General features: G+C 39.2%; 2 protein-coding genes across 4 annotated transcripts; one reads left to right on the top strand and one right to left on the bottom strand.

Moving 5' to 3' along the window:
• Positions 1-43,700: 43,700 nt before the first annotated feature.
• Positions 43,701-96,466, top strand: CUL1 (cullin 1). Of its 2 annotated transcripts, XM_084217664.1 has the most exons (22): positions 43,705-43,803; positions 58,739-59,031; positions 71,422-71,596; positions 72,270-72,437; positions 73,478-73,528; positions 74,479-74,569; positions 75,280-75,443; positions 78,724-78,886; positions 82,018-82,148; positions 85,536-85,643; positions 85,743-85,849; positions 86,985-87,033; positions 87,421-87,552; positions 88,089-88,206; positions 89,171-89,247; positions 90,034-90,165; positions 91,001-91,093; positions 92,257-92,304; positions 92,400-92,482; positions 93,934-94,039; positions 94,788-94,901; positions 95,839-96,466. In XM_084217664.1, the coding sequence occupies exons 2-22, from the start codon at positions 58,892-58,894 to the stop codon at positions 95,917-95,919; spliced, it is 2,331 nt and encodes a 776-aa protein (XP_084073790.1). In that variant the 5' UTR covers positions 43,705-43,803; positions 58,739-58,891; the 3' UTR covers positions 95,920-96,466. The 2 variants fall into 2 exon arrangements, with proteins under 2 accessions (XP_084073789.1, XP_084073790.1); XM_084217663.1 differs by lacking the exon at positions 95,839-96,466 and having other exon boundaries at positions 43,701-43,803; positions 94,788-95,830.
• Positions 96,467-98,495: 2,029 nt separating this feature from the next.
• On the bottom strand, positions 98,496-128,142 carry EZH2 (enhancer of zeste 2 polycomb repressive complex 2 subunit; the record flags this gene model as incomplete). 2 transcript variants are annotated; one of them, XM_084212814.1, is made up of 19 exons in its annotated part: positions 98,496-98,727; positions 99,477-99,561; positions 99,677-99,757; positions 100,509-100,590; positions 101,216-101,311; positions 102,173-102,351; positions 102,724-102,849; positions 104,004-104,044; positions 109,662-109,756; positions 110,136-110,305; positions 111,386-111,626; positions 112,568-112,659; positions 119,202-119,365; positions 119,968-120,070; positions 120,626-120,769; positions 122,979-123,099; positions 124,474-124,590; positions 127,400-127,528; positions 128,023-128,142. In XM_084212814.1, 19 exons carry the CDS (start codon positions 128,137-128,139, stop codon positions 98,667-98,669), a joined length of 2,244 nt encoding a protein of 747 aa, XP_084068940.1. In that variant the 3' UTR covers positions 98,496-98,666. The 2 variants fall into 2 exon arrangements, with proteins under 2 accessions (XP_084068940.1, XP_084068939.1); XM_084212813.1 differs by having other exon boundaries at positions 127,427-127,528; positions 128,023-128,139.
• Positions 128,143-137,548: the final 9,406 nt, after the last annotated feature.

Below are 137,548 nucleotides of genomic sequence, written 5' to 3'. Positions count from 1 at the left end.
AGGGCTGGTTTTTTATATTTTTAAAAGCTGTTTAAAATGTGGGGGGCTCTGCCCTGAGGACAAGTGGCAGCCCTTTCTTCCCGGCGCTGTGTTCCTTCCTGGCTGGCCACTTCCCCGCCCTCAGCCCCGCACCTTTGTGACCACACCACCGTTTATTTGGGTGACATTGATCCAGGGGGTGGGATACGGGGTGAGGACTAATGCAAATCTTATTCACCAGTTTCTCAACATCTCATCAGCCCATGTCAGCCCTGGCAGGACCCATCTTCTTGACCCAGGCACTTCACTGATTGTGTGCAAGTCTCATCAGCAATGTAAAAATACTGTTATTATGACTACTATTACTAAAGAGGATTATCATAAAGCACAGGAGGCTTTAAAGGGTTTTTGTATTATTTTGTTGGTCTCTGAGGGAGGATGATGCTGTGTGAGTCTGTAGACCTAGTCTGTTCCTGTGTCTTTGTCTATGGCACCAGGTCACCACCTGAGGCATGTGCCAAGTTAAACTCAGCTCTGACTGTGGCATATTGGCATATTCTGTACATTGTAGTAGGGAATTAGAGCCAGACCTTTTTTGCTTCTGTTTATTCTTAATAGGCTGTCATAGAAATAATAGTACAGCTTTACTCAGTGCATTTGAACTCATGGACTTCACATCCTTTTTTTTTTTTTTTTTCAACTTGGGACTAGCAATTTATTCCTTAAATCCCTTGTTTCAGTCCCTTTGCAAGGAAAGCCTCCACTGGCAGTGTTTGCACAGTCAGGAAGGTGAGGCAAAGGAGGCTTGAAAACTCTGCCTCCAGAGCAGGTGAGGAACACACAGCACACAGGGGAGAGTTACTTTTCAATACAGAGATTTACCCCAACTATTTTACTGTCTTTGTAAGGTATTTTTAAGAATAGCAAGGCCAATGCCAAGTACAGCATTGCATGCCATTTTTCCTCTCAAATCAGGAGTGTCCTAGGTGTCACCTGAACAGCAGGCAGGCAGCTAGAAGGAAAGACAAAGGGGCAGCCTGAAGACTTAATATCCCTTAGTGGCAATAATTTAACAAAGCTTTAGCTTGCCCTCTGTAGAGAAGCATGATCCTCCTATGGTCTGAATTGATAGGAATTTAAGGCCTTAGTGGACAGGTTTTGCAGTGGAACAGAATGAAGGAATGAATATACTGCAGGGCTTTGCCATGTGCTGAAAGAACAGAATCCATACCAGGAATTTCCCTTTAAAAGTATTTATTCTTCTGACAGTCCTAGATTTGCTTTGTCTTCAATATTTCTGGGTTTAGTATGCACAGATTTAATTCATTTTTCTGCACAAGAAAGATTTATTTTCCACCCAGATATGCAATCTACTACACTGAGAAGTGCTAGCAGTTTTGATTTCATCATCTCTTTGGTTACAACTTTCATTATTCTAATTGACACTTTAAAAATGGAAAAAAAATCATATAGGGGAAAGAAAATATTAGAGTCTTACCAGACAAGACATTGATAAACACAATTTGTCAGAAAGTAGGCCAGGTAGTTTGGGTTTTAAGGATAGTAACCTAAAGTTCTCTTTTGGAGGAATATTATCATTGAAAATAGATATCAGAGCAAATCAAGCCCATTAATTTATTCTATTTATGGATTTGAAATTAGCATACAAAAAAGTTGCCAGTTTTAAAAGCAATTACTGTTTCTCAGGTAACATACATGGCAGAGAGGTTCAGGTAGGCATAAAAATTGCCTCTGTTACTCATGTGCTCTGCAGTCTTTTGCCTTGCCTTCAGTATTAACCTCTGCCTCTCTTGACTGTAATCAAGCAGATGAGTCCTGGGTTTAATCATGGGTGTAAAATAAGTCTTCTCACCTTGGGGAATATCAGCAGGGGATGGATCTACCCCATACCACCACTCAGCAAACTACCTAGAAATCACAGATGTCTCTGTAGGATTGAAAAGGCATTATCTTTCCTCTATGATTTTATGTTTCATTTTATTTTAATGGTATTTTAGTCCACTCTGAAAAGCATCCTTGCCTGCAACTTCAAGCTACCAAGAGGCATGAACAGAGCATCATTTGCATAGATTGGCATTTGATTTGCAGAAAAAACACTCTTAATCTGAATTTAATGCCTGTGAGGAAGATCAGACTTCTGTATCCTGAGAGACTAGAGTCTTCTGCTACTTGATGTGAGAGAGACAGATTTAACAGCCATAGTGCAAATAGTGTTGAGGCCAAAAGCCTCACTCAGCATGGCATTAGAAGGGAAAGATGGCTTGATCTCCATGTCAAACCAAGTTCTTGGCAAAGCAAGAGACAGTTGTCTCTGGTTATGGTATGAGGCCTGTAATATCTAGTCACCAATTTTCTAAAAAAATTAGCAGCTAATCTCCCACAACCCTGGGAGATAAAGCAAGAACTTTTGGGAAATAACCTTTGACCATTGCATAAGCAATAGTTATAAATTAGTGTCTTAAATTTGAAAACCAGCTTAAATTTCTGAAATCAAGTCAGAGTCATCTGCATCTCTCCACTGGCTGGACACCATGGACTTTTTTTCTGTAAAATGCATTAGTGCTGTGTTAAAATACAGTCACTTTCATAACCTAGAAACCTTTAATTAGAACACTTGTTTCTCCTTAAATTGGACCTTAGACATGATATTATCGACAAGCAGCTGTCTCTGTAGAGGGATTTGGTGACTTTAGGTGAATTCCTGCCTTTCTGCTTTGTGTTTCATTTCTGAGAATGGTGTATGTTTTATTATAGGCACTGGTCATTCAGCATCCTGGCAGCGAAGCAGGAGCAGACTCAAAGATGTAGCCTGTGTATTTTGCTAGCACTATATCTATCCTGAAAATTGCTTCCACTGCAAGCCTATCATTGAAGGCTGAAACAACATCCATAGTTTATTTCACCCACTCTTACTTGTGCCAAAAATCCATGTTGTTCGACAGGTATGAGGGAAGATCTGTTTGAGGGGAGAGTGGATCCTGCTTTTATAAAACTCTGTACTTTCCCCAAAGAATATTAAAATAATCAGTCTTTTATCACCTGTTTTGTAGCTGTTTCACCTATTTGAACTGTGCAGACAAATGTAGCTTCTTGTACTGGTTTGGGAACCAAAGTGTCCCAGTTGTGTTTCTAAAGGGTCACTCCCGACATCACAGAAAACAACGGCAAAAGTGCCACCAGCAGTGGAGAGGGCAAGACTGGGCTGGAGATCAGGGCTGCCAGTGTTAGTGAAATAATGTAAGCAATATTTTGGATTCTCATTCACAAGACTTGCAGACCACCAGGTAATGAGACATGGAACTCCAAGGAACCAAAACAGTGGAAAACATATTTTAATGTCAGCCCAGCCTCAAGGAAAATCCGCAGTCCAGTCTGGCAGTTTTGAATCAGGTCTTTCACACACTGCTTATTCCATGTTTACTGATAGAAAATTCAGATGTATGAAATAGAAATATGTATCTTTAACTTGTACTGGAGCATTTCTGCTTTGTACTTTTTGTGTCTTAAACTTTACCTGTACCTTTTATATCTCTTCTAGCAGTTACCACTTCAAAGCTACGGCAGCATTTTAGGGTCATGCTCTAGGCAGCATGATATATGTGAGAGGATGGGCATCACAAATATTTTAGTAAGACTGCCAAAGCAGTGGTGTATATGTACAAGTTTATTGTACTGGTAAGAATTCATTTTAATTAAAACAATGTCCTTTAATGGCAGATGCATCTAATTTCCAGGGTATCTTTTGAAATGTGAAGCTAACTTCGACAAGCAATAGCTTTCAATATGGTTTACCCCGTGAATGATTTTACATTCCATCAAGCATGGTAATCCTGAAAGGGTGTCATTCTTGAAAAGCAGAACATAAATTCTGGTAATCAGATGTCATTATCCATCCTGAGATATTAAACAGAAATCTTGCCTTCTAACAGCAACAGCATGCAAATTAGAATGAATGAAGGCCAGTGTGTTTGTATGCATAAATATCTTCTGTGAATGTCTTTCCTTTTAACTAAAGTTCTATTAGAAACCAGATTGGTAAATAAAGAGGAGGGAAAAAAAAAAGAAAAAAAAGACATTTGAAATAGTTTTAATCACCATGACAGCTGTTTAATCATGCTTTGTATATTCTTATCATTGCCTGTATTTTCAACATCTCTAGTACCAGGAAATCAATTTGGAAAGGACAGAAGTCAGAAAGGCCTCTTAAGAAAAGACCCTTTGTACATGAAAAAAAGGAACTTCAGAATGCAGTTATAGATAAGAAGAGAGGGTGCTAAAACCAGGGGAGATTTATTGAAGTGCAATATGTTCCTCTTGCATCAGTGTTACCTGTTACAAAGTGTACATCTGTACATGTTGAGGTGGGTAGAGGGTCTGAGAGCAGGGTTTGGATAGAAATTTAATGACTGCCTTCCTGCTTTTTCCCTTTCTGATCACTTTGCAGAGAGCAGCAAGCAGTCTGCTTTCAGTTGTGCTCACATTTGTTACTGCAGATTCTGTGGCGCTGCCAGCCTAACAAGGGTTACATACTACAAATGACTGAGTGTGGGTTGTTTGCCTTCCTTTTCTATCATAACTCTGTCTTTTCCTTCATGAATGAGAGCCTTTTATTGAAACCATCAAGAACAATGTATGCCCAGCTCAACAGACTTGTGTCTGTTCCTTTTAATAAACTACTTTATCAGGCTTTAAAATATTTTTATGACACGAAGCATTTTATAAAAGAACTGAATGGGAGAGTGTGAAACCCAGGCAAAGAAGCATCAGTGCAGCAACCACTTGAGTCAGAGGCACTGTTGCTCTGTCTACAGCATGCATTGCCTTAACCACCCACCAGATCCCCAGATCCATCCAAGACCTTAACTCCCTTTGTGGAATATAGCAGTGGCAGAGTCCTGGTGGGATGCTGTGTTCAGAATGAGGTCAGACCACGTTCTGACCATTCTTTTGTGCTGACTGTTGAAACCCGGAGAAGGAGAGGCACGCTTTATGCAGGAATATTTCTCATTTCTATAGAAAAGCTCTAGGACCAAGAGATGGGAGTGGAGGTTCAAGTGTAAAGCCCGACTGATACTTGAACATTGTGACACAAAGAGTCTTTGCTCCCTTCTGCTGCCACATGTCTCACCACAGCCATGTGGGTGTGCAGGTGCACCTCCAAAACCTAAGGCTGTTCAGGACATGATGTCTGCACCACTTGGGCAATTGCTGCCATGATGTGGGTGAATAAGATAGCAAACTTGCTCCAAATCCATGAGTCTGCAGCGCTAGCAAAATCACTCGCTCTTGAAATTAAGTGTGATTTTTAAGATAAACTCAGGCTGTGCCCTACAGTAGCAGGCACATATGGTGCCTCAAATGAGACAAGATTTGGACCTGGTAATGGAAAAGCATTTATTTAACAATCTGTAACACAGTTCTTTTAATTCTGACTTTCACATCTAAGCAGATTTTTCTTGAGGCACTATGCTCAAAACCCTAATTATGCCAACAGCTTAAGAATCAGGAAGAAAATGGGCCAATTTGTGGCTTTTTTACACAAGAAGTCTTTTTTGAAAAAGTCACTTACTGTAAAAAAAAAAGTTTGGTATCAACAGGTTCTTTCACAGAGAAGTATTTCTTTTCACTAATCTTCTATTTTCAAAATATCATGTGAGCAAAGTTGAGCAATTATTTAAGCACAACCAGAACCACTTCAGGGGGTAAGATATACTCGGGAAATATACATATAAGCAAATAACAAATTTAGTGCATCCTGCTTCTTCTGTGATTCAGCAGCTTCCACTGCTGTTGTTTCCTTAAGGAAGACCATCTGGATTAAACAACAAACATAAAAGTGTGTACCTTTAGTTTTACCATAGATTAATGTTCTCACTTGGTATGTAACAGAGTATTAAGGAAGAGCAAATTGTTATTTCCTCAGATTCCTTAGCTTTAATTCTGCTGTCTCCAAGGGTCAGAGATGTACTATCACCATATTAATTGTTACAATGCAGAGGTATTTATACTGATAATATTCAACAACTAGCATTCTGTATTCTAGCACAGAGCTGCACTAAGAAATTCTAATTTATTGAGAAGGTGGGTAGATGACATTTTCTGACAGGTGAGAATGTAAATAACTGGAATTCACAGACACTAGAGCTGAGACCATTTGAGGGAATGTTTAGCATGCAGAAAAAGAAACTGTACCAGAAAGAGTTTCTTGCTTCCAGTCAGCAGCTTGGGGTAGGTACAGTGCCATGGCCAGTTATATATTGCCACGTGTTCATTGCCTTTTTGGCCAAAATATCTGAGCTCCTGTCTTTCACATGCTTTGAAATAGGCTGTTGCAAGAGTACAGCTGAAGATGTAAAACTTAAACAAGCTGCTCTAGGCTGCTGGTGGGAGTACAGAGTCACAAGACCCAAGCTCTTCTACCTGCTTAGAAGACAAGTCTCAGATGTGCTGCTGCCTGTCCCTGTCTTTTGTCACCTTTTCCCCATCTTATTGAACATCACAGATATCACAGATTGAAAGGGACCACAAAACACCTTCTGGTCTAACATTTTGTGGGAAAGGGGACCTAGATGAGATAATCTAGCATCGGGTCCTGTCATAGTGTTTTTTTCTCCACTGACTCCATTTCTAGGGTAGTAGGCTATCAACAGGCTCTTTAAGGCAGATAAAGTCACTGGAGCAAGGCAGCAAACACTTGAATCAGCCAGAAAACAGTAAATTTAGGTGATTTAGGTCAGGTGGAAGCAGGCTTCATCTGGGGCATTCCCAGCCTAACAGCTCTCCTTCATTTCATCATGGCTTTGGTTAGCGATGGAGCAACTAGCCAAGTCTGTGCATTATTTTTATAAACCCAGGTGGAAGTATGGAAGATAAACTTGGCTGAATAAAGACAAGGTAGCCATCCCCTGTATGCTAATGTTTGTTCTCTAAAGTGCACATTCTCGTGCTTACAGTGCGTGTGTCACTGCAGGAGTCTGACCTTGCCACGGGCAATAAATCCTGCACAAGCTGAACAAATAGCCCTGCACTGCTTTGTCTTGAAAAACTCCTTTGGGCAATTGTTTAGAAGTAGATCTGTGGTTTGCCATCATAAAACACTGGACACAGTATCAGCAGCTAGCTGTAAGTTATTTCTGTTGTAAAATCAAGGTCTGTCTGCAGAGTTTTTGTCTTGCACTAATGAGACCTTTATCCCTGGACCATAAACTACTACAACAGGGCAAGGTAACAAAGAGAAATTGCCTTTGCTGCACAGTCCGAAACACAGTGTAAAGTCCCTTTCTCTACATGGCTCCTGGTAAGAGCAAGGAGTAAGATCTCTGTAGACATCCAGTGTTTCCTTTTTTCCAAACCCCCATTACTCCAAGGAAGGAAAATTGCTGACAGTTCTGGGTTTTTTCACATCTCTTTCTCCACTTTAGAAGTGTTCCCTCTCACTGACAAATTTACTACCTTTTACTGTCACCTTTAAACTCCTTCCCAGTCATGCTTGCTACATTGGCCAAGGTGAAGCCTTTCACCTTCCTAAAATGTAATCATTGTAGTGGAAGGGTTATGGCCACTCCATTCCTGTCATCTTTTGTATTTGCAGTAGGCTTTTATCTGTTCATGCTACTCAGTGACTGAAAGTGCAAGTTTGGTTTCTGCCATCTGCGGCATTATTTTATAACTTGTTTGTATCTGTTCCAAAATCACAGCATTGCCTGGCAGAGGGAGTCTGAAAATTAGGCAGCTGCACTTCATTCCATTCAGCATGGTTACTTTCTATTGCTTGGTTCAAATTTCCCCAAGAGATATCAATAATGAAATTAATGCCTGGCAAAAGCTAGCATCTATTTTTCTTAGGGCCACAAGATGTCAGATTGAGCTCTCGGCCTTGTGCTTCCCTTGTGCTTTGTAGCAGCTACACAAGGCTGCTGGTAATCTCCAAAGTAGGACACCAAAAAATTATATTATAAAAGCTTCTAGTGATTTTAGTCTCTTGGAGTGTCAAAGGTCCAGCTCAACAGGGCCAACAAGTCAGCACTCTTACAGGTTTCTGTTATTAACACATCCGAGAAAACTCTCAACACTGGTTATTAAATAATTTTATTTTCATTGGATCAGCATCTCTGAGGGAAAAAAGTGCTTCTGTATGTGGAACACCTGAGACACTACACTCACCCTATTGTAACTCCTGCATTGTATCTGATCTTTTGAAGCTCCAGCAGCTTAAGAGAAGGGATCAGAGTCACTTGAATAAAGAAGGCTAAGGCATCACTTGGTTGCTATGAACTCTGAAGCACAGAGAACTGCCTTTCCACAGACCTGCTTTGCATGGTCAGTCTCAGTCATACATGAGCAAAGGGGAACTTTTCCTCTGCTCTTCAGTGGATCAAGACTCATCAGTGGGCTGCCTTGGCAGGTATCACACCAATTATCTTCAGTCCTAATGAGCTGACTCACACATTGGGCAGCCAGAGACCAGGGAGTTCCTCTGGTACAAATTTGGCACAATATTCCTGAGAGGCTTCAGCTCCCCAGCAATTCTGCTACCCCGTTTGACTAGTGCTAATTAAGAGAAGCCTGATGGAAATTACCTGTACTGACTTAATCCTACATGTGGATGCCAATCCTAACTAAGAGTGCTTAATTTCATGGAGATTAAATAGATTTCCCCCCCATCATGGAGTGCTTGGGCTGTGCTCAGTCTGATGCTTCTTACTGACATATATAAATAGAGATATAGAGATAAATAGATATTTTTATGGAGATGTTTTATAAGTGGCCTTTACTTTGTGCATGGTAACTATTGCCAAACTTGTTATTTAGGAGCTACAGAAATGGCTGGTTCTGCAGTTTAGAAAGAAATCAGCTGTCTCTGTTGCAAGGGACACTTTGGGTACAGGCTTGGATTTTGGTTTTTACTATTCAACTATAATTTGCATGGTTTGGATTTGGGTTTTGTCTCAGTGTTGGGGTTCTTTTCTTTCCTCACTGGTTCTCTGGCAGGGATATATTGGGCTCAAGCAGGAACCTATTTCTCAGTCTTTGAGAGAAGGTTTGAAGCCATTGGTGCCATACAACACTTCGGAAACACCTGCTTGCACAGCCTGTGATGTTGCTCAGTGTGAGGTCCTCAAAACACAGTTTCTTTGGCAGTCTGTTGGGGGTTTCACAGCATAGTGAGGTACTCCTGCTGGCTTTGCTTGACAAGATAGAAAACTAGCAACAGCCAGTAGCTGTTTTATGGGTATTGCCTTGTGAGCAGAAAAAGGGATCAGCAGAGACTAGGACAAGAATGATGGTTCAGAATTAGATTCATATACATAGCAGTAGCAAAGGATTGTGAAAATCGCTACAGAAGCGGGTTATTTTACTTGCTTTCTTCTTTTACTCCCTTTTCCTTTTTTTTTTTTTTTTTTAATACTGTTTGTATGCCACATCTGAGTAATTAATCTCTACCAGCCAGCCAGTTCTCAATAACCTGGGTTGTTGCTTAGGCATGGAAATGCAGTTGTCCTTTCTTACTGATCTAGCTCCTGCTGCTGTGGAGCAGCCTGTACCCAGGAAAAGACACGGGCCATTAGCTATGAGGAGAGCAAAAGCAGCCTCTCACCCCTTCCCTCCAAACCAGGTGGAAAGCCAATCCCAGGGTTATGTGCCTACAAAGCTGGCCCAATTTCCTGTCAGGTGAACCAAGACCTTCTCTGTTTGCAGTTAATCTAGTCCACAGGTTTCTTTCTTGAGCACAATTTTCCCATGGGATGCATAACCAGGAGATGACGGTTACCCTAAATAAACAAAAATGTGTATATTAAAAAACATCCTAATCTGAAAGTATAGTGTATCTGAGATTCCTCTGTTATAGACACTTAGTCTAAAAGATTTATGGCTACATTTGCTATGTTATGCTTGAATAAACATATAATTCATTGAAATACACAAGACTGATAAAAGTAATATGATCTCTTTAAGGAGAATAAACTGTTTGTAAATTTATAAAGAGTATAATCTGTTAGGCCTTATTTGAAGTATGTACTGTGGTTTGGTAAAAGTACAACATTAAAAGAGCCTTGCCAGATGAGGAGTGTTTTTTTTGCGTGTGTGTACGTGTGTGGTTCCTTTGGAATATCTGACATCTTCATTTAACACAAAAACAAAACAAAAAAAATCCAAGCCAAAACAAAATAAAAGGAAAAGAAAAACCAACCTTTAGAAACTGTGTATTAGAGCCCGAGATAAAGTGCAGAAGGCTCTTCAGATTTCTGTGTACAGTGACTCCATGGAGGGAGCAGGTGAATCTTTACTTCTGAATAATTTGGACCCAGTTTCTTTTGGAAACAAAAGTGGTTTGTCGCACTACTGACTGGCTGGAGATTTTTTTAAGATGGTTTCATAACATCAATAGAAAGAATTCAGACCAATGCACATGTAAATCTTGATTATTTAATGGGGGAAAGATCTAAGGAAGCTTTAGGCCCCTTCAGAGCAAGAGCTGGTTTTTGGGTTTCCTCAGCTGGCTCCCAATTGCAGGCAATTCCTCCTCCCTCAGGCCACCATGTGAGCCCTTCCCTGGAATTCAGCAAGAGAAAGAAGGTCTGCCTGGAGGTTTGAGGGGAGAGGGATTCTCACCTCTGACAACCCTCTGGTTTGCTAGTGGAATCTCAGGAGGTGCCTTCAGCTTTTGAGGGATGCAGCCCAGGGTAGTTCAGATCAAAGGTGTGCCTCATCTCATGGCCTGGTTTTGTCATCACCAAGGCAAGTCCACATCACAAAGTTCTACTTCCTCAGAAGAGCCTCTCAGCTGCAGTGAAAGGACTTTTGGGGCCAGAGGTGTTTTTATATGTTTAGTCATTTCTTTCAAATCTACTTGCCATGTGCTTGTGCAGAACAAGTGAGATCTCCTCACAGCTCCAGTCCTTTCAAAACTGTGAGTTGCTGTGCTGTTTCATTTTAAAAACCCACCAGCAACTGAGCAAGAAGGGGAGTTTTTCTTTATGGCTGCTTGCTAATGAAACAACCTCACCAGGACTTAAAGCAGAGATGCAAGAGAAATCTCTCCAATCTAATTTGTGTTCTGCACAGTCCCAATTATATCCCACAAAGATCACTGCATTTTGTAATGCTGCACTGAGGACAGACTGCACAGCCAGATAAATCTGCAGCCCTGTGTGATTTGACTTCTGACTGATCCTTCCCATCACCACCTGACAAGATTTGTAGCTTGAGCCTGCACTAGAGAATCATTTTTTTTCTGTGACTTCCTCATCTATCACTGTTCACGGCGAGTCACGTCCCTTGCATGAGAGGCAGACAGACAGACAGACAGACAGACAGACAGACACTCTGCTTTCTCTCCCTGTTTAAAGACAGGCCCCAGCAGCATGGCTGCAGGCTGCCTGACCCTGCCAGCTCCAGCCTGAGCAGCAGCAGCAGCTTTTGGGGGAGAGGGGCAGGGGCACCTGTGTGAGGTGACCTATCCGAGGAGTTCAAAGCAGGGAGAGGCAGCACAGAGCAGGGCTGGAAGGCTTGCTGGAGGAGGAGTGAGACAACAAGCTTCAGGGATGTCAGAAAAGAAGATTTTTCCTAGGGCCCTGACAGAGCCTTTGTTAATTTTGCTGCAGCCCAGGAGGGCCTGGAAAGTCATTGAACTGAGAGCAAGGATGAAAGAAAGGGGCTGCCCTAGGAAGGCAATGCAGACAAGGGAAAGACCTGCTTTGTTTCTCCTCTGAATCACCCATCAAAGCTGTATTGCTTTTCTTTGTTTTCAGAAGTTCCCTTGTGCTAGTTGGGTTTTAGATTAGACCTAACTATGTGATGGAAAAGCTCCTTTGGTATATTCCCATCCAGGAAAAACTGTAGGCACTTGCTACCCCAGGGTCCTGATCCCATGTAAACCAAGAGAAGCCAGAGGCACTTGACCTCTCCAAACCTCTCCATTCTCACGGATTACATCTGTGATGTTTCCTGATGTATTTCTTCAGCAGTCTCTTCCCAGAGGAGGGGTTTACCTCATCTTGATGACCTGTCTTGTCTGAGTCCCTCAAGTATGGCAGTGCCCTGTGGCAGTTTGTGGAGAGAGAAAAAGGAGAGACAAAGAGCGACTCTAACAGCTTTGCCTCTCCCACCAGCCTTTGTGCCACTCCCTCATGCCTCTCACAGTGCTCTGTATTTCTCCATTTCATTCGTATCCTCAAGCACACAGCAGATTGAGCACTGCTTCTCCCCAAACTGTGAACAATGCACCTCATCTTCTGTCTTCAGAGGACACGGTGGAAAACCCTGAAGATCCTGAAAGAGTTTTAGCTACTCCTCCTGCTTCCAACAGGCATGAAGCTTATCAGTGCTGCAAATGCATCATTGCAGTGCCTGCTCCTCCAGGGAAGAGGCTTTTATTCCAGGAGTGTTAGGAAGGGAATCTTCACTACCTGGAAAAATAGGGTTCCCACATCCTCTTTACCGATGGTTTGATCACTAAGATGAGGCAAAGAACTGCATAGATACAGCAGGTCCAAACTGCTAAATATCTTAGCAGGATACAGTGAAGAGAAGGGCAGAATCAAGGGATTTAGCTGCTTGATTTGATTTATAGGGACTACAGCAAAGAAGCATTTTAAATCCTATCAAACACGAAGCCTCAGAAGTCAATGAGACAGGATATCCCTCTGCAGCATTGTGCTGGGTAAGCCTGTTAATCTCCAAATCCTTCACTTGTTTCATGATGGGACGTTGTAGGCAGCTCACCATTACTGGCTTTTCTCCATTTGCAGATGCCTGCACATTTAGCTGGATAAGAAGCGAAGTGAAAGTGCTACTTTTGCGTGTAAGGGATTTGGGTGGAATACTTTCTATTGTGCTGGAAGAAGACATAAAAAAATGCAGGGCTTCCAGTAGATTTTTTTTTTTTGGGGGGGGGGAGGGGGGTATAGTTTGGTTTGGGTTTTGCATTTGGTTTCGTTTTTTTTTTTTCTGAAAGAGAGGGAAATGGCAGTCCCTGGACAAGCCATTCTCAGATTAAGACACTCCTGGTTTATAGATGATTCTTCTAGTGGTCCATGAAGACCTGTTGTTAGAAACCTGCAGGTCTCACACTGCCATGGTCAGTCCTCTACCCTGTTCCAGGCACCAGTCTTCATGCCAAGCACTGGGCTGTGTGCTCTGCACACAGGTGAACCTGTGTGTCACACCCTGGCACCTGGATGTGGGGAGCAGGGTGCCCTGAGCGTTACCAGCAGGCACATACCCAGTGCCCACCGCAGCAGGAGCATCACAGCAACTTAAAATGGGGCTGTGCCTGCAGGCAGACAACAGCATGGAAGCAAATAGGCCAAAACCTTGCTGACACTTCCTGCCACCAGAAGAAGGGTTTGCAGACGGACAGTGATATTGGTGACATGCAGAAATGCATTTTTCTTTGCTCAGTTGATGCCAGTTCTAACTCAGCCTCAGCAAGGCTGGCTGCTCCCTAGGCCAGGATGGCTTTCTCATACAGCAGTTATAGCTTTGGGAGCAGGATGGAGGTTTTGGCTGCTGGCTTTCCACAACTCACTTGGCAGGGAATGAACTACAGCAGGTGCAAACACACCTCTGTGAGCTGAGGGTGCAATTGCTGCTCCCAGAGCAGCCAGGGCCAGAGCTGTTCAAAGGATGGTTAACAAGGCACCAGCCCTGGCCACTGCACCAGGCAGAAGGGCAGTGGGTTCTTTGACCAGTGTCAGGGCTTTCAAGCCTACCAAGGTGCTTTTCCTTAGTCCAGAACAAATTTCTAGGCTGCCCTCCTTTCACCTTCCCACTTTTCTCTCATTTGTGAAGTCCACAAGGACTCTTTCATGGTGACAGAAAGAAGAATTACTCTGATGCATTGCAATAAATTGCAATAAATTGCATTGACTTTTTTTTCTTTTTTTTTTTCCTTTTTTTTCTCTCCTACTACTTGTACAATTGATTTTGGGATGAAGCATGCAATCACAACTCACTCACAGTATCACAGCAGGGACTGAATTACCCAAGGGAAAAGGGCTGTAGAAGGGAAAAGTCTGTGAAGGACCATTATATCTTCCTTCTTTTCTACAGACCTGAACTGCTTTTAGGGCAATTCAGCGCTGGCTACACCAAGGAGACACAGGCAGGAACTTGAGCTAAAATAATGCTGAAAAATCTTATTGTGGCCTGTCAATTAATGACATCTGGCAGGCAGAGACAAGGGAAAGAAGGGCAGGCAGCACAGAGGATGGAAGAGTAGCACTGATCACAGGCAGTGCAGCCAGCAGCTCATGGTCAGAGAGAAACAAGGATGGAAGGCAAAGTGAGCCCAAGTTGTTAGCATCATTTCATTTTCAAGGGCATCAAGGATGGGAAAACACAATGGCAGCCATTTTCCTGAGTGAAGAGGTCTCTGTGGATGGCAGTGTAAGGTATTTTCCAATTTCAGGAGGAGCACTCAGCATGACACAACAAGAGATGAGAAAGGTTTGAAAAAGGGCAGGGAAGATAAGACAGAACTGCCAAAATATCTGGAGTCAGTTTAGGAGACTTTGGGTGCCACTGGACACCTCACATCCTCCAAATGGTAGGATTTCTAGTGCTAATGATTGATATTGTCACTAGGGACTCAGCCTCAGTAAACATTACCAGCTTGTTCTCCACATCACACTTCTTCCATTAATACTTCCATTTGGTGCAGAGGATGCCCTTGAGATTTATGGTGGAACAGCAATGGCATTTTGGACTTCTGTCAGGAATTGCATTTTATTACAGAAATCTGAAGACGTGGGAGATAAAAATAATTATAGCTGTTTAAAAAAAATAGTCTAAACTGAAAGTATTTTAAAAGCTTCCAGTAACAAATTAACCATCATAAGTTAATATGCTAACGGCATCTGAGTACCATCTTTTATGCACTGACTGGCTATGATTTAGGACACAGTCCTCTTCCCACCTCCTGCAAGGGCTGGTAAGGAGAAAAGAGGTAAAGCCTGGTATATAAAACCTGGCCAGCTTCTCTTTTCAATGGTTTTACCTCTCTGTAAATCCACATGACAGAATCAAAACCTGTGGTTTCAAACTGCCAGCAGAGCCTCAAAGAGATTCTGCTTCCAAAGAAACACCATTAATCATTTTCTTCCAATATATTTCCTGCTGTACAATGGAGCACCTGAATCAGAGTGTTTGTGACCTGGTGTAGGTGTGAGTGAAACAAGATGCCAAGTTAGCTGTTCTGTGAGCTGCCATGACAATCTTTGCCTCCCTAGCACAGACACAGCGTGACTGACACCCTGCTATCCCCAGCACAGGCTGATGTGCATAAAGGATTTGCTGTAGTGCCAGATTAGGGTTTTCCTTAACCCTGTCACACAGTTATTGCTGTATTACTGCATAGCAATTCCTAGAGAAAACCACAGAAATTTCTACTACAAAAAGAAATTAACTGGGCTGCCCATCTGCTCTTTGGATTTACAGGAATTACAGTGCATCAGTTGCATATCTCAACATGTCTATGACCTCAGCAGAGTCATAAGGCTCCACAGGTGGAGCTTGCTGTGAATTCAGAAAAGCTCCTTAAGAGAGAATTTCAGGAATGAAAATGGAATTAAAAAAAAAAAAAAAAAAAAAAAAACCAGCAGAAAACAAATAAAGCCAGGCAAAAGCAACACACTATTTACTTTCCTGTGAATTCTAACAAGCACAGTGCTCCTCTATGAGCACAGTGAGCAAGGGCTGAAGTTTGGAGTTTCCCTGGACCTTATCAAAACAGCAGGGCCTCCATGGAGCTCATTGGAGAGTCCAGAAAAGGAAGATAAAACAGGAGGTGGGAAAGCAGAGACCAAGCAGGACAGGCTTTATGAGTTTGTGCCTTCCCACTTTTAAAAAGGGTAGGAGAAAATTTATCATCCCATCCCACTATTGTACTGGGATTGGGGAAAAGCTGCAAGAAAGGCTGGTTCTCACGTTGGCACTAGATGTTCATCTGTGCAGGTAATTTAGCAGCCTTGAAAGGTGTTATTGGAAGGCAAGATGGAAAGAGAATATGTTTGTTCACACTAAGGAGTTAAAAAGAGAGATGGGAACATTGGAAATCACGCAATGGGAAAATCCTGGAAACTAAATTAGACTTTGCTCTCACTTTGTTTGGGTTTGTTTTTTTTTTTAATGATGCCTAAAGTAAAATTTCAGATAAACAGATTTTTGTTGTATCTATTTTTCTGAGAACCAAATATCCGTGTGTATGTCTGTGTGTGTGTGTATGCGTGTGGGTGTGTGTGCATGCATCTGTTTCTATTAATATAAAAATTTCTTACAGCAATTTAATCCAAAGAGTGCCATCTACTGCTCCCAGGACCAAGCTGCATGTGTAAGCACAGCAAATTTGGGTGCTGGATATGGCTTCCTGCACAAAGATGGCTTTCTGACACGAGGACTTCAGGCATCTCAGACCATTTTAGAACCTTCTTGGGACTAACCCAAAGCTGGCAGATCTGCTACAGGGGCCAGCACTCCTAGCAGTGCCACAGCTCTCCTGTCAACAGCATTGAAAACGATTTTTTTCTTTCGTTCTCAGGTTACTTTCCAGTTCATCGTGGTCTCAAGGCAAGCTTAAACTGGCACTGCTGTGCTTTGTGTGATGGCACACCTACAGCATTCAAGACAATGGCTGTCTGAAAGCACAGCCGTGAAAGGGAAGGCTTCAGGACTGCTTTTGGTACGCTGCTCAAATAGCAGGTTGCAGCCAAGCATAAAGACCATAAATTGCCTCTATGCCCCCATTACTCTTCCCCAGTCACTCACAGTTCTGAAGCTTGTCACAGAATCATTACACCTCTTCCCTTCTTGGCTGTAAGAAAAACTTACTGGGGTTTCCAGGGTGTTGCACTAAGGTTGGTGCTGCCTGTCTGCAAATAACAAATTGAAACCTGAATAAATGCATCTTGTGTATTAGCTGCTCATATGTTAAAGCACCACTAAATGGCTTTCTGTGGACTGGGGTTTGTTTTACAGACTAGCTCAAGCTGGGCACTGAGTGACTTTTCACCTGACCTGGAGTACTTTTAGTGGTTGTTACACATTTCTTGTTGTAACTGTGATGGCACAAGATCATGAGCCACCAGTGTGAAATACTCCACATTCACATATAAGGAGGGCGTTACTGCCAAACACCTCCAGCGAAGAGAAGGAGATCTTTGTATGTTGCCTGAGGAAAATACAAAAAGTAGGATCTTAAAATGCCCTTTATCCACCTAACTGGAAAGCTTGGATCATTGTGTATTAAATCAGCATACTCTGAGTCCTCTATTCAAAGTAGATTTCATATAGTTGCTCTTACATAAGAAATTGTTGAAAAAATAAATAAATGCCAGTCATATCAGAAGCATCACATGCTGTTATTGAATCATGATGGGTCCAGATTTATTATCTTAGAGTTCTTAAAATACGATTTTTGAAACGCTGATACTCAGATGCAGATGTTTTCCTTTATTCCCATGATATTGTGGAAGATAAATAACCACTTTATCTCATCCTGTCAGCCCAAAGAACATCCTACCCTAATATGGTATATTAGAATATAGCATATTCATTCCTGGAGAACTGCTCCATTCAGGCCCAGATATGTGACATGTGCAATAGGGCTGCTCCATTTAGGAAACACATCAGCATCTCTCCTACCCTAAGTTGTATCAATGCCTAGGAAACCTAGTGAGTGTCCAGATCAAAGTTCATTGACTCGAGGAATAATGAAGACATCACATGTGACCGAGAGCCTCCTGTGCAGCAAAGTTGCTCTCCCAAGAAAGGAGTGTCTGGCTGGGGAACTGGATGGAGGGGAGGAAGTGGCACCTCAGTGGAGCTGCTAACCAGCACCAGCACTCACTAGCATGATTTGCTTGTAGCTAGAACCAGCCTGATGTTTTTCACACGTCCTGATTTAGAAGAGATGTGTGAACTGCTCTGTTTACTTCAATAAATGTTAATCCAGGAGTTAATAGTTGATATCATATACTAATGCTAGCTACATTCCTTATCAAAGAATGGCAGAAAAGAAACTTTCTCAGTTAGGCAGAATTTGGCATCCAAAATATTTTCCAAGCAAGCCAGCTTCATTCAAAACAGCATTTTCTTGACAAGGTTCAGTTTCCCTTAAATGTTTTGAGCTTTTGTCACTGAAAATCTCTGGAAGAAAAATGTAACAGAAGTGCACAGAAGTCCACTGACATCTGCCCAGGCATAAAAAATCCTCACCAGGTTCAGTGTCATGGTAATAAAAATTTCTTTAGGCACTCAGCAGGGCAGGCCTCCTAGATTTTGCAACAGTCACGGCTGCTCCACTGGGAAGGGGAGCTTCTCCCTCTTAGGCACTCCAGCAGAGAAGCAGAGTGCTGTGGGGAAGGTGCCCAAGGCACTGGCCATAGCAGGAGCATCCCTGCTGAGGGGCAGGCTTTCCTGGGCTGCTGCAGGAAGGCACAGGAGGGGTGGCAGCAAGTGCCTCGGCTGGTTCCTCGCTTCAGCTGCCAGCACATCTATTCAGCTCCATACCATGACAGGGCCACAGGCTGTCACCCTGATGATTATCTGCTGCATGCTGAGAAGACAAGGTCTATATTTTTTGAGAGATGTAACAGGCTTCAAACTGTTGTCTGATTACAGCTGCTGTCTGGCCAGCCACCAGAGCATGCCAGCTAATCCTTTGGAATAGGTCGCTAACAGTCCTGGGAGGAGGATTAAAAGGGGGGAATGTGAAGTCAGGTAGGAAGGGGCATCCAAGCAGGTGAAGTGGTTAGTTTTGGTCAAATGTGTGCCACCAGCTGAAGTGACATGCCAGCTATAAAGGAACTTTAGCTTTTTGCAGGTAACCTGCACGAAGTAGAAGCCAAGCTAGCAGGTGATGGGTGTGGGTGGCTTATGGACAGGAGAAAAGTGCTGCAAGGCTTGAATGTTGGTCTGAACAGAAGCTGTTCCTGCAGCTTTTCCTGTAAAATGAACAGCACTTCAGGAACTCTGAAAATCCTTCTCTAACTTATTTAGTCAGGGGCTAGATGGCACTGTGTACTCAAAAAATAAGGTGTTAGTCACAGATTTCATAGTCAGATGTTTCTGTACAGGCTGTGAAAAGTGAACAGCAGTGAAAAGCTTGACAAGACAGGAGCAGCAGCCAGAGAACCAGACTTCTAATGCTGTGGTCATATATATAGAAGCCTTATGTATGGGGGGAAAAACTGAAGGACCCACTTTGTGAGTTGAATATCTCCATGTTTCACCTCTCTTTCCAGACATGCACATCTCTTTGGAGTCCCTTGCCATCACACATGCCTGGTGTGCCAGGCTGGTTGTTGGTGTTGGGGAAGAGCACAAGGTCCACAGGCCCTTTCTGCCAAACCATAAGCTGCTTTTCTGCCAGAAGCATGTGGAAGCACCAAGCACAGCTTGTCCCCACCAAGGGGAAGCTGACCTCCTCCCACAGTACCTGCAGGGCTGATGGGACAAATGCCAGGGCATCCAAGCAGCAGATTACTGTGCCTCTTGTGGGGAAAGAAAACTTTTCATCAAAATAATTGATAAGGTGTGATAAAACACAGCAAACTGCATTCAGCTCTGAAATCTAGAGGGATTTAAGACTTTTTTAGTAGGGAGGAGGTCTTTTTTTTCCCTTCCTCATTAGAGCCATGAGGGCAGACAATTCAGCTTGTCTCAAAGCCACAAGAACTTTTCAGAAGCTGTCAGTTTACAAAAGCCTGGTGTTTGCACACACAGAAGTATGTGGAAACTTACACTGGCAGGTTGTTTGGGGTTTGTTTTTTTCTGCTTGCCCCCACAACACTGACAATTTGAAAAGGTGGGAATGGTTCCCCCAGAATTACCCTGCAATGATTCATTCCAGCAATTACCCCTGGTGTTGCTTTCTTCATTTCAGTACATTGGCACACAAGTGATGGGAAAGAAAGTGGCAGCCTGAGCAGTGAATTCTTTACAGGCTTGATTCTGAAGCTCTACCACTGGTAGAAGCTGGCTACAACAAGAGGAAAACCAGCCTGGATGGGGAGAGAAATCCTGTGTCCCTCAGGTAGTATCTTCTGAGGGGATCATTTGGCATTTTGTATGCATTATTTGAAGAAGCACAGAGTGGGCCAGAGGCCACAAGCATCTATGGATGAAATTGCCACCATGTTATTTTTTCTGTCCCAAGAGTATTTGGTGTCTGAGTCCCTTCAATGGTAGGGAAGAAGAAGAAGGACCTCCCAAGGAAGTAAGCCACTCTCTGAACGATCCACAAATTACTAATCCACTATCCTGCGCACACATTGATTGAGCTGCTAGGTGCTTGTCACAACATGCACCTTTTGATTGCTTCCAGCTATCCTGAGGGTCTGAAAGCTTTACTTGCTTGTTCTGGCTCAGAAGGACATCCTTTCTACCTCCTTGTTATAGGCTGCTGTCTCTGAGTTCCTCAGACCAATAATCCCAAGCAAGTCGATGGTATGGCTGACTCTTCCTTGACTTGTCTTAATGGGCCATGGAGATGAATACACAGATTAGGTGTCTTTAGAAATGCTCTGCCCCACTGAAAATAGTAACATAAACAGGAACATATTACAATCTGAGTTGCTGTTCTATAATGCTTTCCTACAATTGCCATTTAGATTTTTTTCTGAGACAGCAAGGAATTATGTTTCATTAAACCTTAGGGAGACAAGTTCTGTTGCTCTAGAGAACTAAATGAGAAGTTGCTCTAGAGAATTAAATGTGAAGTAAATGAAAATAGAAAGTGTCCAAGGCAGTGATATAAATAAGTGCAAGTGGAATAAGAAGACTTAAGTCTTTTGGGGGCCTACAGGAAACAAAATGATCACACCAAGTGGGCAGGATCAAATACCACAGTGGGTGTCATATCATCAACAAAGGTCCTTGGATTTCATGCTACTTTCAGGTCTCCTCTTCCTACCTTTGGCCTTCTTATTCTCCTATTTATCTCCAGGGCAGTAAGTGCAGACATACCTAGAGCAGCCATTAACACAGACAAACTGGCTACCAGGAGCAGTCAAGTCACTGGGCACATCCACATGATGTTTTGCATGAAGTTACCTGCCCTGAACTCCTGGGCTGTCCTGACACAGCTGTCCCCAGCCTGGGTGATATCCACAGCATGACATTAACTATTTGGAACCTTGAGCAGATTTCTACAAATGATTGATGCATGTGCTGATGAGTCTTCACATCAAAAGCATCACCCACAGTCAGGTCCAGCATATGCCCAAGCTCGTTTCCTTGGCTTTCCTTCTTTTATTTTTTTTTCTTTTATTCATCCCTAGGCCTTCTAGAACACTGCTATATTAGGAAGTGTTAATGAACTATCAAGTTCAGCTTATGCTCTCCAACCATCACCTTTTCTTGCAGAAAGGAAAGATATCAAGTATTTGCAGTGTTGCTTCATCCCCTACTCCACCATGCTCTCATCTCCAGCACAAGGAAGTTTTAGTTTCAAATTTGTCTCACCAAGCACCAAATATATTTATTATCTTTTCTCTCCAGCAATCAGAGAAACTTGGGCAAAATTAACCAGCAAGCAAGCAATTGCTCTGATGGCTAAGGAAATGAGCCATTGCATTTTATCTTCTTGACTTGCACAGTACAACCAAAGTGCAGTCTGAGTTCATCTTCAGATGAATCTTGTTTTCAAGCTCCAGCCCTGGGCAAGGTGGCAGAGCAAGGCAGCCATGGTAGGTGAGAGGCATGGCAGGTGAGCTGGGAGGCTGACCAGAGCATTATTTAACTAAGTGATGTGGAAATGCACCAACAGACTCTCGCTTCCATATGTAAAGGGATGTCTCAAGGGACTGGTTGAACTGGTTGTGATGACTGATTTACATAAGCAGAGCAGTGAGAATCGATTATGCAATGCCAAAATTTGTCCAGAAGTGTGGATTTATCCTGTGTTCAACCATGTAAAATAACAGGACAAAAAATTCCAGCAACTGTTCTGCTTCTAGAGCATGCTAAATCACACCTAAATCACACATCTGCTTTTAATGGCAAAGTTAAGCCGGGCATTAACTTTCTCCTGTGGCTCCTCAGGAAAATTGCGAGCAATTGCCCAAGTGCAGGTTCAGCCAGGGTGTGTGCAAAGCTATCACAGAGAGCAAAGGTGTTTGGGTGTAGCTGAGGGCTCATTTTGGTCTGGAGCATGGCTATTAACAAGAAAAAGCATGATAAGAATGCAGTCAGAGTTCAGCGTCCTTTCCTAAGTATACAGGACTGAGAGTTAATAAAAACACATTCTTACACATGCAGAAGGTAAATACACACCAGCCTCCACAAAAGCATTGTAATAATTTCATAACTATGATAATTTAATAATTTTAGAGTGTATCAAAGCTTTACAGTCATCCTGAACTTACAGGTTGCATTACAGGTAGCAGCATCACCACTGACCTAGGTGATGACCTGGTTAGCTGACCTGGGACTCAGGAGAACATACAGAGACGTGAGAGGGACTTGGGATTAAATTCAAAGCCTGTCTCTGCACAGATACTTCTATTTTTTAAATCTATAACCTAGCTATTCTGCCATGCCAGTTTTCCAAAGCCTGTAAATTCCAACTATGTAAGTTTAGACTGTATTTCTACAGAGATTACAAGATATTGTTGCCATCTCATGAACTAAATATTTTGTGTGCTATGTGGATGCAGTCAAAGAATGAATTATTGAGCAGTTGTCATGGTTTTTTTGTGATTTACCACACAATAATTTAGAAACTGTAGCTCCTGCTAAATTCAATTATTTCTCCTGCAGCTTGGCTTTTAAAGGTGCCATGCTTGTCTTACATTCAAAGGACTTTTCCTCTGCCTTTGAAGAATTAAGAGAATTTACAGGATGGAGGTTAAGTGCTAGTAGTAGGATAAAAAAAAAAAAGGCATTAAAACCATTAAAAGCAAATACCATAAACTGTAGATGAACAGCCAATAAGCTGAAGAAAAAAATACCTGATTTAGTTTTCATACATGTACCTGATAATCTCTGAATATTTTTAAGTGACTCCAGGATGGGGTTTATTTTCCAGTTATACTGCTAGTACACACATGTAAGATTAGCATAAAAGTTCATTTAGAAGTATATTTTCTTTTAATATTACTGAAAGTATTAGAAATTTTCCTGCAATATATTGCAAATGCATAGCTGAATTCACACTTATAGCACCAAAAGCTCTGGGCAGTCATTATGAAAACATAGAAGTGCTGCCAGGAAAAGAGGGATGTGGGCAGGAGTGATAGGCCCACTGAGTTAATCAAGACTGATTCTGTCATTAAATATGTATATCTATACATATTACATATACAAACTCACATATCTATAGTAAGCAATAGAAGATGTGTATGATATATAGCATATGGTATATCACATATGCCACATATTACATTACATATATAGTATGAATATAATACATACTCTGGATTCTGCTATGCTAGGTTGTGTTACATTATGTTACATTATTTATAGATATACTTACTGTATTTTAATGTTTCTTTGATAGTTGACTATAGTAGAAATGTCCAGAAATTCATTGAATCAGCTTTTTTCACCACGTTTCTGCCAAACATGCCTTCTTTTACTGGACCAGTCTTCCTGAGAAATCAAATGCTTTCCTGTCTGGATGGATCAGCTTTAGGGAAGGTACAGGACCCACATGCACTGTCGTGAGAGAAAGTCAACTTTTGCACAAAGTTCATCCCCTCTGTGCTTTCCTGTGGGAATGGGTTGCGAATGAAAGGAAAATATAATATTTTGAAGACAAGATCTAAAGCAGACAGTAACTTGCCTTCTGCATTTCAGGAACTGCAAGGATATTTTGTCCTGATTATATCAGCTGCCTGGCAGTGCTTCTTTTCTAGTCTATTCTGTAAAGATAACTCTCATACAAATTGTGCCTTTGGGGTTAGAAAGATGGGCTGGTGTAGAAGTTATCAGGCTGTTGTTACTTTTCAAACAGTTTGAAGAAATTTCAGAAAAGGTTGTGAACATTGTGCATCCTCTCTCAGACTTTTATTTAAACTTTGTAATGGTGCATGAGAGAACCCCCTGGGCAAATACCATGGTAGTTCAGCCATGGTCTGATGGCTATTTTTTGAATGTGTGGTAATTTTGATAAGGACATTAGACCAGGGCTGTTGATAAAGAGCTCCTGGAAGCAAACAAGTGGTAGTGCCATATTTTTACAGAAGGGTTTTAGTTTCCACCGCAGGCACTCCTGGCACTTGGACAACTTTCAGCTATTCTACAGCATGCCTAATCTCCATCAATGCCCAAGCTGTGACCCCTAATGTTCTCTCATCAGCTTGGCTTCTGCTGTTAAACTGTACAGCCCCTTACACTGTAACACCACGGAGTTCCTCAGCAACATACTTGGGCTGAAAAACCATCAGAAGTGCAGATCAGATGGAGCTTTGAGCAACATGGTCAAGTAGAAGTTGTCCCTGCTCATGGCTTGGAGCTAGATGACCTTTAAGGCTCCTTCCAACCCAAACCATATGAGATTCTAAGCATGTGTCTATAACATGAGCTTGTGTGTGTCCTTGTATGTGCATGGGACATATGTGTGTGTATACATGTGCAGGAAGGCTTGGGCACTTGCATATACTAAAACACATGTACACAAAAATTTGGTACAGAATGGACTATTTCAGTCATTTATAAGCAGAAGATCTCATAAACAAAAGCAATGTACTGTACTCATCAGTGATCAAAAAAACACTTTGTAGGACAGTGCTCTGGAGCCTGCAATATTCCCATTACAGACCCTCAAAGACAGCTTTTGCTCTGCCAGAAGATAAATGCAGGCAAGTCTTGCCCACTTTAAAAATATTATTCCCAAACTTTCAGTTTTCTTAGTACAGTCAAGTTTTGTTTTCAGAACTGCTGGTAATATCTTAAGCTAATACTTTGCATCAGTCCTATTGCTTCATTTAAACCAAATGACACTGCTGCTAATCCAATCTGTTTCTCAATCACACAGCCAGCCATGTACTTACTGTTCTAAGGTAGTTTTAGGGGTAGTTTCTCTGTATGCATCTGTAAACCACATTTAAGCATAGCATGAATGATGAAGTGACAAGGAGTTGCCAACAAAACAACAGACATCAGCAAAATGCCTCTGATTTCTCACCCAGCCCTGGGTTCCTCATGGAGAAGCTTCCTGTGGGTTTGGGAAAACTGTTTACTTCTTCCAAGCTGCAGCAACCAAAGAGAGAGACCATGATGAATTTTGCAAACAGGGTCCATGTTTTATAGGTATATAAACTAGCTTGTGTCAATGAAGCCAGGAAAGGTGGAAGAGTGTTGCAGAATGGCCCATGGGTTGGATTTTCTTCTCGTCCTCTGCAGCACATGATGACCTGAAAACACCTGGTACTGATGCTACTTCATTCTGAAGGCAAGTATTTGCTGTGCAGAGTACTTGAAGGGTGAGCAGAAGTTCTTGCTACTGCTGCCAAACTAAAGAATTTACCCAAGGAGATGAAGGGCTTCATTATTTCTTCTATCTCAGAAATATAATAACCTACTTCTGAGATATCCCCCTGCAACACCCCTGCAACAAACAAACAAATCAATAAATCCATACATAACTTTAACAAAAATCTTTATGATCTGTATTTACCTAAACTGCATTTAGGGACACTGGCCAGATCAGAATGGAGATTATGCTTGGAGAGAATTAAACCAAAAGTATCCTACTCGTCTCTGTGGAAGTGCATGTGCAAAATACAGATATATTACTTGCATCTGACCAACAGTTGCTATTACAAAAAACAGCTGGAAGTCAGCCCATGTTTGCCTTTCCCTGCTGATCATCTTTCTATTCATCTTCTATTCTTTCATGGCAGACTGAAAAATACTTTGAAAAAATTATTAACTGATAACTATACATATACTCACACCCATGTTTCTATCTGAAAAATACCATAGTCTTTATCTGCATCTAGAATTAAAAATAATTGTCCTACATGTAACGTTAAATTTATTTTATCAACATTGCTGCTAATTTCTTTTTATTTTACACAGCATCCTAAGAAGCAATTCTTGTGTTGGGAGTGCTATGAAAATTGCATTTTTTTCACCTTTCACCTATACCTGTTGTTGAGGATAAATGAGAAAAAAAAAGCCCACATCTTATCTTCTGAGATAGGAAGTGACACGAATTTATGGGGCAAATAAGACCTTTTATAGGTGCCTAAGAGCTGTAGGGGACAGGTGTCCAGTCAGAAGTCAGGAGGAGACAGTGAAAGGATATCCATGGAGCTGGTCTTAACCAGAGCAGCAGCCAGTATCTTCTTAGTCCAGGGGCTGGCTGGACACATACCTGAGGTCATTACTTCCATTTCCTAGTGTTTGTTCAATGATGAAATTAAATTAAATTGCAACCAAATATGAAGTATGGAAACTTGAAAATATTCCTCCCCAAATTGTTCTGCTTTGTTGGAGCACTGGCTCATGGTTTTTTTGCCAGTTACACTTTCTGATAGCATTTTAAGGGCAACAACTTTGATTCACTCCCATCCCCAGGTCAACAGGAAGGCTTTTAATCTGTTATTTTCACCAGAATATTTTTTGTAGCTTCCCTTCCTGTGTCAGTATCTGGAAGTGGCACAAAGAAAGAAGATTTCCAGTACCCAGTTGTGCATCATAGAGCACGTCCACCTGGTTTAAGGTGTGGAAGTCAACAGCTAATAATCTTCAGATTGAATAAAAATGATTATACTAAGGATGACAGGTTGGCGCTTTTTTTTTTTAAGATCTCAAAATTTTATGTTACAAAGTATTTTCTAACAGTAAAAACAATATATAAAGCCTTTTGCATTTTTTTTTATTAATAACTGTACAGATACTTATATAAACTTAAGGAACAGTGATTCTTGAACAAATTAACTGAAAAAAAATTAAATGGGGTCTGTTCCTAAATGCAACTAAAATATGAACATAGAAAACTTGTAGAACACCTTGAAACAAGCTCAAGGAACTGAAGGCTCTGTGCTATAAAGTGTGACCATCAAGAGCTTTCATTGTACTCTAACTGGGGCATGTTCATTTCTGTTAATACCTTCTGGTGCACTCATCATATAAAGGACTGGACTTACCTTGCCAGTCCATATAAAGGATTGGACTTGTGCAACTGACTGGATGAATTAACTACGGTTTTTTCTAGGCAAATATGTTTCAAAGTCTTTGTGTAATAAAGATAAAAAATTCTTTTTTTTTTTTTAATTTGAGAGCTTGAGAGCTGTGTAGGGTGAGGGTATTTTTTTCTTTTTTTAAGTTTCATTACTTATTTTAAGTTTAATTAATTATTTTTTAAGTTTTATTTCCTTAGAAGTGTGAAGAGACATGCTCATGTTCAAAAGACTTGCCATACTGAGAAGAAATGAACTGAATTATTACTGGGATAACATTGTTACAGTTCCATGGAACCCTTAAAAAACTTTTCCATGAGAATGATACCTGAAGTTGCTTATTTTAACATGGCATTTATTTAAACTGTTTAGGCATTAATTTGTTCTCTGTTTTATGAGTGTGTTTTCCTTTTGTTTTCTTCCTTAGGATCAGATTCATAGGTGGTTACAACATATGCCATTAGAATTGGGGAACTTAACAGGTCAGTGTTAGATTTAGCAAAACCTCAAGAATGAGAACCATTTAAAAAAAAAAATATATCTTCCCTCTCCCTGAGCTCTTTCACTTGAGGAGCTTTCCAGATCTATTAAAACAGATGTGCATAGCAGGTTATTGCCTGTCATAGATCACCATTCACCATGGGTGACAGTGCAATCTCTGCTGCTTAGCCAGACTTGACCTAGAAACACCAAGCAGCTGAAAAAGCTGACACGTAGCTGGACCAAGACACTGTCTGTGTCTCAGGTACCACTGTGGGGCACAGAGGTTTGGAGGCAGTCTAGTATGTGAGTTGTATCACCTCTTTAAAAGGGTCATTTTACTTCCCATTTCCAACTGGGGACATAGCACCACGTCTGCTGTGAAGTGAAAGCAGCAGCTGGGCAAGGGAGGACAGGGCAAAGGGGAAGGAAAAAAGTTTGTTTGCAAATCTTTTAAACATGATCTTATTGAAATGTTGACATCTATGTGGAAAAACCCTAGAACAAACCAATCTTCTTCTTGAAGAAGCCAGCTGTGGCCATCCTGGTAAGCTGGAGCATGTCTTTGTGGGGACAAAATGTTCATAAAAGATTGTATGAAATGTACACAGATATATAATATCTTTAGGACATCGGTATTTCTATGTTAGCTTTTATTTGAATTTATAAGATTAATTTTATTTCTATTTGCAACATTCTAGAGGGGGGGAGCAAAACCAAACCCACAACATCTAAGTCATGGCCTAAGCCAAGGCTTAGAGTGGCAATCAGATCACAGTCATAGTCTGTCCCACGTTACCTGGGTATGATAGCATCCCCAGCATCTGCCCTTCTTAGGATGCTTGGGTTATTACAAAATACTCCTGCTAATAAAAACAAGCACCCCAGAACAGCAATCAGTTTTATCCTCATAGCTGGTGGATCATATATAACTTATGCTAATCATTTTCCATATCTAAATCACAGCAAATCCATAATTTTTCATTTCTAAATCACAATTTAGAAATCACTGTAAAGATAAAATCAGACAGGAATCTTGCAGGTGAATAATTCCATTTCTTTAAGCATCTTTTGTAGTATTTTCTAAGCATTATTTTAATTGATTTAAAGTAATCCCAAGCAGTGAATGTGTTCTTTCTGTTCTACAGCAAATCTGATTAGAAAGCCAGTTAAAATTAAGAGGATGCTATTTGACATGTTAGTCTTTTTTTTCAGTCTTACCACCTGCAGTCTCAATCCTCCTGAATAGCTTAATCAGCTCAGGTTGGGTCTGCTCCTCATTTCCACTCCACAACTGCTATGGCCTAGTGAATATGCTAGTTGAACAGCAAGGATACAACCTCTGCTGCCCCTCTCCCTCCTTTTCCTTAGGTAGGCTTCACACAGGTCCCTGCTGAGCCCCAGAAAGGCAACACCTCTTCTCCTGAGGCTGCAACATTAAAGGCAGGTGAGTCCTGACTGAGCTTTCCTGCTTCCATACTGGCCTCTTTCCTGCTGCTGCTCACCCTTATCCAGGCAGTCATCCTGCTGAGATCAGGCACCATGGCCAAAGACCTGCCCAGCAGCAGGAGGGCAGGCAGGCTCAGCATCTGCTTTTGGCTGCAGCACAAACTAACCACCCCACTTCTCCAGACCTCACTTCTGCCTTTCATAAATAGTTGCGGTCTTTTCACTGTGGTTTTGAGATCTGGGAAGGAATTTGAAGGAGTTATTGATGCCAGCTATAGGCACTGCCAAAAGAGGTTATTGTGTATGCATAGATTTCATCCAGTTTTCAGATGATATGGAGGCAACCTGTAAACAAACCCAGCCACATCCTTATAGGCCTCTGCCAGGTATGTTACTTTAGCTTCTGTAATGATATGTCTGCAGGAATGCAAGATGAAGCAGAGCTCATGACAGAGACACCCTATGAAAACTTGGGCATGCCACATACATATTATTTGCCTGTTTGTATTTTGTAAGACTACCCGTAGTACCATTGCACTATGCATATTTAAAAAACCCGGGGATGACCCATGATTCTTGAACAGAGTTGACATCTGGAAACCCAAGACCTGAATGATGGCTCTCCCAGGTTTTCTATGCAACTTGTACCAGCCTCCTGAAGATAAATATTTCAAAACCAACGGCCTGACTTTAGATACTCTAATAAAGTTGGTCTGTTTGCCAGAGCCACTGAGTTTAGTTGTATATAAGCTATGTAAAAACTGTGGCTACTCAATAATTCTGATAATCAGGCTGCTGTTTTCCTTTTAGGTTACTAAATTAAGATACATCTCAGCACAACTAGAAACTCATCTTTGTAAACCTTGTTCTCTGCTTTGATGAAATTTGCCCTTGAGAAATGTTATATAAGCATATAAAGCCCAGATGAATATCAAGTTTAGGACCAGGAATAGGGTACTTCTCATCTGCATTTAATTGTAAAATGGAGCTCTGGGTATTAACCTGATTCACCAAAGGCATTAATAGGAACATCCATTAAATTTGTATATTGCTAATCTTCTGTTTGTGGTTCTCCAAGATCAAGGACTTTTTGATCAATTGAAACCGTCCCCTGAGCCTATCCTTCACACCAATGATATCTTCTCTTTTTCATGTTCCAGGAATTGTCTTTCAGTCTTTGAAGTCAACCTGACCATTTTCTGTGGTGTTCTGAGTGTTATCATTCATGATTCTCAAAGGTAAGCCAGACAGAAGACAGAGTTCAACAAGTTTGGAATCTCTAAAAAGGCAATAAAAAGAAAGACACTGATAACTGGAAAAGATAAATATGAATGAGTGAAATGCAAAAGGTTAATTTCAAATTTTGTAAGAGCAACAAAATACCAAAGAAGAAAAGTTCAGAAATGAAAAATAACCAGAAAATCAAGGACAAATGTCCAGAACTAGTTCTGTTGTTTTGCTTTGCTTTGCTTTTTAATAGAAAATGTCACATAGCCTATTAAAACATTTAGGATTTAAATGGAAAAAAAAATCTGAGGTCATGAAATAGAAGGATTAGTAAAGAAAGACAAAAGAAAATGGAGAGAAGGGAAAAAGAAAATATTTCTGGTGACTTATATTGCTTTTTTAATTATAGAAATACGAAGACTGAGAAAGTTGCAAAGAAAGACATCAGCCCTCATTTAAAAAGTCATGGTTACTCTACAGTTTAGCTGTAATGGCTTTGGGACTCCTCAGCTTTTCATAGATAAAATCCTCACTGTTGAGTACCTATGAATGTTACAATATTATAAAGCAATTGCAGAAGATTCTGTGATTACTGTGCAACAATAATTCAATCACTTTTAAACATGTTCTAAAAAATGCAGAAACTTGACATTATTAATGCAATAATATTACTATATCATTTTAATGTTATTATTTAATATAATATTAATGCAGGAACAGTATTTTTCTGAGATAATATTATAATTTTTCATCTTCTTCTGTCTCAAACAAATTTCTTCCCTGGGCATATTTATTTCCCTGGGCATATTTGTTTCCCTGGGCATTTCATTTTCCTGGGCAGGTATAGATGTCACTGTTTTCTTGTCTGACTTTGCTAGACCCAGCACAAGAGGCAGAGTTCATAACCAAGTGAAGAAGGCTTAAAATTGCCCATGAAAACAAAAAATGGGGGTGGCTTCACAGCCAACAATATCTGTCCTGTTCTGGTGAGGAATTGCCCTTCCTATTCCCGGCTTTGATGGTATTTCACAGAGCTAGAACAGGGTAGGAGAATAGCAGGGATCGAGCACCTCCATTGTTGGGCAGGGTCAGTGGGATTTATATTTTTTTAGCAGCATGAAGGTAAGGTGCCTGTCTCTCCTGTACTGCACCTACACTCAGCTTTCACTGCTATTTGTTTCCCCAAAACTCTCAGCAGCCACTGGTTAGAACAAAGGTTAAAAACTTGCCCAGTCCATTGACAGCTATAGAATGGAGAACAACCTCAATTCACAAAGTAGCTTTGAAATACATTCCTGCACCTAGTAATCTCTGCACAGGTTGTGCTTATTAAGTTCATAAATATTTGCTTTTGATCAACATTTAAACAGAGGTAGTGAACAGCTCCTGGTGCTGTATGAGGTACTGAAAGGCCTGTGATGTTAAGTACCAGCTCCCTGCCCACCTCTGTCCAGCTGGGAGTGTGTTACAATTCAGGCAAAGGGAGAGTTCTGTGCTGCTTCAATATGTCCCATTCTCTGTGCTGCCTCCATCTACCAGTACATCACTTGCCAATGGTTGCAATGCATTTTTCCTCTGACTCACCATATTTTTTCAAATGCTTTCAGTACTGAAGGTTTCTCTATTTTTTTTCCCCAGAGCAAATTCTGTCGAGCTAGTGAAGAAACAAATGAGAGGAAGGGAATCAGTTCCTTGCTTTTGAAAAGCAATTTATCTATTTCAACTTGCAAATCACAATTCAGGTAGTATTTTTAACACCATGTCCATGCCTAACTTCTCTTTTAATGCATGAGGGGCTTGGAACCTATGTGTTTTGTGAAATCTCCCTGTGTACTTGCCTTCATCTTCAGATGGGAAAAACAGGATCTTAGAATTTCAGTGCCTCTTGCAGTTTCTTACAAAAATAGTGCCTCCCTACAACATGGGTGCACTTTGAAGAGAATTGCACAAAATTATCACTGAAAGATTCTTAGATTCTCTCTTGTCAGGATCTTATAAATTAAACAGCAATGCTAACATGCTTTTTTAGTTGCTGTGGTGTTCCTGCTGTTGGTTTATTCTGGTATGTTGATGGCTTCAATCAGACCAGCTGATTGCTTTCTGTTAAGCAATATTTCTGTAAATACTTTTGGTGTTTTATATGTATACTGCAGAAATTCAGACTGCACCTGCAACTAGCACTATGTATTCAACTCTTTCACTGATCAGTTTTTCTCTGGCTCACACCCCTAAGAGAAATCAAGTCTTTTCAATCCATCATAGCTGCTATAAAAACTTGCTTCATTGAATTTTGCACTTTCTGCTAGCAATACTCAGAGCTGAAAAGGCACAACAGCTATATGGAGCACACTGCAACCAAGGACTATGCTCATGAAGTCATGAAAGAATAATCTTGCTAAGTTTCTGTGCTTTTTTATAAAGGATCACATTTTCAAACTTAATTGTTTGAATTGAGCCATAATTGTTAGGCACTTCTATAATGCTCCTTCAGTGCTGAAAATCAACAACAGGCATAGAAACTTAGATTTCCTCAGCACCTGTAAAAGTCAATCTATATGCAGTTTGGGTGCACAAAGATGAGGCAATATACCAAACCCAACTCTGAAGAGTTGTTCTATGCTATGCAATATACTTCCAGCTTAAAAGTGGGGCATTTCAAACCCCTCCTGCTATACTGAAATAGAAACTATGCCTGTTAAGATACCATTATTGAAAGGTTCCTTTCCTCCTCCTCCCCCTCAACCAATCCACTATCTTTGGAAGCACAGGCACCATCTATTCTGGGCACCACTGAGTTCCAATAGAGCAACACTGGTCCATGAACGACCTCTTTGATGAAAATATCCTAATAACCAGCACATGGGAGTAACAGAGAGGGTGGGAGTCCCATTTCTTCACCATGTGCCCCAACACATATGCAGATTACTCACTGCCTAATGGCACACAGGGACTGTGCTTTGTGCTGGAGCCAGAGCTCAGCACCCACCCATCATCACCCCCCATTGCTGCATTTACAGCTTTTATTTAGGAAGAATTTAATGAGATTGTTGATGCCTGGAATTTTGGAGGGTAGAAATGTCAGGGACAGCAAACAGAAACAACAGCCACCATATGTCCTTGAAGAAGATCACACAAGCCTTCTGACCAGCCTCAGCAGTGTGAAGCAGCCAGGACTCAAGTGTCTCTAAGTAATTTGTAATGCTTTGTAAAAATGCCTGCCCAAACTTAATAGGGGAAGATCTGAAGAGGTCTGTAACTCCTACCTTTAAGCAAATTCTCAAAATCTTAACAAGGAGGAATGAAGCTAATATAAGACAGTTACAGTAATAATACTTTCATAGCACTCCTTAAATCCATAAAAATTGAGGGGTCATTACAAAATAGGAAACACTTGACTTTATATGATTTTTATAAGGGAGATTGGTATTGTTTAAAAAAAAAAAACCTGATCTATGAATCACTTAATTAGGTTAGGATAATTTTACTGTTTGTTTAATCAGAAGTAAAGTGAGAACAGATCACAGTTCTGAAGTAATGGAGGCTTTAATGATAAGGATTGAGTCACTTACTGAGCAAATGAAAATTTTTGGCTCGCTAGAGATCAGTTAAACAAATACTAACTAATAGTTTTGCTAAGTGCTAGTTTCTGAATATTTTGAAAACCAGATCAATAACTATACTTCAGTAAAATAAGGTGCAAGAACGTAGATGCACACTTAAAAATCTCTCTGTGTGTACTTCATCTGGACAGTAATAGCTTTTCTGGAGATTTCTGTAATAGGGTGTAGCCTATTGGTAGTCTTCTTCTACTGAAATAAACTTGATTGCTTTTCCAATATTAAGCAACTGATATTCAGGATGTTTCAAATTAAATGGAAAGTTGTTCACGTTTGTGTCAAAGAAGAGTGATATTTAGCATCTCAAACATGTTTACACCAGCTGCCCTGCTTGAGTACATAGAAGCATTGTGGTGGAGCTTGGCTGCAGTGATCTATCAGCTACTACCAGACATTGACCAACAACATTGATGTTAAATATTTGGCAAAACCAAAATTATTCACATGGAAAACTAAGTCACACTTAACATTTTATTCACTTACGTATTCTAAAGCATGGTAAATAGAAAATCCATTGGACACACTTCTTGAACAGAGTAAATACAAAAAAAACCACCAAAACCCTGAGCAGCAAGCCCAGCACATGTTGTCTGGGGCATCTTGGTAATTATTAGTCCCAGCTTATCAAGTCATCTTACACAGAATGGTGACAGGAACAATCAGTATCATATTTACTGTAAGATGTCTGCAGTCCAGCAGCTGGTCTGTGTTCGGCCTGTAACTCTACAGATTGTGAACTGGCCATGCACAGTGTGTACTGCGAAGGTGTACAAAGCACCTGCATGATTTACAGACTTTGATGTCATTAGAATTATTTCCAAATGTTTATGTATGTTGTCCCCCAGGGATTAGTTGCCTTGGGAATCACTGGTATTATTTACCATTATTTTCCTTACTGAAATAGCACGATCTTGACTGATAGCCTTAACTGGTGCAGAGGTGGGGGTAGTGTACTTTTTGACCATCAGTCTCACATTCTGATGTAACAAAATTGCCATGATTTTAAAGATAAGTAAACCTTCCCAAGCATATTGCCAAGCTTGTGTTAAAAAGCCAACATTTATGCTATTTTGTGTCTTCAGCAGAAAAAAAAAGCTAACAGGAGTTAAAAACTGGTCTGCATAGTGCCGAGGGGTGTGTGTAGTGGCATAACACTTACCCTGGATACAGCATCTGAGCCCAAACACTACACCTAGCTCTTGACAAAACATTTTCTTTTGTTGTCTTGCTATTTTGTATAACTGAAGTCCATGAGGCTCATACAGATAGGTGCAGTCATAATAACAATAATTATTATTATTATTATGTGGGAATACTTTGTTTCCAGAAACCAAAATACAAAAACAGAGGAAAATGAGCATATTTTCAGCTTTTGGGGCTATTTTTGTGTGTTTATTTCTAATGGGGGTAGATGTGTTTTGGTAATGTCTCTGAGTAGATGGCATTCTAAACTGTCTCAGATTTTAATCAAGTTTAGTGCTATCACAATTTCTATGAAAAATTTCAAGGAGTGGAGGCATTGTTGCCTCTAATTATTGCTCAAGTGTACTTACAATGGCTTTTTGGAGCACTAGATTTTTCCCATACTAATACTACTACTATTCATTTTATGTAGTCTTTTGTTTAGCAAAGAGATAAGAGCATTTATTATCCAGCGAAGTGGGCTAATTTTGCAATGATATGCACAAAATCCTCTGTACATTGTTGAATTTAAAAAGCAAATATAGTGACAAATAACTAAAAGCATCAGTCATAAACAACACAATGTACTTGGTTTATTTTACAACAGCAATTTTAATTCCTTCATAATTGACTAGCAATTTTAACAAAATGGTAGTCAATAGACTACCATTTTAAGAAAAAAATGTACATCATCAGTTACTATCTGGGTTTTGTGCACTTCACTCTGAAAAACACAACAGAATTAGGGTAAAACTTATTACTTGATGTACTGAGTTTAAGTCTACCATTTTTTTCTTGCAATGATGTGAAGGTAGTTGCTATTAGCCAGGAGAATGGGTCTCCAAGCTATAAAGATTCACCAGGTTTTTCTCAGACTTCTAAGATAGGCAGATTTAAGGCGTTTTGGCACCTCTCATTAAGAAAATCACTAAAATCTGTCTGATCTAGACAAGAATCACACAAACTATTTTTGGACATTTAGTGATTATACTACCTCAATGAAGCAAATTGATTCAAGGTTTTGACTTTACTGAACCTTTAAAGTCTAGAGACCAAGTCCCTGTGGTCAGGAGCCCATCCCTGTCCTTGGAGGCCACGCATTGTGTAGAGCTGCAAGGCATCCCTGTAAATTCACCTGGACATCCTGACTATGTAAAGAAAGGAATTTATGCCATGGGTATAAATGAGTTCTCACCAGGGCTTTACATAATCCATATCTTTCCTATGGAAAGGCTTGGAGCACTTCAGAAATCTCTTCTGCTTTTGTTACAGAAGGGGTTTAGAAATATTGTGGTGCTCATTAACATGAGTATATCTCTTGTTTGGGAGTTTACCTGTTGTATTACTACTGCTGATCTCAAATGCAACACTTCACTGATTGCTGCTTAATTTCATGTTGTTGACAGATTAGTAAAGCACTCAGATCCCAATTTTCTTTAAGTCATGTTGACTGAAAAGGTTTTCCCTGCAACACTCAGGGAAAATGAATAACCAACTCAGTTATGTAGATCAGATTAAAACACCTCAGACAAACATCACTGAAGGAAAGGGTCCTGTATAGAAGGTAGAAATTGTGACTTTGAGAACACATCACCCCAGCAAGTTTATTCACACCCTTGGAATGCATAAAGACTGTTGGTCTCTCCTTCATAAGGTTTATTTCTTGAGTGGTCTATGGGGGAAAAGGGAAAGCTATCCAGTGTGTCATTGGGGATGTTGGTGTAAGCTACTGAAGACGCATGGATTCCTATCTGAAATGAGGAAACGCTTGTGTCTGTCTGAACAAACTGTTCTTTTAGGCAAAACATTATTCACATTGAAAACAGCAGGAGAAAATGCTACTGCCTCTGCCCACTCCTGGTACAAAACAAGCATAATGATCTCCTAGAAACAACCAGGAAGAAAAGATGCAGGCACACAAGCACACATCTATACCTATGCCTCCAGTGAGCTCCTGAGTCTCAGCAAACAAACCTCACACTCCAGCAGCAGCGGTGAGTGCAATGGAGGGCCTGTGCTGAGGATCAGTTAGAGACAGCAGAGCTGCATCCAGGCAAAGCTGGAAGAAGCTGCAGCAGCAGCCCTTGCAAGAGCTGTTCATAAACAAAGGCAGGAAACAGAAGCCATGAAGGAGCAGCTGGTTTCCAGTTCCTGAAAGGTCCTGAATTGGTACTGAAAGGGAAGGGTCAACCCTAGAAGTAAAGGCTCGAGAAAGAGTAACCTCCCTAGCTGGGAGAAGAGCCAGGCCAAGGGGGAAAAGAGACAAAGGACTGAAATCTCTGTGTTAGAGAAACACATTGCATGTTCAGTAAAGGGCAGCACTGCTGAGTTTTTGCAGTGCCAGGTGAAGGACTGGTGTCCTCTGGCACTGGCTGACATGTCTGTTCGTGAGCCTCACTGTCAGTTCCACAGCAAGGGTCTTTTCAAGGAAAGAGCAATCTTCAAAGCCTGTAGATCCCCAGGAGGTGTTGGAGCTCCTGCCACTGTCACAGGTGCCCACAGACCCACAACACAAATATCAAAAGCAGGGACTTGCAGAAGTTTCTTTGGCAAAGGCTACATTTCAGACAGCTTTTCAGGTATCATCTGATTTCCTGACCACACAAACCACCTGTCTTCCTACCATTCCTGCCAACATTCATCTTACATTGATGCCATGCACTGACATGTACAGATAACACATTAACTTACTACAAATCATTCTCTTAGGGACTGTTTCAGAATCAGAATGCTAAGGGGTTGGAAGGGACCTTAAAGACAACCTACTCCCAGCCCCACTGCCATGGGCAGGGACACTTCCCACTAGACCAGGTTGCTCCAGGCCTTATTCAACCTGCCATTGAATGCTGCCAGGGCTGGGACATGCACAACCTCCCTAGGCAACCTGTTCCAGCACCTCACCACCCTCACAGTAAAGAACTTTTTCCTAATACTTCACTCAGATTTCCCCTCTTGCAATTTGTACCCACATATTTAATATATTACAATTCACTCAGTTTACCTGTCAAGCTAGTGAGAAGTTAGCATACAAATATTTCCTCTACCTATTTTCTTACTAAAAAACTCTACATACCTAAATCATAATGTTTAAGCACATAAACTCTTAAGTATCATGGCACTGAAGGAAAAATCAGAAGCTTGTCAGTATTTAAATACACTACGAAAAATCTCCTGCCATGCTCCTTACTAGACCTTCCCGCTTTTAGGAATTCTGTGTACAGAGGTTAGACCCAATGTTGATCAGAGAGAATCTAAATACCCTACAAGAGAATCTAAATACCCTACAAGTGAAGCATCTCAGTGGGCTCAAACCAAAGAGAGTGAGCCTTGGAAGATCTGAAGTTTCAGCCTGAGGAAGAATGCAATAAGGATAAACTCTTGCTTTGAATATGCTGAATGTGAAAAGTTGAGCTGTGGTTTGCTCCTGTGACACTGCTCTTCCTTGTTCTCCCTCCCTCAGGTAAAAAAAGAGTGAGAAACAAGTTAAGCCCAAAGAGCAGTGTTCCTCTATGAAAAATGTTCATACAGAACATCAATTTCCTTCCTTACACATGCTGTGTCTGTGAACAGCTGCCTGTTCATCACCACAAAATATCAAATAACTACAGAAAACAAACAAAAAGGAATATTACTTCACTAAAGATCAATTAAACAGAGCTCTGCTACACTAGCAGCAGATTCGCTGCTACTCAAAATTTAAAAAAGAAAAAAAGAGAAGCATAACCAAGGTTGTCTTTCAGTTTGTAAAAACTCCTACAAAGGAAGAGCGTCAACGAGCTAAACCAATACTAAATCTTGGATCTCAGGCCCAAGAAAATCATTCAGCCCAATGAAGGACAGGATGGAAAAAGAAAAGGCAGTGGATCAGTGCATTATTTGTGACAGTCAATAGCAGAGGCATTAGTAGAAGGGGACAATTTTTGATTGAAAACTTTTAGTCTAGAAATTATTGCAAAGAAAAAACCAAACCAAAACAACAACAACCCAACCAACCAAACAAAAAAAAAAACCTACCACCATCTTCTTTCTATTATGAATTCCAAGAGCACATGTGTGCCTTTAGATGTATGAACAAATACTCTCCATTTTGGAATTTAAATTTCCTAAACTTGAGAACAAGGTGACTATTTGCTCATCTTCTAACCAAAGAGATATTAATATTCTTTGCTCTGGATGGGCAATGATGCTTCAATCACTTCTTGTGATTCTATTCAGCATAATATCTCCACATCCCAATTTGAGGTCAGAACTGTTAGAAGTGATTAGGCCAAAATGCTCATGGGAGAAAAATATGGATGTGGCTCCCTGCTAACTCAATTTTACTTTTCTTTGTTCCTCTTCTCTGCTCTAATGCTGGAATTCAGACTGCTGCAAACCTCTAAAAAAATCAACCATCCAGGTGACAGACAACCTGTCAGAGAAGATAAAAAAAAACCAGAAGGCTTGAGGAGAGCTGGTCGTGTGCTCTCTATACACACCTTTGTACACACACTGTATTGCTCCTGCTGGTGATACAGCCAGAGTGCTTGACAAGAAAAACATTGACCTGTGCCTATAAAAGGAGCAGATTAACCAAAGGTTACCATGTTTGTGAATGCTCCTTGGCTGCCTTTTTTTTTCAATACAGAAGCCTGGCACAACCTGTCTGACACATGCAGGGACTGGCCTTTGTGAAGAACAATTTGATCTCTGCAAAATGTTTTCCACCTTCACACAAAGGTTCACAGCACAAGAAGCAGCAGAGCAGTGGAATATCATCTGTCATTCACAGATTCTTTTGGGCACCTTTGAATTTGGAAGCACAGAAGATATCTCTTCTCAGTTACTTTATACAAATGTGCATGACAGACTGAGCCCAAGATTGATTTACAAGCAATCATGGAAAATCCTGAAACTCAAATTTTCTACTCAACAAAAAAGCTGAAGAAATTGGTAGTATGCTCACATACTGTACAGAACTATATATCCCTTTCCCAAACATGTTGTTTTTTATTTCCTGTATCGTAGCTTGCAACCCTCCCAAGAAACAGTAAGAGGAAAAACACGCCTGCAGCCTCTCACTAGCTCAAAAACAGAGGCTCTCAGAGCTAGAGAGCACACGGGGCTCAACTTAAAACCAGGAATAAAGCATTTAAATGGGGAACCACCACTTAGGAGCTTAGCCAAACATTCTTTACCAAAACACCAAGGAAAACAAATCTGCCAGAAAAGGCAAGAGATGTTCAATAGAGCCATGCAACCTTTACCAAATCTGGTTGTCATCTACTCTCCCTATACCAAGCCTGTCCTCCTGGCTGTATGGAGGGGGTGATATAATTAATTACTCTTTTCAGACCATCACTGTACATGGTAGCAGGGAAAGTATCCCTCCAAATCAGCCCAGACTCCTGACAGTAGTAATAAGCTAGCAGCGGCTGCAACTCTCTGTTTTTGAATGACTCAGGCTTTTCTTCTTTGCTGAGGGAGCTACCTACTTAAACTGAAAAACATTGTCATGATAATTTTCTTGCTTAGTGTATGCTGATTCACTGCTGATGCAACAAGTGTGAGACCTGCAAGTTATTTTGAAAACAGGCCCCTCTCAGCAGCACGGCAAATTCATTTTAGTAAAAAAAAAGAACTGGATTTCTCTCATGAAGTCTGTCTTTGAAATTCTGGCTGTCTCAGTCTCTAGGGGAAGCTTCTCTCCTTTCACGCAAAGTACATAAATTCCATTGGACAATTTAAAATGCATGAGCCATCCTGCTATGAGTAATTTGGTAACAGGTATCTTGGCATTCAGCTCCCTGCATTCAGTTCCCTTTTCTCTCTGTGATCACTTACCCTTCTGTTGGAATTCTTTCAATGGAGCCATGCTACGCACCATGTCCGAATTGTCTAGTGAGGCTTTTTTTATGGCTTACCTTTTCAGAGTGTCAACTCAGCTACCACTACCATAACATGAATAAAATCAGAGAACTGTGCCTTGCCTCTATAAAGGGAACACAAATCATAATGCAGCCCTGGGGAAAAAGATAAACAAATTTTGATACTCCAAACTGTCAAAACTCAGGCTTGTACTGCAGTTAATCACAAAAGCTAAAAAAAAAAAAATACAGTTTAGTGCAAGATGGTGCCAATTCAGGTCTTCCTTCTGCCCTTAGTTTGTTCCCTTCCTGTCATTTCTCTTTCAGTTTTCTTGCTATCTATAGCTCTATTGTCCCCTTGTTCTAGGCTTTAAAACAATGATGCCTTTACCTCTTGCAAAGACAATTGCTGTAAAATACAGCACCAAAGCCTAACTTTCCAAGACTGAAAAATCAGTCCTTATTTTTCATGAAAAGATCACCCTCTTTTGGATTTGGCTCCTGTCCCCCAGAGACTATTTTGTTTGCCCTCACTGTCCCAGTGTTGAACAGACCATGCAGAACGAGCCATGCTGATGCCGACCCACACAAACTGTCCTCTGCTACAACTCACCTATGTCAGCAAACCAGAAATTTAGTCATGCCCAGGAATGGTATTTGCAAAGTACACCTACATAAGCAAAATATAAGCGTCGTGATGCCACCCAGCTGACTGAGACAGTGTCCCTGCTACACATTAAACCAGTTCCTCAGACAGTGCACCTTAGTCAGCACTGTCTCATTGGAAGAGCTTTGTCACTGACTTTGCTTGTGTCCACATCAGTAGGCTGGGCCATGGGAAGGCATTATTATACAGGGAAATAATTTTTCCAGCACCAACATGACTAAGGATCATTAGCTTTCAGAAGGCCAATTTTCAGGAAAGGTGAACAGCTGGTAGAACCGGAATGCAAGTGAACATTTTGAAAAGAAAATAAATCTTTTGTTTCTTCCTATTGCTTCCCAATTTCTCTTTCCTTTCCCATGAAGCTACTGAATTTCACAGGTTTAACTCTTAATACTAGTATAAAGGATAAGTACTTTTTATAACATCTTTTACAAACCTTGTTTGTTTGGTTTTTTCACAACACTGCTCCAGCAATATAATTTCAGTCTTTGGGAATAAATAAGACAGAACTGACTCCAAAACACTACTTTTCTAAAACCTGTCCTAATTTTGGTATGATTTTGTATCATCGATTTCATACTCTTAGAAAGAAAAACTAACTGCCCCACTTTCAACCCACATAATAAGTGATGCAAATTTGCTAGGAGGTTTATGGTTTATTATCATACATTAGAGTTATCTACAGTAGGTAGTTCTGCTTTAATTTGTTTGCAGATTGCAAACAGGTACATGTAACTCAGTATTCCTCAATAACTCAGACCAAATACCATCACGCATCTTCCAAGCCGCTCACAGCTGAACAATGTAATTTCCTTTCTTTCAATTTCTACCCTCTTCTCTCTGCAGCGTTGTTTCCAAGTTGTCTTCTTACTATTCTGAAACTCACAATTACAGAAAGATTTCTATGCTCTTACAAAAGCCACACTTTAATCAAAGTTTTCAAGGCAATGTTCATGCACTTAGAGGCAACGATTCCCGATGTGAACAACTCAGAGGAGCTTCACAGTTTGGTTTAACACTTGCTTGACAAAGACACCCTGTACGATCCATTTGGGCTCCCAGACTTGGTGTGGTGCCATTCACTGTGTCCAGGACAATTTAGAAACCTGTGTTTCTCATAAATACAGAACCAGCTGCTTAGCTATGGATGGAGGAAACTCTTATCATGTCTAATGATGTCATCCTGAAGCACATGGAATCATAGAATGTTAAGGGTTTGGAATGGACCTTAAGGATTGTCTAGGCCCTGCCATGTGCAGGGACACTTCCCTGGCCTTAAACACTGCCAGGGCTGGGGCATCCACAACCTCCCTGGACAATTTACTCCCTTGTTCCAGCACCTCACTGAACTTCTTCCAAGTATCTAACTTAAAAATCCCCTTGTTGAATTTATACCTATTAATCTGTGTCTTATCACTACAGCTCCTGACAAAGAGCCCCTCTCCAGCTTCCCTCTAGAATTCTTCAGATACTAGAAGCGTGCTGAGGTCTCCACACAACCTTCTCTTCTGCAGGCTGAACAGCCGCAGCTTTCTCAGCCTGTGTTCATGGGGGAGGTGTTCCAGTCCTTTTATCAGCTTCGAGGCCTCCTTTTGACTTGCTCCAAGAGCTGCATGTCCTTTTTATGTTGGGGACACCAGGACTGTACACCACACTCCAGCTGGGGTCTCACCAGAGAAGAGTAGAGGGGCAGAATTACCTCCCTCGCCCTGCTGGCCCAATGCTGCTTTTGATGCAGCCCAAGTTCGATTGGCTTTTTGGCTTGAAAGCGCACACTTGCCGGCTCACGTTGAGTTTTTCATCGACCATCACTTCCAAGTCTTTCAGCTCATCCTTCAACTCTTCTGGCACTGGACTAACTTGGGGAGGTGTCGGAACAACGACCCCTCGGGCAGGGCAGGGCCTGGCAGCCAAGGAGATGGCGGTCGGCCGGCCTCTCCCGCCGAGCAGCTCATGCGGGCGGGCAGGCTGGCTCCGCCGGAGGCCGAGGCCGAGGCCCAGCCCCACCGGGCCCTGCCGGCGCGGACAGCCGCAGCCCCGGTTCCCCGCCCGCCGTGAGCCGGGGCGGGGCGCCTGCGAGGGGCGGCGCCTCCGCGATCCCCGGGCCGCGCCGGGGGGAGGCGGCGGCGGCGGCGGATCCGGGCCCGGCGGAGGCGGAAGGGGCGGGCGGACGTGGCCCTGACTCTGCGGGACGCGCGATGCTGGTGAGTGCAGGGAGGCCGCGGCGTTGTGTCGCAGCGAGGCCTGGCCCAGCCTGGCCCGGCCCGGCAGGACGCGAAGGCGGCGGCGCGGGGCCCGGCACTGAGTCACGCCGCGGGGAACGGGGGAAGGGGCGGTCGGGCCCGGCCCGCCCGCCCGCCTTTCTTCTCCCGGGCGCGCTCCCGGCCCCGGAGAGCGGGGGCGGCGGTGGTGGCTGCCCGGCCCGCTCGTGGATCCGGCCCCGGAGCCGCGGGCCGGGCCGGAGCGGGGAGGCCGCGAGCTGCGCACTCAGAACGCTTCGCCCCCGTCGGGGTGCGGGAGCGCCCCGCAGGATCTGCCCGGCCCCGCAGGATCTGCCCGGCCGCCGGGGGGCTGCCCGCTCCCTCCCTTCGTCCCCGTCCTTCCGCCGTGACCGCGGCCCCCGCATGGCCAGGGCGCCTCGGTGGCTGCCCCAGCCTTTCCGTCTGCCCCGGCGGCTCTCAGACCTCGGGCCCGTCCTCCCGCGGCCCTCGCTGTGCCCCCCTCGGCCCCGGGACTGCCCACCCCAGCCATCCCAGGCCCTGCTCCTCCCACGCCTCTGCCCTCTTTTTTCCCTGTGAGCTTTTGTCCGTAACCTCACCGGGCACTGTTCTGGGAGTTCACCTGCTCTCTGTCCTCCCTGTCCTTTCCTGTGCTGCTTCCTCTCACCCTGTTCATCCCAGCAATCCCCACAGCCCTAGTGATACTCAGGTCTGTCTAGGAGCTTTTTGGTTGTACCTAGAGAAATTCCCTAGTGCTCTCAGTACCATTGTGGCTGGGGGATTTTTGCCACAGTTCATCTCGGTCAACTTCTCTGGGTTTGTCTTGCTCTCAAGGAGTGTGCGCCAGGCTTCCCCTTGTTGCCACCTACTGTTGTGGCCTTACCAGAGAAGGTGCCCCCGTAACCTTTTGTTTGTCTGTTTGTGTACTTATTGTCTTTATCCAGATGATTAGTCTTGCATTTTTTGTTTCAAATAACCAGCTCATTTGTTTCCCAGTAACTTTGCCAGTGCAAGCTAAGTATGTCCTGATTGGGATCCTTTCCCCATCCTTCTTGTTTCCTTTTGAAGTTATATTCCAGCACTGTCATTACCCCTCTGTTACCTTTCCCCTTCCAGTTTTCTTCTGCCCAGTAACCATTTCCTTCTTCATGTTTTTTTGCCTTTCTGTTCTTACTTTCCTGTCATTAAAATCTTCCTTGTGATCTCACCTAATACTCTTTTCTTTGCACATACTCCTTTCCTCTGTAGATTCATATGCTGTCTCCCCCACTTTGTATTTAAATCCTCTAGCTATGCCTTTGAGGAGAAAGGAATTTTACCCTAGGTTATCTGAATACTTGTGTTCTGGTTTCAGCTGGCATAGAGTGAAACACTGCAAGGGCAGAGATTAATTACTTGTTTTACCTTATTTTGTTTTGATTTTTCACTGACTTCTTCAGCAACTTTTCCCTTGGTATATGTGTTCATATATAATCACATACCTCAGCCCTAATACAGACACAGGCCCTGATGCTACTCCAGGAGAAAAAATTCTCTATTGGAAATCCTTTTGGCAGGACTGGGAGGAATAGTCCATGGGAGCCAGAAATACCTGGTGGCTACATAGCTTCAATTGGGCTAAATAATGTTTGTAATACCGTATTGTGAATTAGTTGAAATGGAGTGTATTTGGGATGCCTCCTCTTTGGGGAAGTAGCAAGATACTATGCAGGTACCACAGTACATAGTTTTTACTCACAATGAACTGCTGTAATGTTGTGTGTTGATGATTACGTGTCTGTGTGGCGTCAGCACTTTGTGTTTCTGATGGTGACTTGACCAGAAAGAAGTCTTTTCCATCTGCTCTGTAGCTTCTCGTTTTCAGTATTTGTTGTCCAACTTTTTATTTTATGTCTGTCTTAGTTGCTTTGGTTCTTAAGATTGGTTACATTTCACAGTCACCTCATGACTACATGTTTGAGGTGCAGTGTAAGCACTGGACACACTTGCCCCATGGAGGCATGGTGAGCACATTTGACATCGGGATTAATTTGTACACCTGACTCTAGAATCCCGGTTCAGTGCCTTGCATTAACAACATCTCTGGAGGAAACTTTCCATTGCTTATCCAGGGGTTGCATAGAAAACAGTCTCCGTTTGGGCACCTAAATTAAGCATATGTGTTTGGCTGACAAAATAGTGGTGGTGGTTTAGCAAAATTATTCTTCTTCCACCTTGCTCCTTTGTACGCTGGCTTGAACTGACCTTAAAACTTGGGCCTGTTGCTCGAACCATAGCATGAGAAAATCGCATTGCTTTAAATTAAATAACCTAAATTAATTTAAAATGAATGGATGCACACCCTTATTTGGATACTACTTTGGGGGTGCCTCTTTTTTGATTTAGCTTATTTGGAGTCTTGGTGCAAGCTCTTGGGTTTTAGATATATTATTATGAAAACAATACTGAGTCCTTAGAGAAAGTTCTGAGACACTCAGCTTAAGTGTTATCCTACAATTTGTGTGTTAACGTCTCAGAGTACTGCTTTTCATCTGCTTTTCTTAGATAGTGCCTAGTTTTGTGTAGTTACAATTATTTCAGTAGGTCCTAACTTAATGATGAGTCATATCCCACGTGCCAGTGGTTGCATGGATTGGAAATACCTGGAATCTTTTCTCTTGCCACTGAAGTTTGATTTTTTTTTTAATTAATCAAAAACCCCACAAAATTCTAGTGAATTAAACAGCTTCAAAGATGCTCCGCTTGCACTTACACCACTCTCAACATCAAAAATATGTATTATGAGCATGAAGTGAGGAATTTCCTAGTAAGAGGTCAGTGTGTTACCAACTCTGCTGTTGTACTTCCTGTGCTGTCCAACAGGGTCTGTCTCTGTGCATCAGAAGGAAAACAGGGCAGATGTCCCACTTGGATGGGATATCAAGAGGATGTGCACAGGCAGTCATAGCAGCCTGCAGCTTGGTGCAGTCTTCCTGCTGCACAGACCTGGAAGAAAGAAGAGTATGAAAAGCTTGGTCTTGGAAGTTCTGCATGTGCTTTAGGAATGCATGATCTCATTTTAAATAGAATACTTAGGTGCTAGCATGTTTTTTAGGTAAGAGTACGCTAATAGGAAAATTTTAGTTAACTGTTTTTCAAGCTTATCTCCATATAAGAAGTAGTTGTTGGAACCAACATTTAGAGGTCTGGTTACAAATTATAATCTATTCAGCATACAAACTTAAACAGCTGTTTTTTTGGTTTGTTATGGAGACCACTGAGTTTCTCTTGCTTGATAAAGGAGAATTTTCAGTAAGAAAATATAATTATTGGAAAAATTACAGTCATGTTGAGCTTGTCTACATGATCTACATGAGTAACTTACTGTTTTATTGTAAGAGTTGTAGGTTTTTCAGTAGAAGAACTACTAGAACAAGAACAGATTGGCTTTTCTGTTTCTACAGCGCTGCAGTTCAGACCTGTTACAGACTTGACTAAATGACTTGGTAATAAAATTGCTCTGAGCTGATGTGCCCTGCTATAGAGCTGTAACTTGTAGCCTTTAATGTAACCACAGATTTAAGCACTCCTTGCCTCATCCAAGCTTCTGGAAAGAGCACTGCTTTAGGAAATAATCTGTGTCCCAGTGGGTAGTTCTCTGTCAGTTTTCTCTTTTCCCACAGAACCTCTCATGTCACAAGATAGAACCTCTTCCCGTTGCTGCCTTACCTCTTCTTGTAAATTATACAAGTCAAAATCAAATAAGTATATTTTTAACTAAATCAAACATTGATTATGTTCCACTTTATTTAATGTAGTGTTTGAAGGCTACTGTGAAAATAGGGAAATAGTAATTTCATTCTGCGCTTCAGTGAATGGGTATAGAATCATATGTAAATTTTTGCCAGAGTTGGTGTCTCTTTCTCCAAAATTTCACTGCTTTCTTTGCCAGTAGTGTCCTGAACTTGTTAAAAGAAGCAGGTGATTCTCTGGTGACCCTTACCTGAAGCACAGCATCCAGCTCTGTGGCATCCAGCTCAAGAAAGACATGCAGTTATTGGAGCAGATCCAGGGAGGGCCACAGAAGTGATCAGAGTGATGGAACACCTCCTGTAGCTGAGAGAGTTGGGGTTGTTCAGCCTGGAGAAGAGAAGGTTCCAGGGTGAACTTACTGAGGCTTTCATTCAGTGTATAAGGAAGGGGGAGAAAGATGGAGAGAGACTTTTTACAAAGGCCTGTAGTGGCAGGACAAAGGACATAAATTTTAAATGGAAAGAGGGTAGATTTAAATTGGTTATAAGGAAGTAATTCTTTACTTTGGTGGGTGGTGAGGCACTGGAACAGGTTAACCAGAGAAGTTGTGGATACCCCATTTCTAGCCGTGTTCAATGCCAGGTTGGATGGGGCTTTGAGCATCCTGATCTAGTGCAAGATGTTTGTCTGTTGCAGAGGGTTGTTTACTAGGGGGTGTTTAAAGGTGCCTTTCAACCCAAACCATTTTATGGTTCTTGAATAAACATCACTTCAATGTGATGTTCTTCCAAAATCTACAGGAAAAAATTTATATTATCTCCTTTTCTTCCCCTTTGGATTGTTCTGGTTTTGGAATCAAAAGGTTCCCTGCTTTAGTTTGGTCTAGTGAATACAAGGCATTGCTTGACAGCAGGACAAAGAAAAAAGGATTAAGAAAATACCTTTTCTCTGACATTTTTGTAGTTATGCACTAGATTTGAATATCAGTTCAGTACCATTGACTTCTGTTTATCTTTAAATTAGAAGTAAGTAAAGTTGATATAAAATTCTCCTTGTCTTTGGATTTCATTAGATTTGCTCTGGTTTATGTTGCTGTATGTCTCAACCTTGGTGTTTTTGTGCAGAAGAAATGGATTTACATGTAGGATGGTGAGGATCATGGTGATGGAAATTTTCTGCAATGCAGGGAGCTGCTCACTCTGCTCTGATAATGTACTTATCTTTTGAAGACATGCACATCTTCTCCTATTTTAGACTGGTGGCTTTGCTACTGGGACCCAGATATATTTGATTCATTAATATACACGGTAGGGAAAAAGTGAATTTTTTTAATTTGAAGCAGGGAGCTAGTCCAAAAATTTGGGTTATTAGTAAGACAGTTTCAGCCATAACTGAAATCAGAAACTTCTTGTTTTTTTAATATGCATCTGATGTAACTTGGCTTTTTGTTCCTCTGTGTTTCAGGTTGGACAATATCTTAATGTGGATCAGAGTTCAGAACTAAGGCTGGTGACCTTAGTTCACCCTGTTTTGCTCTGTAATTTAAACTTAATTTCATATGTAAATTTGCAAGCTCCTCTAGTCTCACAGGCGATGGAGACTGTCACTTGAAAGTTTTATCTAAAGTTTCGTGGATTGAATTAGGGGAAAAAAAGAGAATTTTAGGAAATAGTTCATCGTTTGTTAGCTGTTAGTCTTTTCATCTTGCTTTTCATGGTAATAATTTCATGGGCAAATGCTCTGCTTGCTTCTGGATAGCCAAAAGATAAACTTTTCACTGTACAATTGAAAATGCTTTTTTAGAATGTGTGCTTTTTTTTAAGAAAACAGATTGTTCTTTTACTCTCTATTTTTCAGAGATAACTTTAAAGAAGTTTTGTTGTTTCTGAAAGTGTACCTATGCTAGAATGCTGTTACTAATAGGAGTTGTATAAAATCAAAGTTTCTATCCTTAATTAGTTACATTGATTTTGTTAGATTCTAATGCAGGCTTAGCTTTAAAACTTAATGGTGCAAGCTTAATCAAAAAGAAGGAGGATTTAAATGTGTGTGTTAGGGATGTGTGGCAATTTTAACTTTTACAAAATTAAGTTAAATTGTTTCACTTCTATACCAAGGGTGCCTGTTGCAGTCATTAGAGATCAAAACTGATTAATAATTTGCTGAAATGATACTGAATTTAAGCAGAACTAACTTTTTGTGAGGTGTAAATTCTTTACTGTAAGTTAAGGCTGCTAGAATTCAAACTTTGTAGTTGAACCAGAAGAATTGCATACAAATCCCTTTCTAGATTTTAATGAGAAAGTTCTCATTCTTTTTTGGGCTGACTGTATTTAGGCATCTGGAATGAAATACATGAGAGGTGTGCTGTTCATTGCCAACAGCGTTTGCAGCATTACACCACAGTAGGAATCAAGATCACTAGCACGTATATCCAGGCACTTAATGTAAACACAATTTAAAAGGAAAATAAGAAAATAGAGAGGGAGCGGTTTTCACAGGGAGTGGTTTTCACATGCAGGAAATGAATGTAAGTAACTGCAACAGTCTTTGATTTATCCATTATTTGTCACTTCAGAATGAAACATTGGTAGGAAGGTGATTATGGGTGGAAACTCTTCAGTATTTAAGCTGTACTCTTGTAGTACATTCAAATATCTGAAAATATCAGACCGTTTGCAAAATTAATCAGTGTGACCGTCATCTTTATTTATAAATTAAAGTGGCAAACTGGATTGCCTTGATCAATTGAGCTCTTGTACAACTAACAAGAGCGAAGAAGTTGTAAAATTAGCAAGCTGTTGGGAATAGATTCCAGCCAGAATTGGTTTTTGCTTGTTAGCAAAATGTTAATGGTTTTTTTAAAGTTATTGGTAAGAACTGCTGCCTTCCAAGAGCATGGAAAAACTCTGTGGAAATATTATTGCAGGTGAAAATTCCTGTTTGTGTCTTTAACAGGGCAGTGTGAAAGTGTATGTTGTGGTGCATTGAGTGTCCTTGTAATGTTGGGGGATTTGTGTTAGGGTTCAGAGGCTTGCCCTGGATGTTCTGGTGGAGGGCATGCTGTGTCTGAAGCAAACTGTAAGACTACACTGTTTTCTTGGTGGAGATCAGGAGGATTATGATGTTTTAGCTTATTAAGTTAGATTTAGTTGAAGTTTTGATGTCTGGTAAGGTCTTTTGGGAAAACAGTTATGAGTAAGAATTGTCCTTGCAGGATCATTAAGGTCTCTAAACTGGCCCAAGGTATTTCAGTGTTTCCAGCCCTTGTGTGTTTTTTCTTTCTGAAGTGCATTGGATTTAACTCCCTGCTGCTGTTGTTTTGTTTTTGTGGCTTTTTGCGGTGGTGTTTCGTTGGGGTTTTTTTTATGTGGTGTTTTGGGGTTTTTTCCCCCCCTTTCTAAGGAAACAAGGTATATTACTCTGTCTTCTGCTTGGAATGTTGGGTATCTAGCAATTTTCATGGCTTGTCCTCCCTCATTTTCCTTTTCTGCATCTTTCTGAATCAAGAAGTGCATCTTCATGTGCATTGTCCTTTGTTATTTATGTTTATTTGGGTTTCATTTGGCTTTGTTTAGTCTTTTGCTTTCGTGTTTGTTTTGTTTTTTCTTTGGGTTTATATAGGTTGTATCGTATATATGATTTAAGCCAGAGAGAAAGTGGGAATAATCAAGGCTCTTTGTCTTGTTGTGGTGGTTTGACCCCGGTTGCATGCCAGGTATCCACCAAAGCCCCTCCATCACTCCCCTCAAGTAGACAGAGGAGGAAAAATACAGTGAAAAACTCATGAGTTGAGATAAGGATGGGGACAGATCTCTCATTGATTACCATCATGGGGAAAACAGACTGGTCTTGGACAAATTAATTTAATTTATTATTAATCAAAATCAGAGCAAGTTAATGAGAAGTAAAACAAATTTTTAAAACACCTTCCCTCCACCTCTCCCTCCTTCTCGGGCTCTGCCTCCCCCCCACCAGCAGCGCAGGGAGACAGGGGCTGAGGTATGGTGTGTTCACCACAGGCTGTTTCTACCACTGCCCAGGGAAAAGAGTCCTTCCCCTGCTCTGACATGGGATCTTCCCATGGGGGACAGTTCTCCATAAACTTATCTTGCATCAGTCCTTCCCATGGGCTGCAGCTCTTCATCGACTGCTTTGATGTGGGTCTCTTCCCACAGGGTGCAGTCCTCCAGGCACAGCCTGCTCCAGCATGGGTTCCCCACAGGGTCATAAGTCTTGCTAGGAAACCTGCTCCAGCATGGGATTCCCATGAGCCCACAGCCTCTTTTCAGGCATCTTGCTCTGACATGGGTCTCCTCCATGGGCTGCAGGTGGAAATTTGCACCCCTGTGGTCTGCGAGTGGGTCTCTGCATCCCTGTGGTCCTCCGTGGGCTGCAGGGGCACGGCTATTTCACCATGGTCTTCACAGGCTGCAGGGCAGTCTCCACTCTGGTGCCTTGTCCTCCACTGACCTTGGTGTCTGTGAGGTTTCTCGCACATATTTTCATTCCTCTCTTCTCTGAGTGCAAGTACATCTATGCAATAATTTATTTTCCTTCTTGATATATACTCACAGAGATGTTACTGCCATCTCTGGTTGGTACCGCCTTGGCCAGTGGCAGATCCATCCTGGAGCCGGCTGGCATTGGCTCTCTTGGACTTGGGGGAGCTACAGCCAGCTTCTTACAGAAGTTACCCCTGTAGCCCCCCCTGTCACTACCAAAACCTGCCACACAAACCCACTACATTTCTCTAAAACTTTCTCCCTTCTCTTCAGTGCACCCATATCATTACTTGATTCTTTTTGTTCTTTTCCTATTATGCAGCATTCCTTTTTCCAAGATGTAAAAGCTGAGTGTTGGAAGAAGTTATGAAGCACATTAACTGCAGCTTCAGTTAAAAAATACTGTAGGGTCTGTGTCCTGTTTTTGACACATAAATATGCAAGACATTAGGTTAGAAAGGACATTCAGATTAGGAGCAAACTACAAACTTTCTACATACGGGTTATTTCATCAACAGCAAAGTGAACTCTCTGAAGTTGGCCAAGCAAAACTTGAAATGTTTTACCTATGTAGTACTTAAGGATGTAGTCCCCTTGCGCTGTTTTCCAAATTGATGCAGTAAAACGACCATAAAACTTATTGTTTGTGGGATTCTAAATATTCACAAGAGTTTACTTGGGCTGGAGTTGCAAAAGGGAGAGTTTGCTTGTGTAGAAGATGACAGCAAACCTTAATGAGTCTAGATACAGCTTTTGTTCATGAGGCAGCATGTATATGTTGGAGTATGGTGTGGGTTGTTTGGGATTTTGTGTATTAGCTGTAGGGAGATACCTGTCAAAAGCTGCTTGGATTGTTTGTTCAAGGTAAAGCTGTAAGGAAGGAATAAAGAATGTTAAAGAGCTGGTTTAAGAACAAGAGCTGGTGAAAGAATAGACAAAGAGAAAAAGTAGCACACTCCAAGTTTCTGATGAATAGTTATTGATATTTTAAAAAAATCCTTATATTCAGGCATACAGATAAACCACATGAGTTAAAAAGGCTTTTAGTGAAGACAGTAATGGATAATTTAAGTAAAAAAGAAAAGTGTGAAAACTTCAATTCCAAGTTACTTACATATATTGTGTTTAAATTTGAACATAAAATTGAATTTTAGAGTCTTTCTAGCTGTGAAGAACACGTCCAGGCTTTGTTTTATTTGTTCAGCTGGCAACTGTATCGTTGGCACATGAAGTAATGTAGGAGTGTATTAATTACAGTGCTTTAGATATCATTGATCAGAGCTGTAAAACACAGATGAAGTCATCGTTAGGGAGGTACAGTACTAACCACCCAAAATTTACACCAAATTTACACAACTTGGTCTTAAATTACTGCCAAATTACACACACTTGCTGCTGCATTTTTTTTTTAACGCTGCATGGAATTTTTTACCACCCAAAGACAACTTTTGGAAGGGAGGAGTGCATGCATACATCTCTGCCTTTTCTCATAACGAACTGAATTTCATTCCCTTGAAAATGAGATGAGCTAAAGCTTTTCACACTACACATAGCTCAGTGTTTCATAATAATACAGAGGAACTGAACATTGTCATTTTTGTAATTTGTCTCTTAAGTATCTTTATTGAAAAGGGAGAAAAAATTCTAGTATTTTTACAATAGTTGTGTCATTTACTGGGGCGCAGTGAAAATGTCTGCTATAGGCAGATTCTCCAGATGTTGATTAATTACACATTTGTAGCATGTGACGTAGTAAGGACATTATGCTTGTTCCTGGTCTTGCTTTAAGAATTGTGTCATGTGAAGTACATAAATTGTCTGCCTAGCTCATAGCCTTTATATTTAGTGGCCTAAAATAATTCTGGACAGAAATGTGAGTGCTATATAATGTTGCATGCAGGACCATGGTTCAGCTAAGCAATGTTACAGTGTAGAGCTCATAATGCTAACACATCAGCTGAAGTCAAGATACTTTGGAAACTTCATAATGCTGAAGGTTTCTGAACTTATTTTTAGTGACATTTGTTCCCCTGTAGCTTATTAGTGAAATTTGCTTCTCTTCCCAAATGGGTTTGGGTGTAGCATGATTAACTCTGGTCACTTAAACTCATGCTGTTAGACATCACGATAAATTTTCCTCATATTTGAAGTTAGACAAGAGATAAAATAAGTCTAGAGGTTGTGCCTCCTTATTGCATCTTTAAAACAGTGTTATCTGGGCACTTGCATCAGCTGGGAAACCTTGCTCTGAACCTGGAGTTCTTACTGGGCAGGAAGCTGACAAGTTCAAATTCTATCTAATTACTGAAGTAAACTATCTTGAAGTATGTAATTTAGAAATAAGGGGTTGTGGGAGAACAACAAGTGATGCATAGGCCTTGGAGCTGTAAAGCTGAAAGTTGTATTGTGTTAGGATGTAAAAATTGGGTATTTACTCCAGCAGATGGCTTGGAATACTGAAAAGCTGGTGGGGTCTATTTGCTTTTTTAGATAAAAGCTGGGTTAACTTTCACATTTTCCTGAAGGCCTCTTCCAGCATACACATTATTTTCCAAAGAGGTGGGATATCTAAAAAAGACTCTTTTTTATTAGATTATGAATAAAAACAAGCCCAGTATTTTCTAATGCAATATGTTTCTTTGCATATCATGTTTATCTATCATGATGTGTGTTCCCAAGTAATGAAAAAGAGGGAGTAACATTTCTTCTAAGTCCTTCAAGGCTGTTTTAAAGTTTTGGCAAAAGTGTTACCTCCTTTTGTTTGGACTGTTTTAATTGCAGTACTTGAGTGCAGGGTTGAAAGATTGGCTGGCATTGAACACTATCATCCTGCTGCATCAAATTGTGCATATATTGTCTGGAAACTGCAGGGGTGATGTTTCTCATGCAAATATAGCTGCTCCTGAAGCTATAATAAAGTTTGGGTTCTCTGGTCCGAAGCTGTAGAGTGGATGTTGCAACTCAGGCAACTGGTATTGTCCTTGAAGCAGGTCAGCAGCAAGTCTGATCTGTCTGGGGGAGATAGTCTTGAACTGACCATCACTGCGCTATCTTGTGCATGGTCCTGCCAAGAGCACTTTGCAAGGGAGAGATCTCACTGATTTAAAGGTCATGACTTAATGGTGAGGTTTTAATTCAGGCAGTTGTGCACAGTCTGGGCACTGAGAAATCTGCCTTAGAAACTCTTTCTCCCTCTTTTTAGCAGTTGGGATGTTGGGTGAAGAGATGCAGTGTAACTGCTGCAGAGTTGATTTGACCTTCGAGAATTGTTGGCCTAGGAAAGGGTTTTTGTGTGTGAATCACATAATAGCACTTTTCATATGAAATAGAATATCATATGTTTGTGTATAATAACATCTGTGCCAAATAACAAAGACTTGTGTTACCCCTGCTCTTTCTATAAATGTAATACCATAGTTTAGTTTAACCACAAAGTACGAATAGTTCTTTTCATAAATATGCTTTTGTAGTAAAGTATTCTTACATATTGAAATTTTATTCTTGTTAAAGTAATATATTAATAATTACCTTTCTGTTTTTCTGCACATGAATAAATCTGGAAGAAATTGATAGTGGCTTATAGAATTATTAATCTATTGCTCTATTTTCTGATTAATGTTAAGTAGTAATCAACTGGAAAATTAACTGTAAATTGTTTGAGTGTAGGAAGTTAGCAAGATGGTACTGTCATTCTGTATTCATGTGTTTAATTGCAAAATTCAAGTTGAATGCCAACCAAGGGATAGTGAGGTAGTGTCAATTGCAGTGGAATTATGACTTATAAATAATATTTTTATATAGTGAACTGCATGTGAAAAAAAATCCCAAAGTTAAGTTCTTTTTTATGGCGTTTTTAATAGCTACATCCTGACTTAAATACAGAGGTTTACTTTAGGGTAAAGGGAGGGTGAATGAGGAACACCTTGAGTTGAAAAGATTCTGGGAATAGGTAGTATTTGTAGATGCACCAGAGTACATAAAAACTAGTAGATGTTTAATTAGAGAGGAGAGTTAAATATTTCCATCATCATAGAGGAGGAAACTCAACATCTGCTGGTTATGCTTTCTGCTAGTAGCAAGGGGTTGGCCTTTTGTTAGAAGCTTTTATACAGCAATTAATTATTTTGTGTTAGGTACACAAAACATGTTTTACACAAATGCCCAGGCTGTTTGCTATTAGCAGATTAATAAGCAAGTGACAGTCAGTTAATTCTTCACGTACTGCAGTTTTTGTGAGGTTACAGATTCAGTACCATGTCTTCTTTAGTACCAGTTCTAAGAAATCAAAGTGTTTCTGCTCTCCTGGATTGTAGACATGGAATTAATTTTCTTGCTTTTATTGCAATGCTGACTTACGATCACAGTCCAAGACTGTGGGTGTGTAACATGCACAGGGTATTTCCCGCAGTGGAGGTGAATGGCCACTTGTGGACCTTTGTTCTTCCTGGCTTTTGTTGCTCAGTCCTGAAGGTCCATTGTCAGTAGTACTGCAGCAGGTTCAGTTTACAGAAATTAAAGAAATACAAGCAAGGTATGATCTAGGTTGCACTTCAGCATTATGATACATGATTATTGTATGTCTTTAATAACTAGCTTGCTGTGATTAGAGAAATAAAAATGGCAGCGTTGAATTTTAGGTGTGTTTTCTAAGATGTTTATTGATTGAATTCTTGCTTTTCCACCTAATCCTCTGAGTAACTGTTTCCCCTGTAAAAAATAAAACTAGCTACATATTCAGTTGTATGTCAGATTAAAATGAGACAGTACTTGTTGCTGAGACTCACATAATAAAAATATTTCTTGGTGTTTTTACTTAGAGTTGGCGATTTAAATGTGTTTGGGTAATGGGAAAGCAAAGGACTATGAGGATTGGTAATTTCTGTGTTACTGTAGTAAGACAGTCATTGACTGAAAAAAATGAAAAAATGTCTCTATCTCACCTGGTCTTTTTAGGGTTCAGGAGAAAAGGCAGAAGAGAACTTCAGGTAACTGGGTGGAAGTCAGGGAGGGTATAACAAAATACTTGATTTTCAAAACTCTGCAAAGCCTGGAGTGTAACATGGAATAGCCTAGAAGTGGCTGTGACAAAGCACCAGTGACTTAACTGTAGGTCCTGAAAGAATATTTTATTTTCTGCTGCTCAGAGACCAAGAACAAAAAATAGGATTTATTTGGTCTCACCCTATACTATTCTTGAAATTATGGAAGGATTCATATGAACCTTGGATGACAGATTTATCATAAAGCTGTATTGTCTGTAGAAAAATGGAAAGCCATATGTTTCACTGTGGTTTGAGTATTCCAGTCAGTGAGCTCTAGAGTGCAGAATGACAGAGTGGTTTGGGCTGGAAGGAATCATCTAGTCTAGTCTCCCTGTCTTGGGCAGAGACACCATCCATTAGATCAGGTTCAAAGCTCCTTTCAACATGGCCTTGAACGCCCAGCATCAGGCATCCACAGCTTTTCTGGGCAGTCTGTTCCAGTGTCTCACAGTAAAGAATTTCCTCCTTATATCCACTCCGAATTTACCCTCTTTTAATTTAAAACCATTGACCCTTCTCCTGTAACTACAGTTACTAGAAAAAAGTCTTTCTCCATCTTTCTTATAGGCTCCCCATATGAATGGGAAGACTCCAGTAAGATTAAGTTGGTCCTTAGTACAACTCTCTTATTTGTGGGCTAATTTTTTACATTGTAATTTTCTGATATGGTCTTGGTTTTGTTGCTTTGAAGGATAAGACATGTTAAAATTTCAAGTGTATTTTTACGGACTTGTGTAAAACTGGATGTTCTCTGCTTGATGTTTTCAGTGGACCTTTCCACGTGGGTGTGTTCCTTCACCATAATACCACGAGGCTGATGAATTCATAACCATCTTTTCATTTTGTCCCGAAATTTGTGCACTTAAAACCTGTGGGAGTAGTGCATTTTCTTACTTTCTGATTGTTTCATTCACAATTCATTTGATATTTATTCTGTGTACTCCTATTAGTAGTTCTTTCTTCCCACCATTACTGACTGTATGTTCTTTTACTGGTAAAATCCCATTGAAGGAAGTGGTGTTCTTCTACATAGCAAAGAAATTAATATAAGCATATGCTTGCCAGATAGAAAAATTCCCTGCTACCAAAATGCCTTGGCCTTTCAAATTGCCTGTAATAGTACAAGTTTGGCAGAGTTATTGATAACTGCAGAAAAAGTTATTTGTGGTATCTTCTGGTTATCTTCAATACCATAAGGATGTTTGTTAAACAATGAGCTACCACAGAACCCAGAGTTGCTCAGAGGTACTGGAGTTTTACTGTTGAATGGGAAGGAACTATTTCCACTTGCTGGTAAATAGTGTCTGCTGTTTGGAAAGCTTCTTGCTGTTATGTTTTGTTGTTAGCATTATAGTTTTGTTGTCAGCTGCACTGATCTAAGTACCTACAGCCTTTGGATTACTCTGGGTACTAACTCTCTCATTTTGTGGTGAATTGCTAAGTTATGTTCCTTGATTTTGGTATTTCTCATTTTGTGGTGAATTGCTAAGTTATGTTCCTTGATTTTGGTATTTCACATCTTAGGATGGATTTCTCATCTGTGTAAATGACAGTATTTCAATGAAATAATAAATTTTGTATGTTTAATGTGGGTAAATTTAGACTGTCATATAACATGTATGTCTTCTTTTCCTATTGCAGGTTATCCTCCTGGGAAACATCACTTTTTGTGTATAAAGAATATCTTGCTGAGTTGCTGCAACTGAGTTTAGAATGTTACTTGACTTGTGATTCTGATGGAGGAATAACAAGAGCTCAGGCTGCTGCACTGGAAGACTTTACAGGAAATACAAAATGTCATCGAATAGGAGTCAGAACCCGCATGGACTTAAACAGATTGGTCTTGACCAGATATGGGATGACCTAAGAGCTGGAATTCAACAGGTTTACACCAGACAAAGTATGGCGAAATCCAGATACATGGAACTCTACACGTATCCTAGTGCCTATGATAGCTAGTGCTCTCACTGCTGGTAGATTAGAGATAGCTTTTGACTTTTTTAGACAGAAAATTGCTCCATAACTATTTCACTTAATGGCTTTTAAGAATGCATGGTTTTGTTTTGAAAATTGGCTTTTTCAATTTAATATTACTGGCAAATATCAGGAACATTCTGTTGTCTGGAAAACTGGCTTCCATAATTATTAAGGCTACCTCTGTATTTCAGGTTTGATTACTGTTATCTTTAATAGAGCACATGTTTAAAGAGATTTTATTAATAGGTTGAATTTTGAGTCCACAGCGCACACAAAGAAAACAGAAATTCCTCTTTTTTTTTATTTCTGTTAGTCTCTGGCATTATGCTTCATGTCTTACTGATAATCATGTCCAGTTACCTGGAAATTTTTCAGTTGTCATTCTCTATGTAATACTTTACTCTTGACTTCATTGTATAATTTTCCAGCTGGAGTGAGAATGTCTCCAGTGGATTTTGCTTTAATTCCTAGCTTGCATTGGAAAGTTATTTTCCAGCATCTCTGGAAAATACATTCTGGGTGTTGTTATAAGATGCTGGAAGGGGGTTAACCTCCTTGTTCAAATGCACTGGGGTACTGTTTGGAAGATTGTAGGAAACTTATTTCTATCAGGTAGTGTATAAAGATTTTTTTAAACTAATTTGTAGGAGAAATGTCTCTTGTTGTGTTACAGCTTCAGTGTTTGACTTTAGGACTTAATTTAGAAAGGAAATTCTTTTTTATTTCGCCTATAAGGTGCCATGTAAATGGATTCAATGACCTTTGTTTTGCAGCATTTGTTCTGCCTTGACTCTTGTAAGCTTGTATTGCTCAGTAAAGTCAGCGCTGCTTAAAAAGGTGGTGGTCTACACACTTTGCTGTACATATGATAGAAATGATAACTGAATACATTTCATATCATTAAGGAGTTCTGCTGCTTTTCTCTCCCCAATTTAGAGTTGGGTTTTTTTAATGAAGTTATTATTCTGAACTAATGTCTATAGTTGTTGCTGGCACTGATTTGGAATTGCAGCATATAAAATTTTCATCTGTATTAATTTTTTTGAAAGGACAGAGCTTTTATAAAAGAAAGAGAAGCTTGAAGGCTGTAAACCAGTCAATTCTGTAGTTCCCTGAACTTTCTGAGGTGGTAGAAAAGTTTCTCTGTACATGTAATCTTAGCATCAACATGTAATCTTTTCTATCTGTGCCTGCAGAATCCATGCTCCAGGCTGTGGTGGGAGAAGCCCTGAGCAGCCTACTGAGTGTTTCTAGGGTATTTCTTTAATAGCAATGGGAAGATGAAGTAACATTTGTTTAGGGTCAGTACTTTTCCTAAGATTGAAAATTAGTGATTTCTTGCAGCACTAGGTTCAACGTTGGTTTTGACTCAGTGGAACAACTCTGTAAAAACTGAATGTCTGATAGAAATTTGACATGCAGTAGAAGCTCTGAGGGTTTTTTCTTCAGAGTGCCTTAAGTAAATTCTTGTTCATGAGATCGGTTAAGCAGGGCAGCTGAAGACTTAGTATTGATTATAATGGTAATGGTTAAACACAGGCTTTTTCCCTCTCTTGATGTTCTCAAAGATGCTCAGAATTAAGCTGTAAAAGGGACGTGCTGTCTATTAGTTACTCATTTCCTCCTTGCTTCTACTTCGAGGAGTTGTTGGTACAAAAACAAGGACTGTGTATGTTAATTTCTTAAATGAATTAATTTAGGGAGCAATTTTGGTGGTCAGCTTGGATTTTTTGTCCAAGTTTTTGAACTTTAATATAATAGTTTGATAACTCAGAATATTTGATACTGGTTAGGCTGAGTATTTAATCTCCTATGAAGATAGCAATGCATTTTGCATCCTATACCAAGTACATGTGTTCAAAAGTTATGCTTAAAAGATTACACCCCTTCCAAAGCAGTAACTGTGACATATTTGCCCAGTCTTTGTGTGTAGCAAGTCTTGTAGTCAGGTAGATGTTTATTTCAGGAAGCTTTGCTTATCAACCAGCTTAGTTTGGAAAGCAGAACAGCTGCGGATGAGTTTCAGTTGCAGCTGTAATTGGTCTGAAGATCAGCTGTACTTACAAGAATGTCTTGACAATTGACAGTTTAGTCTTTCTTTCCCCATCCACCTCCTTTTTTTTTTTCTTGTCAGGATATTGCTCCTGAAGTGGATTTCATTTCATCCCTCTAATTTATAAGAGGGTACCTGTGCATATAAGCAAACCTACCTTCAGTCCTGTATCTGTTATCAATTTTTCAATCAAAATTTATTTGAGATGTAGAAGATTTTGTTGTGCCTTGGTCAAGAAAAGAAAAGAATTAGAATAATTATGCAATTCAAGCAGTTCAGACCTCTGTCACACCTGCACTTGTTTTCTTTGTTCAGAGGGTCTCTTTGCGAAACAGTAAATTCAGTCTCTTGAGTACAGGCTGGAGCCTGTGCTTAAGGTGGGTTTTCTCCCCTTCATTTCAGTGGGAGCAGAAACAAGATGATTATTCCAGGAGTTTTTTAGATCTGAATATTGAAGAGGTGAATGAAAAATTTTGTTTCTGAGTGGTGGTTACCAAGTTCCTCACCTGTACTTCTTGTAATTTAGATTTATTTGTGCTTTTAACTGCAAGGTAGCTTTTTTTGTGAGATCGGATGACCACGTATTTCTCTCTTGTGCAGTTTGTTGTTTTGGTGTTTCATTTTTCCCCTCACATGTGAGATTCTTGAAAATGAATCTAGATGTTTTTCTGTTCCTTACCCAGATATTATGTAATTTCTAGTACTGAAGAGCCTAGTCTTTCCTATAACAGTAATTAACATTATCTGACAGCCAGTATTACAAGCTAGCTCAGAATTACATGCCAAACATTGACTTTATGCCAAAAAGAGAAATAGCCAATAAAATTAACTAGATTTCTAGGGACAATAGACCTAAATATTGTGAGGGAAGGGCTTGTTCACCCTGTTTTCCATTTAGTGATTATTAGTTTGGAGGCTGTGATCCACAGGACTCGCTTGTAAAAGTCAGTGTTTAGGGGTATATGTATACAGACATTTAGTCTGTTTGGAGGAAACTTCAATTTGTCTGTCCAAGAGAAAACTGTACTTTTGTATAGCAAGTTTTGAGTTTCTGTTTTGAGTTGTTGGTTGAAAACCTATTATTTGGTTTACTAGAATTATTCTTACTCAACTTATTTATATTGCTGTAGGCCATTTGTCTTTATAGCCACCTCTTCTTAACTCCATTTGGCAGTGATAAAATATTCATACATCTTGTGCTATTTTCTTCTCTTTTGGCAGAAAGTGATGTCCATTTTTCAAACTAATTGTATGGTGAGCCTGCAATTTATTTTCCACAAACCTCATGGTATGAGAGGATGAATTGGGGTTTGCTGGACGTTTGTATTGAATCTCAGTGGAGAGAATGAAAGGGGTTTGTTACTTTTCTTATTTTATGTTTCTTAAGAAGATTCTCAGGCCAATTACTAAAATGTCAGAAAACTTTGCTGCACTGTATCAAAGCAGTGTAATTTTTCACAGTGGCTTAGACAAAGAGCTGAGTACCTTTGCTAAAATACTGAATTTTTTTTTTAGAAGCACACATTTTCAGATAGCATTGGTGAATGGAAAGGTTAGTGGTGTGCTTCTCTGTTGTATTTGTGCACACCTTGAAATGCCAAAATTTTGATATAAATTCATGCTTTCACTGCCCTGATTTACAAAACATAACCTGAGAAGCATTTTTAAGTATTCTTTTAAACATTCTAGTTAATTTATGTCCATACAGAACAGATTAATCTTTTTGTCCAAATTTAATATTGAAAGAAAATTTGAGAAAAATAAGATGAGTTTAGAGTCCAGTTGCTATTAATTTATAACAGATGAGATTTATATCTGTGTGAGGATATGTTAAAATGTTGTCATTGATAAGAAGAGTTTATAATACTGTGGAAGGTATGAAGTGGCTGTTTAACTAAAATATAAGTTGCAATGTCCAGATTGCAGTGTTCAGATTGGCTTTCAAGGTCTTTCAGATGTTATATACATAAAAATTACACTATTCATTTCAACTGGTTCCTAGAATACCTTTGAGTAGTTGATTGGCATCATTATCATATAGGTCTTATGTGGAAATTTGAAGAAAATGACTGAATTTATTATGACCTAAAATTTGCTCAAGTCTCACACCAATAAATTGGATCTTAAAAATGTTTCTTACATTATTCCATTATTAGCCATCATTTGTAAATTTTTTCAAAATAATTGATTGACGTTTGTCAAGGATAGGTAAAGGCTATGGTGTTCTGTCACATTTCATTATTTTATGAAAAATCCTTGCTTATTGTGATTCAGTTTTGTTCACTTATTTTAACAAAGCAGTGGCTACTGAATAACTATTGGATCAAATGTAAGTAATTGTATATCAGAAAAGGTTACTGTAATCATTTTATAAAATGGGATTTTATTTTTCCTCACATATTAGCAACTGATATAGGAAAATACTGTGTAAATAAAACATGAAATAAAGTGTAGTATGCATGCACTTCAGAAATGCCAGATGACTCAGGATAATCTGTCTGTTCATAAAATAAAGTGTAAATATATTTCACTTTTTTTTTCCCCTGTGAGTAGACTCAGCACCAGTAGTATATGTTGACCAAGCAAAATGCAAAACCATTAAGCCCTTTTCCTAGCATCCTTTGCTAAGATCTTTTGTAGTTGCTTCTATTGCAATCTTTTTTCCTTGTTGAATTCCTGTATTTTAGCAGGATTTTAGATCAGTAGATGCATATTAAAACTGTGAAAATATTTCATTTTCTAATCACATGAATCTGTTGTTACCAGGCAGCACGGTATGTTCTTGTTTTTTTCTTTCTGCACAGATTATTATGATCTTTCTATGCAGAAAAGATACTGAGGTGTTAGGGCACGCTCTTCTTATTTACATCTCAGACACTGTTCCACTTTCTCTTAAGATTCAGTCACTCTGAGCCATCCTTTCACTTCAATGTCAAATTGTTTAAGGTCACTTTGGATACATAAGGCAGCCTCTTCTGTCTGCTAGTATTAGTCCTGCATATATTCAATATCCTATTTCATAGGACTTCTCATGTTCCAGTTAGTGCTTGTGTGAAACATGAAGGCAGAAGTAAATGTATTTGTTGACATGTTTAAAGGATACATAATAGACCTGTTCTTGTGTGGAAAGGTACATATAATTGTATGCATTTGTGTGTATTTACAAAGATTGCATCTTCAATTTGAAAGAAGGGCAGAATATGTTTATATTTGTGCAATCATTTCCTTTCTTTATGCACTCTTCCACAATGATTGCTTGCTGTTCTACTTGCTTTTTATAGCAACCAATAATATTCTGTTCAGAACCAACCTGTGTCAATGCAAAGAAATAAATTTAAAAGCAGCCTCAGTTATGGAGGTTCATACACTCCCTGGCATAAAGACTGTACACTTTGTTTATGCATTTGGCTTTGAAATTTTGTATTTTCCTTGTAACTCAGTGTTTCTCTGTGATGCACTTGAGTTTATGCTGTAGAGAGAGAAAGAGAGAAGTTATCTATTAGTCTTCAGATGGCTTTTGCTGAAAGGGTCTCTGATCTCAGACTTGTAGAAACGTGTTTGAGCTGAGTTATGCCTGGATTTTCATAGCAGCTGCATGGCTTATGCTGTAATAGCTTCTCAATCTCTTGCCTCAGTCCTTCCCTGACTAAAATGATTTGTCTAAAATGTGTGATTTAGCTGAGCAATTGTATCAAATCTAAAAACTTAAATGTATCAATGTATCAAAATATATCAATTGAAACTTAATCACAAGTGGTGAATGTGTGGGGTTGGGTACAGGCCCTTAATTTTGTTTGTTTGCTTTCTCTGAATTGCTTTGTGGGGGTAACCCTTACTTACTGGGTGATGAACTGAACATAGATAAAATCTCTTGCTGATATCTCCCTGAAAAGAATAAAGGTTTTTGGAGTGCTTGTTTTACTGCTGCTCCTCACAAAGCTAAAGTGAGTGTTCAAAGCACTTTTTCTGAAAAGTGATTAGTTTTTTACAACCTTATAATTTCAAAAACTCATGCAAAATTCCTTCACCCATTTGACTCACAAAACATTAAAGTCATGTATGCATGTCCACTTCTCTTAGCTTCTCTTCTGTCTGGGGTAATCCAGCCTAATCTTCTGGATTTCAACAGGACTTGAATGGCTTTAATTTTGAAGAAAATATGTAAAGCTGTTCTTTAGTAAGTATAATAAGCTGTGTTGTTTGTATTAGAAGTGCTTCTACAATAATGGAAAGCATCTGTAGCCTTCCCTAGCAATTTTCCTGTCGGTGTTTGCAGTAATTCTCTATATGATGTTTTTGCATGCCTTTGGTGTAATCTAGGAAAATACAGATTTTTGACAAAAGTGGAATTAATCTCAGTTTAGTCCTGAGGGCTAGCTGCTGAGCCTGAAGTTAATTACTGCTTAAGGTCTGTGAAATAGCAAATTTATGCCTAAAACTGATCTTTATAATAAAGAGACTAGAAATAATGGGAGAGAAATTGTGATTGGACAGTTGTTAGGCTTGTGTTATTGTGGGCATCTCTGTGCTGTAGTTTTCTGCTGTGTTCTGTTAATTCTGCATCCCTTTCAGTTCCTTTAATTTTACATACCTGTTCCTCACACAGACTTCTTCCAGTTATGCTAATTTTTCATAGAAAAATGAAAGAACTCTGGGGGTCTGGCTGTGCTGGTGAAAGGTGAACAAGTTATTACCTCAACAGAACGATTTTCTTGTTAAAACTTTAAGATTTATGCAAAACTGAATGATTTATACTCATCATTGTAGAGTCTGAGTGCTTTCTTGTTTTGTGTTGAATTACACAACTGATCATTTTTCTTATATAATTTTGGTTTGCAGTTGCTTCCAGAGGAAGAAAACCTGTATAGATTACTTTGGTGCTTTTCAAGGGGACAGGGTAGATTAGAATTGACTGTGGCATGCTCAAGCTTGTGTTTTGTTAGAATGCCTGCTCAAAAAATGTATGCAGTGCTGCTGAAAGAGCCTGTTTCACTTCCCCAGAATGGGCACAGAAGTTCAGATCTGCTCCCCAAAGGGTCTGGGGCCAGGGACCACTGCTGGTTGTAGTGTTGGTTCCTTCCCCAGTCCTCATGAACTGCCTGCATGAACTCCCATGCTACTAGAAACCAGGAGGCAAGGAAGCTCTCCAGCTGGGTTGTGTGTTAGGACCTTTTCTTCCAGTGGAAGTGATCTTGTACAAGGCCTTAAATCCATTAGGGTCTGGCAGCACATGATTTTTTAATTTTTTTTTCTGTTGCCTATCTTTAGAAACTGAGCCAAGGCTGTCAAAAGTAGTGAAAATTATATTGGTGACAGAGGTGGTAAAATTAATTTGTCTTTGGCTTTTTTCTGTCTTGAAGATTTTTGGAGGAGAATAAAGTTCTGAAAAGGATTTTTCATCTTGAACAGCACAATGCTGAGTTATTTTATGAACTTTCTTGCAGTTTTTGACCTCAAATTTATTTTAGACAAGTAAATTAAATTTCTGCTTCACTGTATGGAAGGTGTAGAGGTTAGAGGAGATTGATCTTGGTCTCTTCCTCCTGTAGGTGGTTTGTCTGCTGGGCCAAATCTGAAGTTCAGCAGCCCAAAGCTTGGGGATCAGCACAGTTTCAGTCTGGTTCAAACTTTTCTTTTGGTGAATTAACTTCTCTGCTTGTTGTGGTATGCAAATTGCTATACGGAGTTGTGCAAACACCTCCAAAAATGTTTCCTGGTAGCTGTTTGCATATGTATATAGCTTCCAGCATACCATGCATTGAGGGATTTATTTTGCTTTCTGCAACTAGGAATTCTTTTCATAGCATTCCCCTTGTGATTCTCAGATGGACTGTCATACACTTTGTTGCAAGCAGCACAAATCTGATTTTGTTTTGAATATGTCAGTCTTTCTGTCAGTTGCTGGCTCTAGCAGATGGGGGGACAGATTGTAAACAAAGTGTGAGAGAGCATGCTTTATGTAGAATATGTCAAAGAGTTACGCTTGCAAACTAACTTCAGTTTGACTTGTATGGAACAATGAAACTAGAGCACTTCAACAGTGCTGTCTTAGACCCTTTGGCTAGCTAATCTCAAGCCAGAATGAAAGATGAAAGCTAAAGATGAGCATTACTGGAATAACTTTTGTTGTAGCTCTGAGGTCATTACTGTCAGGCATGGACAAAAGGTCCCAGTCTCTGTGTTTGCAATGAATCCTGGGTTTAATAGTAAAATATATGGGGTAAGAAAAAGGCTTATGTCTTCTAATCTTGGCCTTTTATTTTTCTGAAGGCTGTTTTGATTGTTTATAGAGATGAATAGAATGTTTTTATCAGGCAGTATTCTCAACACTGCAAGAATTACCCTTCATCTGGACAGTCTTCCTATTTTCAGGCTTGCTCAAAGCCACTTGGGATGAGAGAGGGGAAGAAGAAGGCAAGATTGTCAAGGGGGTATTTATGAATCAGCCCTAATTTTCTAGTATCATGATGGAGAGGCTTTCCATAAACAATTTAGAGAAATTTATATATTAGCTATTTTAAAATTGCCATGTTGCGTAGCAGGTTACCTGCTTTTCTTAACCTGCTTTTCTTGTTTGTGGCAAGAAAGTAAGTCGCATATCTAGAGGAAAATGGTTGTGCTGTGTCTTGTTCTTCACTTGAACAGAGAATTCTGAAATCAAAGTATAGATAGTAAAATAGCAACAGTGCCAGGGAATTTGAGCAAACAAATGACTAGGACATGGAAGAAATCATTAATGTCCAGGAAATTAGTGGCTGATAGAGATAAGAGGCTGATTAAAAGTTCAATTGCTTCAATTCACTACAAATGAAATCTTTATGTTGTTGGTTGACATTATGAGAAATTTACTTACTTGGCATCTGGATGAGGTAACAGATAAGAAATAAACGTACACTGTGTCTTTTCAAAAAGGGTTAATCTTAGGCAAAGAGTTATTTATTTAAACAGAATGCAATGACTTTCTAAACAAGCATGTAAATATAGGCTGTGAGTAGGCTTTCCATGCTACTTGATGTGAAGACCCTGAGCCTTGTTCCTGGTGGCATGCAGGATACTCTGATCATTAAACCCAGTTTGGGGGTGTTTTGTCTATGAAGTGTTTTATGAAATTAATTACAAGGAAGTTAACTAGATATTTGGAGACAATTTGCCTCTTGAGCTTTACTACTTAGAAGCAAATCTGTTTATAATGACTGTAATGCATCGTATATTTGTGGTTTATAATTTTCTTAGTATTTATTTGTGCTGATGTCTTGCTATTCTATTGTGCTGGACTTTGTGAAGGGAAAGATAAAAGTCAAGTCTCCGCAATATATTAATTTCCTAGGTCATGGTGTGCTGTGTCTAGTGGTTAAAGCTGGGTCCGCTTCTGTTGAGGGTTAAAGTACTGGAATGGTCTGCTGGTGGAGGTGTTAGGAGGTGTTAAACACATTCCTAGATGTGTTTAAAAAAGACTGGATATGGCATTGGGTGCCATGGTTTAGTTGAGGTGTTACAGCATGGATAGGACTCGATCTTGAAGGCTTCTTCCATCTTAATGATTTTGTGAAAACACAAAGCCAAATTGAACATTCTGGATTGGTTAATGCAATGTTTTCTAACAAGGATGTGACTCAAAAGCCTATCCTTGGACTGGCAGTAGAAGAGTAAGTGCCCAGTAGCTTCATTCCTTTTGGCTGATTGTTGTTTGTGTGAGTCATCAGGGTGATTTTTATTGTCAGATTTGAGTTCTCATCAAGTTCAGTCTAGGTGGTACCTAGCTAGTTTATTTTTCTTGCTTGTGGAATGAAGCTTCTTTAAGAATGCTTTTCTATTTGAAGTGTTTGGGAGAATATGACTTCCACTTACTACTTAGGAAGAATTCTGAATATTTGAATTTTTTAGATCAGAAAACAGAATACGTTCTTGAAATGTTGCATTAACAGTTATAGGAAGTCTTCCAGGCTGTAGTAGTATAAGAGGAAAAAATATTGCTGCCACTTGCTCGTGTCATCTTCTGCATCTCTGATACCTGGCTTAAAGAAGTAAAGAGCAGGCTTCCTACCCTGGGACAATTCTCAGACTTTTCAGGTAGACAGCAGTGAAGTTGCAACAAGAACTCTAAAGGTAATCAAGAGAGTTCAGGGACTTGGGATGACGGTTTAAGAGATCAGAAGCTGAAGTAGTTTTCATACTTTTCTCTTTGCAATTCCAAGAAATAATGAAGGAATGAACAGGAAGAGCTGGCAGATCAATACTTGGCTCTGAGCCTGGTGTCAGTGGCAGATTTTATTGTTAAAAAACAAACAAACAAAAAAACCCTAAACAACCTAGTGCTAGGTTTATATGACATCAGGCCTGCTGGTGACAGACACGGTACACCTGTCTCAAAAAGGGAAAAGTGTCTTTGCAGATACCAGAGTTTCTAGAGGTCTTCTAGAGAGAGATTTGAAAAGAAAAAGGGATAAAACCAGGGGGCAGCATGCCAGTGTTTGAGGGATGGTGTACTAGTGAGGTCCTTCAGTCTAATTTCTCAGTGGAGGTAAGCAATGGAGATCCATGTGGCAGCAAAGAAAAAAGGGTCACTGTGTTAGAAACCACAGAATTGCCTGGTTACGTAGGAATTAGGGCTTCTAGCCAAAAAGAAAGATGGTGGGATCAACAGCCCAACCAAGTGCATTTGTATGAATGGATGCAGCAAGGCAGCAAGCAGGCAGCCAGTCACAAGCCTTCTTCCCAAGGATCAGTGCTGGAGCCAATTCTGTTCAGCAGTGACTGAGACAAGGGGATCAAGTGCACCCTTAGGGATTTGGCAGGGCACACCGAGTTGGCTGAGGGCGCTGATCTGCTGGAGTGTGGGTGGGCTCTGCAGAGGGGTCCAGAGAGGCAGGACCAGTGAGCTGAGGCCTGTGGTACAAGGTTCAGCAAAGCCAAGTGCTGGGTCCTGCATTTCAACCACAACAACCCCAGGCAGTGCTGCAGGTTGGGGGAAGAGTGGCTGCAAAGCTGCCCTATGGAAAAGGACCTGGGGGTGCTGTTTGGCAGCTGTCAGAACGTGAGCCGGTATACATCCAGGTGGCCAAGAAGGCCAGTGGCATCCTGGCCTGTATCAGCAATAGTGTGGCCAGCAGGACCAGGGCAGTGATGGTCCTGCTATGCTTAGCACCTCGAATCCTGTGTCCAGTTCTGGGCTTCTCACAACAGGAAAGATATTGAGGAGCTAGAGCATGTCCAGAGAAGGGCAACAGAGCTGAGGGAGGGCCTGGAGCACAAGGCTGATGAGGAGAAGCTGAAGTGTTTAGCTGGGAACTGGGAGTGTTTAGCCTGGAAAAAAGGAGGCTCAGGGGGAACCTCATTGCTCTCTACAACTACCTGTAAGGAGTCTCTAGCAAAGTGAGGGTCATTCCTTTCTCCCATGTAATCAGCAACAGGACAAGAGGAAATAGCCCTAAGTTGCATCAGAGGAGATGTAGGTTGGATATTAGGAAAACTTTCTTTACTGTAACTGTTGTCCTGCATTGGAATGATGTGCCCAGATAGGTGGTGGAATCATTGTCTCTGGAGACGCTGGAGATTTCTAAGACCCTTAGATCAGGTGATTAGGGAGATGGTTTAGTGGTGGACTTGGTGGTGCTATATTAATGATTGGACTCATCTTTGAAGTCTTTTCTGATCTAAACAACTCTGTGACTGTGATTTTACACTAAAATTTTGGGATTAACTTGTAGCCTGAAATTGGGTTATAGTGAATCTCATCTTATGGTGTGCATTTAAATGTGTGTGTGTCTCACCATTACTGCTTTCCAGGTTCGTCCTGTGTGCCAATCTGAAGTGGCCAAATCTTTTATAGAGAATGGTGTTTGAAAGAATGCAAAAGTATTCTCTTGTGTTTTCAACTACTGAATGTTGCTTGAGGCTGGTATTGAAATTTCTTTCAGTTCAAATGAAAGCTTATATATTTATAGAAGACCAATATAATAGATCAAATAAATTCCATTTAAATAATCTTATCAGCAAATTCTACTGCTTTGTTCTCTTGATGGCCTTGTTAAGTAAGCGTTAAATGAATTTAATGTTGGGGTCAGTACTTGCAGTGCTCTCAGTCTGACACAATTTTGGTGCAGATAATTCCGCTGAAAATTACTTAATTTTCTTAGCTGTGATATGATTTGATGTAAGTTGGTGCATCTTGTAATGCACTATGTTTTAAGTCATTCACAGTTGTATAAATAATAACTTACTGAAATCAGCATTGTTTTTCATTGTATTTTTAATGTCTTATGGTGGCAAATGTATTCCTTAACTTTCCTGTCAGTCATGTTTATAACTACTGTACCAGTGTACACCAGTCTAATCAAGCACGGGGAGCTGGAGTACCTCCTTCTAAATCGAAAAAGGGCCAGACACCTGGAGGTGCTCAGTTTGTTGGCTTGGAATTGTACAAACGGCTAAAAGAATTTCTGAAGAACTACTTGACTAATCTCCTTAAGGTAAGATGGGGTATGAGATCCATCCACACTTGTAGTAACATAAACTGGGGTGAGAAAAATAGCTGTATCAGTGAGCCTGAGGTGTATGCAGCCACTGGAAGTAAACTGAATAATCTTAAAAGGTGCTTTTGTCTCCGTAGCCATTAGAATGTTTTGTACCTCAGACACAGATCAGTCCCTAAGCTTGTACCTGTGAGCTGCTTTTCCTTTTCAAGCCGAAACAGTATTCCTGTGTTTTATAGAAGTAATGTTACATGACATCTTAAGTACTGTCATGTACATGAGCAAGAATAGCTAGGCTTTCCAAGCAATTAACCAGCATATTAGGACTGCTGAAAAAATGGATGCCTGTCATGTTGAAAATGCCTGACAGTAGCCTTTATTTTAGTTTAATAAATAAACTACTAAAAGAGCTGGATGTTGTCTTGCATCCAGAGGAACAGGGAGTCTTCTGGAACTTTGTCTGTGATGTGCATTTTTTTCCCAGCCTTTTAATTTCAAAATCTCATACTGGCTTTGTGCTTTACTAATGTAGAACTAAATGTATTAGCAGTGTGTTTCCTGTAAATACATTGCATGGCGTAGGTTTATTACATAGTTAGTTTGTGTACCCTGATATGTCTTGGTTGTCCCTTAAAATCGCACAACAGTACTGGCAAACATGTAATTTCAGGATGGTGAAGATTTGATGGATGAGAGTGTGCTAAAATTCTACACTCAACAGTGGGAAGATTATAGGTTTTCAAGCAAGGTATTGAATGGGATATGTGCCTACCTCAATCGACATTGGGTTCGTCGTGAGTGCGATGAAGGTCGTAAAGGAATATATGAAATTTATTCAGTAAGTAGTTTTTTGAACTGAGTGATTTTTTTCCATTCCATCTGCCATGTTTGCATTATCATTCTATAGATCACTCCTTGAATCTTGTAGGAGGTTCATAGACATTTTGTAGAAGTGGGCAAAGCGGCATTGTCCCTCCTTTCCCTACTCCTACCTCAGTATATTTGTAAAAATTCCAAGGTCTAAGCCTATGAGATGTCTCATCTGCCTTGTATGCATTGGGTCTTCAGCAGTAGACTGTTGAGGGTTGTCTGAATATTTGCTGCTTAGTGTTGTCTGTGTGCCTCAGTGTGGCCTTGTCATCCCACTTAAAATTCAGCCAAGCATTTCAAACACCAAATGAAGCAGTAAATAATATTTTTTTCTGACTTCAGTACATTGCTACAAATTTTTTAGCATCCAAGCTGCTAAGATACAGACAACATTTGGTTTGTAGTGTAAGTTATTTTTGTGCAGTTCTGAAAGATTGATATGGGATCTTGATAATTTTTTTATAACATGAAGTAATATAAATAAGAACAGTACTTCTGTATCCCAGACTACTAAAAGAGTTTTTTTTAATAAAGGATAGTTATTGTCCTTACTGGTGAAGAATTAGGAAAGTGAAGAATTAGGAAAGTATTTTCCTGCTTCACTAAAATAGTTCGGCATGTGGTAGAAAAACAGTTGGCATCCTTAGTTCCCTTCCTCTTGACTTTAGTAGCCTAATTCTAAGGGACTATGTCAGCTTGGAAACTGACAACAAAAAAAGCTGTGTGTTTTCAAAGTCACTCAAAGTGGGTTTTGTTAGTTTCCAGAGTTGGCAGTGGATCCCCTGGTGGAAAAAGGAACAACTTAGTAAAGGCAGTGGTAAACCCGGTTGTCATTTTAATGTGAAACAGTCTCATTGCTTGAGAGAAATGTGTGTGCCAAAATATAGTTTTAGAAGTTCTCATTAGTTTGCATACTGCATCAGCTTTCCTTAAAGGGAGTTACCCTACATGTATATGTGTATATGTAAATATTTATTCCATCTTTATTTTCCCCTCTTTTACTTCTAGCTTGCCTTGGTGACCTGGCGAGACTGCTTATTCAGGCCATTAAATAAGCAGGTATGTATATATTAATATATTACAACTGTAGTGTTATTTTATAGGTTAGGGGTTAATTTCATATATTGTAAGTAACTGCTTCAAGGAACCTGGGGGCATGGTGGCGTGCACAGACCTGAAAAATAAAATGGAGCCTTCTGCTTCTCCTTTGTGATACTAAAAAAAAAGATAGGTATTTGAAGGAATAAGCCTTTGTGTGTGTGATTGAACCTTGATACCAAGACTGTTCTGTTATCTCTCTACTGAGAGGAAGGACCCTTGGCTTTTTCTTTTAAAGCTAAGGGGACTTGAACTAACAATTTCAGTGGTTACTAAGCTAGGCAGGAGTACAGGCTGATGACAGTCATATCTTAAGGTTTGGGAGTCAAGATTGGATGAGAACAGATAGGGACAGGCTGGGATTTTGGTCTCTCCTAATGTTACTGTGAGTTGTTAGATTTACAGTGATGCCTGGGAGACTCAGGTCAACCAAATGTTTAAAATCAGTGAATCAGCACAACATAAAACAAGGCATTCCATCACAATTTTTAGGTACATGTGTATGTTGATTTTACTTCTTAACAGTACTTCATGTTGAAGTAGTTACAGCAGAGTATTTGTCCAAAGAAGAGGTAGTTAGCTCAGGTCTTGTATTTCAGTGTTTTGTATTTCAGATATAAAAAAGAGAGAAGTTCAGCTTTGAAGGTGTTTTTTTGAAATTAAAGAAAAAAGATACTAAGCACTTTAATACCCATATACACCTTACCACTAATCAGACTGTAATTATGTTGTGTAACTTAAAGGAGTATCATTCTCTGTAGGAACTTGATATGTTCAGATCTCCTTAAATGTTTTTCTGAAGGTGTCTGACTTTTCTTGAATATGGAAATAGACTCCTAATTAAGTATGGTACTTGATCTACCAGCTGCTTTCTCTGTGCTTGACTTAACTTTTAATCCCTGTTTTCTAAGGTAACAAATGCAGTGTTGAAATTGATTGAAAAGGAAAGAAATGGTGAAACTATCAATACAAGGCTGATCAGTGGAGTTGTACAATCCTATGGTAAATGTGATTTCTTTAAGATTCTGTTACTTTTTTAAAAATAAAGAAATTTATATACCCTATCAGAGCCCAGAAGTAACATCCCACCTCTTCTTTATGTCCAGTAAAGATTTTTTTTACAGTAATGTAAATGCAGTTTTGTATTGTTTAACTTCACATTTGACTGATACTTTATACAAAACAGATGATTATACCGTATTTGTGAAACTTGAGAGTGCAACTGATAGACAAGAGTGTTCATCATTTACAAATCAGCTATTAAGGAGCTAAATCTGGAAGTGGGGAAGGACGGTAGTCTGCATAGCAGAGTGGGGTTACTTTTTCCCTTTTGTATAATATTGAGAACATTGCCATCCAAATTACTGACTAGTTTCATTAATAAAAGCAAAAGCATATAACCTGGAACTCTTAAGAGGGAAAAATGAAAGGAGAATTTGAACTAGCCTTTGAGATAGTGAAGTTTTCCAAACCCTATAATCCTACATTTAAGAAATGTATCTAAAAGTATAGTTGACCTTAGTAATGTCTTGTGCTGATAGTTTTAAAATGCAAAATCAATGTACTTTTTAAAAAGTGGTGCTGGTGCAGTCCCAAATGATTGCTTTCATCTAAGTTAGAAGTGCCCTTGTTTATTTGCAGAAGACCACTTCATAAAAACCAATTTTTTTATTTCTTGGTCTTTTTTGTTTGATTGTGTTTTTTTCCTTTAGTGGAGCTGGGGCTGAATGAAGATGATGCATTTGCAAAAGGACCTACACTAACTGTCTATAAAGAATCCTTTGAATCTCAGTTTCTTGCTGACACAGAGAGATTTTATACACGAGAAAGTACTGAATTCTTGCAACAGAACCCAGTCACAGAGTACATGAAGAAGGTAAATTACTTAATCTGCTTTGTGGTTTTTGTTTTTCTGGATACCGATTTTTTTAGAGACAAAGGAATATAAATTCTGGGCTTTTGTTATCAATTTCTTAAAATGATGGTTATTTTACAGAAACAGATAGCTGGTTTTCCCTGTAGTGATTTGCTTCTCTGTTTATCTGGTCTGAAGTTTGTCTCCTTACCACATTTCAGTGAGTACAGTGAGAGTATGGAACTTTCTGAACAGTCAAAACAGAACATTAAGTTAAAATAAATTCAGATTTTTTTAGACTTCAGGACACCAAAGCAATAATTCTGCTTTAAGACCACAAGTTTACCATTCCTGTACAAGGAACAGTGTGTTGACGCATTTATTGAAGTACCTTCCTGAGCAAGCTGGCTAAGGAAATACATCATTAATTAGCTTTAATTCTCTCAGAATATTTTAGTGTCATGAACCCCTACAAAGTACTTCTCATCAACAGAGGGCAGATTTAAATTCTTAACTTGTCTCTAGTTTTGGGGATCCCAGACAGGGCAACTGAGGGCAAGCAGGATAAACATTGGCTATTTCTGGCCAGGTTATTAGGTCAGTCCTACTGACCCGGTAGTAGATAGGTCACCTTCCACCTTGGACAAGTGCTGCTTCATGTATTCTTTTCTGAGTACTTTTCTTCACTTTCTGAATTGCTGCTTGTTTATTCCCTTTCAGGTTAGGTAAAAAATAAGATCACTTTTCAAGTATGTAATGTGCAGATACACATCCCTCCCTGCAATATTCTTTGTGTGATGCTTTTTACCACAGAACACATCCTTTCTTAACTCTTGGCATTAAAGTCAATGAATTACCCAAAAAAAAGAAAAACTAAAAGATTGGAGGGGAAGTCCTAGAAATAACACAGTAAAAGGAATTGTGCCTTTAGTAGTTTCCCAATAATTACCAGACCAACCTATGTTTACTTATCTGTTGGTGAATTAATTATTTTTTGCTACTTCCCTTTCAAGTTCTTGTTTTAACTTTAATCCTAATGTATGTATAAAGAGAAAGTAGGGAAATTTCAGTCGTTCAGAACCTGAATGACTGGCCCATCCAGACTTCCTTGATACAGGACAATAAGAAGCTGTCTGAAGGTCATTGCTATTTCGAGAACTAGAGATTACGGGCAAGTAGAAGTAACTGATTAGTACCCCAAACAATCCTCAAGGCTTCAGAAATCCACTGAACAACACAAAGAAACTTGCTTTGTTTGAAGCTGAAATCACATACAAAGTTAGCAGACAGCAGAGGAAATGTTCAGCAGGAAAATGTGTATGTAGCCTTATGTATCTGCTCAAATTAATATATTAGAGATGTATACAAGCCATCTGGGCACTCTTGGCATTTCCTTACACACTAGTGGCTGTAAGATCTTACAAGTAATCTGGTGGAAACATGAACTGTGAACAGAGTAATCTGCTGTCAGTACACTTACTTGACATTCTCACTGGAGCACTGTACTTTAAGTTCAGTCCCTTGATAAATAGCATTGCAAAATAAAAAGAAACCTTAAAGTATCCTAGGGCACACCAGCATAGCATGACTGTTACTGTGTTACAGGGAGAATTGTGGTAGTGTCTTGTAGAATAGTCAATGAAATCTTAACTAGAGCTAGGATTTGTGTATGTGGTTATATAGGCAGACTTACTGAGTTTAGAAGGATTGTGAATTTTTCTTCTCAGGCCAGAACTCATGAGTAAAGCTGGCATAGCCTGATGTGCTGTAGGGAAAAAGGTCAGTATTTTTTAAGACTGTTCCTTGAAATATAGTGTTCCACTGAACTTTTCATCTTTATGGTTGAAACAAGTGAAGATACTGTTGTGTGAACTAATTATTTTTCCCTTGTTTCTGAAATGTGACTTTAAAAGGAAAATGGAGTTATAAGAACACCAAATAAAACAGAGAGTGTAAGGAAACATGAAGTTACAGTAAATATTTCTTTTCATAGAAGAACTCACAATGAGAGTTGACTGTTAGAATTAAAAGCCGAAGTCTAAGGATATTTTAAGAAGCAGCATCAGAAGTGGTGGAATTTCCTGAACTACAGAAATACAAAATTGATTAAATACAGGCTAAGTAGTTCCAATGTTCATAAGAAAGATTTGCTGCTATTTGCTCTAAGTAAGGAAGTTGTTATTCCTTACTGGTAAGAAACTGGCACGTACTCTGGAGCTGGAGCTTGTACCCCTTCTCAAGTTGCTGATTTCATTTCCTATTTTTTGATCAGTACTGCTTTAGCTCTAGGATACGGTAATCCAGGGCCATTTCACAAGACCTAAGTGCTAAATCGTTGCAGAACAAGTGAAGCTAACAGTGACTTAGATGATTTAAAACTGTCTCTGTGTGGTGCAGTGCACTTTCAGTGTAGCTGTTCCTTTTTTATTGTCCAGAATACAATCTTTCTTGCTTACTTGTTACTCTGGCATACCAGGACAATGAATTAACCTAATCCCATTTTCTTGATGATGTTGTTAATTTAAATAATTCAGGCTGATAAGAAGGCATATGCCCTTTATCCCTAATAATGTGCTGAGGTTACAAATGGTTTGTAATGTGAATCCTTAACACTTTTGCAAATAAAATAGAGATAATTGTTATGTAAACAATTTCAGTTTTACATTTCAGCATAAGTTCTATTCCTTGAGTGACATTTAGAATTTTAGTTTGCCAAGAAGATAGGCATATGTAGCATTTCATATGCCAGATTAAATGCGAGTATAATTTAAATGACTGTGGTTTATTGGGAAGCTTTTCTGTGTAAGAATGTAGATGAAACTATTCAAATAAATTTGTCATGGGCATTGTGTTAAATTGTAGTTTCCTGCCTTTTAGTTTTGTGGAGCCATGAAATACATTCATGTTTGTCTTAAACAAAACTACCTCTGTAGCTGGAGAGCTTGCTGATCCTAAAACTGCCAGCGTCTCATGTCAGCAGCTTTCTCTTTTTCTGACAGCAGATTTCCATCTGTAAACTCCTTATTCACAAGCGAGAGGAAAACAGTTTTGCTGTGATTCTCCCCCGCCATTTAAACAGCACATTGTATTTTCATCAACATAAACATCAATTCCAAATGTATATTATGATTCCTGGAAAAATAACTGCTAAAGTAGGTGGTTCACAACACCAGACTAGAGAGAAGTTTGCTTCTTGTTGTTGTTTTCTAGAAGAATTGACTGAACAAGTCACCTGTTTTCTGCTGTTGGATTCGTGTTCTGCCTTCCCTGTGGGTTTCATGTTTTCTCTGTGTTTGTGTAGGCTGAAGCTCGCCTTCTTGAGGAGCAGCGTAGAGTTCAGGTATATCTCCATGAGAGCACACAAGATGAGTTAGCACGAAAGTGTGAGCAAGTACTTATCGAAAAACATCTGGAGATATTTCATACAGAGTTTCAGAATTTGTTGGATGCTGACAAAAATGAAGGTAAGACGTTTCAAACGCTGGCTTTAGGCTTAGAGCTCTCCTCCCTGATGAATTGTGAATAATGTACAATCTAGTGCTAGCTAAATGTCTTGTGTTCGGGAATTAGATTAAGAGGGAAGATAGTCACTGAACTGATGGACAAACAGGTTTTAATGAAATCAACATGGCTGATGACACTGCTTCAAGGACCCTACCCCAATCCCAGATATTAAGGCAGAACAGCACTAGTTTCATTTCTCTTAACATGGCTGGAAGAGTTTCAAGAGCATTTGAGCCATTTTTCCAGCAGGAGCTGAATCTTGTGTGGGAGAGATGGGAGGTGAAAAACAGACCAGTACTCTTTCCAGCTGTTTCAGTTTAATCTGTGGATCTTCCCGAGTCAGCACTGAGAATTTTAAAATCCAGAGTGTTCAGGAGTATGTATCGGAAATGTTAAAAGAGGAATAGATGCAAATAAGCAGCTTTTAAAATAGAATATATAAAATACATAATATTGCATATAGAGGACAAGGAAAGGGTGGAAATTATTAATTGATGAGTTAATTTTGGCTGTGAAAATGATTCTTAAGTGTTGTAAATAGATCAAATTTATATTGTCATAGAGAATACATAGAATAAAGACTTCTTCAACACTTCCTCTGAAATAAGTGAAGATTATCACTTTAGGTATCTTTAAGGAATTGTCAGTTGTGTTGGTTTGTATTAGTTCCTTCAAGAGTTTATAGAGAGCACAAAATAACAGCCAGAACTAATTCCTGTGGATCATGCCGATGATGAGGATGAATCATGATTCTGATTTCCCAGCTGGGGAACTAATTAAATCTGTATTTCAAGTCTGAGTATGGCTGTATAGCTGAAATACTGCCCTTATGAAAGGGACAGAATGAGAGAGATGCTGTGGTTAAGTTACTAACCATAAAATTGTTCAGTTGAGAGTTTTAAATTGTAACTATGACTCTGTCTTATTGTATATTGGTCTTAAAATAGCAACTACAAATTATTACTATCTATAATAGTCATGTTGATAATGAAGAGATGCTTTGAAATCAAAAAGGGCAATTGAGCATGATTAGTAGGTCAGAAGTTAGCTGATTCAAATGTAAATAATCTGTACTAGTATTTGAGTCAGATGTTGTTTCTGTTTGTAAATATTTGCTCCATAATTGGAAGAGATTATAATGGGTGTTGGTTTGTGAAATGACTTCATAAATTACTAAATGACTTTTGACAATTGAAATAGCAATAGAAAAAAGAGGTTTTTTCTGGACTCAGGACACCTTCACAGACTTTTATTCTTTCCTCCTACTTTATCAAGCTCATGGGTTATGTGAGCCTGTAGTACAATCACTTACCATAGTGATGCAATTCCGTAAGTTTGTCAGGGTAAAAAAGAAAAGTAGTATCTTTTGTCTTGGGCACTGTCTAGTTGTGTATCTTTGGGTTTACTTTCATGTGGATTATTTCTAAGATTAAATAGACTTTCTTTAAAATGCTTAATTTTTTTCTTCTTTTTCAAAATATTTTTTCTTCTGTTATCAAGCTTCACTTACAGAATTTGTAGCAGTTCCCTTGCACTTTTTAAGATTCATGAGGTTTCAAGATTAGAAAATTTATTTTCAGTGACAGTCTGGTAATTCACTCTTTAATCACAGTAATCTGTTCATTCCCCAGTTTGTGATATACTAACATAGCCTTTGGTAGACTATCCTAAACTTACAATAAAAGGTTGCTCTTGATTAAAATATTTATTGCTTTGCTCTTGAAAATACAGTGCTTTTGAGGTCCTTCCATGGAAACTGTGTCTGAGAATATCATATTACAGGCCACTCCTGTTCGTGCTCTGTAACTTTTTAATCCATTGTGCAACTAATGCATAAACTGGTTATAAAGGTTGTGGGACACATTCCTCATGTGTTACATACTTACATCAGTATAATACCTGTAGGAAATAATTGGGTTTATTGGGAGAAGACTGTAATGATGTAGGCGGAGTTACCATGCAAATCTTCCATGAGACTTTGTAGCATCTCTTCCTTGTTTCACCTAACAGACATCCTGGTAAACCAACCTGTGAACACTTGTTTGTGGGTAAATACAGCAGCAGCTTGTTGTATCTATGCCTGGCATTATTTTCCTATCTTTTTTCTACAATTCTGTAGGGTATTCATATGTTCTTATAAAAGTTATCATCAGGTTGCAATCATGGTTTTTCACGGAGTGAAAAAAAAGTTTCGTTTTCAAATCTGCAAGTTTAAGTTTGACAAAGTTTTAAGGAAAGGAAAATGTTATACAGAAACCTAACTGAACTGAAATGTCATGCCTTCAGTATTAGAGGCATCAAACTCTGTGTGTTGTATTTCAGAGTTAGGTAGAGCACCAGCTCATTGATTGCTCTGTTTTGTTTAATCTGGTAATCCTCTGGTGGTAATAAATTGCTCACAAGCCCTTCAGGGAAGTCCTTGCACCTCAGAAGAGCTAGATGCAGCTGTCAACCTTTACATGTGTTCCACAAGGTGAAATATCCTCCGTAGTTTCCAGTAAATAATCTGATTGTTTACAGTTTCACTGGAGTGCCTGTTCAGTGAGGGTGAGATTGCAAGAGGTGACTGGCAGATTGTGAACCTGGTTTATGGCCAATTCAATGTTTGCTTTTTTTTTTTAAGAGTTCTGCTCTTAGAAAATACAAAGCATCTATCCTGTTAAAACTAAATAATAAAAATCAAAACCATCTTCGGTATTGGGCTTTCCAAAATTGCTAATTGATTTGGAAAGTCTTGGCTGAAAACCAAGATTTTAATATGAAGCCTTAACATATGTGAAATAACATGCAGTTTTACCTTCATTGGTTCTATTGTAATGCTTTTCAGAACCTCTTTTTTCTTTTAAATACAATTATTACTACTGGTAATCAGTCAGTTAAAGTTGTTTCCTTTTTGAAGAGTTGTCTTTTACTGACAGTGCTTTATTGAAGGAAATTTGATTTATAATGTTTGAATTTACCTGCTAAGGTCATATCAACACATAATATTTTGCCTTAAATTTCCAACTCTTACCACTGATGCTGCCCAAAGTAATAGCCAGTACAGATGGGAAATGTTAGCTTTCCTTTTTTTTTTTTTTCTTTTTTACAGACTTGGGTCGCATGTATAACCTTGTATCTCGAATCCAGGATGGCCTTGGAGAGCTGAAAAAACTTTTGGAAACTCACATTCATAATCAGGGTCTAGCTGCAATTGAGAAATGTGGAGAAGCTGCACTAAATGCAAGTATCCCATCAAAACAAGTCTCTGTGTGCTGCCACTTTTACATTAGAGGATAGTGAATGCTTCCTGATAAAACTTCCAGTTTGTTTGTTTTCCCTCTCACTAATTTAATTTGTAAGGACTTGGCAATTCTCAAATGTTGGTAGAAGGTTTAAAACAAAATTTTTATCACTCTGTTTCTACTCTTTAAATTTTGGGGGTCTTTGGGGTGTTTTTTTGTTTTCATTTGGTTTGGGTGGATTGTGGTGATTTTTGGTTTGGTTTTGATTTGGTTTTGAGGGGGGGGTGAGCTTCCTTTTGAGATTTCGCTCTCTGTCAGGATGTCATGCTGCTTGGAAAGCTGGTTGTGCAAATACAACACCCAACACTTAAAATACAAGTACACCTGAAAGTCCACTGTTTCAAGAAGCATTATCTCCAGTCAACTGTATTTTATTTCATCGTCTTAAGGCATTCTGACTTGGATGGGACTATCTAGAGAAAGTTTCTGTTTTGAGTTTTTGATAATGTCTTTATTCTGTTTGGAAAAGCATGAGAAATAGAAGAAGAAGAAGGAAGGTAAATGGCTGAGAAGGTCACAATATAAGGAGGAGATCAGGTCTTTGGAAAGGCTGTTTTTTCAATTTTTATCCCATAATTGTAATTTCAAACTTGGATTTGTATTGATTAGGGTTGCATCTTGGCAACATGAAGTTTTTTAAACCCTTTGCCAGCCTTCTTCTCTATGGACAATATGATGTTTTCCAGGGGAAAAGAAAGAATGAAACACTTCACAAAGCAAGATCAGGATAGAATATAGATTCTAGTAAATTTTATTTAAAGTGGAATTCAAGAAGTGCTTGGAAAATGCTCTCAGGCATTGTCACTGATAATACCATCATTAGGGTGATTCTCAGGGTGATCCTGTGCAGAGTCAGGGGTTGGACTTTGATGATCCTTGTGGGTCCCTATACACTATAATTCTATGATTAACTTTGATTTTTGACAAAGTTTTTTTTCACTTGTTGCTTTCCTCAGAAGTTCTTGAAATAGCTTCATACTAAAGCAGTAATCTGTATTGAAGGGTGTAGTGTCTGTTGTTCATTTCTGTCATTTTAAGTGCATAGCTTTTTAGCAGGGTTGATTGATCTTTTATGAATCATAACGTAATCATGAAGCAAGTTCAAGAATCTTCAGTTTCATTTGTGTGTGGATGTCTCCATGAATTTTGAAATCAGATCTGCTCCATGCTTCGCACAGCCCCTAGTGGTCATCACTCTTGAGGTTTTTTCCTGCTTAGGCCTTGAAGAATTAGACCACAAAAACAACTACGAAAGCTCTTTCTCCAGGAATTATTTCATCTTTCAGAGAGGGGAGGTCCAAGACTTGTATGTATTAGTTGACTCCAACCATTTACAAAACTCTTCCTACCTCTGACACTTTTTCTTGTTTCCACATCTTTCTCTTGTTCCTTATTCCACACTTGTGTTCTTCATTTTCATAGCAGTATCTCTGGCTGTTACCCTTGGGAACCATCTTGCCTTTTCTTGCAATATCCCACACACCACTGTATTGCTGTTCATCATTTCATTGTTAGTCCTCTATCACACTTAGGATTGATTCTTCCCAACTTCATTTACCTGTACTGTGTCTAAACAGATAATCAAGTGAACAAATGCTTCTCACTTTCTCTGTATTCAGTGCAAAGAAACAGTCATACCAGCCTGACTCATTTCACCTATTTTAGACTTTAATGCAGGAGTTGTGTTCTAGTCTCTGTTCACTGTATTAACAAGACTGCTTTTCAGTCAGAAGATTGGCTGCTTTTTGTGCCTTTTGTTTGTTGGTTTTTTTAGTCCTTGTAATCAGTACTTTTCTGAATGTCCTTCAAATCCACTTGCATTCCTTATCTCAGAAGTTCCCAATAATCTCAGTTCTTCGTCTCAAGCATGGTATTAGATTGGTGGTCCATGCTAGTCTGTGTCTGTCTTCAGTGGCAACAGGAAATGTTTTTCAGGATCCTGATAAAACCCTGCCCATATTTCACCACTTCTAGCCTACAAGACCTTCTGATCTCCAAATTGAAGACTCCCAGCCTTTTTTAGTCTTTTTAGTTGTGTAGTAGCTGTCCTGTGTGCCTGATTATTTACTTGCCCATCATTGTCCCTACTCCTTGACTCCACTCCATCTTTATTGAGAAGCAAAGATCAGTAACTGCACAAAGAACTCAGTCTGAGTACAGTAAGTTTGATATTTATTGGCATTTGGCTGCCACTGGGTGCTGAGCACATCGTTTTTAAGAACTACCAAGGACTGAGGTTTCTCTACTAAGTTGTACCTACTGGATATACACCAGTCACATTCTTACTACAGACATTTTCCTCTGAAGCAGCTGTCATTTTATGACTGTCCAGCTCTCTCAAGTGTGAGTTGAAGTAAGTTTAAGTCTTTGTGTCTTGGTTTGGAAAGACAGGAGTCTGCTAAGGAAGGCAGGAACCTCTCCTGAAATGGAGAATGTAAACCCTCCCCACCCCTCTGAATTGCTATAAATTTTAAATTAAGGGTCTCTCAGGCAAAAAAATATGGGAGCAGGAAATGACAGTTCTTTAATAGGGAAGAAAATAAAAAGATAAAATAAACAATGCAGTACACTAGAACAACACTGACAGAGTCAGAACACAACCTGACTCCCTGTTGGTCAGGGTGTTGGTAGCAGTCCAATTGGAGTTGTGGCTGCAGTCCTCCTGGAGTGTCAGGTGTGGTTCTGCTGGAGCAGGGATCCTGTAGCAAAGGGTGTATTCTTCCTCTGAAGATCCAGTGGAAGAGGCAGCTGTTCCTCTGAGAAATCCAGTGGAGAAGATGTGCTGGTGTTTCAGAACCTCCAGATTATATCAGGGTAGGAATGCTTGGTCCTCCCTCTGGGCAGAGCATCTCCCAATGGGATGCTGTAGTTCTTATCAGCCATGCAGTGACATTCAACAGCCTCTTATCAGCAGGTGTCCCCTCCCGGGGGAGGAGTGAGTGTGATCACACAGAGAGAGAGATAAGGAAAACTGCCCGTTTGATAAAAGACAACTGCCATACAGATGGTAATAGAATACATCTCACCTTGCAATCTGGAACACTTTGAAAATGTTTGCAGTGGTTGAGTAAATACTTTGTTGTCCTTTGTGTGATGTGGTACACTCTGCAGTCTGGTTGCTGTAAATGAAAGCTTGCAGTAACATGAGTCAGTCCTGGACGAGGGACCTGAACTAGTCTGGGTACTGGTTTACCTTTAAAATGTTTCTAATACTTCATAGACTTTCTCCACAAAAATTTTCTTGGGCCAGTGAATAGCTCCATTTTGGAGAAAGTAGGAAGCAGAAAGTCAACAGGTTGCAAAATTCACTCTCTCCTTATTGCAGGATCCAAAAATGTATGTACAGACAGTGTTGGATGTCCATAAGAAGTACAATGCTTTAGTCATGTCTGCGTTCAACAATGATGCTGGCTTCGTGGCTGCACTAGACAAAGTAAGTGCATGTAGTGGCAGATGCTGGCCTTTTTTTTATTTCTATGCAAAATAAAAAAAAATTGTCTCCCAAAATTTCACTGTCTTTTGTGATTCATAGGCTTGCGGTCGATTCATAAATAATAATGCAGTAACAAAAATGGCTCAATCATCCAGTAAATCCCCTGAGCTACTGGCACGATACTGTGACTCCTTACTAAAGAAAAGGTATGTCCTCAAAGACAAATGATTGTTTCATGTTGGCTTTTATTTTAAAAGGTTTTTGCCTATGAAGTTTTATACTGTCTTCAGAAGCACAACTTCGCTTTGCAAGAAATTAATTTTATCAAATTCTGGATGCAAAAATTTCAGTAGGACCATTGCTAAAGGTTGTGTTGTTTGGTATTCTTTTTAAGGAAAAGTGGAGGAAATAAGCAAACCTTTCTTGCTTTATAGGAATCTTAAGTTTTTGTTTTTCAGTGAAACTGCAGGAGGGGTTTTAGGTAGGGTTGTTTACACTGAAAATCATAATTATGTTCTATGTTGTACAGAGATGCATGTTCCCTTTTTCCGTTAAAACTGTTGCTTTCCTCCTTTTGTTTTTTCTATACCTTCTTCTATCTGGGCAGAAATTGAGGAGGAGAAAAACTGCTTTCTAACCTTTCATAGTTCATATTTTAATTCAAGGTATTTGGCTTTAAATGATTCAGCAGCTCCTATGCTGAGTTGGTATCAATTCAGTTCAATTGGTGTCAGTTTTGTCCCATTTCTAGTTGTCTTGGCAGAGAAAAAAGCCACCACAAAACAACCCAAAAATGGGAGAACTTGCTCCCTTTTTTCTCTTTCCCATCTCCTCCTTCATTCAGCAAAGGGTTTATTTCCCCCTTTACAAATACTGACTGTGTGCAGGGTAGGTTTGGGGTTTGCCTGGTGGACAAACATGAGATGGAAGAAGACAATGTGTTGCCACCTGAGCTTTTACCTAGTCAAGTCCCAGCTCTGTGGGCTGGTTTCTTCTCACTGTACTATCTAAGATAAGAAATAAAGGTAGCATTTAGCAGCAGGAAGAGAGATGTCCATGTTTAAGCTCATAAATCCTGAAAAGTACCAGCAAGTCCCAAGCAAGTCATGGTCCAGGACTTCAGCTTGTGACATTTGGGAGCTTCAGAATTGCTAACAGGTGGAGCAGTGAACTGTTCACTTCATTACATTGTTTTCTCTTTAAAGAGCCTTTGATTCTCAGAACTATTCAAATTTGCATTCTTTTATTTCTGAAGCTTCCATATGCATCCATATGTTGGTTTAATTCTGCTGGTTTAATTCTGGTTTGGGAATCATTAAAAATGCACTTCTTTAATTGCAGTTCAAAGAATCCAGAAGAAGCAGAATTGGAAGATACACTTAATCAAGTGGTAAGATGTCTATCAATACATATAAAATAAATAAATTATTTTATTTTGTTTATTAAAAAACTTTACAGCAGATTTAAAGTGGCTATATTGAAGCTATGCTTTCGCTTAATCTGTATATGCATATAAAATGTATCATTTCCATGACTTCTTTTTATATCATTACATATCCACATATATATGCTGTACATGTGGAATATACAGTTCTTGTTTTCAAGTAGTATCCATATTTAAAGCAAACACACCACCAGTCCTTCCACCCTCTCCCAAAAAAGCCAAACAAAACCCCCAATCTTTAAAATTTAGCTGCAAATTAAGGCGTTCATGCTACATCTTTTGCAAGACAAATGGTTAAGTATTTTCCCTTACAAATTATCTTGGCTTTTCCAGATGGTTGTCTTCAAGTACATTGAGGATAAAGATGTGTTTCAAAAATTCTATGCTAAAATGCTGGCAAAGAGACTTGTGCATCAAAACAGTGCTAGTGATGATGCTGAGGCAAGCATGATCTCCAAACTAAAAGTGAGTATTCCATGACTGTCCCATGATCTGCTGCCTTGCAGGTCTTCACACTGTTTTGGAAAGCACTGACATACATCCTTTCATTTGTTTATTTTATGCATAGAAAAATATGTGGGTTTTTTTATTTTGTTTTGGTTTTTTTTTAATCATAGGAACTTCTAGTGCATGTCTGCCTGATGGAGCTAAGATTAATTATTCTTAACCAAACGAGTGACATGGATTTAATTATTCAAGGGAATGAGTACTGAAAAGTAGCTTAATTTTGTTAACCCATATTTATGCAGAGTTAAGCCAAATACAGTAGACTACCCTTTGAGTAGTCTGTTTCATTGTGTTTTGCTTAATTTTTAAGCAAAATTTTCATCAGTTTTCAATGGCAGATAAAGCTCATATTCCAGGGAGGATCTGCACTTTGAGTAAAGGAAATATGGAACTTTGTAAATCTTCTTTTAGGTAAATAAGTTCAACACTTTGTTCTTCTCATTAGCCAATGTCCAAAATGTGTCTTGCTGATGTATCTGTGCTTTTAAATACAGCAAGCTTGTGGTTTTGAGTATACCTCCAAGCTGCAGCGGATGTTCCAAGATATTGGTGTAAGCAAGGATTTGAATGAGCAATTTAAAAAGCACCTGACCAATTCAGAACCATTGGATTGTAAGTAGCACCTTTACCTAAGTTACTGTTGCATAGTATAGCTTCCTCTTATTTCTGCAGAACTAAGTGTGTGAGGGAAATATTTGACTTACTCATACTGCCGCAAATTAGAGTTAGTGTTTATCTGACCTCGATAGCTGGGATGTTTAAATTAGGTCTTTATATTCTAGGTCTGTTCTTTGTCTTCTAGCTGCTGTTTATATATTTTCTGAGTAGCCTTCTCCTGATTTTAGAGCTCACGTTTAGGTGCATAACTAAATTAAGTTGAATACTGTTTCATCTTTTTTTTTTCTTTTTTATGTTTGATTGGAGAGATGTTTTTCTTTAAAGAGTTTTGATTTTTAGCTGTTTAATACTTAGATTTATGTGAAAGTATTAAGGATAAAAGTATATTGTGTTCCAGGTTGTTAGATGCCTCTGTCACCTTTTTATACTTTTCTTTTCAATTGAAGCAGGTTGAAGCAAATTCTCTCAAGAATTGATCATTATTTATTGGATTACAACTAGAGTTGTAATCATCAGGTTGTGTATCATCAGGTTTAAATTTTATTTAGTTTTTGTATTATTCATACTTGACTTGACCAAAATACCTTAGAAGTATAGGTGTGAAGGTCTGTTCTTGCAGTTGTGTATTGTGGAGTGATAATGAGCAGTTTCTCTTATAACACCGAAGTGGGAAAATTGTAACTCATTGTGGGGATAGAAACAAAAGTAGTAACTTGTCCAATTAAGAGAAGATTGAGTGTCTGTAACAGTAAATCTCAAGCTCTCTGGCTGCAGTGACATCTCTCATTAATAGCTTTGGTTATGCTCTGACAAAAATAAGCTAGTGCTTAATGATTTTTTACCCTGTTAGTTTGACCATGAGCCAGAAATATGTCTGTGTTAGAACTGGGACCGTGTTTGAAGAGGGAGTTAGGAGAAAGTGGGATAATGCAGCTCATCCTCTTCACCTCTCTTTCAGTGGATTTCAGCATCCAGGTGCTGAGTTCTGGATCGTGGCCGTTCCAGCAGTCCTGCACATTTGCTCTGCCATCTGAGGTGAGGCACTTGCTCTTGGTTCATCTGAGCGTGGAATGATCATGAGAAATTTTTTTTTTACAAGGCTGGTGTCTCCTTCCATTCTGTTGTGTATCAGAGAGGACTGTAAGTGTCTCTGGTATTTGCCTATTTGGCCTGAGGGTATTTGGAACAAGATAATTGAGTAAGGTAGTAGGAGGGAACTGTGTGAAATCCATGTTTTTGTATCTTGCCCATGAAAACTCCCTGGTTAATGAATCTTTCTTCAAAATATTGAACAGCAACTAAAGCAAATCTTTGTTAGTGCATTTTTCTGGGTTTACTTAATTTAAGAAACCTTTTCATACCATTGGTTCAGCTTTGCCCAGTAAAATCTTTAGATGTTATAATCAGTTTTCTGCAGAGTGCTTATCCAGAAAAAAGGCACAAATATGAGAAATAAATTTAATGCTGTTACCTGGAGGATGAAGGTGGTTAAAACAAATTGCTTTTCTAGCCATGCTTAATGTATCCTAAAAGGAAGAATGAACCTTAAATGCCTGTTTACATTTGTACTTTTAATGATACTTTAAAGGGGAAACTTAAGAGGGAAATTTTTCATCCAGTCTGCCAAATCTGAATACTTTGAGTTTCCATTTGGGCTATTTAGACAACGAGGTGGTTGAGGTGTGATCAGATTTGATGATCCCCTGTTGCTTCCATAACATGTTCCTGTAATGATAAATGAAGGTAAATAATATTTATTTATTTATTTATTTATTTATTTATTTATTTATTTATTTATTTATTTATTATGTTTTTATACAGTTAGAACGGAGCTATCAGAGATTTACTGCATTTTATGCCAGTCGTCACAGTGGAAGAAAATTAACATGGTTGTATCAGCTGTCCAAAGGGGAATTGGTTACTAACTGTTTCAAAAATAGATACACATTACAGGTAAGGACAAGTCATACCAATAGAAACACTTGATGATGCTTGTTTTCAGAGGACTGGATGCAGCCAGTAGAACTTTTGTTGTATGTTTATTTTATTTACTATACTGATACTAAAGATCTCTGTTTAAAAGAAAATTGACTTAGGATATGGAACACATTGCCTGTGGTTTAAACAGGTGTTGAAATGCATTTTGTGAGATAAATACAACCTCTTTGCCTAGGATCTCATGCTGCTTATACTTTCCTGTCTGCTTCCTCTCAAAAAGTAGATGGGATGGGGAGTTCATAACAGTGAGAAGAAACAAGATAATGTCAGACTTTGACCTTGTCATCAACATAGGTTAACCCTGTGATGATAGAGATGGATAAGCTATTGATAGCTAGTTGGTGTATAAATTTGGTTTCATTATTCTGCTGGAGTTGGGAGGGTTGTGAGGATGAATTCAGCAGTTTGTGTTTGGTATAATGCAGATTAAATGGGCAAGAGTTGGAGTGACAGAGGATAACAACTTAAAACTATATTGGCAAATAGAGGGATAATGCTTTGATGCCACAATAGACAATTTGATGGACTGTCTGAAACAAATTAAATTATTCTAATCCTGGGGTTTATGTTTAGATAATGCTGGAAGGGGGAGTTCTGGTTGTAAAAGCAACATTTGATTCTTTTTTTTTTTTTTCATTAGCACCACTTGGGTATTCTCTGTTGTCCAAATATTCCAGTGTATGTGTTTTACTGGTATATTTCAGACTGTTCAAATTCAGAAAATGTTTGTAAGTTCTCATTTTTTTATTTCCCCCCTCTCCCCTCTGTTCTTTGTTTTTGCATTTGTCAGGCATCCACATTCCAGATGGCGATTTTACTGCAGTACAACACAGAAGATGCCTACACCGTGCAGCAGCTGACAGACAGTACTCAAATAAAAATGGTAGTGACTTTGCATGTTTTACCACACTCTTGTGAGCAGGCGTTTTGGTCTTCAGGGCTCTTCCTGCTATCATAAGAAATTTGGGTTACACATGCCTGGAGCCAGAACCAGCCTCTGTCCCAGGGGGAGACAGATGTGCTCTATTCTTGGTCAATTCACTTTCCTGGTTTAGTTTCCTTTAATCATAACTGCCTGGTCTTCTGGTGAGTCTTAGTGCATGTACATTCCTGTTCGTGACTGGAGTGAATTGTCTAGCTTCCTGCTGAGCTCTGGGTAGAAGTTTTCAGTGTTACAATGCATACATTTTAATGTTAAAAGACAACATTTTAGCAAAACCTGTATTTTCCCTAAATGATTGATCTGTGCATCTATCATTCTTTTATATCTCAAGGCTTTTTTACATCAACATAGTAAATCTTCAGTTCATTGGCTAACTCTCTCCTGTGGAAAAGCTTCCCTCCTTTTCTTCCCAAGCAGGCTTTGTGGCCCACAATTTGACATTTATTTGACCTTTAGCAGTAGATTTGAATCAAGTTTGCTCTGACTTCCTATTCAGTATTCAGTAGGATCTTTACTTCTAGAAATACCTGCCTAGAAATTATTGTTGCTGATGGATTACAGCAAACCCAGAAGTCTTAGGAGGTTGCCATTTATTAGAGATGTGGTAAAAGAGCAGCTTTGCAAGCCTGCACAGAATATTGCCAGTAGCCTTCTGGGTGAACAACCAGCAATAGCAACCAGAAAAGATCACTGTTATAACAAAAAGATGTTAATCAGAAAGCAGAGGGCTTGCTTTCTGAAGTTTAAGTTTGCCATGGTATATATATTTGCATGGTTTGGGAAAAAATATTTCTTAGGCATATAAATTTGCTTTCAAATTTGCTGTAGTTCCTAAAGCAGCAACTGGAAAGATCTCTTGTTTGGAATTAGTATTAATAAAGAATTTTATTATATTTTACCAACCACAAGGGGGATATGTTATAACACCCAAAAAGGACATTGTTTTATGGCTCTGAACTAAGTTCTTACTGCTATTTTGTCCCTCATTTTGCAGTGTTCTGCACTCATTAGTTCTTAGTCTAAATATGTTCATTCTTGTTCAAGTTTAAGTTAGACAAAGGTTCTGTCTATCTGCATTGATAATGTTTTCTATAATTTTGTAGGATATCTTGGCACAAGTTCTACAGATACTGTTGAAATCAAAATTGCTTGTAAGTACTCTTGCTTTCATATGACCTGCTTAACATACAGTGAAATATATTAGACTATTTATTAATTTCTTTGTTTGTTTGTTTATATATTGCAGGTTTTGGAAGATGAAAATGCAAATGTTGATGAAGTGGAGTTAAAACCAGATACTTTAATAAAACTGTATCTTGGTTACAAAAAGTAAGCAGCATGCATCACTTAGATGTAATGGGTAGCATCCTCCTCTGCTTTCAAAGTCTGGGTGAAACCTAATATACTTGGGATCAAAGCTTCAAGGTTCAAGTGCCAATTCAAATGTAGATCCAATGTGTATCAGCATTAAGGGAAAGGGCTAGTGAGTGGTGGAGGATGGGTGTGATTTCAGCTCTTAGGCTTTGACTTTGTCATAAAGTCATAAAATAAAGTCAAGGCCTGACATATTTTCATGTGTCCTTTTTGTTCCTTGATTCTTGTCTAATTCTTGAATAATTGATTCAAGTGCTGCCTTTTGCTGTGGTGTTACTTACAAGCACTCAGCAAATCCATGATATTTTATAAGGTTACAGTAGTGTCCAGTGACCAGCAAAGGTCAAAGGCATAAATGTTTATCCACTACTGCTAACACTAGAAGATCAGGCTCATTTTATAACCACAGAGTATACAGTGATTTGAAGACTTAATAAACACAATTTCCAGTAGGTTTTATTACTTGCTTTAAAGAGTTGTGTATTTTAAGCTGTTTACAGCACTGTGGTGCTTTTTATCATGCTTACCAGAGCATAGATATAAATGCACATAAATTCAGTGAGGAGTTCAGTGCTTCCTGAAGATAAGATCTCAGGTGAAAGAAACATTTTAAAACCTTTCCTTGTACCTCACCCTTTATCTGCTTTTTATCTCCCTTTACCAAATTAAAGGTTTGAGAATTCATGGTCTGTTGCATTAATGCAGTGATGGAAACAGCTCAGTGTTGCTGCATTGTGCAGCAGCTGGTTCCCAATTTGTGATGGAGAGCACTGTGCTAAATAACTAACAGTGCAGCTGACAGGCTGAGCAGAGCCCTGTGCTCCCTGCTGCTCTGATGCTGAGGTTTGCTCCCCACTTGTGACACAGAACCTTGTCTTGAGTGGCCATGTGTGGCAGTGGGCTCACCTCAGCACAGCTTTCAGTGCCAGGGAGCGTGTGAAAGAAAGGCAGAGCTCAGTTCCACAGAACAGATTTCTCCTCGTTATGGTCAGAATCCAGTCTGTAAATCAGAAAGGTGATTGTGTTTCCATTGACTTCCTTTGTCCCCTTCACTGACACCAAGCTTCTTACTACGCACAGAAATATTTTGAATACAGTGTAACTGTACAGTACTAGTTACACAGATCACTAGGATGGATTCAGTAAGCTGGGAGATACACAAACACCCACCAGGAAGATATTTTTTTTTGTTGGTTGGTTGTAGACATCATTTTTATTTTAATCTTTTTTAAGTTGAATAAGAGCATCTGAAGTTTTCAGTTAAAAGCCAAAGTCCTGTATTTTTGTAAAGTAATTATAGTGCTGTGGCTTTTATTTTGGAGTTGGGCTTTGTTTGGAGTTTTTTTCTTTGTTTCTTAGGTTTTTAAACAGTCTAATTGTTCATTAACTTCTGCTTTTCTTTACAGCAAAAAATTAAGGGTAAACATCAATGTGCCAATGAAGACTGAACAGAAGCAAGAGCAAGAAACTACACACAAAAATATAGAGGAAGACAGGAAACTACTGATTCAGGTGAGTTTTATTGCAGAATGCTGTCATGAACCCAGAATCACATCTTTTAATGAAGCTTACTGTAGGATTTTCATAATTTTTACTAGAAGACAACATGCTCTAACTACATTAGAGTTAAAAAAAATGTATTTAAAATATTCTTAAAGGTGATTTGAGTCTAGTAGAAACTGGAGGAAGGCACTTCTACTGACAGGATGTGTTCATAAATATTGTTCTAACCTGATGTTAATGAGTGTTTTGGTTCCTTGGATACACATTCACCATCCCTTGTCCTTGGTGAAAACTGATTAATAAAAAAATAGAAATACCCAGGTAGTATGAAATCAATATTTTATATCAGTTCATTTGGAATCCACTTGAGAGGCAGGGGAAGGAAATACAGATGTACCACTAAGACGGTGTCACAGTAAGGTTAAATATATAAAGAAGGCTTTTTGCTACACAAGCAGTTTTGTGTGGCTCTTGTTACCAGTTGGTGCTATTATTATTATGACTGACTGACTGTAAGCACAGTTCTAAAAATTCATGTGTCAAAACCACTTTTGATGACTGTGTGCTGTGGAGACTCTGAGTTCTTGAAGCCTGTGTGAGTAGCTGACACTCCTGGGCAAGCTTCTCCCGTCTGCTGCTCGAGTTGGTTGTGGTGGTGCTTCTGCACAGGCAGATGTGATCTAGGGGAGTGAAATGGCTTTACACAGAGGGACAAGTACTTTGCTCCTAAACACACCCTCCCAACTTTGCTGTGCAGGCTGCTATTGTGAGAATCATGAAAATGAGGAAGGTTCTAAAACACCAGCAACTGCTTGGAGAAGTGCTAACACAGCTGTCCTCAAGGTTCAAGCCACGAGTTCCTGTAATTAAGGTATGTGAGACCCACAACTCTGAACCTGGATTCCAGGAGGTGAGGAGGATATATATATGGACAAAACACATGCTTCTGAATTAAAAAGGAAAGCTAAGGAAATGGGATGGGCAAGGACAGATTTTTTTGAGTTGCAAGTAGGAAATATTTTAACCAGAAATATTGCATTTTTCTTAGGATACTATCCATGTTTTGCACTGCTGACAGTGGTGGTAAAATAGTAGTTGGATTGCATCTTTTTACATCAGTCAGCTTCCCATTGCCATTGATCCAGGCTTACCTTTTGTTCCTGCTCTCCCAGCTGTGGGACAACAGTCAGCCTTGGGGTTAACTCGATAAAAGTTTCTTGCTTTCCTTTACAGTAAAAACGTTGGGGAAGGGGGCATTGTATTTAATTATTTACTCATAATTATATTGATTATATTAATTATTCATTTATGTATATTAATTTCTTCATCAGTTTGTTTCAGTGAGCTCACCAGCAGTTTTTATATCCCCAACCAAAGGGTAGGTGAGGCAAAGGACAGGCAGTGAGAGCAGTTGCATAAACTGGCAGCAGGGCAGTTGCACAGAGAGCCCCTCACTGCTGCTGCTGCTGCTGCTCTTTCATGACCTTACATAAGCTCTCTGCATCTTGCTGTAATTCTTAATTTGCTGTCTTACTATGAAGTTGCTCAGCATACTGATGATCTCCCAGTCACACCCCTGGAATGGCATCCAGTAAGTGCGATTCACTTTAGTGGATTAGCAAAGCCTTTCTGCTTGGATGTGGTCAGAAAGAAGAGAGTGAACCGCTGTGGTTTGTGTCCTTTGCCTATTCCTGTCCTCTGCTTGGCAGGGAATTCCCTCGGGGGTCAAAATCAAAGTTTGGAGCAACCCCAGAGAGGGCTTTTATGCCCATGTCCCACAGCTTACCTCTCTTGTGTTCCTCCCACAGAAATGCATCGACATCCTCATTGAGAAAGAGTACTTGGAACGTGTAGATGGTGAGAAGGACACCTACAGTTACTTGGCTTAGCATTTTTATTAGCAATTACCTGACTGTGTGACACTCGGCAAGTAGGTATGTGATGGAAAGAATGAAAGCGACAGAACTTCATAGCAGCCACCCTGCTGCCATTTGGACCTCCCTTTTTAATGACTGAGACCAGGACTCCATCAGCCAGTCTCAGATTTACATCAGAACTGCTCAGGATTGATACATTTCAAGTATGTAAATATGGACACCAATGCCATTTAACCTAATTTAAGAACAGAAAGGAATCAGACCCTTCTCGTTTAAGGGTTGCATGCTACTGCATTTAAATCAATACATTGGCTATATGATAAATAGCTGCCATCACAGGCAGCACTTATACATGTTGGCAGCACTTGGAGAGCGAGTCTGAATGGACCCATGTGTAATCTGCTATGAAAAACCATTTGTATAGTGTGTTTCATTTTTTAATGTGTGATAAATAATAAAAAAAATTTAAAAGATTTCTGTACAAGTTGCATTTGGTTTTATTGTTTTAAGTTTCATGACTTATCTTTCTAAATGTAAATAAAAGGTATAATGGTTATGAAAGCTATTAGAAATTCGTTTTACTTTTCCTCCCTATTTTCTGGTGCTTTAAGAACATTTTGTTCTTTGAAGATATTGTCATCTATCATTATCCGTGCATGTTACTTCTTTTTGAAGAGGAAATGTCTGCGCTTCGAAAATAAAAGACATTTGTGATGATTTCACAAGATATGCAGAACAGAAAAAGCTCAAAATATATGTGGCAATGCTTGGTCATCTGAACTTGGAGCTGGTTTTAATATTGCTCATTGTGCTATAAAGTGCATCACACTTGCATAAATGCTGCCTAGAATAAAGGAGGTTTAGGCTGCCCATTTCTTTGATTGGAGCAGAAAATTGAGTGTGTTCCTGAAGAAAATTCCCATTAAATGCAACCTGTGATGGGAATTAAAATACTTTAAAGTGTTACTAGTTGACCAGGCTCATTCCATTCTTCTCACAACATGTTATGAAATGAGTATTGGCATTCCATATGCAACAAGCAAAATGCTGCCATCCTCACAGGTCTCACTATTGGTAATCTGTATTTTCTAATCTTGATAGTGAAAAAAACTTAACTTCTGTATTCATTTTAACCCTTTATGCAAAGTGTGATTTTGTTCAGTGTTCCTTTCTTCTCTCAGGAAAGGAGCCAGGTTTTGCATTGCTAATGTTTCTCTCTTGAGGGAAATGGTTACAGTTGAACTCTGGGTTAAAAAAAAACTGAGCAGTACTAGGAGGGAGGGGTGTCATTTGCACTTGAGATTTTGTATGCTTGCTATTTCTGTTCTGAAAGAGCTAAAGACTGCCATTAGGGGCAACAGAAGCTTCTTGCTGCTCAAAGTTGCTTTTGGAAGTTTAGACAACTGGAGCTGGTGATGCCTCTTAATTTATTTTTTTTTCCTAAGATGCTGTTTTGTTTTTGTAAACCATTCTTGCAGAAAGTTCAGGGCTAATAGATTTCTTTAGCAGGATGTGTGTGCTATGATGACAAAGAAGCAGCCTGAACTCCTTTCTTAGTTGGAAGGCCAGAAATCACCTGCTCTGAGTGGCTTTTCAAAGCCCTTGGCTGGTTAAAGCAGTGCTTTGTGTACTGTGCATCCTTCAGACCAGGAGCTGTGCTCTACCTGAGGAGGGAAAAAATCAGGTTTTTACTTTTGGACTGTTCTTTTCCTCATGAAGTCTTAGTTCTTACTTGGGCCACCACCAAAGTGGAGGGCATGTGGCACTGCCTGCTGTACATGGAGTGTGGAAGCAGGAAGAGCTGAACTCAGCCCCAGGCTTGGAGCCCCCTCAGTGCAGCAGGTAACTGGGCACCGTGGGCAGGATTTCATGGACTCAGTTTGGCAATAATGCGACCCTGTGTCTGCCCTCCCAACCCAGGTGGTTTGACCCGAGCATTGTGTTCTACTTTACAAAAGGCTGCAGAATTCACATCCACTAGCAAGTAAAAAACACAGCTGGTAGCCCTGTACAGACATCTAGCTGCAGTCTAAATGTTTCTGGATGAAAACTATGCATTTCTCTTCTGCATCTCTTAACTTTTTAATATAGGTGTAGTTACTGTTGTATTTATCATTGTTTAGTGCTTCAGAGAAGCCACAGTGAGGGCACCTTGTACCACAGCCTTGTCTTGAAGTAGTGTTTGTCATGGAAATCACAGCTGGCAGTTGCAGGAGCTCCTGGGCTGCAGCCCTTACTCCAGAGAACTTGGATGTAGCTGCATCCAAGGGAGCTGAGAAACTGCAAGACCACACCTGTCTCACTCAGGCACTGCAGCACCACAATCACTGACTGCCATCTGCACTGTTTCCATCTTCACACTGATCTTAAACCTGACCCAAAGTAACAGGAGGCAGGTATGGAGCTGCCTTTGCACAGAAGTTACACGTTAAATTCACATTGCTTTCTCAAGGGGCTGACACAAAATTCCAACTCAATTCCAGTAAAAATGAAGAAGTTCAAGTATCCTTTATTCAAGGTTGAAAAATGTACCACACCACATTATTGCAAAAGTTCATAGGTACAAAACACTTTGCAGCTGGTGAGAAGGCAATAAAAAGTTGGTTTTTTTTAAAATTTGTTACTATAAATTACTGTTACAGTACTTTGCAAATACAGAATTTCAAATTGCATCATTTGTATTTTTCTAAAATTGCCCACAGTACTAGAAATTCCTGAAGATAAGGCAGCTGTTTGTTTAAAAGAAGAGGTAGCTGGTGTCAAGGGATTTCCATTTCTCTTTCAATGCCCACATACTTAAGGGCATCAGCTTGGCTGTATCTGAAATTAAAAAAAAAAAAAAAAAAAAAAACCAAAATCACAAAAAGCCAGTATCATGGAACATTTCAGCTTCATTGTTCTGACAGAATGGCACCAGTCTGGAATAATTTTATACTTAGATTTCCCATTATTTCCTCACCAGCTGGGGTGTTTCCTCCTTGTGTGAATTTGCAGGTGCATAACTGCTGACCCACAAGAAACTACTTTGAGAGGTGTTTGATCAAGAGGATATGAATCACTAAAATTCCATTTTTTTTCACCTTGACTCTCACAGTCCTGAAGTTCATTTTCAGTACTGGAAAGCAACTGCACTTCTCCAGGTTGATAGTATTGCCCCTGGACAGCTTACTTTTTGCCAAGTAAGATGATTGTAGAGGACAGTAAGGACACATTCTTAGCAAGCATTTGTCTGTAAGAATTTTGAAATTTCATTCTCTGAAATTCTTGCCTATTTCTGAATGATGGGGGAGTAAACTTGTACTGCTACCAAGGTAACCCAACCAGAGAAAGTCTGTCCCCATTTGTCACTACACTGCTCTGTAAGAGCTGCTTTTCCAAGTTTGCAGGCTCTTAACCAGCTGCATTGCTCAAATCAGTCTTGCTATGGCATCTGGTTTAACAAAAGCAGTGTGGGGAGTGCTGCTTCTCAGCTGCTGAGACCTGAGGCTGCAGGGGCCAGGCAGGCACAGGAATTAACTCTGAGTGTGCAGATACTGAAAGCTAATCCCACCTGAAATCCATCTACCCACCTGTAGTCAAAGAACAGTTCTTCACCAGTCTGAATGGCTCTTTTAGCAAATATTCCTATTCTGTGATCACCATTAACCATCATAACTGTTTTAAAAGAAATTAGCTATGTTAGTACAAATACTGATAAAATGGATGCTGCTAAAGAAGTATCTCACAGTATTTCATACATTGATGAAAAGCAAGTAAACGTGAACCTTACCTTTTGCATAGCAGTTGGGATTTACTGAATGGTTTGCAAATCTAATTTTGTTGCCCTTGCGTGTTGCATCAACCACAAAATCTAGGGGGGCAGAAAAAAACAACAAAACCCACAAATGCTGGATGGGTCACCTACAAACACATTTTTGAGTTTAACACCTAGTGTGCTTGGATCTTAGCAGCTGGAGAAGATAACTGCACAGCTTCCCCCATGGAAGAGCTGGCCCACCACCCTACAACAGCTGAACTCTGCTGTTCCACACTGTGCTCTTCCTTTACCTCCTGCCACTGTGGCACCACCTTAGCATCTCATCGAAGCTTCTCTACCTTTATTCCACAAGGACAAGCTCCATAAATACGCTAAGTCAACACTGACAGAAAGCAGCAGGTTTTTTTTCCTCATTTCAACTATTTTCTAGTATTTTATGCTTGATACAGTGCAGTGTGTATTTTTTTTTCAAGTGGCAGCAGTCACATACCGCACGTGGCTTTTTTCCCCCAACACAATTACCATCATAAATTACTGCTGCTTTAATTCAGTAAAATTACTTCAGACAACACCTTTTACATTCTTTAGTCTACTTAATGTCTGCACGTAATTTTACTCCATGAAGTTCTACTCCTCTTGTACAATAGGCTCATCACTACAGCTGACTAGCATTTAGAGGAAAAACCCCAAAGACTATCTACAGGATGAATCCACACACTGATAGAGAAAGATGTGTGGAAAAAAATTCTCATTGTTACCTGCTGTCTGCAGAAGAATGGGGCTGAACAAAATGCTAAGCATACTTTACTTATGCTGCCAAGGGTTGCAACTAATGCATACATACCATTATTCAAGTTAAACAGAAAGCTGCACATGTATTTGTCGTACACTTTTCCTCTTCTGTCTGCCTCATCCTGAGAAATAATCTGAAAGAAACACCACTTGTAAAAGAGAGAAGCACTCCTCCATTGTGTAACCACAGCAGCTTAATGTCAACCCCTCCCCAGCCTTTTGAAAGACAGGTGGGAGGTTTTATATTCTCTGGGACTCAAAGTATTCCCAAAGTGTTGTTTTCAGCAAGCGTTCTGCACTTACCAAACATCCATGCTTTGCTTTTAGCATACATAAACTCTTTCAGAGCAGAAGAAAAGCAAGAATTGCTTCTCCTCTCAAAATCGGGGCTGCATACCAGACCCAGGGTTTTATTGCTACAGAATACAGCTCAGCAAAAGCTCCTACTGACTTTCAGTACTATACTAAATAATTTGCCACCAAATTCCAAGCATGTCTGAACTGACATTCCATCTAAGATAAAAAGGACATTCCAGCCTCTCCTTCTCACAAGAACGTGTTTCAAAATTTTTGTGACATTTCAATTGTGCAGCTCCTGGGGTCTGAGCCTGTGACGGCAGCTACAGCCTGTGACACTGAGTCAGGCACATGGCTCTGTCTGAACGTGGTACCAGGTTACAGACAATGGCATCCATGCTCAGTCCCTGTCCATGCATGACTTCACCAACTGAGCTCAGATCCAGTGTTCTCCATCCTTACCTCACCACAGTATTCAGAGATGAATTCATTCTTCTGTACAGGATCTTTGATAAAAATTCCCCAGCCTGCCACATCTGAAGGTGCCAATAGTAAGTGCTGTGGAACAGAAAAACCAAGAAGTTTTGATATGCCTGGCTTAGATTTGAGTTCAGGGATTTTTTCCATTTTGTTTTGTATCACTTAGTGAAATGCATATGTTGGGACTCCAGGAATGCAGACAAATGCAGAGTCTTCTAATGATCAAACACACACTAAAATTACAGCTTGTGGATCAGAAGACGTATGTAAAAGAAAAATGACCAAGTATTTGAAAACTACTAAAATTTTAGTTTAATCACCCCAAGACACCTTAAAATGAGGGGGTTACATAAAAATTCATTTACTAAAGACTTCAACCTCAAAAGGTCTGCAGACAGGAGTCCACTACTCATTAGCTCAGTAATCAACTATTTTGTGAGAAGACATTCCAGAGTAGAAATAAACTTTGGCTTATTGATTTATAGATTTGCCAGAACTGAATGGGCTTTCAAGACTTTAGTAGACTACATACAAGTTTATACCTTAGAATCAATAACTGAAGAAAGAAACAGCTTCTAGACTCTGGGATAAACTTCTTTATGCTGATCTGGGGAAAGACTGCTGAGCTCTTTAAAACAGCAGCCTATTTGCAATTAAGAAGCAAAGCCTGAACGGGGAAAAGGAGATATTCTGCTGCTCTGCTGCACAGAAAACACTGATTGGTACATGACAAAATGTAGATAGACCTAACAGCAGCACATGAGCAAGCTAACAAGTGACAACTCCTTTCTTTGCTGTTTTGTTTGGATTTGATTTTTTTTTGTTTTCTTTTCCAGTTTGACAGTATGAAGGCAAAGGAATTCCATTCTCTGGCTTGAAAACATAAGAATACCTCAAAACCCAAGCAACAGACATGCAGTTGTATAACTCTGGACGTACTTTTTTGGATCCTCTCTGAATGCTGCAGTTCTTGCAAGAAACATTTTTGCTGTCCCAGTGGTCAGCTGCCCCACAAGTCAGGCAGAGGTCAGGGTCACACTCACGGACAGCCAGGTAACAGGGGCACTGCTTGGTGTTGCACTGTGCTTTACAACGACACCCAGGAAAACGATTTTGGCCTGCAAAGGAACGTGGGGAAAAGAAAACAGCAAGTATGAAAAAATACAGCCTAAAATTAAGACTGTGCAGATTATAGTGCATTAGAATATTGGTAACACAGCCACTGATATCTGCATAGGACATTCAGGAGTACTGCAAAGTCTTTCCTTCCCTGATTTTAATAACTCTTCCTCAGTTGTAGGTCTGAAGGCTGCTTCTGACTTCATGCAATGGCCAATTACAAGGGCCAAATTAAACTGAACATGCCCACGCTGTCGGACACAATTTGCTGCTCCTGTAACGTGCCTGCAGCACGAAGAGATTGGTAGTACAGAACTCGATGGGGGGACAGTGAGAGATGTTTATAGATAACTTTTAAATGTTTTACTTACATTCTGAGCTGCACTGACAAAACTTCTCACAGAAGTTTTGAGCAATTACACATGGGCATGAGCTATCACAAGGCTGACGTGGGTGATCACATGGCTGATAGTTGTAAACGTGATTCGATGACCCATCTGAATAAAAATAGCAACATTTTGTAAAGTTGAAAGTTGCAGACAAACAATATACAGTTCCCCTCAGTCTAAGGCAGAAATTCCCTTTTAGTCATTTAACTAAGAAAGCCCAAACATGAACAAAAAACCCAAACCCACAACAAGTGGGGTTAAAAACCCAAAAGACACAAAACCAGAACTGTAACATTAGTGAGGTGTTTTACACCACTAGCTGCCTTCCTAGTGCACCTCATTCTGCCACTGCTCAGCTGCTTTGAGCATTCAGAGCTGAAAGCTGTTTATGTGGAAAACTGAGAAACGAAACTACAATGGTATCATTTCCTGTCTGAACATGTTTTGGAATAGCACTGATATTATTCAGCAAAGTAAATTTGCTTAAATACTGACAGCAAATTTAATGTGGAACAACAGTCAACTTTCAAACAGGTAACACTGGCAATGTAATCCTATTATTATTACTATACCACTGTGCTTTCCCAAGTCAATTTTCCAGTACAGACAATGCTGAAATCTTCTAGGCAAGAAAAGAACTACCAGGGACAAGTCTAGAGCTTTACCTATACAGCAGCTAGGAGAATTTGGTGCTATATAAATTATATTTGCTATTAATACTCCTGAGCTTGTTTTGGGTTTGCATGAATTTGTAAATTTTTAAAAATGCTCAAGTTAGCAATCAGCAACAAAAAGTGAGAGAGACAAAAGGATCAATTATGTTGCTAGAAGTTCCAACCATCCTGAACAACTCTTCAGGGAACTATTTCTAAATTAAGCTGGCTTACAAAAAAAAAAAAAAAAAAAAAGGCACTTTTTACTGCGGTTCCTATCCTTAATACCATTTTACCTATGCTTCAATGAAGCCATACTGGAAAGATGGTAAACTCAGCCTCCTTTCCTTTTCATGGAATTATACAGAGCTCTTCCAGCTATTTAACCCAAACAGTACCTTTTGTCCCTACAATATGTGTAAGCGAGAGTTTATGTTTTTAATTTTCATTCCCCTGAAATTTCTGGCTCCCCACGGAACATACATAATGGCCTAATATTAAAAAAAAAACCAGCAAATGACCAGGCCCTCCCACAAACAACCAAAACAAAAAAAATCAATAGTAGAATCTTAAAAGTTCAGGACATAAATTGAATGGAAAGATGCTAACCCTTTTTCAGCTGTATCTTTCTGCAATGAGCAGCCCACAACCTGCAAAAACACAAAACAAACAAGAAGGTTGACAGGAACTCCTCCTGCAGTGGGCTGGGAAAGGCAGCTGCATCTTGCACCCACACTTGACTTAAGACGGGAAAGTTTCTGGAGACAGGAACGCCTGCGAACTGCACACGAGTCACAGGGGCTGCAGCAGAACCACCCTGTCCCAGTCCAGGGCTTGCCAAGATCAGAGCTCTGCAGGCTGCTCCCCCCGCTCCCCACACCATTCCTCCAGTCCCAGGATTGCAGAGATGAGCAGTGCCCACCCAGCCCAGCCAGAGATGCCTGAATGCAGCCGCCCTTGGAGGAAGCCCTGCCAAGAGCAGGCTGCTGGAGCTGCTGCTGGCGGCAGGAGCAGCGGCGAGGCAAGGGGACGAAGCTGCAGGTCTGGAGGGTCACACCTCAACGCGGGGGTTGCAATGGGACAGCTGCCTGCTGCACAGGACTTGGCCCCAGCAGCACTCTGGTTGTCACCTACAGATCACAGCCAGGTCCTACCCTGCACCTGAGGAGCTCCAAGTGCTTGACAGGAGACAGTGTCTGCCTGGCACAGCCACGCTGACGGGACTCGAGTATTCCTTCTGGCTGGACTCTTTCCCCCAGTTGTCCTGGCTGGTGGTGCTGCACTGAGCCTTTCCCCTTGTGCTTCAAAGCCCACACTCCTTTCTCTTATGTCCTCACAGTTTTCCTTCAGTGTCCCCTTTCTCAGGTAGCTCAGCCAAGCACACCCTTTGCCAGAAGTGGTGTTCTTGTTGTACGGTGGATTTTATTGTTTGTGATTGTTGCTTTGCTGTGTTTTTTTTAAGAGCAACATGCTTTTTGGTTAGCATAACATAATTCACTATACTTGAAAGTTCTTGCATGTTACATTTACCCCTTTATTTTGTATCCATTTCAGATTGCAAGCTCTTTGGCCAGGGAATGTCAGCTATTCCATAATAGTGTGTCAGAAACAATCAAGCAAAAACCTGTCTGGACCTTTAGTACCAAAAGGAAAACCAGACTTTTAATTTCAGTAGCCTTAAAATTAAAGGAGAAATCCATTGGGTTTTTTTCTTCAATTCTATGCATTTTAGTTACAACTTTTATTTTAGTGAACACACATAAAAAAAAATAGATTAAGGATTTTCAAAGTTTATACTTCTTGGACTTCCTTAGTATATCATGTATCAACATGAAGACAATGTGGGAGAAAACACATTCCCTGGCCAAACAATACATTGCCAGCTGCATCAAGCAACCTCACTTTCTCTGCTGATTTACTGAGCTGCCCAAAACACTCATGAGCACAGGTACTAAAAGATCCCCAGCACAGAACACCTACAAAAGCTATTCTGCCTTTCAGTGAATGCAACACTCCTCAGAAGTTTGCACTCTCCAAAAATATCTCCCACTGTAACTACTTAAATAGGACTTTTTAGCTGCTACTTCTTTCATAAAAGCATAGCAGCTTTTACTTCAACTAAATGGTGTGCAGCGCCCTCCAACAGCTTCAGATAAATAAAAATGCCCTTCTAAAGCATTACTATGAGATTTAACTCAATAACCAATTTTCTTACAAGAACTGAAGGAGCCCATAGAGGTTAGAAACCCACAAAGGCAGACTTGTCCAAGAAAGGCTAAGAGGAAGGAAGAAGCCCAGAATCACAGAGTACTGTAATAAATAGATGACATTCCTATTAAGAGTGATTCACTCTAGGAGAAAAGGCTACCACCATCTATTTATGAATTATGAGACATTGACTCTGCAAGAAGACACTTCCCATATGCCTCCATGGAGTGCAATTCTGACTTAAATTACTCTTATGCACACCAAACTACTTTCTTTCGTGTCTACCTGGTATTTGGAAAATGTAACATACCATATTTTTGAACAAGTCTTTCACAGAAACTTGTCTGTCACTCCAAGACAATAAGAACCCACTAGCACAGCAAACTCTTAAAATCATTCTGTGGCCAGACTTGTTAAAATACTCTTTCATTAGCGATTAGCAGCTTCACTTTTCCTCCTAAGGTAAGCACTATCCTAATACTTAAAATGCACACAAATGTGCCTTTAGAAATGCACATCAAGAAAGCATTAACAGTAACAAGTCAAAGCAGAAGGAAAGCTCCAGAGGGCAGTCAAATGGGAAAGGCATCCATGTGCTCTGCCCCTCTTCTGGAGAGACTGGTGTCACAGGAGGGAGAGGGGGGCTGGAGACACACCGAGGCAGCAGGACCTGTGGGGAATGACAAGACAACAGGAAGCAGGCTGCCAACACTGACCAACAGGAGTTATGACTGGCACAACCCAAGAGTACATTCACTGCCTTGTAACTTCCAAAAGCTGCCACAAAGCGCTCAAGTTCCCCCAGTCAGTGCATAAAGCTGGAGCCTGAGCAAGCACTGTACTAAAGGCAGAGTCATTTTTGTATCTGCCCTATATAAATCTGCCATCTCAAACAGAAGCAAAAGGCAAGACCTGGTCCCATGCAGCAGGAAGAAAGGCAAGGAAAGGACAAAGTTGAGAAAGCACTCACAACTTGAAGCTTCATTACAAAAACCCAACTGGAAACTGCATAGCAACTTTCCAAACAAGCCGGTGGATTTGCACATCCGGTTGCTGACATCTGCAGGAGAGCCAGCTTAGAAAACAAGTGTTTCCAGAAGCATCATGACAGCAGCTGTCAAAGATATTGCTCTCCTCTCTTAACAACCTACTAGACTTCTAAACTTTGCCAGTGGTTCTGGGCAGCAGCAGTGTCAGCCAACCCGGCACTAAAAACACTCTTTGGAAGAAGCTGCTCCAGCATTTCTTGCTTTGCGCGGGGATACTCTGCTATCAGAAAGTGCACTAAAAATTCAAAATACATGCCACTTATGTCAAATATGTAGTTGAGTCTTTGCAGTGTTTGATTTTCTGGCATCACTCAAAGACTTCAGTCTCCCAGATCACCTTATCCACAGCCTCCCCACCACTCCAAGATTCAGCCTCCCAGCCAGGTAGCACATAAGAATATCTGTGCCAATGCCTCAGCTGCACCTTTTGCCTGATAACAGTGAGACTTTAAATCCCTACAAAAAGGCATCCTGAACTCTTGGCAGAACTACATAAGCTCTTCAAACACATGCAGTGAACAGCAGTCCAGCAGAAGGAGGAGGAAAATGAGAAAAAAAGAAATAAAATTACTAAGTGGCCTCGGAATAGGGGATGAGGGAGAAGAGGAAAACCAAAACAATAAAGAAGCAGCTTTACATGGCCTTAAAATCAGTACCAAAATAGAAGCAGGCATGATGATTAGTTAAAGCAAATTCAACTCAGTTCCCAGCAATGGAAGAAAAATATACACATGAAAGAATGAACAGTACTGAAGTACACCCTCCCTCCAGCATACAACCATGCTTTTCAGAATTCTTTCTTCATTCAGGTTTTTTACTGGCTTCTATGCAAAGTACTCACTTCTCATCAAGGCAGAGTTTTCTCAAAATAACAGGTTAATCTGATACACAAGCCAGGCTCTGACACTTACTGGTCCTCCAAAAAGCAATTATATTAGAAGTCTTCTTCTCCCACTGATCAGCCTTATTACAGCTATCTTAACAAAAATGGCCCAGGAAGGAGGGAGACAAGACATTTCATTATCCAAGAGGGGTGCAGTCATGCCAGCTAGTTGCCCAGTATGCCCATAGGGCACCAAGGTGACATGGGAAATAGGCAAATTCTTACAAGAAAATACTTAATCTGCTCTCAAATCAGTTACAAGAGGCCAGCAAAGGCAGCTTTTTGCTATTGTTTTCCTCTCTGGTGATGCTGCTTTAGCTCAAGCTACATGCACACATGGAAAACATGCAGACAGGTAAGAGCCCTGCAATGGAAAAGGACAAAAGGAAAGGAAAGGCCTTCCTGGCTCTAGGGCTGGATTTACTCTAAGAGTGAGTAAACTCAACTAAAAGAAAGGTAAGAAAAAGAGGAAGATTTCCAGATGGTTGTCCCAATTGCTGGTTAGTGGGAGATCTCCAGAGTGCTCAAGTTACAGCAGGATGTAGGCAGGCTAAACTGCTTTCCTTTTTAAAAAGGCTACTGCCATAGAAGAATGGAGACAGCTGGATTGCCACATATTCTGGGACATTATATTCATAAAATTATCTCCTTCCTTCAATGAGAGTTTAAAGAATTAAAGGGCATTTCGAAACTAAATTGCTACCAATAAAGTTTTTATATTGACAACTAATAAAAAAGCAAATAAAGTCAAGAAACCCCATGCAATGAACTGTGCTTTTATTTACTTGGGGAAAAAACCTCCTAAACTAAAAAAAGTCTGAGAATTCCTCCAAAACAATGTCAGCCTGGTAATCATACAATCCATTTTATCTGCAAAAATACATTTGAGCCTTTTAGCTGCTCTTTTAAATATATGTAGTGGCACCATTTTTACAGCAATTTGTGTGAATCTGACAGCAAGCTAATTCTCAGCTACATATTCCAAACTTGCACCATGGCTAATAACCTAAATTTAAACAGCCAAGCCCACCAAATGCCCAAACACTTGAAAACTGTGCCAAGAGCATTAAAATCAATAGCTTTTGCTGAGAACAAAATCTTTTCCAGATGCTCACTCAATCTTTTCCCAGCTCACATTGCCTGCCTCTATGCTACAAAGCAGAAATATTCTAGTCCACGTCAACAGGATCTTTGAACCAGTTCAGGAATTTCACTAGGCCTGGAAATAATAAGTACACAAGCTAAAACAGAAGCAAGAAGAATTGATGGGAGAAGAACTGGAAGGACAATCTTGAGGGAAAAGAAGGGAAGTTAAAGGGAGATAGGAAATTATATGGGAAAAAGTGTACTTATTGCTTGCTAAAGAAATGATTTTGCTAATTTTCAGTCAGCTTTTATGCTCCTATGTTCTTATCTCTCAGAATAAAAATAATGCAGAGCTGCATTCTGCAAACCTCAGAATTATAAAAGAAAAATGCATTTCACTGACAAACAGTAGCCACCAAGTTTTGCAGTTTCAACAGTAATTGTGTCAAATAATCGTTTGTTCTTCATTGCAGCTTCACCTGAAATAACAACTTGTTAACCTGGTTCTTTAGTTGGTGTTCTAGGTGCTAATGAAACTGGCGTGCTACAAAGGAATAGTCTCTCCTAAAGAAAAAGAATGCAATCCTACCAGCCTGCTATCTGAAGCTTGCTAGAATGCACTTCATCATTAAAAAATCGTAAGTTTTAATTTTAAAAGATCATTACTCAATCCTACTGAAATACTTCTGAATTTAACGTTTATTGCTGTAAAAAATGATTATACCACACTATCTTGAATGTTGCAACAAGCTGCATAGGTGATTTCTAATCTGAACAGAGTTTTGATATATATACACCTACAAGAACCTGGCTATTAAAGAGCTTAAAAAGAAAGGAAAGGGAGAGAGAAGAGGAAGGTTATAGTTGCCAATGCAGTAAGATTTTGTCTGAAACTAAAACACCATTTTGCTTTACTGCCGCAACTTTCGGTTTTGGGAGCAAAAGAAGAGTTGCACAACTTTTCCTCCAAAACACTTTCTGTTCTGATCCCCTGTATCTCCAATTTATTGTTATGCTAAGGGTATTTAGTAACAGATTTACCTGTGTTTCCTTTTCTTCTTTCTGGGAGGAGTATCAACATCTTCAGCAGGGACTGGTGCAATAATACTAGATTCCTTTACTCTAAACTCATACACCTAACAAGAGATACCATAACACATCCACGATAAATCTCTCACTAATACAAAGTTGCTCATATTCTAAGTTAGTATGATTTCCTCCAACCAACAACTTATAGATTATATCCAGTCATAGTCTCTTTTCAATACATTTAAAGTTGATTATTTTTGTAATTTAAGAACTGATACTCTAATTTAAACCTCCTGTAAATTTAATTTAAAAACAGTTTTAAAACTAACTTCTATGTATTTGTGGTATGAATTCTGGACCATAGCATTCTTGGGAAAACCAAGAAAATTAATTACTTTTCCCTTTTAGTAATCAATACTACTATTCATATACTTTAGCTTTAAAAGTAAATCAGTTTGACCCTTAGCAAGTAGCTTCCCTTCTTACCTGTCTGCACGTTTTGGTCCCAATCAGTCTGGCAATTGCACAGAAATTGTCATAGTAGGTGCCAATAAGAACTCTAAACATTGAAGCTTCCGCACCACTCCATTCCACATTCTCTGGAGGCTCAATATTTGGCTTCATCTTTATTGGTGTTTGACACCTAGAATTTGCTTCTGTAACAAATAATCGAGAGTAAGGCTACGTATCAAAATTTACTTTGCCCTTCACACTATGATTAACAGCAGTTAAAAAATATTCCAAGTTTTTGTTTTTTCCTATGTACCAGAAAAGACAAACACTTTCCACATGCCTCTTACAGAAGCTAACAGCAGCTACCCAAATTAATGACCTACATGTAAATTGAGACAATGTAGACATTCTCTTACAGTTTGATTAAACTCATTGTTCCAGATTGCAAGGCAAGATGTATTCTATTACCATCTGTATGGCAGTTGTCTTTTATCAAATGGGCAGTTTTCCTTATCTCTCTCTGAGTGATCACAATCACTCCTCCCTCAAGAGGGGACACCTGCTGATAAGAGGCTGTTGAATGTCACTGCATGACTGATAAGAACTATAACATCCCATTGGGAGATGCTCCGCCCAGAGGGAGGAGCCAAACATTCCGACCCTGATATAATCTGGAGGTTCTGGAACACCAGCACAGCTTCTCCACTGGATTTCCCAGAGGAACAGCAGCTGCCTCTTCCACTGGATCTTCAGAGGAAGAATACACCCTTCTACAGGATCCCTGCTCCAGCAGAACCACACCTGACACTCCGGGAGGACTGCAGCCACAATTCCAATTGGACTGCTACCAACACCCTGACCAACAGGGAGTCAGGTTGTGTTCTGACTCTGTCAGTGTTGTTCTAGTGTTTATTTCATCTTTTTATTTTCTCCCCTATTAAAGAACTGTTATTTCCCGCTCCCATAATTTTTGCTGCCTGAGAGCCTCTCAATTTAAAATTTATAGCAATTCGGGGCGGGGGGGGGGGGTTCATTTTCTCCATTTCAGGGGAGGCTCCTGCCTTCCTTAGCAGGCACCTGTCTTTCCAAACCGAGACACTCATATTATTATTCTGTCTTTTCCCTCCGTTCCATACATTCCAAACTCATTTTCTAGGATTGCACGGCAAAACTTATTTTGGCTCTCTGTTGTTTTAGTTGCATTGGGTTTTGTGTAGTTTTGGTTTTGTTCACCCTCTCAAGCACCGCAGCTCACTGAACGAAGCAGCCCTGACCAGCCTTACCAGAGGAACTGGATGTTTCATCTTTCTTTTCTTCCTCCTCCTTGTCGTTGTTCTCCCCGCCGGTTTCGGTGCCGGCCTCCCGGTCGCTGTCGGTGTCCTTGGACTCCAGGACGTTGATGGTGGGTGTGCTGGGCCTGCTGGTGTTGTTGGGGAGCCGTCCCCTCCGGCGCCCGCCGGGGCGCTTCGGCGGCGTCTTGATGCGCTCCGCCGTCAGGGCGGCCGCAAACTCCTTGGCGCCCTCCTGAACACAAAACAGCACAGCTTACAGCAAGCACATCGAGGAGCAGTCCCACTTGTGGGAGAGCACCTCCTGCTTGCATCCTGAGGAACTTCCCACTGCTCTACAAAATAATCACACGCACCAAAGTGCCAGTTAAAGGCACGCCAACCGTGAACACAAGCACTTTTGATGCTACCTTGAAGAAAATCTACACTTACAAAGTACTCATGTCAGTTTTTCGGTTCACCTTTTACTTTGGCTGCCAAGTGAAAAATAATTCAGTAGTAAATTTCTGTTTTCCCAGATGACAGCAATAAATTAGAACTGCCCACAGAAAATACCCATAAAAATACAAGAATTCTTCTTGCACATGGCACTTAGAATATATGTGTTCTGCATTTTTTAAAATGCAAGCATTGGTAGCTTGTTTTCTAGTGAAAAGGGGCATGATAAAGTGTAGCAAGTTTTCAGATGGGAAAATTGTGTAGTTTGTCATACTAAAACATTTAGGGGAATTATGAGAGAGATTTGAAATTATATTACTAAATATTTCACTTTATTAATTTCCATCCTATTGCTTCTTGAGAGCACAAGTCCCAGAAGGAATCAGCCTTTGGCAAACGGAAAAAACCTTTATAATTTTTAGTTGTGATACAATTGACAAGAGAGTGATGTCTGCAGTTCCTTGACTAGATTGGACAGAATAGCAGCAACACCGTTATTAGGGGATAGCAATATTTCTTCCCTACAAACATCCCAGGCTACATCTACAAGTATTCCTACTTAAGATGATCGAAAGTTAAACTTTTTCTCTCGCAGCAGCTGAAGGTAACATATTTGACTGCAAATGACCCACAAGCACATGCAGTATCCTCGATCCAGCGTGCCCTTAGTTTAAGTATCCCCCAATACTGCAGCCAGCACTAGCACTCAGTGAATTGTGACATATAAAATTATCTTACCAAATGCTGATAACAGTGAGGTCCACAAGGCTTATTATCTAATGCTGTTTCTGTATTCTTTCGCTTATAAGTGTTGGGAGTTGCATGGAATGCTGTTGAATCAAAACATCACATTTTTTAGTTTTCATATAAAAATACATTTAATACGTAACCTCAAACTGTACCCAAAACGCAAGGTTACAAAGACTTTACTAAAACCAGAGTAAAATACTAAGAAATGGAATAAATACATAATAAAAGAAACCCCATGTAGTGACATATGACTTACCAATTATATACACAGAGACAGCACAAAGGTAAGTTTCACATATCATGGAATGGTTTAGGTTGGAAAGGACCTTAAAAATCAACTCCTCTCTGCCACGGGCAGGGAGACCTTACACTAGACCAGTCTGATTAAACCCTATCTAGCCTGGCCTTGAACATTGTCAGGGATGAAGCAGCCACCGTTCTCTGTGAGTATCTCACTTCCCAGTGGTGAAGAATGTCTTCCTTAAATCAAATGTAAACCTATCCTCTTCCACTTGAAAGCCATTATGCCCTTTTACACCAACAAAGACAACCATCACATTTGTTTCGCATACCAAGGAAGATTCAGTGTATCACCCTTTCCAACAAAAGAACAGACTTTGTTGTCATGTTAAACAGAATTATTCAGGGCTTCTCCTATTAACGATCATCTCCTCAATGTGTAAGATTCAGTTAAATTTCTACCTTGTCAAAAAATCTGACCCCATGCACACTTTGGAAAGGTAACAGGACCCACTTTACATTTTCATCAGTGAGAAGGACACATAAGCATTTTTGCTCTATTAGTTTATCAGCACTCCAGCTAAGCTGGCAGGATATAAGAATTCAGTTCCTGTATCCCAGCTGCAGGGTAAAAACAAGTTAGCATTGCACAGTCACTCTGGATAAGTGAGCCAAGTCTGCACCTTGCAGAGAAATGTCTGCTCCTGTATCTGAGGGACTCTGTACAGCTCTGAAAAAGCTGCAGAACAGTGACTCAGAAAGGAGCAGAACTGGGTATGTTACACATGCAACATGAGCACCTTGGTAACAGGAGGGCAGAGTTTCCTACCCACTGTCTTTGCCAGAGCCAGCTCTCCTCTCAGGCAACCCCCGTCTCCCAGCAGGGTATTTTCAGGGAGACTGACTCTTCACAGTTTTTTGGAAGTCCTGGGAACTCCTCTATATGCCTTAGAGAGCTTTTCTGAAGCCTGGAAAACCTGCCACTAGACTCACCAAAACTCATACATTCATGCTCCCACATTATATTAGGAGCTTTTTGACATAGTATCATTAGTTTCCTGCAATTGTCTTTTTAAAAACAACTTGTCAGTGCTCAAGAAAAAAATACTTTGTTTTTTAGAGAGAGAGAGAGAGAGATAGATATCAATAAATACTTTTCCCCTCTAAATACAGAACTGCAAGGAACAGAAATGAACAATGGACTGAAATTTAAGAAAGAAGAGAGTACTCAGTGCTAGCTGTCTGTTTGCTAATGCTCCATGAAGGCCCAGAAAAAATGCTCAACTTGAAATGTGCAATTTCCAAACTATGCAGAAGCACTCATGCTGCAGTTTTACTGCAGCTGCAGTAGGGTAACTGTAACTTACAGTGAAGGTTATAAAAATTCAGTGAATAAAAAGTGCTAATATGTTCAAAATAAAAGAAATCCCTCCCCTCCTACTGATATTAATGTAAAGGGGCTGTTCCACACCATCACTTCACACATCTCCTTCATTAAGCCATTTGCTATTCATTTGATTTCCAGATCCTGTTCAAGGCTTCTCTCTCTATGTCCACTAAGCTTTAAAGACTCAACTTTTTAAATGCACTTCCATCCCTGTTAAAGCATGTGGGCAGAGCTCATGTCTTCCCAGACAAGCTTTTAAAAGCAAAATTCATTTCAGTGGTCTGGTTTGCAGCATAGCTCTGCAAACACCTGTTTTGGCAGCGGTGGGGAGGGTGACCAGTTCCATCTTGGAACTTTGGAAATGCTTCATGTTTCCCTCCCATAAAGGAGGGTGAGTAGAAAAATCAAATAATAAATTCTATAATATTGTGGCTGTATTAATGATAGCAGCAGACGGGAACCCCCCAGGAAAGCAATGTACTCTTTCAAGGCTTTCTTAAAATGGTATAAATAAAATAAAATAAAAGTTACAATAAGTAAATATTGCATCCCTTTCTCCAGACAAATATGTTATATTTTATAAATCTGGAAACACAAAAAAAGCTGTAATTTGCTATATATGGGCATATAGATATGGAAAAATTATTTACAAGCAAGTATAGGAATGTAGTTTATGTATATTGTTGCCATTAGTGCTCTTTCTTCCTCCAGATTTAGTTAAAAGTTTCCACTGCTATGCCACCTCTCATGTTTCACATATCCTTCATGTTCATATATTCGTTAGGTAAAATATGTTCTACTTTGTTACAGTAACAATGCAATTTAATGCCAAGTTATTTCACCTTTTTCCATCTTTTAAAAAGAAATGAGATGATGGGAGCCATTCACCTGAAAGTGAAGGGGAAAACTCCCATGTTTTTCAACACAGCATCTTTAAATTTGCACAGTATACCATTTCATTCAAGATTTTTTTCCACTTTACTATTTTACCTTCTCTTCATACTACAAGGAAAATAATTTTTCAGCAATGCACAAGAACACTAAGACATTTGCAAGCCATGATCTATACCAGACTGCTGCAATGTACAGAAATCAAAGCTATTCTTTTTACACGTCACTTGCAGATGCAATCATTTCCCTCACAAATTCATTTGTGCAAGGTCCTAAAATGAGTATTTTTTTAAACTGTTTTCCTTCAGAAAATGAAGAAATGCTTAACTTTTAATATAATGAAACCTTTGTTATTTTTAAACTCATGAGACCTCAAAAATAAGTTACATATGATACTTAAAATTAGAATCATATCTTGTGTTCAAATATTAAAAAACAAAAAAAAATATTTTAAAAACATCCAACATGGCACAGAAAAGACAACTACAGTCAAAATCTACCACCTCTATTGTGAAGTATTTTTTTGGGAGGCTTGTTATAAAGAAAGGACCCAGGACAAGAATAAAACTATTCGTTGTATAGCTGTATTATGAATTTTTAAAATATCAGTAGTAATCTTTTTCAAAAAAAAAAAAAAATCAAAGAAAACTTTGTAGAATTTCCTAAACACCTTAAGTCATTTTTTTAATGATTTCCTTAAGAGAAATCATTCTAAAGTGGTGTCCCTGAGCATGTTTTCTGTCTTTCAGATTTATTATCTGCCTCATCCCCAATGGGCTCAACTCTCATTTTCAATAATGTGAAAGTACACAGGCAACAGTTTAGCCTGAAATGTACATTTGCTTCATTGTCAAGCTATTTGGGAAATTCTCCCTACCTGATATTTTTCCTTCTTCTAAATTCTTTGTTAGTCCAGACATTTAGGCATAATTCCTTGCTGTCAGCAAATGAAGTCCACAAGTACACAAGTTTTTTCAGTTATGTCATCACCTGCACATAAAGGGATTGCCAGGTCGTCAAGGGGACTTGACACGTTAAAAATCTAATGATAACTTTTCCTATATTTAACTCAAATGTTCTAGAACAAAGATTGGAAACTCCACAACATAACTAATTGTTAACTAATCTTAACAAAAATGGAACCTAAGAGGGGAAAATACAAAAAGCAAAAGCAGACCTAATAGAATTCCTGTATTTTTTTAGTTCTCTATGCCTTCTCCAGAGATTTACACCTTTCAAAGTACCAATCTGATCACTGCAGCCCACCACATTACCAAAGTAATTCATCAAAAATGTCATCTGCAGAAGCCAGAACATCATCCCAGAGCACCTGGCAAGTGCATGAAGCAGAACATAGAGGCAACTTTAGAAATGTAATAAAACTTAAATTGTTAAATTGTTGCAGAGACACTGAAAATTGCTACTGCAGCCTTCCAATAACCAAAGCATTCTTTTTCTTTTTTTTTTTTTTTTGATGAGTTACTTGTTCCAAGCTATGAGAGTCATAAGATTTCACAGAAAACAAAGAGGCCGAACAACTGACTCTCTCAGTTTTTAACAAAAAAATTCCGTGCTCTAGACAGACACGCAGACAGACAGACACGCAGACAGAAAACAATCCTCTTTCCTTGGTGTAACTACAGACAAAAGGAAAAGGAAGCAATGCATCCAAAGCAGCCAGCAGTCATTGTTGCAGTGGAATTTGGGTATGTTTTCAGGGAGTGGCAACTGAAGCATCAGTTTACTACATTCAGGGTCCAGCGCTGAGCCCAGGCAGCGAAGGTGGAGAGATCTGTCTGCAGTGATGAGCAGTGATTACGAAGGTCAGCGACCTCTTTGCAGTGATTACTTATCAAACACATTAACACCAGTGACCACGGATGTGCTGCACAGGCTGTCACAAAGAGCACTGTCAGAGCCACTCATTGCACCCTCCATCTGACACAAAGTCCTAAATGCTTCCACAGTGGAAGTGCTATGCATCCCTCTTTCTGTCATGCCCTGAAATCCTGAAGGGATGATTTAAAGTTTGGGCTCTTTTACGTAGGAGGCATAGTTTAAATAAAGCCTTGGACATACACCGCTTTGGAAAGAACTCCAACTTGCTTAAGGGGCATACCAAGTCACAAGCAAGAACAACTTAGGCAATCTTTTAGTACAAACACTTTGTCTTCTATCTCAAGATTATGAACACAGAGAAAGAAGGCACAGTGCTTTTGGCTTAAAGGATGCTGTTGGTATGAGAACTGAGGTCCTTCAAGCAGTGAGATGGCTCTGGACATTCTCACTGGCTGAACATGGCACCCAAGAACATGACAAAAAGTCCATCTGTGAACCCATTCTTCACAGCACTTCTATTAAAAAAGTTTCTCAGAATTGGTGCCTCAAAAACTGTGGTCTGGTAAAGTAGCAGGTACCCAACAGGTAGTCAGCAAAGCTTTTCAGTTGTTCTTCTATCAGTCTGCAAAAATGACCATGAAAGGCAAATCTACACAGACTAACAAAACAGAGTAGTGAAATACATGTATTTTAGAGGAGCAACCATCTCCACTGAAAAACTAAAAGTTTGTAAAATCACTGAGAAAAATGTCTAAAATCGCTACAGCGGAAACATCTGAAGTCTTCAGAGGTGCTGCTAGAGTAAGCCTGTCCTCACTATGTCCAGACAATGCTTTTTTGTTGACTTAATCAGAACTGGCACCCAATCTCTCTGCTGGACTATTGAGAGTGTCAAGAACTCCTAAAAACCCTGCCAGACAAACAGATTGCCAACAATCAGCATACAGCTTCACTTCCCTGTCCTACAGACTAGGGCTGCACACAGCACCTCTTGGAAGTAGTGTCCAGGCAACTAAGACACCACAAGACCTACGGCTTCACAGAATATGCTGTGTTGAAGCTGGCTGGTCAAGGCAGCAGCTTGCTCCAGAGACTTACTGTTCTTGAACATTATGCAGAAGTAACAGCTTCCTTTTAATTTTTATTTTGCATTTTCTAGCGAGGCCTGTGAACAGAATATAAGGAGAAAGTGGAACTAACAGACCTAACTCCAAAATGCTCAAGTACTAAAGGAACCAGGAACATGAAAAGCTTCCCCCCTCCCCACCATGTGAGAACAATTCCAATTCCTCCTCAAACTGAAAGGCAACCACGGGATATGAAAAAGCAGCAGCCCTGTGCAAAGCCTTCAGTGTGGAGTACAAACACAGGCAGATTGCATGTGTGCTGGATGAGGAGCTGCTGACAAAGCACAAGGATTCCCAAATGAACATGCATGAGCACTCACAGTGGAACATGCAAATGAACAGCTAAGTCAAAAGCGAAAATTAATTTGGTATAGAGGGCATCACAGTATACTGCTACAAGTTGAAACCACTTCATTTTGGCTGTTAGTTTCCCCTTTACATTTAACTCTCTGTCCTGAAAAATTGTCTCAAGTAGCACTTCAGAATCTCTTCACACTTTGCAAGTGAAAGCCAACATCTCTGCTAAGCTCTTGTCAGCTTGTTGGCCCAAAACAATGGGGCAACATGAAAGCAGTTCAGGGGAATAGACATCACAATTTCTAAAACTCAACTCTCTGAAACAATTCTTCAAATAATCAAGTACAACTAATGTGGCTAGAAAGTAACACAGCAGAATAAAAGGGAAAACTGTTCATGAGTGCTCATTCTCCCTAGTGGAAAATGAAGCAAGTCTGATGAATAACCAGAATTTTTAATGGAAAAATACATCCCATTCTCCATGCACAAACTGAGGAAGTGTAACACAAACAATAGTAGAAAACAATGTAGTTTTCTTGCAGACTATATAAAAAGAGAAGTGATGTTACAGATTTGGTCCAAGTCAGGAATTCTATACAAAGTCTTAAATGCAGAAAGGATAACAAACTACCCACACAGGTGCATTCAGTTTTCTGAGGTACAGTTTCCACTGCAAAATAATGTCAACATGTACAAGCTGTTTTCATAAACTTTAGGGATATTCTTGCTTTTATTTTTTCTTCTCTTTCCTTCTTTCTGCATTGGATCTTATGGTACTTCTCAGTCTCCTGACTTACAAAAAGAAGTAAGACATTTAGGAGCACACTTTAATGGTACTTACGATGTAAGAAGCAATCGTATTTAAAGCAGCGCCTACAGAAGAGTGTGTGAAAGGAGTGCAGGCTTTGCTCCCTCTGAACAGATTTAGCATTTGGTCCATCTATGTTCGGTGTGCACTCAGGAGGAAGAGCTCCAGGAAGCTGCTGCTCAGTGAGTTCTTTGTATCTTTAAAGCAAAATAATAGAAGTCATTTATTGCATATAATTTTTTTAAAATAAAAGTGGTTCTTATTCCACTCCAGTTTTATACCATTCCAGTACCACGCTGCATTTTCACTGACAACTTTAAAAAATCTCTAAGAAATATGTGTCAGCTAAAAAGGCCAATCTGTTAGTGACATGACAAATTATTAATTCCATACTCATTCATACAAATTGACTAGGAAATATTGCATTTGTTTTCAAGACCATCATGACCCCAAACATAGTATCATTAAAAAGGAGTAGTATCATCATCATAGTATCATCCAAAATGGAGATAATATATATTTTTTTTAGCTTTTATTTTACCACCTTATTAGAGACATATAACCACCCACTTCTCAATATATTAAAGGGAAGGCTAATAAACACTTCTGTATTGTTTGACTTGGGGGAAAGAGCCAAATCCCTTTCAGTGTCACTTGCAGAAGTTACACAAATGCCACAGAACTACCTGCAAGGGGAACCATTCCTAATCAACCAGTATTTAATGAAGGAGTTATTTTATAGAGGAATCTTTGTTTCATAAAGCAACACAGCAATATACTGTAAGAAATATTTTCTTACTTTTCTTTCAATTCTTCCGCTGTACCCTTGTCTGGAAACATTGAGGAAATGGCTTCAAATATCTTGTCAGAAGGAAATCGCCGAGGTGGGTGGGTTTCTTTCTCTGTCAAGCAAGCAAAAATATTTGGAAAACAAAAAAAAAAAATGTAATTCTGCTCCTTTGCTACCTCAAGAAGGTGTTCAGAGAAAGGGGGTGCTTGCCAAAATTCTAACCTAAAAAAGAAGTAAAGATTTTTATTTCCAAATCACTTACAATTTTAACTGTGTTAAGTGATCTTTCCTGATGAGAAAAATCTGCTAGTAAAATTTGGAGAAACCATTATTTCACCAGCAGATGGAGATGGAAATTCAGAACTCTGCCTGCTTTAGAATAATGATGCATCATTTTCTGAGGAGTACCAAAGCATTTATTAGACAGATAGCTGACTGATTTTTGGTGCATTTGACTGTCTCAGTATGCCAATGAACAAAAATTGGCAAAAGTACCTCTCATGGTGTTCTCAATAGAAATCTTGAACTACATGACAAAGGAAATTATGAAAATTATGCTACTTTAGACATGAAAACTATCACATAGGAAGGTGGGTTTGAACAAATTTATTGAGTGGTTAAACAAAACATTTTGGGTTTCATTTCTAAAGTCTGTAGATAGACATACCCATCCTGTTACCTTCCCGATCTTTTTGCTTGTCATCTCTTTCATCAGGATTGTCATCTCCATCATCATCATCTTCATCATCACTATATTGACCAAGGGCATTGACCAACTCAACAAATATTTCATCATTGATAAATCCACATTCTGAAATCCAGCAAAAGTGGGAGTAAACAAAAAAACACAAGGTGTATATAAGGTATTTTTAATCCTCCCTACACTTTAATTAAACTAAGACAAATGCTGTCATTTATGAAAAGCAATTTCAGAGCTTTCCCACTTAAATAGCAGTATATAAACCAAGACCAGTTGAAAAAACTCATTATTCATTTCTTAGACTAACAACATGGAATGAAAGAAGAAAAATTCCCACAATTTTTTTTCCCAACTCCATGCGCTACATACATATACAAATCTCTCTTCCTTTTAAGATTAAAAAATACTACCAGCTACATTATTTAAGAGATTTTATTCCAGAATCCCAGTTCCAACATTGTTAGGGGTAAGCCAGTCTGGAAATGCATGCTAACGGTCTATAAACTAATCCTTAGCAAGCTAAGGAATCTCCAGAGAGATTTTTGGTTGATTGTTTCTTAGTATCTATTTCCCACAATAGACCCCACTGACTGGGTGATAAAAAAGAGTACATTTATATACAAAAAATTTAAGAGAAAACTGAATTCTATATATCTATTTATTAGATTATATTCTGCATATGTCTATTTATTAGATTATATTCTGTTGTGACATTCAGATTGCAAAAGAGATTAAACAATAAAGCATTTCTACACAAAGGAAAAATCGTAGTGCTGACAAGAGACCATTAAAAAAAAAAAAAAACAATAAAACAAACATGATCTGTGTGGGAACTGTAGTGCTTATTACCATCCTTTTGAACCTGGACTGGGTTTGCATGTCAAAATAACTTGACAGAAAATAACACTTATTGCTATGTAGACAATGAAAATACCACTCGCATGTTTTAAACACACTTTTAACATACACACACAGGTTAGTATAAATTGTCTCCCAAAAGTGCAATTACAGAGCTAGTTTGGAATTCTGACTCTTACATGGGAATGCCTCTGGATTACAGATTCCCACAGTATTTACATTTAATTACAGTCACACTATACAAATTATTGGGAGACTAAAAATCTCTACTTTTAATATGTTTTATATATTATGGAGAACCCATAATAACAGTAATTGCCATCATAAACTTGCATCTCAGGATGCCCAAACAGGATTAATTCTAAAGCTAGACTCCTTTAATAATAAATTAAATCAATAATAGAAGACATTTAGTAGAAATGTCATCATTTTGACATAACTAGTTTTCTGACAGGGAAATCAGCAATTAGGAAATGTGTAACAATATCCAAAGGCCAAAGCCCACAAAACATTCCATGTTTCTTATGAAATACAAAGGCACCAGCTATACTGAGGACATTAACAAGTCTAGTAGGGCTGAGCAGCATTTATTATTGAATCACAGGTTTAACCTTCATGAATGGTACATGAACTCAAAAAGTGTGGTTCTCTTTCTCAGATACGTCAGCATTAACAGGAATATGATTAATTTTAAGAAGCTATTCTCTGTTTGAGAGAAGGGGTGGAGTGTGTGGGCAATAACTCTGAGAAGGGGGAATCAAAGTAGTCAAGAGAAACCTCTACAAGTGAAGTTGGGGTTTATATAAGCCAGTTCTGAGGGAGCCCAGAGCGAGTGAAAAGTCGCCATTTCACTGAGACTTTAGCAAAGTGAGGGACAGGTTACACTGCAGGTAGTCCAGCTCCCACACAGGAGAACAGATAAACTACACCTCAGAATAAATACATGTAATACTTCTGTACCAACAGAAGGATACAACTTTACTCTGTAAGCTGATTTACAGAGAAAGGGTTTTTAAATAGCTAGCAAGTTCCTTAAAGAAAATAAGGAAATAAAATCCCACAAACCTATAAGAGGTTAGTCTGTTGAATCACATTTGCAAATGTTGTCATTATCAGAGTTTTGCATAATCATCCTGCCACTTTCTGCTAGGCAGGACACACACACACGTCACAATATCATATTCCAAAGCTCTGAGCCCAAAATTGAATACCAAGAACCACTGTATGCTGTAAGGAAAAAGTTAATGTGCTTAATTTCTCCACACTACTGCTTAAAACTTTGCAGCCTAATGGAAATGCAGAACAATACATTTAAATAAGGAAGTCTGTTATACCTAGTGTTTACACAATGTAGAAGTTGTAGAGATACTACTGTAACAATCACACATCAGGCCTTAAGCAACACTACAACAATAATTTATATAAGAAGAAATGATTAGTATACCTGAGTGTTTGGGCTCACCTCTGTCTCCATGCACTTTCCCATCATAATTCTTGATCAGTTCTTCAATAAAAGTACCATCCTGGTCAAGCACTTCATCTCCCATATACGGAATGTTATGTAAAACAGTTTCATCCTCTACCTAGGAACAACAGTGATAATCAAAACACTTTAAATTGTGTTGTCAAGTGGCCATTTCTGCATTGTTTTTCACTATCTACAGGACTCTGCCCACAGTAAATTAACTAGCTTCATTGCTTTAGCACATTCACCATTAACTAGAAAAACAAAACAAAACCCTCAATGACTTTTGACAATTTTTTGCATTCTTGGTGACTGGCTCAAAATACTAACACCAGCTCCTAATCTTAAGGTTAGCAGAGCACTTCCAAGAAGTTTCTAATATGGAAACTTATCAAGTTATCTGGCTTTGGGAAGCTTGCATTTGGTAAATTCATTTGTCCTCTCTCAGTTCTCTCTTACAGTAATGTAGGAAAACACAATGGGAACCACCCTTTCATTGTTTGGCCAGAGATAAGAAAATATGCTACAAAGAGACTCTAAATGAAAGTTGTCTAAAGAGCAAACAGAAAAACATGCCTGATAATTTAATCTGAACTCCACTGTCCCTTTTTGACTGCATATAGACTAAATGCATTAATACTCCCATGTTTTATCAATAGAATTTACGGACCTTGATACTCAGCTGCATCTCCCAATACTACAAAAGAACTTTCTATTGTTAAAAAATAAACTTTCCTGCTGATCATGATTCTGTACCCATCCAAAATATCCACACACCATTGAATTGAAAGCAAGGAGAAAAAGGTGTGGAAAAAACTGTGTATGTACACTGATGAAAAAACTGTTGTTTAAACTACTTCCTAATAATTATTACCAAAATAACTAGTCAGCAAAGGTGGTCATATACAAAATGATGTGACAAAGATTTGCAATAAGCTAAGCTTTTCAAAAAGTCAAACACCTATATCAGAAATCTAATGCTATGGCTTCTGCACACAGTGAAGTTATTCTGAAAAAAAAGGGCATACTCAGATATTAGAATGACCATTATGTGGGGAGACTGTTTCAGGATTCAGTTCCCTTTATTCCACAAGAATTACTATTCTGTTACAAATATGCCTTATATTAAAGCATTAACATCCCTCAGAAAACATTTCTCACTACACTAATTTGATACTTTCAAATAAAACTACATTTGTTAACGGCCACAAAAGACAATATGTCACCTGTATTAAATAAACTTTTTACAGCAAAGATAAATAAACTTTAAAGCAATATTTTGGAGATACTTAGGTACATTGAGGACAGAGATTCAGTTTGCAAAGTTACCTTTCTATTTTAATTGGGGGAGCTTATTTCTGATTATCACTGCCCTATTACCAATACCTAAAGTAGGGAGGGTAATTGGCAATAGATTTTGCTGGCATACTTCTAAAATTAACACCTCCCTTTCCTCCACACCCTTCTCCTCCCTATACTTGTTTAAACTTACCATAAAATTCTGTTGAAGGGGAGACCAAGAGTACATTATAGGCACAGAAGCAACAGCATTGAGAGTCTTCAGTGGGATGACTTGTTTTGGAAAATCAATGTCACTGGTAACAGAGCACTGAAATAAGAAGTTGAAGTTACACTTACATAGCAACGTCAGGGAAAAAACCAAACAAAAATAAATCACAGAACACTCCACAATGTAAAAAATTTAAAGAGTTTCTCAAAATTAACCATATCAACCTTTGAAAAATACATCCGTTTATCAAGGCATAATAGGAAAAATAGTTTTAGCAAGAGAAAATAGCCTCAAGAATTATTTCTATGTCAATATATTTGTTCATAGATCATGATGGCATTCTTCCACTTATTATTAAGTGGCTGTGATAGTATTTTACTCAGACTATTCAACCTACAATACAAATTAGGTTTTGTATCTCAAAACAGATTTAGTACCTGTTGCTGCTGCTACACTGATGTTTGTGTATTCACTCAGACCATCTGAGGGGCAAGTGAATTCCCCTGGCTTCAGATCAATACACTGCAGAAATCATGTATTATTTATGTTATAAAAATAAATAAAATTTGACTTTAATGCTAGCAAGACACCTTATATAAATAAAAACTCCATATGTCTTTTTAATTCCTGCCTTGTTTCCCAATTATTGTCTGTTTATCCTATCCTCAACTCTTTCATTATGCTCACTGCTTGCAAAGGAAAAATGAAAATTAATTCTTAGTATGTAACTCTGGATACATCAATGAATTTTTCAGCTACAGGACTTCTGTTTTGGATATTCAGAGATTTATGTGGCCTTCAAAGGATAAGCAATCCATAGAAATACAGACAACAATTAGGTTATTCTTGCATCTAATAATCAACGGTTAACAAACATAGATCAACTTAAATCAACTTTTCTCAAACATAGATCAACTTGGACTGCAGTATGAAGAACTCTGAGGAAAAAGTTACAAGTAAAAGCAGACAGGAACATAAAAAGCTTGGGGAAGTACAACAGAGAAGATTTGGAGGTAGGTAAAACAAAGTTTAGAACAGCTATCATAGCTACCTGAAAGGAAAAAAGGAAGTGGAGACAAAAGATCTTTCTCCTTTCCAGAAGGGAAAGATGAACAGAGCTTCACATTTCTAAAGAAATACACAAAGTAATGTAACAAACAATATACAGAGACAGTACCCCGGCAGAATGACACAAGCCAGATTTATTCATTTTCTTTTTAATATGCAGCAAATGGAATTAGATTTCTGCTGTGTATATTAATATTCTAGACACCACACTATGATACTGCTTCATTCCCATTTCAGGTTAATGTTTAATTTTCTAGCTAGCAGCCACCTAGCATATTTTTCATGTACTTTTAAAGCAAAATACAAAAGTAAAAGAATTAATTACTTTTATCTTTGGAACTAGAAGTCTCGGGCTGACAAATGGGCTACGTCAAAGTGCCTCAGTTTGGTACTAAGGCTCAGTTACAGCGCTCTGTTGTCCTGGTATGGAACTCAGCTTGATGTCTGGTGGGCCTGCACAGGGCATGCTGACTATCACCAGCAATGCCCTGCACTCTTCACCAAACACAGGAAGGCTCTCACACAACCTTTCTATTTCTAGCCAGTGTCTTGTGCAACTCTGAAGAAATTCAGTATATTAAGAAAAGAAGATTTTAAAGTAATCTTCTAAAGTCCCCAGCATTTTTTCATCTCACTTCTCTCACTATAAATTATGGCAACTTAAATCAAGCATTAGAGTTCTGATTCATGAGACAGAGACTGGATTGAATGTAGTAATTAGTGTGCTCTATCAATACAGGCAGGAAATTAACATAAAGAATAGTGAGCACCACGCTTGAACGGAAAGAAAAAAAGAAAGAGGAACAATCTTCTACTAACAAAAAAAAAAGTGAAAATTGGATGTGTACCTGTGTCAATTATTATCAGGTCTGATCCCACACAGCAGCTATAGAGCTGTACATGAGTAATTGTGTATTCAAGAACATTTAAAAGATAACACATGAAGGTCCTCTCCTCCTTGCATTTGAACATGCATGCACACAAATGCACCTCTGTGACACACTCCCACTCCCCAGTTCTCCACTGAAATTTTAAGGAGAAGAAACTCTGCAAATTTTTTGCAGATGAAGTACTTTGATTTGCTTTTTTTAACCTATTCACAGCAGTCTTTTCATTCTCACCCTACTGAAAAGAGTTCGCTTTTCAGACTATTACAGACAAACATCTTCAAACTTTTTAAGTGTGAAGAAGTGCCTAAAGAGCAACTTGAAAATAAGGTAAATAAAGCTGGGATGAATATAGAGAGCTGGAATGGGCTTAAATCACTGTTGAAACTACTATGACACAGAACACAATCCTGAGTAACATGCTCTAGGACAACCCTGCTTGACCAGGAAAGCTGCAGTAGATGACATTCAGTGGTCCCTTTCAACCTTACCAATTCTGTGGAAACCATTTCAGGTTTAGGCATTTAGCTCAAATTATGCCACAACTATGGAAGTGCTTTTCCCAAATTTAGCATCCAGTCTGCTTGTGCAACACAAGGATTCGTTAATCTAACTGCAACAGGAGCAAGAGTAAACTCCCAGTACCCCAGAGACAGAAAGGTTTTATTAAAGGATGCTGAGGTATGGTCCAATCATTATCAGAAATAAAGAAGTTTCATTTTTGTGTGTCATTCAAAGCCAGGTAGCGTGCTACATATTTATTCCTTAGCAGAAGTCACATGATCAAAGTACACAATAAATAAATCCTTTAAGACATTCATACAAAACACATTGAGCTGCCAAGTCATATCATGCTGAAAAAAAAATATCAAGAAGAGCCAACTTTCCAGTAATAAAATGAAAACGTGCTAACAACCTTGTAAGTGGAATTACCACAACACATGTTAACCAACCTCCCTGGTCCCGCGCAATGAGCTCACAGAAGTCATGATGTGAACAGGCTGTATCCTACGTTGTTTCCATTCTTGATTTAAGATTTCAGTTCTTTCCAGTATCTTCTGACGATTAGAATTAAACATACTCTAAAAATTAACCACAACATTATAAATAAATGAAAGATTCTAAATTCATCTGCTAGCATCTTAAGGCATTCTAACATTTAACCAGACACGTTATAACAAACAAAAGTGCTCAAAACATACAAATGTAGTTTAAACGTCAGTGAGGCTCAGTATAGTTCACTGTCTCTTTCTTCAATTCATACCTTGTTCTCACATTTAGAGAGTCACACATGTAGCGTGGAACTAAATTCTAAATTGAATTTGAAGAGTATGAAGCTAAAGAAGTTGCCATATTACCTCTCCACAACCTCTTCTGATACTTAACATTCTCAACCCAATCACATATAAATGTATTATACATGTTTATAAGACCACAGAGTGAAGACAAGTTCTCAGGAGGTTGACAAAGTATTCAATGAAATTGTTACAGCAAGTGTTAACTGTAGGACACATACTACAGAAAATAATCAACACTTGTAAAACTTAATAAGCAATAGAAGCAAAAGATAAAGTACCTTTACTTCATCAGCACGTCGGAACCTCTTGAGCTGCCTCAGTCTCATATATTCTGATTTTACACGTTTTCTCCAGCAAATTGGTCCCTTCTCAGATTTTTTTCCGGTTTGACCCATGATTATCCTACAAGAGACAACATCATGTTTGTATTACCAAATCTGACAGCACTGCTTATAGAAATTAAGATAGGAAAACAACATTCCTTTAATATCTTTCATATCCAATTCCTTTAATTCCTTTCAATCACACACTTGCAATACCATCCCAATCCAAGAGAAAAAAACCGAAAACATATTTAAGTGATAGGCACCAGAAAACAGTAATTTTAATTGCAAATCAGTGGACCCTCCACATTTGCGCTACTAATGCCTCTATACAAAAAGGTATCTGATGGATTTAAAAGGGTGAAGAGGAACAAATCAAGATTCCCACTGCAAAGATGCACACTGGAATTCTTGCAAGTAGCCTTGTAAATTAACTTCTGGAGAACTGTGTTCACAGCAGACAAACCTTTTCCTCCTAGCAAGAAGGGTCATCTTCACTAAGACACCAACTCCTACAACAGATTTCTGGAGTTGACCTCAAGTACAGAGGTGCCCCCAAGGAGTGCTCAGTCCCTCCCACCCAGCCACTCCAGTGTGAAAAAATTGTAGAAATTCAGGCAAGAAGTTTTGAAACAGCCAGAACAAGAGACTTTGCTCTTTTCTCAAGTATTCTATAAGACCACAAGCTGCCCACTGATTCCACTTTACTGATCACCCTCCTGGTGCCAAGTGGTTCATTTTTACTTTACAGGACTGTTGGCAATGAAGTTGTATTTTTATGTTATAATCCAAATGCCTTGCTAGAATATGCCAATCTGCTCCGTATTTTTCAAAATCAAGGACCGTATGCTACAGCTATGCTGGCAATGACTATTTTGACAGCATCCTGAAACTAAACCACTACATCAAAGACTGGCTTCTTCTCAAGAGCTGCATTGTAAAACCTACAATATTTCACTGAATAGCTCAAAATATCATTCACATGGACTGAAAGGCTGAAACATCCAGTTGCCCAGGGCCAATACATTCTCAAACAAGCATAATCAGTTTGAGAAGAAACAATTCCAGTTCTTCTAATTATCAAGGTAGGTCAACATGAACAGAGGTGTCATCTTTAGCTTCAAATCCCAATGCCCAGTGCTACCTTCCTGGCACCACACTAGAGCTCCCATAACAGTCATAAGTACAGCTTTATCCAAGTTACTGGAAGCTTACTGCTCTATCTTCAACAGTTCTGTAGAGGTCAGATTTGAGTTCTATCAGACATTATGATGATGATGAGAGGGAGAAATCAATACAGAACCTGTTTATTCTCAAGGCTACGCATTCATTTACAGTGAACAAAAAGGTAGTAAGTCTATAAAAGCCTGAACCCATTTTCATGCAAGGCTTAATAAGATTTAAAATAATATTTTGCAAGAAAAAATGTTGGGGTTTTAGATTTAGGATGAAAAAATAATTGACAAACAAATAGCAGAATTTCCAACCCAAGTAACAGAAAACATCCTTTGAGGAAAAAAGACAGGATACAAATAACTACATGATGCACCTGACTAACAGAGGGTGAGGACATTTATCTCACCATGGAGAGATAAATCTAGAACAAAGCATCGAACACAGTTACCCTGCTTCCATGCACAAGACAGCAAGTAAAAGCCACCTGTACCTCGTTCACCACAACCCTAGCAGTTACAGAAGATAAAATAAAATGATACTTAAAAAAAAATCCTAGACCATTCATGTTTGAACACAGACAAGATAATCAGTGATTCAAAGTGCACTATGATACTGATTAAAGAGCAGCATAAAAGCATTATGAAGTATAGAAAGAACACCATATCATATACTAAGCTAGGCAAAGTAAAAATATTGAAAAACAACCCGTTAACTGGAAATAAATTAGACATAGAATAAGTACCATTAAATAACAGACAACCTCAATTTGTAACACTACAGAACATCAAAATTGCTTCAGTTATGATTTAGCCAAGAGACATGGAAAAAACATCAATGAACTTAAAAGATAAATTAAAAGCTCAGCTGATGATACTGAAATAATATAGACCATAAAGCTGAAACACAAATTACATTTACTTACTCTAATACTGCTCCAACCACAGCTCTTCTTATTCTAGTTTCCTGGATAATAACAAATGACTCCAGCTTAAAAAAAAAAAGCTTTCTTAACTGAAGTTAAATTGCCAGATAAGCCCTACTCATCAGAAGCAGATCTATACAGAAGTCACGTATAATTGGATTAAAAAACAACAAACAGACAAACCCAACAGAATTTCCATCCTTCTTTCATACAACTTAAATGCAGCCCCAAGAAGACTTGAGAGAAATACAACCCCATTAAAAAAACCAAAAACAATCTATTCAATTTCCCAGTAACAAACATCATTGTTACCTGTTGTATTAAAATGGTAACAAAATTATACTTCTTAAGATTAGTACTTCCTTTCAAAACAGCCTAACTTACACTCGGGTTATTCATCTGAAAACAAACAACTTTTAAGAATACTCTCCCCTTGCACTAGTTTTAGGTTGCTGTCTGGGGTACAGCACAGACAACCTAATGGCAGCAAATAACGCGATAGAAAATGAAAAAATCTGCACTGTTGCTTACGTCAAGTTACAGGAAGAAAAAATTCTCCTACATGAAGGCAAAATGTTAATGTGTAACAGTCAGTGGGACATACATCATACATTAAAGTCTAATGTCTATAAACAAATTAGAAACTACATCTTAAATGGTAAGTCCACATTAAGAGAAAAAGCACTTAATAAGGAAAAACAAGTGTCTTGGATGCATGTTTGTAAAAAAATTTCAGAGATTGTCATAATTAATATATTACCGGTCTCTGAGCAGCAGAGCCACATGTACTATGGTAGGAGACAATTGGTTTTGTGTCCCAAATCTCAGAAGAAAGTACAGAATAAAAATAAACCGAGGTGGGGGGCAGGGCAGGAAAAGTATATTCACAGAGTTAATTCTCATACTGCTATTGATAATCTTCACATTAGGACCACAGACAAATGCCACTGATGATTTCTCATGACAGTTCAAAGGTCATCCCCAAAACTTTAAATTTAAGGAGCTAGACCTGAGAAACAGAGATAGGAAGTTTCACAGGCAAGGACAGCCAGTGTTGGGGAGCAAAAAACAACTATGAAAGTAGGGCACTGTACTTCCCATCCCTGAAAGCAAAAGTAATTTGGAGAATTAAGACTTCAGGGAAACATCAACATAATCTCTGGGGCAAGTTTAGGGTTATAGATGCTGTCTCAAGCCTACTAGTGGTCTGCTTGCCTAGAGCCTGTGTGTAAGACAAACCTCTCCCAAGTCACTTTCTTGTGCATGTAAACAGTAGAACTGGTGAAAGTACTCTGAACTGCAGCAGACTACACAGTTCCCACTTTGCTAGGTAAGACAAAAAACTTGCACATTGTCCTTAAACTACACTGTATGGGAGTCACAGCTAGGACTGCAGAGCAGAGAAGCTAGTGAGTGTTAAGATCAATTTGTCAGAACTAGCTGACTTTTCATATAAAGTTTCAGAATACTCCCTACAGGAGCCAAAGTGGCACAAGCTAAATCCCATCTGTCTGAGAATAGTTAAGTCTGTCTTAAGACAGCACAGTTTGAAACAGTTTCCATTTAATAAATAAAACATGATACTGATTATCTTAGCGCAATGGTCCGATCCTGAGAGCCCTTAGGCCTTGTCCCTCTTCTCAGTTCCCATTTCCCCTTCTGAATTCCATCAGTAGTTTGTATTGTTTTAAAATCTTATTCTTTCCCATTTTTTATTCCTTTTGATTAAAATGGTCCAGAAAAACCATCTATCTGCCAAAGAGCCAAGCCCTGAGAAGCTCTATCCAAAAAAAAAACCAAATGAAAAAACTATGTAGCAGCCAAGTAAGTTATTTATGGGCAGAGTGTTGCCTCTCCAGAAGAGATACAAAGAAAGCAAGCATAAGTCCAAAGCAGTGATACTGTTTCTAGAGAAAGCTCTCCTCCCAAAGTGCGCTATGACTTCCACGCACAACCTCAGCTAAGCCGGACAGACCTCACTCGGCATCACAGGAAGGAGGGAAACCCTGCCATAACTCCCTGGACCCTCTCTGCAGAAGTGGGAATGCTGTGGGCTGTCTCGTTCCAACTGGGCAATCAACCCAATGCCATGACAAAAAAGGAGGTAATTATACTAACAAGTGGACCAATGCTACTCCAGACCCCCACCAAGTACAAAAAAATAACGATTGTTCTCTTAAGGAGAACAATAAGGGGGTACTAGGAATGAGACATACTAAAACCACCTAAAAACAAAATTAAAAGAAAAACCTGCAAGAAAAAAGAAACAAAGACATCGGTGTTCTTTTCAGTTTCTACTCATACTTGCATAGCTAGAAATGAAAAACAAAAAATGGCAGTGTCCTAAAGCATATACAGTTGTTTTTTAAAGAAACCCTGCTGAGCATTTCATAATTCTGTACAAGACTCACATCTTTACAGTAAGTTTTTAAGAAAATTCATGCCTATAAGCTTAAATCAGGCAACCTTTACTTTCAGCCGACAAATTGTGTACAATACATCTAGGATTCACAATGAGACAAAGAAGTGTAGAGCAATTTCAGCTCAAATTGCTCCTGTTTTGCCTACAGAACATAGAAATAGCCTTATTTAAAGACAACGTCCTATTTTTCTTTGATCATTTTGGCAATATCCATCAGTGACAGACAAGCACACAGATAATTCTCTAAATTAGGCAGTCTATTCAAACAGTCATACAGCTGTCAAAAACTATATTTAAGCTCCTCTGCATATCATGCCAAATTTCAGGAAAAAAGATAAATTAATGAAAATTTTCAACTAAGAAGCATGGGAGAACAAATGAGGGGGCCTGCCCTTTTAAAAGAGCACTATTAGTTTGCAATTGTGCTTAATATTACATAGTATTTTAAACTGTAGAAATATTACATTATCTTCCCACTACTCAGGATCCCATTTTGGAGATATTTATGAATCAAAACATATTTTTCACAGTACAGTATAATTTACAAGTTCTTTTTTTTTTTTGTGAATTAATCCACACTCATAAGATTATTCAAATACTTTAAATATATGGTAATATAATACAGTACTTCAGAGCACTCTTAACCACCAGTTTCAGTGCAGGGGGTGAGGGGACAGTGAGGTTGCAGAAGAATATAAAACCTAGTGGAGAAACTGCATTTGAAATCTGATGCAAATAGAATAATGAAATAAGAAATCATGGGGTTTTTTGATGCCTGGAGTAGGGGGAGAGTAATGAAGGTATAAAATAATTCAGATGGGGTATGGGCAGGCAGAGGGGAAGTACTGCTTCTACCTCCCACCAAGCCAAATACTTTCACACTTGCTTCTCAGAAGCTGAGGTCCAAAGGAATGTGTTTAAGTGCAGGACCCAGCTCAGTGGACGATACCACAGGGCTGCTTGATCTCCCTTCCAGCTCTCCTTCAACACTGCCCACTGGAGCCCTGGCTACAGTGACCTACTGCCACTGGCGGGAAAAGCCTGCACTGGCCTCAGGAGCTGTCATTTCAAATACTATACCCTTACTCATTTAGAGTCAACACTACATCATGAAGGTCCTCACCAAAGTAACTTCCTCAGCAGCAATGGCACCTTACCATTATCCCACCCTTCCCAACTCTTCATTTTCACCCCAGTACAGCTAATTAACTAGGTACAACTGACCAAGGATAAACAAAAACTCATTATTGCAATTGTTTTCAGAAACACTGATGAGTTTCACAATCCCATCCACAGCTGTGGCATCCTCTGCGCAACTATAAAGCAGGAAGATTTTATAGAAAATCAGGCCAACACTAGAGGAAAACTAGTGCAGGCAGTGAAACCACAAACGGGCACTGGTTTCATACATCACTGTGCTCTGGAGTGGCAGGCATACTCTTTAGCTGTAAGCTGTTATCAGATCCAGACAGCATGCAAGTCTTTCAGCCTGAGCTTATGCAACCTTACTAATGGACAAATTATTATATAATAAACCCTACCTGAAGCCAACACAGAACTCTTTCAAGCATCTACAGAACATAAAGAGAAAAAAAAACAAACCAAAGAAAACCAACCACACCCCATCACACCCTTCTATGTTTATTCACAAACCAAGAAATTTTTACTTGGGCAGCAGAATTTAGGACAACTTTCACATTCAACCCAAAAATGCAGAATTTTAGCAACAGAAGGGATTTACAACATTTTTCCACAAGCCTGCAGAAAAAATCAGTACTTGCCAGAAAACAGGAAAAAAACCAAATACCCCCATGAAGAATGCATTTCAAGTATCAAAACTCAATGAGTTAAGCTTAGACCTGAAGATGTTAACTTCACCAAATTACCTCATAAAGAACTAATAAAATCTTTTTGTTACGGGATTTTACAGAGCATAATACAATAGAATGATTGTTCAACTGCAGCTAACTATTTTTCAGATATGTTAAACTAAACTTTACCACTTAGAAACTCTTAGAAATTTCCTTTTAGTATTCTGTTTCAAGTACCCTAAATGCCAAAACAAGATAACACAGTCCATGAACCTACCCTAAATCTTTCCAGAGTAAACAGTTTCCAACACTCTAACTACATCTACCAAGCACCTGGCAAGAAAAAAAAACCAAACAATAAAATACATACATATAGCCAGACTTCAAAAAAACTAACTTGAAAATAAATTATAAATTAATGCTTTAATCTACCAGATCTGTCTTCTACATTTATATAAAACTTTTTTAATAGCACAGCGAGATTCAGAGGAAAAAATATGTTCAAACCCCAATATTCTTTTTTTTTTATTATTAAATAAGAAAAACTGTTCAGTTGTGATTTCAGAGCTGCTTAGTCTTTCCACATGAAGTTATGCAAGCTGTAGGTGGATGGTGGGGAAATGACACTCACAGAAACTCAAAGGGCTTTTTACCTGTGCTATTGCAGCAAACACAAAAAAAGATATGACCAGAAGTTTTATAGTTGCCACTCTGCTTTCTGGATTTTCTAAAGCAAAACAAAACATGGTTTTGTTTCAAACTTATCTATGTAAAATACCACATTCTAATTTCCACGGGAAGATAAATATTCCCAAGGCCACTGTCAACTTGGGTATTTCAGAGCCCAAACTAGACAAACTAACAAAAATCTCTGAAATACAACAATAGGAAAGATTAACATGGTTTGTTAATAATATTTCATAAAAACAACTACATCACATTTAATCTTTTATAGAAATAATCAGAAAAATAGATGGGAATAAACTGCAGTGTGTTTTTACTATTTTGTATCACAGAAATGTGGTATTTTAAGTCTGTAGTACATTTCAACCTATTTTTAAACAAGAAATAGGTAAAAATACTTATATATTAAATTTATATCATGCTGTTATTCCATATGCTGAAGTACTGTATCATTAAAGGCAGTTTAAATTTCAAGAAATAATTTACATCAAATGCTACCATCAGTTCAACTACCTTCCTCAAATGCTATTTGGTGTCAGTTTGACCTGGAAAAGACATAATCTGTCCACTGTATCAATGGTCACTCATTTCTACTTCTACACAGCCTTCTCTACTGTGAGTGCTTAAGTGCTTATGATTCTGTAATCAAACTAGGTCAGGCGGGGAAAAAAAAAAAATCTGTCTGAACAGCCCAGAAAATGAACATACTTGATATTTAAATACATTTTTTCAACAAAACCAGCTCCACACGCCAGTTTGTTCAGCAGCCACTGATTTGTTCAACATGTTCAAGCCATGAATTCTTGAACCCACACAAGGGAGAGAGGGGCGACATAGGGGCAGAAACAAGAGGCAAAGAACTAAAACAGGAGAGGGCAACAGCTCAGGCTTCAACACAAGTGTTTGTGAAACCATGTCATCCCTCTGATACTCAGTTTTCCTGGTACAGAAAAAATATTCTTAAAAAACAGAAACAGGAAGCATTTTTTAAGCCATCCATGCCAGCTGTGCCACTCTTTGGGCAGATAAAGGCCAGCAGCTTGTATTTTCCTACAAAGGCTTAACCAGTACTGGGTTCTCTTTGGGAGTATCTAAAAGAAAAGGATCAGTTAACTGATCTAAGCAGGTAACTCCAAACATTTCATCTGGTCTTCCTCACTCTGACAGGCATCAGAGGTTGTGGATGTCCTAGGTTAACAAAAGACTCATGATCAGTTCTGACAAGATCACACCTTCTGCAAGAATGTTCTTGATCACTCAAGAGATGCAAACTTTTACAGGCTATTATCAAAGACAAAACTATTAACTAACTAATCTGATGGAAGGAGGAGAACCATCAACAGCCTCTGATGTACCAATGCCAACCCCAAACTGAGGAGCAATGACTGTGCGTGAAAATTCAGAATACTTCTCTCTTTTTCCTCCTCAAGTTAGCAGAAAACCCCTGGCTTGCAAGCAGAATTAAAAACCTGTTCTGCAGCATGGCTAACAACCACATCCAAGACATTTTAGTATCAGCCCTCACACCAACACAGACCGATGCTGGCTATAGGCTTTCCAGGTAATATGGCAGCTCCAAAAGCAGAAGGTCTGCTGCTATAATAGTCATGCTTTTATTATAAGCAGTCTCATTACAAGTAAGCTCCTGTTATTGGGACAGCTATTTATTTGTAATTACTATTTGCAACACTAAAATACACTTCAGTCAGTAGAATCCCTTTTACACTACTCAGTCACTACAATATTGTAGGTTATGTATCACCAACCTGAAGATTTTGCCTCCGTTGAAATTGCTGTTAAATCCAAAGCCACTGTACCTTCTTCCTGATACAAACAATATTTTACTCGCTTATTAGTAATTACCTAACAGAATTTCACTTTGAAGAACAGCACTTCAACCAAAACTAAACAGCATATACACTTACCTGTTTGCTTTTGGAAGCTGAAAAACACATCCTAGTGTACTGCTCAATTAGAAGCAGGAAAGGAAGAGATCTTATAACGGCATTTACTTCCTCTCTTCATTGTCTGTCTACACTACCTCAGCATCTCAGACAGACTTTACCTAGCAAATATGGTAAGTTTGATTGTGCTGATCAGTTACTTCAAATTACATATTTTCTGTACTCAAAAGCATAGTTTTCTAGTTAGACCAAAGCTGTCCATGCTGGCATCATAAATATCCAGACTGGCAAGGAAGAAGCGGAACCATGAAACCAGAGTCAAGGGAAAGCAGAAAAAAACCTCTCCTCTTCAATGCAAGCAAACCATTCCAGCATATCATCCACTTGTCTTAGACTAGAACATTTATCTTCCACACCATGTAAAACACATCATTCACACTGTGTAGTTTTTTGTTCTTTACAGCATTTTGCACAATCAATGCAGTTAATGCGTTAACTACTTCTGCAGAAGTACCTTTCAAGAAGCTGCTTCCTGCTATCTCTTGATCAACTAAAGATTGCT

The sequence above is a fragment of the Fringilla coelebs genome, assembly GCF_963513975.1.
Source record: "Fringilla coelebs genome assembly, chromosome: 1".
NCBI lineage: Eukaryota > Metazoa > Chordata > Aves > Passeriformes > Fringillidae > Fringilla > Fringilla coelebs.
The sequence above is the reverse complement of the archived record's forward strand: the minus strand, read 5'-3'. Positions and strand labels throughout refer to the sequence as shown.

What these genes read in the sequence shown, in the direction of transcription:
- CUL1 (XM_084217663.1), top strand. Translation starts at nt 58,892, where the DNA reads ATGTCATCGAATAGGAGTCAGAACCCGCATGGACTTAAACAGATTGGT. An exon ending in CAATTCAGAACCATTGGATT is followed by an intron (nt 88,207 to 89,170) that starts GTAAGTAGCACC and finishes CCTCTCTTTCAG; the next exon opens with TGGATTTCAGCATCCAGGTG. An exon ending in CATTTGCTCTGCCATCTGAG is followed by an intron (nt 89,248 to 90,033) that starts GTGAGGCACTTG and finishes GTTTTTATACAG; the next exon opens with TTAGAACGGAGCTATCAGAG.